We start from the raw sequence: 144,179 nt of genomic DNA on the forward strand, positions 1-144,179 counted from the left end.
TTCATGCAAGGTCTCCAGGACATAGCAGGATACTCTGGTCAACCTTTAATTAATGTTCGGCACACTTGATCTAAAGTCTCAGGGCACGTTTGTACGGGCATGATTAACTTTTTCCTCGTAAATTGTGCTGTTAAACATCGTAATGAAGTGGTAATGAGCTCTGCTTCAAAAAGACCTGCTAGGGGTCATTTTCAACTTCTCTGCCTGGGTAGTAATTTGACAGAGGAGACCACCCGTCCTGTACAGAACTCGTCCCATTTATTTCAATGGACTAATAATTGGACAAGCTCTCTAACGGGTGGTAAGTAGGAGAGCAAGCAAGAACGAATTGCCCATGGCTGGCATTTCTGATTGCTCTCCAGTGACCTGGATGGAGTGCATGTTGTGGAAATCCAGTGCAGATAAGATCTGACTTGGTTACATGGTTGGTTAGCCCATTAACAATCACCATCCAAGTCCCTGAAGAGTGGCATTTGGCAAGGTACCAGAGGGCTTTATCTTGCCGATAGACCTATACTACAGCAGCAATCGCTGCATTCAGCAGAGAAGTAGCAAAGAGGAAGATTAGAAAGACTTGAGCCCCGATTTTTAAGCCAGCCTGCCCAGCATGAACGCGACAGGCGGGAAGTTAAGATGGCGACCAGAGGGTTGGAACACACGCATTCCTTATGCGTTCCCGTCCGATGCTATTTTAACTCGGGATGAAACTGTTCCGGGAGTGCATTCCGCCACATGCACGTGGGGGCTTATTTTATACGCAAAAGTCGCGACGTGATGGTATCATTGGTGCCGCAACGTGATTTTAACGTGCTGAAACCGGAGACACACCCAGCTTGAAACTTGCCTGTAAAACCTGCCAGGATTGGTGGCTCAAAGACTCACTGAAGCTGTATTAAAGGGGCCCACAGCTGGATGGAGCACAGCGTACATTACAGATGGTGGAAATCCCGTTAATATGTTTTCAGCCGCAAAGTAACGGCAGTGAAGTGGGAGCAGCTCCAAGGAATTCCCCAGCCAGCGAGTTCTAATCATCTGATTGGACTTCTTCATAAATCCCCAAAGTATAAATCATAGAATGGTTACAGCACGGAAGGAGGCCATTTGGCCGACTCTCAGTTAGTCCCACTCCCCCGCCCTTTCCCCGTACTCCTGCAAAGCAGTACTTAAATCTGCCTCCACCAACTTTTCAGGCACTGCATTCCAGATCCTAACTGCTCGCTGCGTCCAACAGTTTTTTCTTAAGTCGCCTTTGATTCTTTTGTCAATCACTTTAAATCCGTGTCCTCTGGTTCTCGACCCTTCCGCCAGTGGGAACAATTTCTCTCTCTCTCTACCCCGTCCAAACCCCTTGTGATTTTGAACAACTGTATCAATCGTCTCTGCTCCAAGGAGAAGCGTCCTCTACTCCTTGGAATAATTCTCCTAAATCTTTTCTGCACCCTCTCTAAGGCCTTCACATCCTTCCTAAAACGCGATGCAAAGAATTGGACACAATACTCCAGTTGAGGCCGAACCAGTGCTTTATACAGGGTCATCATTATTTCCACACTTTTGTACTACATGGGGGAGAAATTGGGCAACGTTGCACCTTTCATTAGCGCGGGGCACAAATTAGTTTTCGCTCAGAGCAACTGAGAGAAATTTGCTGATGTATTCTGGATTCCCAGCTATATCTAGACGAACATTCATCGCGCAAAAGTTCCTTCGAAAGAGGGGATATGTATCTTTAAAGGGAGGGGGCTTAGCAAAAAAAAGTTTGGGATCCATTAGCACATATTAATGAGGCTTCCACCTGATTGATTCAAATAGCAGGGGAGTGGGAACCGGGCTGTTAGTTGACCACCTGGATTTCAAATGTGCTGCCATTCCATTTCTGCCAGTCAGAGGGAATTAAAATCTTCCCCAGTTCTTCATGAGGTGATGTGCAGACAATCTGCTGAAGGTTTATGGCAAGATCTCAGCTTGTATTAAGTTTCGTCAAGCAATTATTTTTCTAAATATATATCATTCATCCCGAAATGGACTGTGACTAAAAGACAGCCTGCAGTGTCAGAAAGTTAATGCAATTGTATTCAGATTTGTGAAGATTCAAATGTAATCCAGTCTTGCTTACTACTCAGTTCTCAAAAACACTAAAGTCTGCTTGATATGCACTTGCATTTGAAGTCTGCCTTGGCTTATTATCAGACTGAATTTGTTGATGGCATATAGTCGTAAGATGTTATTGATGGCAAAGGATTTGCCTCATAATATAGGAATGCTTATCTGTACTCTTTGTGAGCCAAAACTCCATGATAAAAGACATTGCAGGAAGCCAGTCAGCAAACTTATCCAGAATGCATTGCAGCAAGAAGCAATGGCCACCTTTCTGATAACTTGCGCCAACTTTAATGCTGGGATTCCTTCACAATATATCAGCTTATGATACCGCATACTTGGGAGAGGAACTTACATGTCAGAAAACTATTAAAATGCCCACAATCAATGTATTGCTCTCAAAATAAGGATCTTTTACATTGCCAATTATTTCAGTGCTATAAACTAAATTAATGGGCAACTTACACAGTAGGTTGAAGTACCAATTTCTGTACCGGTGGTAATATTGGGGATCCAAGGCCGTAATTCTTTATTGGACAGGGGGCCACAGCGAGAGGGTAAATCATCCTAAACTGCATTTGTACCCATCATAGAGGCAGTTTCAAGTCTTTTGAGGAGGTAATTCGGACAGGAGAAATATGAATTGTGAAATAGAGCAAATTTTAAAAAGTCATTAAAATCATCAGCATTTTGGGAACAATAAACTGAAATCATAAAAATTAAGTTCAATTTGGAACCTTATCAAGAAGAATTTTACAGGATTGCTTACACAGAACAGCATCAACATTTAAATTACCCACCAAACTGTTCTTTTTAATTGGATAAGGTAATGCCATTTAACTGAAATTTATACACAGAAAGTGACTGGACATACAAAGATCTGTTTGTACTGTAGTCTCAGTGGGCTACCTCAGTCAATTTTCCTTGCAAGTATTCCTCTTGTTCTATTTGATCTTCAGGGGAAAAACAAGTGAAATACTTCAGTGAAATTTCAAATTACAGACAGCTTGTTACATAAATGGCAATTTTCGATAAAAAGTTGCAATAAATAAAAGCGGCTGCATTGTCAGGGGCCCCTGGCATGCGGAGATGAGTGCAGAGGGACATGGTGTGGCTGTGAATGGCGAAGATAATAGTCATTTCAAATCTCAGCTGCATGTCATCGGCATTTGAAATCTGAAAGACTTTTTTTTAAATCAGGGGGTAATTTTCACCTTTGTTCTCTGGGTGTCAATCTGCCCACCATTGTAGAACCCGTCGGATTTTACATAAGAACATAAGAATTAGGAGCAGGAGTAGGCCATTCGGCCCCTTGAGCCTGCTCCATCATTCAATAAGATCATGGCTGATCTTCGACCTCAACTCCACCTTCCGACGTGATCCCTATATCCCTTGATTCACCTAGACTCCAAAAATCTATCTCAGCCTTGAATATACTCAACAACTAAGTATCCGCAGCCTTTTGGGGCAGAGAAATCAAAAGATTCACAAGCTTCTGAGTGAAGTAATTCCTCCTCATCTCTGTCTTAAAAGGCCGGCCCCTTCTCCTGAGATTATGACACCTAGTTTTATTTTCCCCCATGAGTGGAAATATACTCTCTGCATCCATCTTGTACAGCCCGTTTTTTATCTTATATGTTTCGATAAGATCACCTCTCATTCTTCTAAACTCCAATGAGTAGAGGCCCAACCTACTCAACCTATTCTCATAACCCCATCCAGGGGAAACAATCTCCCAGCATCCACCCTGTCAATCCCCCTCAGAATCACATATGTTTCAATGAGATCACCTCTCATTCTTCTAAACTTCAGGAGAGTATAGGCTCAATCGACTCAATTTCTCCTTGTAGGACAACCCTCTCACCCAGGGATCAATCTAATTTTCACCCTGTGTGTTTCAATAAAGACTTGCATAAAGAAAGACTTGGGGCTGGAAATTCGGTATGTTGCCGCCTCTGTTCCTGCCCCAGAGGGGCGGTAATGGCGGCGGATATCATTTCTGGCCAGCTTCCAGCCAGGACATTCGGTGTCGGGGTTTGCTGGGCCACGGGCCAGTATCGCCCGGGAGAGGCGAGCCGGTGTGCAATGCCCCCGGTTGCAACACCGTTCTTGAATTTGTTTTCTGGGTGACCCGTAGCACCTCATAGCGCGCCCCAGTGGGACCACCGGGAAAGCAGGCGGTCCGAACTGTGCCGGCCGCAATGAGGGAAGGAATGTCTACCTGAGGTAAGTGTGATCGTTTTTTTATTTTTCTATTTTTGCGTGGCGTCAGTCATGTATTGGGGAATGTTTGTGGAGCTTTTTTTTTTTGCCAATTTCTTTTCCCCCAGGAAAGCCTCTCTTCGGGCACTCTGAGGCCGGCTCTTTAGCTCGGGATTTTCAGTTGCTCAGCCGGCCTAGCGCCCTAAAAGAGGTATGGAACGCCTCCCTTAGCGCTCCACCCCACACTCGGCCCGGCTGATGAATTTTGCGGCAGCAGACGCAAACCGTTTCCTGCCGCAAAATTTACCGTCCTGCCGCCATTAGCGCCTCAAAGTGGGTGGTATCGAATTTCCATCTCTTGCATTGATATAGCGGCTTTCATGACCACCGGATTGTCCCAACCTGCTTTACAGCCAATGAAGTACTTTTGGAGTGTAGTCACTGTTGTAATGTAGAAAACACAGCAGCCAATTTATGCACAGCAAGCTCCCACAAACAGCAATGTGATAATGACCAGATAATCTGTTTTAGTGATGTTGATTGAGGGATAAATATTGGCCAGGACACCAGGGGGTAACTCCCTCTGCTCTTCTTCAAAATAGTGCCATAGGATCATTTATGTCCACCTGAGAGAGCAGACAGGGCCTCAGTTTAATGTCTCATCTGAAAGATGACACCTCCAAGAGTGCAGCACTCCCTCAGCACCACACTGGAGTGTCAGTCTAAATTTTTGTGCTCAAGTCTCTGGAGTGAGACTTGAACCCATAACCTTCTGACTCAGAGGCGAGATTGGGTGAGCTACCCACACTGCCAGATTGTTGCCCAGACGGTGAAGAATGAAAATTACCTCCAGAAATTGCAATCGGGCAGATTTACACGTTTTATTTGTGAGCGTTTAATGAACAGTTTCAATTTCAATTTGGCTTCAGTGAGGCCATAACATAAAGCTGCCCAAAGCTTAGCACTAATAGTCTCCCGGAGAGGGGTTAACCTACTCGACCAGTGGGATGTTCCCTTTCTCACTTCAGCAAACCTTGGGGCCTCTCTACGCGGATATTGACAAGAGCGGGTTTTCTGAGTTGGGGGCGGGGCGGGGGTGGGGGGAGAGTTTCGGTCAGGGACCCGGAATTCCAGGTTTCCCCGCATGCTGTGGGATTTTAACTAACTCCACAGTAGCGTTGTAAGACATGGTAGAGTAGTGGTTGTTCTTCTAAGGGTAGGGTTAGAGTGCATTAGGGAGGCAGTGTATCTGGGGCTTTACATCGAATCCATGCTCTCCCACATCTTGGAGTGCTCCATATTGACTAGTTGCAACAAGTGGAAAAGTGCTTAATTCTCCTTCATAGAAAGCTCGAAAGGCCTCGGTGGCAATTTTGACTTTTATCGATCAAGTAAAACGGACTATATCGGACCAGTTGCCCATTATATGTCTCATAAGAACATAGGAACATAAGAAATAGGAGCAGGAGTAGGCCATATAGCCTGCTCCACCAATTTATACGATCTTGGCTGATCTGATCATGGACTCAGGACCACTTCCCTGCCCGCTCCGCATAACCCCTTATTCCCTTATCGATTAAGAAACTGTCTATCTCTGTCTTAAATTTATTCAATGTCCCAGCTTCCACAGCTCTCTGAGGCAATGAATTCCACAGATTTACAACCCTCTGAGAAAATAAATTTCTCCTCATTTCAGTTTTAAATGGGCGGCCCCTTATTCTAAGATTATGCCCCCTAATTCTAGTCTCCCCATCAGTGGCAACATTCGCTCTGCATCCACCTTGTCAAGCCCCCTCATAATCTTATACGTTTCGATAAGATTCCCTCTCATTATTCTAAATTCTAATGAGTAGAGGCCCAACCTTCCCTCAAAGGTCAATCCCCTCATCTCTGGAATCAATCTAGTGAACCTTCTCTGAACTGCCTCCAAAGCAAGTATATAGTCTCTCCATTGATTAGCTAGCTGATCCGATATTGCCCTTTTTGCACTATTGCCCCTAAGTGAAAATGATTCCCCTTGCATAAATGTTTACCCCTAAAATTATATGCAAGTTCTACCAGACCTCAAACCACATATATAACACGACATAATGGCCCTGAAATTGCGGTCGGAGGGTTCTCGCGGGCGAATGCCTCTGACCAGAAAAATATTTCCGAAAGTACCTTGTGGTCCCAGAGGAACGTAAACTTGTGCTCCAAGGCCTAGCTGCGCAGTGCAGCGTATGGGCCCACGTATTCCTGGAGCGTATGTGCAGCCTGGGATCACATGGGTTGGACCAACCAATGAAAATGGCGTATCCCCATTCACAGTAATGGTGAGTTCCGTTTGATCACCAATTCTATGAATGGGGATACCCCCAAAATACATTAACCTTTAAGATAAATAAGAAAAACACCTCACATACTTAAAAGTAATTGAAAGTGAATTTAATTAAATGTTTTAGAATTGTTTTTAAAATGTCTTAATGGGGTAAAAATAAACTTACCTTAATCGACAGGGTTTTTAATATAAAAATTGATAACATCTTATTTTTCTATCTTTTAAAACTCTTGTGCTGGTAAAAGCAAGCCTTTGGCCTGCTTTTACCAGGGGTAAGAGTTTTAAGGACATTAGCTAGGCAGGAGTTGGGCACGAAGGCCCTTCTCACGGGGATGTGTGCGATCAAGTTCCGGGTTTAGTTGCATGTGCAGTGCACACCTAAACCCGGAACATGCGGGGAGTCTACGGGCGTGGGCTCACAGCATACGCACCCGGAGAGGCCGCGATTTCAGGCCCAACACATGGCTCACTATAATGATGAACATAGTTGCAAACCTTCGCAAGTTCAACTTGCTCCATCGTCTGTAAGGCTCCAATCTTTAGCGATGGTCACCTCTTCTTGTCCTTCTTTCAATGCTACTGTTTAATTTGTTTCCAGAAAGTGCATGACAGCAAACCATGAGTTTGTCTTTTTCACTCCCTCAGGAGAATCGTTTCATCATCACAGATGGACCCGGCTGAGACCGAGAAAGCACCAGGTGAAGGATCGGTGACTTAATATTTCATAGTGCAGCGCACATGGACACACAAACACACATATTTGTCACTGCAGCTTTTACTAATCAGGTATTTTAATATATTTTACTAGCTCAGGTAATTGTTACATTTGGAAGATGCCATTTTGACATGGAGGGTCGAGGGCCTGAGAAACTTTCATTGTTTAACATTTTAGTCATTGATAAAGACACTTGTGAAAACCTCTCGGATGCACCACCCATGTTTTACGGTTTACATTCATGAATGTGCGGGAAAAGAAGGAAAAGGAGATGGAAATTATTCCTGAAAATTGCCAAGGAGTTAATAATCTGATGGATTCTCTGGGTTCCAAAGATGAAGTCAGGATGAAAGACATTTGTGGCTGAAAATACGTGGAATAAATTCAGTTTAATCTAATTATTAGTCAAATGACTACATTGCTCTGAAAAGATTACATTGAGGTTGAACTGTGAGAAGTAGACAGTGGAAGAAAGAGCATCAAGAAGCGTTGTACACGAACAAAGAGAGAAGTGAAACAGAAGAGAAAGACTAGCTGGTATATCCTCTAAAGTAACGTCATCATATCTTGGTTTCCTCTTCCTGCTCGGGCTGGCTTGTACTGCAATTGTGAATTCTCAGCTGATGCACACAGCATGGTCAGGAGTAAATGGGGAAGATTTATTTGATAATCGACCAGCGTTAAAATTTATCATCTTCATATAAGAAGGTTATGTATGTTAACTGGATTTTACCTGCCACTGGAGGGCGCGACTGTCGGAGCCCTAATGGTCACTGGCAGACACAAGCAAGCCGTGTATATAATGTTGGCAGCCATGTTGAATCCTCACTTTGAGAATAAATAAACAGGAGTAAGGTCATGCCTGAACCAGCTCACCGTACTTAGCCTCGTGGAGCTATTCGATACTTAACAAAAGTCAAAATCATGTGATCTTGAGGCTGGCCTGGGTTGGGCAGCAGGGGATTTGCAGCAGATTGTTCATAAACGCCTGATGCGACCCTCCTGCCATCTTCTGCAGGAAAAGAAAATTCAGTGCCTGCGTCAGGGTAGTTACTTAACACCGTGCACTTCATCAAGTGAATCTGAGCAGATCTCCGAACAAGACTGAGCACGTTCTAAATCTAAATGAACACACTCTCTTTGCACTGTGCCATTGATTTTCATTTCCACTTGCTTTTTAGAAATGATTCTAGTGTCTGGACTGTCGAATCATTTACACTTCTTTTCATTGTATGTCCACAGTTTGTTGCTTTCATTTGTCTGTCTGTCTCACTGATGCACTTTCCTGTGCCCCCAGGATGTCTGAAGGATGTCCGACCTGATATTCGGCCATTTGTCAGGCGTCCAGGGCAGCTACCTAAAACCGGCGGTAGGCCCCTTGCACAGGCCAAGAAGGACCCGACACCTGTTTCAGGGCCTCTCTGAGAAATTGGGCTGCTCTGAGTGAAGCAGTCACCGGGCCGACCTATTCCACCCAGGGTTTGTTGGCAGGGGTTCCACAGCGCGCTCGAGAGCCGCGATCAGTGACCCTGCCACAGCCCTCTTCCCCGCCCTCCGGCACTCGCCTGAGGCCATTGCCAGCAAGGCATGCGGCCCGAGATTCATTCTGGCAGAAGGGTGAGCTGCCCTCGGAGGTACGATGGGTGCTGGCAGCTTGCCCAGATTATATGGACGAGGCCTGAGGCCCAGACATGGGCCAGCCTCGGGCTTCCCAGTGCGCGCCGGTGTGTTGTGATCGCATCACCGCCTTTGTGCCCGAACCTGGGCCCCGACAGTTTTCTACCCCGTGCTCTCTGGATAGAAACTACCTGGCCTTCTCTTTCATCTGTTCTAAAATACAGTCAAAGAAGAGCAATGCGGGACCCTGGTGTTCTGGCCAATATTTATCCCTGAATCAACACAACAAATTATCTGGTCATTATCACATTGCTGTTTGTGGGAGCTTGCTGTGCACAAAATGGCTTCCGCGTTTCCTACATTACAGCATTGACTACACTCCAAAAGTACATCATTGGCTGTAAAGTGCTTGGAAACGTCCAGTGGCCATGAAAGGCGCTATATAAATCCAAGTCTTTATTCTTTTAAAAAAAAATATCTCAACTTGCAATAACATTAGGGAAATGGAAAAAATTATGTTCCATTTAATGACAGAAGCAATGTTGAGAGATAATTATAAAACAAAATTAATGAGGACCACCGGGTGACTGAAGAGGTCAAATTGCATTGCTATCGCTTGGCATTCTGGATTTGTCCCGGCCCTTTAGCGTTCCAGTCCATGATTCCATGCATGTGTAATTAAGGACAGTGAATAAATGAAGTAATATTACCTGGGCTTCTGCCATTTTTACTGAATTTGGGGATCTGCAATTCTATTTGAAAACTGCAAAACAGTGGCCTTGTCTGTAAATTAGTGCCAAGTTCTGAGAGCGTCGATAACATCAGTGCAGTTTGAAAGCTTGAGTCTCCACTCTTTACTTCTTTACGAAGCCAGTGAAGCCAGCTCCTGAAAAATATATTATTACAAAGGGCGGTTGGTACATCAGACAAGCCTCAGTTGTTCTGCATCCCAGTAAACCAATGTTCTCTGTGATCAAATAATCCCGACAAAGCCAACTAGCTGCTAAAAAGCAAATGTGACTCTGCCTTTGTCAGGCTCATGACTGAGCTGGCAATCACTACACAGGCACCTCGTGAAACAAACTCATTAAAACTGTTTTTTTTCAAAAAAAGGAAGAGTTTTCCATTTGAAATTTGTGTCAGATCATACTGCGCCGAGACTAAATCAAGACAGGTCGTTGCTGTAAAACTTTTACGCGAAGTTGGAATCCACGGTTGTCAAATCCCAGATTTGGAACATGGTAACACAATGGCCTGTCGGCCGTGAGGATTTTGTCGTGTCTGTTTATATGGCCATAATTGATGCCATGAACTTGGTGTGAATATAACCTGGTAGCACAGATCAAAAAAACCCTGTAAATACTGAAATAAAAACAGAAAGTGACAGAAATACAAGGTTCTGATGTAGGGTCTGTGCCACAATTATTTACATGTTTTTTTCTTTAACTGCCTTGTATTTTGATTTACAAAGTGCATTACATGAATGATTCCATCACAATGGTCAAAATTAAGAGGCTCTGCTCGCAGCTTGAAGCCCCGTGAGACCTAAGCGCAGGTTGGAGATAGGGCCATTCGACTATCATCATCATAGGCAGTCCCTCGAAGCGAGGATGACTTGCTTCCAAATCAAAAAGGTATGAGTTCACAGGTGTTTCAATGAAGGACCTGATATTCCAGGTCCCGAACTACATGTTGAAGGGTGGAAGTTGCCTGTGTGTGGCACACCAGCCACCACACGGGCTTGACAGAGCTAGGTCTTGGTCCAGTGGCAAGGATTAACTAAGATGACTGGAGACCAGCTCTGCTGCACGGACCGAGTGCGCGCACATATCGCAGTGTGGGCTGGCCTGTGTTGGCCTTGGACCCTCGCCTCTTCTGGGCCCCGAACTCACGCCTTTCATGGGCCCCAATCACATCCCTCTACGAACTCTCGCCGCTCCCCCGCCCCGACCTCGCCGCTCCTTCGCCCCGACCTCGCCACTCCTGCTGTACCGGCCCGCACTGCAATCAGCAACCTGGATTTGGGTGACATCAAACCAGTCGTCCTTTTCACAGCCGTCGCCCTCCAGCAGCAGCATGCAGTATATAACCTTGATCGTCCAACCCGCACTCAACACTTGCAGCGCTCCACGCCAGTCCTATAACCTCCTCTCAGTGACCTTTTCCCAGCATCTGGGGGGGCGGTGGAAGCTCAACATGGCAGTAAGTCAAGGGAAAGTTTCAGGGAAAGCACACGCACATTGCACCTTCGTTAAAATAATGCAATCTGCTTTAAGGCAGGCGAACCTTGGCTCCAATTGTTTTTGCCCACCCAGACAGATGGAGAGATATCGGGCCTGTATTTGTTGGAAACTTGTGCTGTAGCCGTGACACATCTAGAGCTTACGCCATTTCTATGGTGCAGGAACTTTGGCAAATTATGGCACAAGTGACTTTTTATGTCACGAACGCCATACCACGGTTTGCTGGGGCTTTTGCACCGCTCCGCCATTATCCCACGCTGAAAACTACTGGAAGGTCATTATAATAGCTCCACCCCCATTAAAATCAATGGCGATCAGTGCTGGGACCCCAACTATTTGCAATCTATATTGACGACTTGGAGGAAGGGACCGAGTGTAAAGTAGCCAAGTTTGCTGACGATACAGGGATGGGGAGGAAGGGCAATGTGTGAGGAGGACACAGGAGGCCTGCAAAGGGACATGGACAGGCTGGGTGAGTGGGCAAAAATTTGGCAAATGGAGTATAATGTTGGAAAATGTGAGGTAGTGCAATTTGGCAGAAAAAAGTCCAAGAACAAGTTATTATTTAAATGGAAATGGTAAATCTGTGGAATTCGCTGCCTGAGTTGTGGAAACTGGGTCATTGAATAAATTTAAGACAGAGATAGACAGTTTTTTAACCGATAAGGGAATAAGGGGTTATGGGGAGTGGGCAGGGAAGTAGACCTGAGTCCATGATCAGATCAGCCATGATCTTATTGAATGGTGGTGCAGGCTCGAAGGGCCGAATGGCCTACTCCTGCACCTATTTTCTATGTTTCTATGAAGCCATTCTACACGCTGCTGCCACTTGGACCGACAAATAACAGAGACCACGCAGCAGTGTGAATTATGGACGTGTTTCAGGGTTCTACCTAATGAGAACATTAACAGAAGTAAATTGATATACCAGTCTCAGAACCTGTTGTAATTTTAACGAGAGTGTGAATGAATGCAATTTAATGTGAGAGGAGGGGAATTCCAACGGGACAAGACTACTGTCATTTGCAAGTGTGAGTCCCGAGGCTATGTACAGAGGGTTTACTAATCAGGATTGTAATTGTGTTTGCTGAATGCCATGACTGCACCGTATATGGTTGATGACTTCTATTGCAAGAGGGTGTAACAAAAACCCCTAGACCCTGAACTGCTCGCTGAAAAGTTGCAGCATATCGTGCAGCTGTGCATGCCGAAAATTGGAATGTCTCCATGCTTTGCACATTCAAAAAGCCCGTGCCTTTTTCAGGTGACCTGATCTGCCATTAAAATTTCAGGAACTTTGCAATTATTAAAATGGAAACAAAAAATGAAATGGTGAGTACAGTAAAATCTTCATAGTCGAACATGACCACATTACCAAGACTGCCTCCTTCCACCTCTGTAACATCGCCCGACTCCACCCCTGCCTCGGCTCAACTCCTGCTGATACTCTCATCCATGCCTTTATTACCTCTAGACTTGACTATTCCAAGATTCTCCTGGCTGGCCTGACATCTTCTATCCGATATAAACTGGAGCTTATCCAAAACTCTGCTGTCCATATCCGAACTCGCACCAAGTCCCGTTCACCCATCATGTGCTCACTGACCTACATTGGCTTCTGGTCTGACAATGCCTTGATTTTAAAATTCTCATCCTTGCTTTTAAATCCCTCCATAGCCTCACCCCTTCCTATCTCTATAACCACCCGCAGCCCGACAACCCTCTGAGATCTCTGCGATCCTCCAATTCTGGCCTCTTGCACATTCCCGATTTTAATCGCTCCACCATTGGTGGCCGTGCCATCAGCTGCCCAGGCTCCAAGCTCTGGAGTTCCCTCCCTAAAACTCTCCACCTCTCTACCTCTCTCTCTGCTTTTTAAGAACCTCCTTTAAACTGAGGCCATGTAGCTCGGTGTTAAATTCTGTTTGATAATCGCTCCTGTGAAGTGCCTTAGGGTGTTTTACTATGTTAAAAACGCTATATAAATGCATCATCATCATATGCAGTCCATTGGAATCGAGGAAGACTTGCTTCCACTCTAGAAATGAGTCCTTAGGTGGCTGAACAGTCCAATACAAGAACCATAGTCCCTGTCACAGGTGAGACAGATAGTCGTTGAGGCAAGGGGTGGGTGGGGAGTCCGGTTTGCCGCACGCTCTTTCCGCTGCCTGTGCTTGATTTCTGCAACCTCTCGGCGACGAGACTCGAGGTGTTCAGCATCCTCCCGGATGCACTTCCTGCACTTAGGGCGGTCTTTGACCAGGGACTCCCAGGTGTCGGTGGGGATGTTTCACTTTATCAGGGAGGCTTTGAGGGTGTCCTTGTAATGTTTCCTCTGCCCACATTTGGCTCATTTGCCGTGAATGAGTTCCGAGTGTCAATGCAAGTTGTTGTTGACATGATAATTCTGCTTGTGGCAATAGATTGTGTTCCAGTTTGACAGTTTTTTTTTCAATTAAATAGGTTAGGGAGGACCAGGGGTCACAAATCTAAGTTGCGTTAGGCCAGATCTAGGTTAGACGTCAGAAGGTGGTTCTTTTCCCAAAGAATAGTGGACCTCTGAAACAGGCTGCCATCTCGTGTGGACTTGCTGAATTCCTTCAAGCAAGAGCTGGACCTGTTTCTAGCTGGGGCGGAGATCACCTCTGACCAAAGGTAGGCACTGCAGGGAATTCAGGGTCAGAGTGATGATCTGGACTAGTTTCGATCAGTCGATGGGTCGGAGAGGAATTTCCCAGATTTTTTCCCCCCGCAAATTGTCCTGGGTTTTTTAATCTTTGCCGCTCCCAGGAGATCACATGTCTCGGGTGGAGTGGAGTGTGTATATGTTGTGATACACAAGGTATCGCAATTGTGTGGGACCGGCTCGATGGACCAGCGAGCCTTTACCTGTCCGTCATACTTCGTATATCTTGCTCTAGGTCATAAAAGGTCAATGAAAACTCAGGCTGATATATTTTTAAATTACGCTTCATTGTTCTTCCACAAAAGTCATTCTGTGTTTGAAGAATGTGACCAACAGTCGATTGCACGCGCCATCAAGTAGACACAGTTAAAGTGAAAGAAAAATGAGACGCCCACTGAAACGTGTGCGATGAAACCTCTGTTCATGTCTACTGTAACTGCTTGAAATGTTTCGGTGAGGGACTTTCCCTACCAAATTCAAGCCGCAGTCAAATCAAAGACCTATTCCTTTTGAACTTGCCTGAATTCCTCTCTTTTATGTCTAATGAAATGCGTCAATGCAGAGAGGAAAGTTTTTCCTTAAGTATATGTTTAAAAAATACAATGGCAATTTCAATTATTAATGTAAACAGGAATTTAGAATGGTAAAAGTGATTTTTAATATAATAATAGATACTATTGTCACTGTTGCTCTGAGGTTTCCTTTCTAGTTCTTCCTAAGCTCTACGTAGGCCACTCTGATGTTCTATCTCCTCTCTTCGTAACTACAGCCTGTTGAACTAATGTACTGCATTGCCTCCTATTCTAATTACTTCTTTCATAGTCTCAACACCTTGATTCCATGCATTCTACAGAATTTTCAAGCCTCGGTGTTTGCGCCATCCAAACACCACAGTATTAAAATGAAACCCTCTGCTTGACTTCTCTCCACGTGCCACAGACTGAGGGATGCAGCTCTGTGAGGCTGAACATGAATGTTTCACCACTCAGTGGCACTGTGCACAGACAGAGACACTCCAACTGGTGAACATATATTACATGAAATGTTTAAAGTTCGATCACTTCGCGTACGTATAAATCATTGTCTAAATGCTTCTCCTTTTGTGAGCAGCATGGTACAAAAGGATGAGTTAATTGGGGCAGCGCTCCCAGCACACAGCCTCACTGCACAGGAACACAGGTTGCAGTTCAGCCCCTTCATGCTCAGTGACATATTTGCGACCCTCACTCCCAATCAGCGAGGCCCTACATACGGAACACGGCCTTGCTGAATTCACACTAATGAGCAATGAATATATTGTACTTACTCACACACGTAATGTGCTTGAGCGACAGTCAGTGAAGCACAATAAGCACCTAAACACAAGTTGTTGTTGTAATGACTGATTTTTTAAAAAAAAAATCATGGTTGTCAGGTCATTGGGGATAACGTTATGAGTCTCGGTGGCCAGTGGGGAGCTTCGACGGCCTTGCAGAGCATGGAGGACCTTTGCTCACGTGCGGCTCACCGTTTGGCCGGAAACGTGGTGGCAGAATCCACCCAACGTTCCGATACCCGCTGCTCCCCCGCCAGTCGCGCGGTCTGGTAACGTTACCCGGATCGTGTCTTCAGCAGGGGCCTAACAGCACCGTGCAACATTCAGAGCACAACATGAACCAAAGCAAATTTGCAGCTATCATTAAGCAAGTAGGTGATAATAAGGCAGGGTGTTGCGTTCAGCCTTCCTGAAAGATCAAATAACACATCACAAGGTACTTAGCAGTGAACATAAAACCTGTCATACAAAACATAGACTGGCCATCTGAACTCCTTCCCAAAGCAGGCAGCAGAAACAGTTCAAGATTTAAGTAAGTATGGTGACATAGGCTGTCCTACTGCATACATTAATGAATGTTAAACTGTTCTTAATTTACTGCATCCCTCAGTAGCAGTTGTTGAGTAAAGTGATGTATTTTCGTAGTGATTTATCTATGTTCCTTTTCACAATTATATATTAAGGATTGGATGGCTGATTTTATTGGGCTTCACTTATAAGAGGTGGTCAGATAATTGGCACATTTTGCTTCTCTAGATGCAAGTATTTTAAGTGGCCTGAACAATATGCTGGTAACTGCCACATACTTTTGGCCCTGTTATTCTCTGATTTTTACATTAGATTATGCTGACAGCTGCACAACAGTGAAATGTAAATCCCAGTTAAGGAATGCAAAGCAACTTCAGTAAAACCCACCCAAAGTGATCTGATACAAAAGCAAAATGCTGCGGATCATTGAATCTGGAATAAAACAGAAAATGCTGGAAATCTCAGCGGGTCAGGCAGCATCTGTGGAGAGGAAGCAGAGTTAATGTTTCGGGTCGATGAACCTTCGTCAGAACTGGAGAGTGTTCAAAAAGAACACATTCTTAACAGCACTGAAAGGGGGAGGGGGAAGGTCTGTGATAGGGTGGAAGGCAGGAAAGATTAGAGAGACAAAAGGGATGATGGCCCAAATTCAAATGGTAATGCCAGGAGTTAGAAAAACATTAGTCGGGATAGGGTGTGAATGATAGTGATCTGATAGTCTGTCCTTACCACTTTCAGAACTGCAGCTGCTGTAAAACTAGGGCCATAAATATAAGATCATCACTGTTAAATCCAGTAGGGAATTCAGGAGAAACTCCTGTACCCAGAGAGTGGTTAGAATGTGGAACTTGCTACTACGGGCAGCAGTTAAGGCAAATAACACAGCTGCATTTAAGGGGAAGTGTTGTGTATGCAATAACTGTTAGACTGCGTATTGTTTAACTCCAAGAGGTATGATCTTGGCTCTGCTTTATTCGGGCCCAAAGTGCGTATATACAAAATGGCTGGCCTTTTATACTTGGACTGCACACATGTGCGTGCAGCCCAATGGCCTCCAACAGTGTCACCATCTAGTGGCTAGTGATCCCAAAAGTACATACATGACAGGAAGCTAGATAAACACATGAGGGCGAAGGAATAGAAAGAAATGTTGATGAGTTGAGATGAAGTAGGGAGGGAGGGAGGAGGTTCGTGTGGAGCAAAAACACTCTCGTGGATCAGTTGGGCCGAATGGCCTGATTCTGTGCCAGACATTCTATGTCATTCTTTGTGCCATTATGAGATTTATTGGAGCCACCCTATTGGGACAAGTCTGAATACTTTGGTTTGCAGCTAGATACGGGGGCTGTCAGGTGGCCTGCACACTGAGTATTGCAGTTTTGTGTGCACATGGCTGAGCCCCTTGCACTGACATTTTCAGCTTGTACACACAGCCTGAGTTTTCGGCTGGGCAAAAGCCTAGCCAGTAAAGTGAGGTATTGCTATTCAGTCCCGTAAGCAGATTAAATGCAACAAGGGCACAATCAGAGAGTGTACACTGGGCTTTTATGGGGGTCAAAATCTGAAATACTTCTTAAAAGCATCTAAAGCAAACACAGTGGGGACAACATTCAGCTCCGGTCTTGGTGTAAAATTGCCGATATCGGATTGGCCGCCTGTTATACACCCCGCTTGATTTTCCTTGAAAGACAATCGGGGGGGAGGGTTATATAATAGGTGGCCCTGCCAAAGTTGAAAGTTATCCCTTGCGAAAAGTAAAGTCTTCCATTGTAAAATAGACAAAAAAAGATCACTTGTGAGTGAGGCTGTTGTAACGTTATAAATTGTTGCTGCTGGAGTTCAAAAGGGCACAACATTGATTTGGCTGAAGAAACTGGCAGTGCATACTGGTTCCTATTCGAGCAAGAGATAGGCAGAGCTGTTATATTGGAAAAGATCGAACAACAATGCTGGGTCAAAATCCTGGAACTACCTCCCTAAGTGCACTGTGGGAGCACCTTCACCACACGGACTGCAGCGGTTCAAGACACCACCACCTTCTCCAGGGCGATTAAGGATGGGCAATAATTTACGGCCTTACCAAGCGATGCCCACATCTCCAGAATGAATTGAAAAAATGCTTGCATTTATATAGTGCCTTGAACGTAACAAAACATTCCAAGGCGCTTCATAAAGGGGAGGAAACAGACACAGAGGGGAAGTCCCGAGAACAGTTTTGGGTGGAGTGACGGAGCGAGGGGTCTTTCAGGAGGCCTTTGAAGGCAGGTGTAAAACCGAAATAGTTCAAGACCAGTTTCTCAAACCCATTAACTTGAAGCGATTTAGGTTACTTCCCATGCCAATTACGTTACAGAATCTGCATTAATATGAAGATGAAACCACTTAGTAATGCTGCAAGCTGTACAGTATCACTAGCCTATAAATGGTGTTAGCATTAGTACTGCAGACCATACACGAGTAAAGGGTTGGTATTGCATGCACAGATCTACCCGTATATCATGGAGTGGACAAGCACATTTACAACTGTATTGGAATTTTTCCGAAAATGCAGCCATTAATCACCACCATTTTATGGCAGCTTTTTCTTGCAGGCACGGTGACGGCATGGTTATGAAAAAAACGATGCAAACAAATAAGTGAATTATGGCAGGTTCTGCTATTAATCTGAAGCAAGGATTTAGAAGAAAGATAAAACATTCGCCTTTCAAAAATGACATCTTATAATTTAAATTCTGTTAAACTACAACACCTGAGATCTAATGTTGTGCCCCTTGCTGACTGGGAGAGAGTGGTACAGACATATTCAAAGAGGCTGACACTTGCACACAAGCCTTGTGGCAATATTGCCTAGCAACAGTTTGAAATCAAAGAAAACTTCAAGGTGATACTTGCAGTTAAAGTTCAGGGCTATTGAATAGCTGTCTGAATACACATTTTTCATTGAACGTGCAGTGTCAGGGGTTACTTATTGAGTGAAGCACACCAGCCACCACACGGGCTTGACAGAGCTAGGTCTTGGTCAAGTGGCAAGGATTAACCAAGACGACTGGAGACCTGCTCCGACCTGCTCCAAACCATGCACCCCGGCAGTGACCCCCAACCCTCCCCCATTTTCAAACAGCATTTGTGGCCAGCTCCACAACCAATGAGACTGACGTCAGTACATGGGGCCTGTGAACTTTTTGATGTGGAAGCAAGTCATCCTCGATTCGAGGGACTGCCTGTGATGATGATGATCAGATAGTCTCAGATTAATTTTAAGCTAAATCTTTCAATTTGATGTGTTTGCTTTCAAACAGTATGTCAGGCAACATGTAGCAACAGCATATAAGCGGGGACCAAAGTTCAGCTCCCCAAAAACCGCCAGAAAGCGGCGGCCAGGTGGTGGAGTCGAGCGGCCACCAACTTCCAGTCCAATACCCGCCGCCAGCGAAATTCAGCTCGAGCATTTTTCTGGCGGTGCCCACTTCCAGCCCCGCTGCTGCCAAAATTCCTAAGTGCGTCATCAAAGGGTGCACCGACGATTTTCCGCACCTCCCGTGAAATTTAGCTCCTAAAATATTTAATCCGCCACGCGATGCCCCCAACAGCTTTTTCTGTCGGTGCACCTTGCTTTCAGTCTGTGAGCCATGGCAGAGCAGCGGCCCTTTAAGGGGAGGGCGCACTGCCGCGGCTGCCATGGGGTTTTTTTTTGTCTGCCGACTGCCAGGTTGGGCAGACCATTATGCCCCCCAGGATCGGCGGGGCCGCCAGTAGGCAGCCTGGCATGCACCCCCTCTTGGGGGCCAGACCGCTGGCCGGGCCGAAACCCTCCCTGGTGGCCCAGTGGACCAATGTTTCAAAGTGCTGAAGGCTTTCCCCTTTAAGTGACGCACACGCCATGACGTCAGCTCCGCTCCGCTGCTGACTGACAACGACGGAGAATCCGTCCTGCCTCCACCTCCTGCCCTCGAGTACTTACCGGCCACTTCCGCCCCCATTATGACCAACTTCCGGTCCCCCTGAAAAAAAGACAAAGAGCTGAATTTACCGAAAGAGGTGACCTCATCCGACGCGGCGGAAAAAACACTTCAGGATCGGAAGGAGCGGGTGGAGGTAAATTTCGGCCCCGCTATCTCTAAAGCTTCTATGCAATCGATCTCAATTCTACATATTCAGTATAATTCAGCCTAAAAAGGTAGGTGTGTGAGGCCGACATGGATGCAGAGGAGCTCGATACTGGGCCCTCTCCCTCCTTGCAATGACTTCAGGAGCTTACTGTTGCCACCCCAGGGACTGCTGCCACCTTTTATCGGTGGAGAGCCTGGCAGCATGCAGGAAAATCCAGCGACTTCTGTTTACATTTGACGGGTGTGGAGCCATCCTGGTGGGGTGATGGTAGAGAAATTGAGATCTCAGTGGTGCCTGATTGTTCCTCACTTTTCCAATTTTGGGTGGGACGGCAGATGAAAATCCCAGAATATACAGCACCGAAATAGGCTCTTTGGCCCAACTGCTCTGCACTGGTGTATATATTTCACATGAGTCCCCTCCCATTCCACCTAAGTCATCTCGGATCTTTCAGCATATCTTTCTATTCCCTTTTCTCTCATGAACTCTAGTTTCCTTTTGAAAGCATCTAAGCTATTGGCCTCAACCACTACCTGTGGTAGTGAGTTCCACATTCTAACCACTTTCTGAATCAAGAAATTGCTCCTTATTTTCCTATTGTTGGTAACTATCTTGTATTTATGGCCCCTAGTTTTTGATTCTCCCACAAGTGGAAGCATTCTCTCCACATCAACATCATCATCATAGGCAGTCCCTCGGAATCGAGAAACATAGAAAATAGGTGCAGGAGCAGGCCATTCAGCCATTCTAGCCTGCACCGCCATTCAATGAGTTCATGGCTGAACATGAAACTTCAGTACCCACTTCCTGCTTTCACGCCATACCCTTTGATCCCCCGAGTAGTAAGGACTTCATCTAACTCCCTTTTGAATATATTTAGTGAATTGGCCTCAACTACTTCCTGTGGTAGAGAATTCCACAGGTTCACCACTCTCTGGGTGAAGAAGTTTCTCCTTATCTCGGTCCTAAATGGCTTACCCCTTATCCTTAGACTGTGACCCCTGGTTCTGGACTTCCCCAACATTGGGAACATTCTTCCTGCATCCAACCTGTCCAAACCCGTCAGAATTTTAAACATTTCTATGAGGTCCCCTCTCACTCTTCTGAACTCCAGTGAATACAAGCCCAGTTGATCCAGTCTTTCTTGATAGGTCAGTCCCACCATCCCGGGAATCAGTCTGGTGAATCTTCGCTGCACTCCCTCAATAGCAAAAATGTCCTTCCTCAAGTTAGGAGACCAAAACTGTACACAATACTCCAGGTGTGGCCTCACCAAGGCCCTGTACAACTGTAGCAACACCTCCCTGCCCCTGTACTCAAATCCCCTCGCTATGAAGGCCAACATGCCATTTGCTTTCTTAACCGCCTGCTGTACCTGCATGCCAACCTTCAATGACTGATGTACCATGACACCCAGGTCTCGTTGCACCTTCCCTTTTCCTAATCTGTCACCATTCAGATAATAGTCTGTCTCTCTGTTTTTACCACCAAAGTGGATAACCTCACATTTATCCACATTATACTTCATCTGCCACGCATTTGCCCACTCACCTAACCTATCCAAGTCACTCTGTAGCCTCATAGCATCCTCCTCGCAGCTCACACTGCCACCCAACTTAGTGTCATCGACAAATTTGGAGATACTACATTTAATCCCCTCGTCTAAATCATTAATGTACAATGTAAACAGCTGGGGCCCCAGCACAGAACCCTGCGGTACCCCACTGGTCACTGCCTGCCATTCCGAAAAGTACCCATTTACTCCTACTCTTTGCTTCCTGTCTGACAACCAGTTCTCAATCCACGTCAGCACACTACCCCAATCCCATGTGCTTTAACTTTGCACATTAATCTCCTGTGTGGGACCTTGTCGAAAGCCTTCTGAAAGTCCAAATATACCACATCAACTGGTACTCCTTTGTCCATTTTATTGGAAACATCCTCAAAAAATTCCAGAAGATTTGTCAAGCATGATCTCCCTTTCACAAATCCATGCTGACTTGGACCTATCATGTCACCATTTTCCAAATGCGCTGCTATGACATCCTTAATAATTGATTCCATCATTTTACCCACTACTGAGGTCAGGCTGACCGGTCTATAATTCCCTGCTTTCTCTCTCCCTCCTTTTTTAAAAAGTGGGGTTACATTGGCTACCCTCCACTCAATAGGAACTGATCCAGAGTCAATGGAATGTTGGAAAATGACTGTCAATGCATCCGCTATTTCCATGGCCACCTCCTTAAGTACTCTGGGATGCAGTCCATCAGGCCCTGGGGATTTATCGGCCTTCAATCCCATCAATTTCCCCAACACAATTTCCCGACTAATAAGGATTTCCCTCAGTTCCTCCTCCTTAATAGACCCTCTGACCACTTTTATATCCGGAAGGTTGTTTGTGTCCTCCTTAGTGAATACTGAACCAAAGTACTTGTTCAATTGGTCTGCCATTTCTTTGTTCCCCGTTATGACTTCCCCTGATTCTGACTGCAGGGGACCTACGTTTGTCTTTACTAACCTTTTTCTCTTTACATACCTATAGAAACTTTTGCAATCCGCCTTAATGTTCCCTGCAAGCTTCTTCTCGTACTCCATTTTCCCTGCCCTAATCAAACCCTTTGTCCTCCTCTACTGAGTTCTAAATTTCTCCCAGTCCCCAGGTTCGCTGCTATTTCTGGCCAATTTGTATGCCATTTCCTTGGCTTTAATACTATCCCTGATTTCCCTAGATAGCCACGGTTGAGCCACCTTCCCTTTTTTATTTTTACGCCAGACAGGAATGTACAATTGTTGTAATTCATCCATGCGGTCTCTAAATGTCTGCCATTGCCCATCCACAGTCAACCCCTTAAGTATCATTAGCCAATCTATCTTAGCCAATTCATGCCTCATACCTTCAAAGTTACCCTTCTTTAAGTTCTGGACCATGGTCTCTGAATTAACTGTTTCATTCTCCATCCTAATGCAGAATTCCACCATATTATGGTCACTCTTCCCCAAGGGGCCTCGCACAATGAGATTGCTAATTAATCCTCTCTCATTACACAACACCCAGTCTAAGATGGCCTCCCCCCTAGTTGGTTCCTCGACATATTGGTCGAGAAAACCATCCCTTATGCATTCCAGGAAATCCTCCTCCACCGTATTGCTTCCAGTTTGACTAGCCCAATCTATGTGCATATTAAAGTCACCCATTATAACTGCTGCACCTTTATTGCATGCACTCCTAATTTCCTGTTTGATGCCCTCCCCAACATCACTAGTACTGTTTGGAGGTCTGTACACAACTCCCACTAACGATTTTTGCCCTTTAGTGTTCTGCAGCTCTACCCATATAGATTCCACATCATCCAAGCTAATGTCTTTCCTAACTATTGCATTAATCTCCTCTTTAACCAGCAATGCTACCTCACCTCCTTTTCTTTTTATTCTATCCTTCCTGAATGTTGAATACCCCTGGATGTTGAGTTCCTAGCCCTGATCATCCTGGAGCCACGTCTCCGTAATCCCAATCACATCATATTTGTTAACATCTATTTGCACAGTTAATTCATCCACCTTATTGTGGATACTCCTTGCATTAAGACACAAAGCCTTCAGGCTTGCTTTTTTAACACCCTTTGTCCTTCTAGAATGTTGCTGTACAGTGGCCCTTTTTGTTCTTTGCCTTGGGTTTCTCTGCCCTCCACTTTTCCTCATCTCCTTTCTGTCTTTTGATTTTGCATCATTTTTGTCTCCCTCTGTCTCCCTGCATCGGTTCCCATCCCCCTGCAATATTAGTTTAACTCCTCCCCAACAGCACTAGCAAACACTCCCCCTAGGACATTGGTTCCGGACCTGCCCAGGTGCAGACCGTCCGGTTTGTACTGGTCCCACCTCCCCCAGAACCGGTTCCAATGCCCCAAGAATTTGAATCCCTCCCTGCTGCACCACTGCTCAAGCCATGTATTCATCTGCGCTATCCTGCGATTCCTACTCTGACTAGCACGTGGCACTGGTAGCAATCCCGAGATTACTACTTTTGAGGTCCTACTTTTTAATTTAGCTCCTAGCTCCTTAAATTCTTTTCGTAGGACCTCATCCCTTTTTTTACCTATGTCGTTGGTACCAATGTGCACCACGACAACTGGCTGTTCTCCCTCCCATTTCAGAATGTCCTGCACCCGCTCCGAGACATCCTTGACCCTTGCACCAGGGAGGCAACGTACCATCCTGGAGTCTCGGTTGTGGCCGCAGAAACGCCTATCTATTCCCCTCACCATCGAATCCCCTATCACTATCGCGCTCCCACTCTTTTTCCTGCCCTCCTTTGCAGCAGAGCCACCTACGGTGCCATGAACTTGGCTGCTGCTGCTCTCCCCTGATGAGTCATCCTCCCCAACAGTACTCAAAGCAGTGTATCTGTTTTGCAGGGGGATGACCACAGGGGACCCCTGCACTATCTTTCTTGCACTGCTCTTCCTGCTGGTCTTCCATTCCCTATCTGGCTGTGGACCCTTCTCCTGCGGTAAGACCAACTCACTACACGTGATACTCACGTCATTCTCAGCATCGTGGATGCTCCAGAGTGAATCCACCCTCAGCTCCAATTCCGCAACGCGGACCGTCAAGAGCTCGAGGCGGATACACTTCCCACACACGTAGCGCCCAGGGACACCGGAAGTGTCCCCGAGTTCCCACATGGTACAGGAGGAGCATATCACATGGCCGAGCTCTCCTGCCATGTCTTAACCTTAGATACCCTTAAATTGGTAATAACAATGTTGCAGTTCACTTACTGATATAAAAAAGAAAAGAAAAGCTACTCACCAATCACCAGCCAATCACTTACCACATTGGCTGTGACATCACTTTTTGATTACTTTCTACTTCTATTTTGCTTTCTCTCCCGCTGTAGCTGCACCGGTACGCTGGCTCTCGATCTCCCGCTGGGCTTTTGACAGGTCGCTCCCCTCTCACCAACTGCCGCTGGCTCTCGATCTCCCGCTGGGCTTTTGACAGGTCGCTCCTCTCTCACCAACTGCCGCTGGCTCTCGATCTCCCGCTGGGCTTTTGATAGGTCGCTCCCCTCTCACCAACTGCCGCTGGCTCTCGATCTCCCGCTGGGCTTTTGATAGGTCGCTCCCCTCTCACCAACTGCCGCTGGCTCTCGATCTCCCGCTGGGCCTTTGATAGGTCGCTCCCCTCTCACCAACTGCCGCTGGCTCTCGATCTCCCGCTGGGCCTTTGATAGGTCGCTCCCCTCTCACCAACTGCCGCTGGCTCTCGATCTCCCGATGGGCTTTTGATAGGTCGCTCCCCTCTCACCAACTGCCGCTGGCTCTCGATCTCCCGCTGGGCTTTTGATAGGTCGCTCCCCTCTCACCAACTGCCGCTGGCTCTCGATCTCCCGCTGGGCTTTTGATAGGTCGCTCCCCTCTCACCAACTGCCGCTGGCTCTCGATCTCCTGCTGACTTTTTTTTTTTGGTGGCTGAACAGTCCAACACGAGAGCCACAGACCCTGTCACAGGTGGGACAGACATTTGTCAGGGGAAAGGGGGGAGGTGTGACTGATTTGCCTCACGCTCCTTCCACTGCCTACGCCTGACCTCTTCACACTCGCAGCGTTGAGATTCGAAGAGCTCAACGCCCTCCCGTATGCACTTTCTCCACAGAGGACAGTCTTCAGCCAGGGTCTCCCAGATGTCAGTGGTGATGTCGCACTTCACCAGGGAGGCTTTGAGGGTGTTCTTGTAACGTTTCCGCTGCCCACCTTTGGCTCGGTTGCCATGAAGGAGCTCCGCATAGAGCAATTGCTTAGGGAGTCTCGTGTCTGGCATGCGAACTAAGTGGCCTGCCCAGCGAAGCTGATCGAGTGTGGTCAGTGCTTCAATGCTGGGGATGTTAGCCTGGGTGGACACTGATGTTGGTGCGTCTGACCTCCCAAGGGATTTGCAGGATCCTGCGGAGACATTGTTGGTGATATATCTCCAGTCCATTCATAATTTTACTGACCTCTGTCAGGTCACCTTTGTTGTTTATGGAGAAAGAGTCAGATTGAACACTGTGAGCTCAAAGTAAAGTGTGACCTTAATCTTTTATTGCAGGTTTCCAAAGTGCCTCTCCAACCTGTGAAGCCTTCTTAAATACCTGTGCTCCCAAGGGATTATGGGATCCCTTGGGACTTCGGGGAATGAGCCCTCTGGTGGCTGTATAGTGTAAATACAAGTCCACATATATAACAACATTCCTCCCCCAAAGTAACTATTTACAATGTGAGTCGATCTGGGGCCCTTCTTGCCCTGGTTGATCGTCTCGGTGTGAAAGCTGGTGCTGAATCATTTGATGGGCCCTCGCTGGGCTGCTGTACAGCTGACCTTGCTGGGCTGCCTGCTGTGTTGGGCCCTGCAGGGCTGCTGTGGATGATGAGTTCTGCTTCGTGGGCAACCGTGGTGTCAGTTGGGGAATCAAAAAAGGTAGAGTCCAAGGTGGGTTGCTCAGGATAGTCCGTGAATCGGAGTTTGATTTGGTCCAAGTGTTTCCGGTGAATGAGTCATTTGAAAGTTTGACCCCAAACACCCTGCTCCCCCCTTTGGTCACAACAGTGCCGGGAAGCCACTTGGGACCTTGTCCCATAATTTAATACAAATACAGTATCATTGACTTCAATCTCGCAAGACACATTTGCGCTATCATGGTATGCACTTTGTTGAAGCTGCCTGCTCTCTACCTGTTCATGTAGATCAGGGTGAACTAACGAGAGCCTTGTCTTAAGTGCTCTTTTCATGAACACTTCAGCAGGTGGGATCCCAGTGAGTGAGTGGGGTCTCGTGCGGTAGCTAAGCAGGACTCGGGATAGGCGAGTCTGCAGGGAGCCTTCAGTTATGCTCTTCCAGCCTTGCTTGATGGTTTGCACGCTCTCTCTGCCTGACCATTGGATGCTGGTTTAAACGGGGCAGATGTGACATGTTTGATCCCGTTATGGGTCATGAATTCTTTGAACTTAGCACTGGTAAAACATGGCCCGTTGTCGCTCACCAGGACATCGGATAAGCCGTGTGTGGCAAACATGGCCCGCAGGTTTTCAGTGGTGGCAGCGGACGTGCTAGCCGGCATTATCTCTCATTCAATACACTTGGAGTACGCGTCTACAACCACAAGGAACATTTTACCCAAGAACGGGCCTGCATAGTCGACATGTACCCTAGACCATGGTTTGGAGGGCCAAGATCATAAACTTAGCGGCGCCTCCCTGGGTACATTGCTTAATTGCGAGCATGTATTACATCTGTGAACGCAGGACTCTAAGTCCGCATCGATACCAGGTCACCACACGTGGGATCTGGCTATCGCTTTCATCATTACGATGTCTGGATGGGTATTGCGGAGGTCATTGATGAAGGTGTCTCTGCCCTTCTTGGGGACCACTACTCGATTGCCCCACAGAAGGCAGTCTGCCTGTATAGACATTTCATCTTTGCGCCGTTGAAACGGTTTTATTTCTTCCTGCATTTCCACTGGGACACTGGACCAGCTTCCGTGAAGCACACAGCTTTTGACTAGAGATAATAAGGGGTCCTGGCTTGTCCAGGTTTTGATCTGCCAAGCAGTGACGGGTGATTGCTCACTCTCAAATGCTTCCATATCCATGGCTAGATCTGCGGGCTGCGCCATTTCCACCCCTGTGGTGGGCAATGGCAGCCTACTGAGAGCATCCGCGCAGTTTTCTGTGCCTGGCCTGTGGTAGATGGCGTACAACATGAGCGCCCATCTCTGGATGCGGGCTGATGCGTTGGTATTTATCCCTTTACTCTCAGAAAACAGGGATATAAGTGGCTTATGGTCAGTTTCCAATTCGAATTTTAAGCCTAACAGTTTTTGATGCATTTTATTTACCCCATAGACACACTCTAACGCTTCTTTTTCAATCATGCTGTCGACTCTCTCAGCCTTAGACGGACTCCTGGATGCATAAGCAACCAGTTGTAGTTTCCCGAAATCATTAGCTTGTTGCAATACACACCCGACGCCATATGATGACGCATCACATGCTAGTACCAAACGCTTACATGGATCATGCAACACAAGCAATTTGTTTGAGCATAACAATTTTCTCGCTTTTACAAAGGCATTTCCTTGGCTTTTGCCCCAAACCCATTTGCCCCCTTTTCGTAGTAGTGGTTCTAACAGGGTGCTGAGACCTGGTAAGAAGTTACCAAAGTAGTTCAAGAGTCCCAGAAATGACCGTAGCTCCGTCACGTTCTGTGGCCTTGGTGTGTTCTCGATTGCCTCCGTCTTCGCGTTGGTGGCCTGAGGCCGTCCGCCGCAATCCTCCTTCCCAGGAACTCCACTTCAGGTGCCAGGAAAATGCACTTCGAGCATTTTAACCTGATCCCCATGCGGTTGCGTCGACTAAGAACCTCCTCCAGGTTCTGCAGGTACTCGACTGTGTTCTGACCTATGACCAAGATGTCATCCTGGAAGACCACGGTGTGCGGGACTGACTTCAGTAAACTTTCCATGTTTCTCTGGAATATCGCTGCCGCTGATCAGATTCCAAACAGGCATCCGTTATAAATGAAGAGACCATGTGCATGTTGATGCAGGTGAGGGCCTTCGATGATTTCTCCAGTTCCTGCATCATGTAGATTGAAGTCAGATCCAGCTTCGTGAACGTCTCTCCTCCCGCAAGCGTTGCAAAGAGGTCGTCGCCTTTTGGTAATGGGTATTGGTCCTGCAGGGAGAAACGATTGATAGTTACTTTGTAATTGCCACAGATTCTGACGGTGCCATCTCCCTTGAGGACTGGGACAATAGGACTGGTCCACTCGCTGAACTCGATCGGTGAAATGATTCCCTCTCTTTGCAGCCTTTCTAGCTCGATCTCTACCCTTTCTCTCATTAGGTACAGTATTGGTCTCGCCTTGTGATGGATGGGTCGTGCCCCCGGAATTAGGTGGATCTGCACTTTTGCTCCTTGGAATTTCCCAATGCCTGGTTCGAACAGCGAAGGAAATTTGTTTAAGACCTGGGCACACGAAGTGTCATCAGCGGGCAATAGTGCTCGGACGTCGTCCCGGTTCCAGCGTATCTTTCCCAGCCAGCTCCTGTCGAGTAGCGTGGAACCATCAGCCGGTACCACCCAGAGTGGTAGCTTGGGCACCGCTCCATCATAGGAGACCTTTACGGTAGCACTGCCGATTACAGGAATCAGTTCTTTCGTATAGATTCTTAGTCTCGTGCGAACTGGAGTTAAGATTGGCCTTGAGGCCTTGTTGCACCACATCCTCTCTCAAGTCTTTTTGCCCATGATGGACTGGCTCACGCCCGTGTCCACCTCCATTGACACCGGGAGTCCATTTAGGTCAACGTTCAGCATTATTGGGGGACAATTCGTGGTGAATATGTGCACCCCATGTACCTCCTCTATCTGAGGCTCTGGTTCGTAGTGATCCTCCGTGGATCTGTCCTCCTCTGCAACTTGGTAGTTTGCAGGTTTAACAGAGTTAGCAGCTCGCCTGCACACTCGTTGGAGGTGTCCCATTGTTCCACAGCCCTTGCAAACATATCCTTTGAATCGGCATGAATGGAAATGATGATCACCCCCGCAGCACCAACAAGGTGTTAATTGCCTTGCATTCATCACCCTTGATGGTGGACTCTGAGACATCTACGGACGTGTAGCTGCAGGTATGTGTGACCTGCCCTGTACGTTATGATTCGAAAACAACATCACTTTGTTCACAGTACTTGTAGCAGCACTTGTGTGCTGAGAGATTTGCTTCGTATTGTCACTGGTGGCAATGAACACCTGGGCTATCGCTGTGGCCTTACTCAAGGTTGGGGTCTCCACAGTGAAAAGCTTGCGAAGTATGGTTTCATGGCCAATGCCAAGTACGAAAAAGTCTCTGAGCATGTGCTCCAAATGTCCTTCAAATTCGCAATGTCCTGCGAGACGTCTCAGCTCGGCGACATAACTCGCTTCTTCCTGACCTTCAGACCTTTTGTAGGTATAGAACCGATACCTCGCCATCAGAACGCTTTCCTTCGGGTTTAAATGCTCTCGGACCAGTGTGCACAAATCATCGTATGATTTCTCCGTGGGTTTCGCTGGAGTGAGCAGATTCTTCATGAGGCCATACATTGGTGCCCCACAGATGTTGAGGAGGATCGCTCTTCGTTTGGCAGCGTTCTCTTCCCCATCTAGCTCATTGGCCACGAAGTATTGGTCGAGTCGCTCCACAAAAGTTTCCCAATCATTTCCCTCCGAAAATTTCTCCAGGATGCCCACTGTTCTCTGCATCTTTGGGTTCGCTATCTGTATCTCGTCACCAGTTGTTGTGTGTGGAGAAAGAGTCAGACTGAACACTGTGAGCTCAAAGTAAAGTGTGGCCTTCGTCTTTTATTGCAGGTCTCCAGAGTGCCTCTCCAACCTGTGAAGCCTTCTTAAATACCTGTTCTCCCAAGGGATTATGGGATCCCTTGGGACCCCGGCGAATGAGCCCTCTGGTGGCTGTGCAGAGTAAATACAAGTCCACATATATTACAACCTCTAAGACTCTTTTCTGAAGAAGAAAGCCCCAACCTGTTCAGTTTTTCCCGAAAGCTGCAATCTCTCAATTCTAGTACCATCCTTGTTAATCTCTTTTGCACTTCCTCCAGTGCTTCTGTGTCCTTTTTTTACAGTATGAAGACCGGAACTGTACACAGTACTCTAAGTGCACATCTGTCTCAGGGGCCCTGTCCAAGTTTAACATAACTTCAATACTTTTGAATTCACTGCCCCGAGAAATAAATCCCAGTACTTTGCTCATTTTTTGAATTGCTTTGCTGAACTGCAATGCTGCTTTTAATGATTTGTTCACCTGGATCCTTCGATCCCTTTGCTTTTCGAGCTGTAAATAGCAGTATACTTCAGCCTGTACAGACACTTTAGGTGCGCTGCTCCTGTCTCATGCCAGGGTAAATTGTACTCTTAATGGTTTAATTTGAAGGCGAGTTTGATTGTCCATTGGCAGATGCACAAACAAGCTGCTGATAGAAAAATGCACAAATATACAATAACACAATAATTCAACAGGTTTGCTGCCAAAAAACCTTTACCGCCCATCTAGTAGAAAATTAAGGGCTCTGTATTATTTCATAGTAAGATATATCTCGTAGAAACGTATTTCATTCTTTGGGGAAAACATAACTAGCAAAACGTTCGGTCCTGTCACTTCATAAAATATGAAAAAAAATCACTTCTCTCTCAGCGTGTTCCAATGCTCACAGTGAGATGTCGGAGAGCATTCAACTTATTTCTGTGAGTTATCTTCACATCCATAAAACATCGATTAAGGAACTGAGCCCTCACACATTTTTTAAAAAATGAGCCATTTTTCTAACTATGAAATAATACAGAGCCCTTAATTTTCTACTAGATGGGTGGTGAAGGTTTTTTGGCAGCAAACCTGTTGAATTATTGTGTTATTGTATATTTGTGCATCTTTCCTGTCTACTGAACAGGGCACTTGACTGCAAACTAATGCAAACTGGAGAAAAAAAAGAATCCGATTGTTTTGAATTTATCTGAATCAGCTTATTTCAAATTGATTTGGTATTTGGTTTGTCTTTATAAATCAACGTGCAGTTTGGCTGCTCGTTCACTTTCATGAGCGGGAATGCATCAATGATGCCATATTCTGTTTGTCCTAGAGGATTTGTTATTATGTTTGAAAGAGATTTATGAAACCAGTGCATTGTGCAGTCAATTAAGTGATTGTTCACTGCATTCCTAATTTTGCCATAGCAACATATCACATTACAGAGCAATAACATTATCAATAACACCTCAAATGAAATTATAGATATGGTACAGAATCAACTTATTTCCAATTCAGGACTGCTATTGATGCCAGAAGCTCCCGTTTTTCAAGGTACGGGTTATTCCATTATTTTTCCTTGTCACATATGATACATTCCTGGCCAGAGTTTATGTTGCATCAGTCACTGATTAACATGTGAAGTGCTCCTTATCTTGTGGTTGGGAGAAGAGCTAGAGGATTCTTTCCTTAATATTAGTATATTAATATCACTAAATGTATATTTAGAAACAGTAGTCGACAATTCAGCTCGTCGGGCCTGCTCTGCCATTCAAATTAGATCATGGCTAATCTTGACTCCATTTACCTGCCTTGGTTTCATGTCCCTCGACACACATATTGAACAAAAATCTATTGATCTCAGTCTTGAAAACTTCAATTGGCCCTAAGCTTCCACAGCATTTGTTGGGGGAGAGAATCCCACATCTCTACTATCCTAAATTTGAGGATATAACAAAAAAACATGGAAGTCCTTGCTGCCGAGGGATACTCCTGCTAGAATTGTGCATGCAGAGACTGGAAAATCATGAATTCCTCAGTCCCTAAAGCCTTTCCACCATCTACAAGGCACAAGTCAGGAGTGTGATGGAATACTCTCCACTTGCATGGATGAGTGCAGCTCCAACAACACTCCAGAAGCACGACACCATCCAGGACAAAATAGCCCGCTTGATTGGCACCCCATCCACTACCGTAAACATTCACTCCCATAACCACCGATTCACCGTAGCTGCAGTGTGTACCATCTACAAGATGCACTGCAGCAACTCGCCAAGGCTTCTTCGGCAGCACCTCCCAAATCTGCGACCTCTGCCACCTAGAAGGACAAGGGCGGCAGGCGCATGGGAGCACCACCACCTGCAACTTCCCCTCCAAGTCACACACCATCCACACTTGGAAATATATCGCCGTTCCTTCATCGTGGTTGGGTCAAAATCCTGGAACTCCCTCCCTAACAGCACCAGAGGAGTACCTTCACCACGCGGACTGCAGTGGTTCAAGGCGGCATCTCACAACCACCTTCTTGAGGGCAATTAGGGATGGGCCATAAATGCTGGCCTTGCCAGCGATGCACACATCCCAGGAATGAATGTGAAAAAAATCCTACATTAGCTTATTTTCTACACGCTCTACCCTTTATATTCTTGCGTGAGGGACTGAGTGTGCCTTCAGTGTGACAGAGGACCGCCAATGTATCCCTCAATTTGGCCAGCACGAGTTTAAGCACATTATTGGTAAATCTGGTGATACACTGCATTGAGAATCCTCCATTGTGCAGGATTTTGCAGCTCAGATTCCTTTCACTTCGGCTGTCGGTGAGAATACAGCTGATTTAATGACTGATCAGGTTGTGAAGTCACTCCTCAGGCAGCCCACTGAGCACGTGGGAGCTTGCACTGAATAAGTAACATATGCAACTACCAAACGCTGAGAGAAAATACAAGCAGTGGGAAGGCTTGTACGGCACAATTTGCTGCTGAACTTAAGGCAAACCGACTATACAATTGTAATTCCTTGAACCTAAGAAATAGAAACAAATTCAGATTCAAGAAAGAAACTTGCATTTATCATCATCATAGGCGGTCCCTTGAACGAGGATGACTTGCTTCCACAAGAGTTTCGATGAAGGACCCAATGTTCCAGTCCTGAACTCCAATTGAAGGGTGGAAGATGCCTGTGCGTGGATTTTTTTAACATGTGGTGACCGTTGCACACCAGCCACCATGCGGGTTTGACGGAGCTTGGTCTTGGTCCAGTGGCAAGAGTTAACCAAGACGACTGGAGACCTGCTCTGCTGCACAGACCGAGCGCGCACACATATCGCAGTGTGGGCTGGCCCGTGCTGCCCCTGGGCATTCGGCTCTTCTGGGCCTCGTACCTTCGCACACATGGTGAAGAGAGGGATTGTCATTATGATCCATCAGGGTCAAGATGTTCTGGACGATCGCTAAGTTGCCGCATTTATATAGCGCCTTTCACGACCTCAGAACGTCCTAAAGCGTTTTACAGTCAACAAAGTACTTTTTGAAATACAATCACTGTTGTAATGTAGAAAACGTGGCAGCCAATTGCACACAAATGCTCCTGCAAACAGCAATGTGATAATGACCAGAATAATCTGTTTTTGTGATGTTGATTGAGGGATAAATATTGGCCTGGACACCGGCGATAGCTCCCCAAGAGGATTTCTTGGTGACTATCTTATATTCATGGCCTCTATGAGATAGTCACCAAAAAACCCAATAGGTTGGCACAGAGGCGTGTAACATGTTGGCATCAGTGCCATGGGATCTGTTGCGTTTACTTGAGAGAGTTCGTGGTGCATCGGCGAGAGGCTCGGGAGGTGCGTGGAGAGGCCTATAAAAAGGCCCAGCATCCGTGAGTCGTCAGGAGTTCATGGTGCGTCGGCGAGAGGCTCGGGAGGTGCGTGGAGAGGCCTATAAAAAGGCCCAGCGTCCGTGAGTCGTCATGAGTTCATGGTGTGTCAGTGAGAGGCTCGGGAGGTGCGTGGAGAGGCCTATAAAAAGGCCCAGCGTCCGTGAGTCGTCAGGAGTTCATGGTGCGTCGGCGAGAGGCTCGGGAGTGCGTGGAGAGGCCTATAAAAAGGCCCAGCATCCGTGAGTCGTCAGGAGTTCATGGTGTGTCGGCGAGAGGCTCGGGAGGTGCGTGGAGAGGCCTATAAAAAGGCCCAGCGTCCGTGAGTCATCAGGAGTTCATGGTGTGTCGGCGAGAGGCTCGGGAGTGCGTGGAGAGGCCTATAAAAAGGCCCAGCGACCGTGAGTCGTCAGGAGTTCATTGGTGCGTCGGCGAGAGGCTCGGGAGGTGCGTGGAGAGGCCTATAAAAAGGCCCAGCGTCCGTGAGTCGTCAGGAGTTCATGGTGTGTCGGCGAGAGGCTCGGGAGTGCATGGAGAGGCCTATAAAAAGGCCCAGCGTCCGTGAGTCGTCAGGAGTTCATGGTGTGTCGGCGAGAGGCTAGGGAGGTGTGTGGAGAGGCCTATAAAAAGGCCCAGCATCCGTGAGTCGTCAGGAGTTCATGGTGTGTCGGCGAGAGGCTCGGGAGGTGCGTGGAGAGGCCTATAAAAAGGCCCAGCGTCCGTGAGTCGTCAGGAGTTCATGGTGTGTCAGCGAGAGGCTCGGGAGGTGCATGGAGAGGCCTATAAAAAGGCCCAGTGTCCGTGAGTCGTCAGGAGTTCATGGTGTGTCGGCGAGAGGTTTGTGCAGCAGCAGGGAGGCAAAAAAGAAGTAGAAAGAAATCGAAAGGTGACGTCACAGCCAAGGGGGTAAGTGATTGGCTGGTGATTGATAAATAGTTTTTCTTTTTCCTTTCTCTTTTCTTTATCAGTAAGTTGCCTAATTAAGTTAATCCAAGGGTTAAGTCATGGCAGGAGAGCTCGGACACGTGTTATGCTCCTCCTGTACTATGTGGGAACTCAGGGACGCTTCCGGTGTCCCTGACGACTACATGTGCAGGAAGTGCATTCGCCTCCAGCTCCTGATGGACCGCATTGCGGCACTGGAGCTGCGGGTGGATGAACTCTGGAGCATGCATGATGCTGAGAATGACGTGAATAGCACATTTAGTGACTTGGTCACACCGCAGGTAAAGGGTACACAGCCAGATAGGGAATGGAAGACCAGCAGGAAGAGCAGTGCAAGGAAGGTAGTGCAGGGGTCCCCTGCGGTCATTCCCCTGCAAAACAGATACACTGCTTTGGGTACTGTTAAGGGGGATGACTCATCAGGGGAAGACAGCAGCAGCCAAGTTCATAGCACCGTGGGTGGCTCTGCTGTATAGGAGGGCAGGAAAAAGAGTGGGAGAGCGATAGTGATAGGGGATTCAATTGTAAGGATAATAGTTAAGCGTTTCTGCTGCCGCAACCGAGACTCCAGGATGGTATGTTGCCTCCCTGGTGCAAGGGTCAAGGATGTCTCGGAGCGGGTGCAGGACATTCTGAAAAGGGAGGATGAACAGCCAATTGTCATGGTGCATATAGGTACCAACAATATAGGTAAAAAATGGGATGAGGTCCTACAAGACGAATTTAGGGAGCTAGGAGCTAAATTAAAAAGTAGGACCTCAAAAGTAGTAATCTCAGGATTGCTACCAGTGCCACGTGCTAGTCAGAGTAGGAATCGCAGGATAGTTCAGATGAATACATGGCTTGCGGAGTGGTGCAGAAGGGAGGGATTCAAATTCCTGGGGCAATGGAACCGGTTCTGGGGAAGGTAGGACCAGTACAAACCGGACGGTCTGCACCTGGGCAGGACCGGAACCAATGTCGTCGGGGGAGTGTTTGCTCGTGCTGTTGGGGAGGAGTTAAATTAATATGGCAGGGGGATGGGAACCTATGCAGGGAGACAGAGGGAAATAAAAGGGAGAGAGGCAAAAGATAGAAAGGAGAATAGTAAAAGTGGAGGGCAGAGAAACCCAAGGCAAAAAGCAAAAAGGGCCACATTACAGCAAAATTCTAAAGGGGCAAAGTGTGTTTAAAAAAAAACAAGCCTCAAGGCTCTGTGCCTCAATGCGAGGAGTATTCAGAATAAGGTGGATGAATTAACTGCGCAGAAAGCAGTTACTGGATATGATGTAATTGGCATCACAGAGACATGGCTCCAGGGTGACCAAGGCTGGGAACTCAGGGGTATTCAACATTTAATAAAGATAAACAGAAAGGAAAAGGAGGCGGGGTGGCATTGCTGGTTAAAGAGGAAATTAATGCAATAGTAAGGAAGGACATTGGCTTGGATGATGTGGTATGGGTGGAGCTACGGAATACCAAAGGGCAGAAAAGGCTGGTGGAAGTTGTGTACAGGCCACCAAACAGTAGTAGTGAGGTTGGGGGCAGCATCAAACAAGAAATTAAGGGATGTGTGCAATAAAAGTACAGCAGTTATCATGGGTGACTTTAATTTACATATAGATTGGGTTAACCAAACTGGTAGCAATGCGGTAGAGGAGGATTTCCTGGAGTGTATTAGGGATGGTTTTCTTGACTCAACATGTCGAGGAACCAACTGGAGAGCTGGCCATCCTAGACTGGGTGATGTGTAATGAGAAGGGACTAATTAGCAATCTTGTTCTGTGAGGCCCCTTGGGGAAAGTGACCATAATATGGTAGAATTCTTTATCAAGGTGGAGAGTGACACAGTTAATTCAGAAACTAGGGTCCTGAACTTAAGGAAAGCTAACTTCGACGGCATGAGGCGTGAATTGGCTAGAATAGACTGGCAAATGATACTTAAAGGGTTGACGGTGGATAGGCAATGGCAAACATTTATAGATCACATGGATGAACTTCAACAGTTGTACATCCCTGTCTGGAGTAAAATTAAAACAGGGAAGGTGGCTCAACCGTGGCTAACAAGGGAAATTAAGGATAGATCCAAGGAAGAGGCATATAAATTAGCCAGAAAAAGCAGCAAACCTGAGGACTGGGAGAAATTTAGAATTCAGCAGAGAAGGAGAAAGGGTTTAATTAGGAGGGGGAAAACAGTACGACTGCAAAAACTTCTATAGATATGTGAAGAGAAAAAGATTAGTGAAGGCAAACGTAGGTCCCTTGCAGTCGGACTTAGGTGAATATATAAACGGGAACAAAGAAATGACAGACCAATTGAACAAATACTTTGGTTCTGTCTTCACGAAGGAAGACACAAATAAACTTCCGGAAATACTAGGGGACCGAGGGTCGAGTGAGAAGGAGGAACTGAAGGATATCCTTATTTGGCGGGAAATTGTGTTGGAGAAATTGATGGGATTAAAGGCCGATAAATCTCCAGGGCCTGATTGTCTGCATCCCAGAGTAATTAAGGAAGTGGCCCTAGAAATAGTGGATGCATTGGTGATCATTTTCCAACAGTCTATCGACTCTGGATCAGTTCCTATGGACTGGAGGGTAGCTAATGTAGCATCACTTTTTAAAAAAGGAGGGACAGAGAAGGCGGGTAATTATAGACCTTTTAGCCTGACATCAGTAGTGGGGAAAATGTTGGAATCAATTATTAAGGATGAAATAGCAGCGCATTTGGAAAGCAGTGACAGGATCGGTCCAAGTCAGCATAGATTTATGAAAGGGAAATCATGCTTGACAAATCTTCTGGAGTTTTTTGAGGATGTAACTAGTAGAGTGGACAAGAGAGAACCAGTGGATGTTGTATATTTGGACTTTCAAAAGGCCTTTGACAAGGTCCCACATAAGAGATTGGTGTGCAAAATCAAAGCACATGGTATTGGGGGTAATATACTGGCGTGGATAGAGAATTGGTTGGCAGACAGGAAGCAGAGAGTTGGGATAAGCGGGTCCTTTTCGGAATGGGAGGCAGTGACTAGTGGAGTGCCGCAGGGCTCAGTGCTGGGACCTCAGCTCTTTACAATATATATTAACGATTTGGATGAAGGAATAGAGTGTAATATCTCCAAGTTTGCAGATAACACTAAACTGGGTGGCAGTGTGAGCTGTGAAGAGGATGCTAAGAGGCTGCAGGGTGAATTGGACAGGTTAGGTGAGTGGGCAAATGCATGGCAGATGCAGTATAATGTGGATAAATGTGAGTTTATCCACTTTGGTGGCAAAAATACGAAGGCAGAATATTATCTGAATGGCGGCAGATTAGGAAAAGGGGAGGTGCAACGGGACCTGGGTGTCATGGTTCACCAGTCATTGAAAGTTGGCATGCAGGTACAGCAGGCGGTGAAGAAGGCAAATGGCATGTTGGCCTTCATAGCTAGGGGATTTGAGTATAGGAGCAGGGAGGTCTTACTGCAATTGTACAGGGTCTTGGTGAGGCCTCACCTGGAATATTGTGTTCAGTTTTGGTCTGCCAATCTGAGGAAGGACGTTCTTGCTATTGAGGGAGTGCAGCGAAGGTTCACCAGACTGATTCCAGGGATGGCTGGACTGACATATGAGGAGAGACTGGATCAACTGGGACTTTATACACTGGAGTTTAGAAGGATGAGAGGGGATCTCATAGAAACGTATAAGATTCTGACGGGACGGGACAGGTTAGATGTGGGAAGAATGTTCCCGATGTTGGGGAATTCCAGAACCAGGGGACACAGTCTTAGGATATGGGGTAGGCCATTTAGGACTGAGATGAGGAGAAATTTCTTCACTCAGAGAGTTGTTAACCTGTGGAATTCCCTACCGCAGAGAATTGTTGATGTCAGTTCATTGGATATATTCAAGAGGGAGTTAGATATGGTCCTTACGGCTAAAGGTATCAAGGGCTATGGAGAGAAAGCGGGAAAGGGGTACTGAGGGAATGATCAGCCATGATCTTATTGAATGGTGGTGCAGGCTCAAAGGGCCGAATGGCCTACTCCTGCACCTATTTTCTATGTTTCTATGTTGCTATGAGAGAGCAGATGGGGCCTCGGTTTAATTTCTCGTCTGAAAGACGGCACCTCCGACAGTGCAGCACTCCCTCTGCACTTCGGAAAAACAGAATGACCTCGCAGCTTCAGTTTGCTTCGATGTTACTTTTTCAAGGTTCAATTTGCCCTTTGTTCATTTTTCTGGAATACCCGATGTAAAAATTCTTGCGCTACGTTGAACATAAAATTATGGAATTGCGTTCGTGGTCAAATCACTGGCATAGTCTCAGAAAGACAAAATAGTGGAAGGTTATAAATAATGTAAATTATTTAACTTGTATTTTGACCTCAAAAACTAAAAGACACGAGCACAAAATTAACAAACCTGAAGCAAAACTGCAAATTAGAACAATTTTTCCCCATGGAGACATAGATATAAGGAATTGACTCCCAGCAAAAGCAATTAATGTCGTGTCATTTAACTCCATTTTTAATAAAAAGGAACGCCAGATGATCATCTGATTAATAATGGTATTCAAGGTTATAGAGATAAAATAAATAACTTGCATCGATTTTATTTCTCTCGAGATAAATAGACAATCATATGCTATGTGGAACTCAATGGTTTCCATGCTCCTAGAATCTTGCAAATGCCTTTTGTGTTGTGGTCAGGGGTGAGTTTGGCTTGGCGGCACTGTCTGCTGCAACTCACGAGCTTGTAGGTTGATGCCACACTCCAGGCAAGGGCGCTGTGCCTCTAACCAAAACATTCCATTGCAAGGATTACATTGGATATACGGCACAGAAACAGACCATTCGGCCCAACCAGTCCATGCCGGCGTTTATGCTCCACTCGAGCCTCCTCCCGTCTTTCCTCATCTAAATCTATTGGCATAACCCCTCTATTCCCTTCTTCCTCATTTGCTTGTCTAGCCCCCCCTTAAATGCATCTATACTATTCGCTTCAACCCCTCCCTGTGGAAGCGAGTTCCACAATCTCACCACTCTTTGGGTAAATTTAGTGAGAGAGGAGGTATTATGAGTTTAGCAGCTTTGAAAGTAAATAAGTCCCCAGGCCCGGATGAAATGCATCCCAGGCTGTTAAGCGAAGTAAAAGAGGAAATAGTAGAGGTCTTGACCATCATTTTCCAGTCCTCTTTGGATTTGGGAATGGTGCCGGAGGACTGGAGGACTGCTAATGTGGTACCCTTGTTTAAGAAGGGAGAAAGGGATAGGCCGAGTAATTGCAGGCCTGTCAGCCTAACCTCAGTAGTGGGAACATTTTGGGAAAATTCCTAAAAGACAGAATAAATCTACATTTGGAAAGGCAAGGATTAATTAGGGACAGTCAGCACAGATTTGTTAAGGGAAGATCGTGTTTGACTAATTTTTTGATTTAATTTTTTGAGGAGGTAACCAAGAGGGTCGATGAGGGGAGTGCGTACGATGTAGTATATATGGGCTTTAGCAAAGCATTTGATAAGGTCCCACATAGTAGATTGGTCAAGAAGATTAAAGCCCATGGGATCCAGGGCAAAGTTGGATCCAAAATTGGCTTAGAGGTTGGAAGCAAAGGGTAATGGTTGATGGATGTTTTTGTGACTGGAAGGATGTTTCCAGTGGGGTTCCACAGGGCTCAGTACTGGGTCCCTTGCTTTTTGTGGTATATATCAATGATTTAGATTTGATTATAGGGAGTATGATTAAGAAGTTTTCAGATGACAGTAAAAGTGGCTGTGTGGTTGATAATGAAGAGGAAAGTCATGGGCTGCAGGAGGATATCAATCTACCAGTCAGATGGGCAGAGCAGTGGCAAATGGATTTAATTCGGAGAAGTGTGAGGTAATGCACTTTGGGAGGGCTAATAAGGAAAGGCTATACACATTAAGTGGTAGGCCACTTAATAGTGTAGATGAACAAAGGGACCCTTGGTGTGCTAGTCCACAGATCCCTGAAAGTTGCAGGCCAGGTGGATAAGGTGGTTAAGAAGGCATACGGAATGCTTGCCTTTATTGGCTGAGGCATAGAATACAAAAGCAAGGAGGTTATGCTTAAATTGTACAATACTCTGGTTAGGCCACAGCTGGAGTATTGCGAGCGGTTCTGGTCGCCTTATTATAGGAAGGACGTGATTGCACTGGAGAGAGTGCAGAGGAGATTTACTAGAATGCTGCCTGGAATGGAGAATCTTAGCTATGAGGACAGATTGAATAGGCTGGGTTTATTTTCATTGGCACAGAGAAGGTTGAGAGGAGACCTGATTGAGATGTACAAAATTTTGAGGGGCCTGGACATAGTGGATAGCAAGGACCTATTTCCATTGGTGGAGGTGTCAATTTAAGGGGGCATAGTTTTAAGGTGGTTGGTGGAAGGTTTAGAGGGGATTTGCGGTGGGGGGGATACCTCTTCACACAGAGGGTTATGGCGTCTGGAACACACTGCCTGGAAGGTTGGTAGATGCAGAAACCCTCACCACATTTAAAAGGTGCTTGGATGGGTACTTAAAGTGCTGTAACCTGCAGGGTTATGGACCTAGAGCTGGTAATTGGGATTAGACTGGATAACCTCTTGTTGGTTGGCGCAGATAGAATGGTAAGTACTGCAGGGAATCGAATACGGCCAGGGTGATCTCCTGGACTAGTTTCGATTGCCTGGATGGGTCAGAGAGGAATTTCCCAGATTTTTTTTTCCCCAATTGGCCTAGGTATTTATCTGGTTTTTGCCCCTCCCAGGAGATCACATGGCTCCGGTTGGGGTGGAGTGTAGAATATTTTATTATAAGGGGTGTCGCAATTGTGTGGGACGGACTGTTTGGGCTGGGTGCTCTTTACCTATCCGCCATTGTTCATTGGTTTATATGCAACCTTCAAGGCTGCAGACCGAGGGCCGTGCGACTCTTTGTCGGCTGGCATGGACACGATGGGCCGAAATGGCCTCCTTCCGCGTTGTAAATTTCTATGTTTCTAAATAATTTTCTTCTGAATTCCCTAATGAATTTCTTGGTGACTATCTTACATTGATGGCCTCTAAGATAGATAGTCACCAAGAAATCCAATAGGTTGGCACAGAGGCGTGGTAACATGTTGGCATCAGATTCCTTTACATGCCTTTTTATCCCAGTTAACAGAAATGGGCTAATGCTCCAGGTAAACTATCAGAAAGAGGAATTTGACACAAACACATTAACTGCTTTCATGAGCAAGAAGTAGTAATAGTTCAACTGCCTGTTTCATGCCTTATCCTGGATTACCATCTCCATAGAAACACTCATCTCCATAGAGACAGATAGGCTCAGTACCAGGAACCCCAGCTCATAGAATTTACGCTTTTGTATTTTGATTTTCCCCCTCGACGTTTCCCCTCTAGTGTTCTGCTCTGGTCGCTCGGTTTCATACATTTCATCGACTCTGCTGCTGCACCCTCACACTGAGCTCTTCCTCTGAAGCTCATGCTGCCCATGCACCTCCAGTCCCCAAACAAACCCCACCTCCCTCTGCCGTTCAGCCACCAGCCTGCTGACCCAGCTGACTGAGGAGACTCTACCTCCGCTCCACTTGTCCGATAACAATCCTGACATTTTGCTCGGCCTCCTGGGTCTAGACTCAGAGTTTTAGCTCGGAGTACCTGATTGGCTCCGGTTCCTGTGCAAATGCACAGGTTTGACAGCTGTAACACAATCCCCTGGCTTGAGGACTTTAACACAACCACCACCACAACAACAACTTGTATTTATATAATGCCCTTAATGTAGTAAAACGTCCCAAGGCGCTTCACAGGTGCGTAAGCAAACCAAATTTGACACCGAGCCCCATAGGAGATATCAGAACAGGTAACCAAAACCTGGTCAAAGTGGTAGATTTTGAGGAAAGGGAGGTGGAGAGGTTTAGGGAGGCAATTCCTGAGTTTACAACCAAGATAGCACCGCCGCACGACCGCCAATGGTACAGTGATTAAAATCAGGGATGCGCAAGAGGTCACAATTGGAGCAGCGTAGAGATCATGAGGGGCTGGAGGAGGTTACAGAGATAGGGAGGGGTGAGGTCATGGAGGGAGTTGATAACAAGGATGAGAATTGAGGCGTCGCTGGACCTAATGTAAGCTGACTTTTCAACCCAATACTCGAGGAGTTCTACATTACCAGTGGTTCCATCTTTTAGATGAGCCGTTAAACCAAGTTCTCATATGCCTGTTTACCTTGTTGTAAAAGATCCCATGGCATTATTCAAAGTAAAGCAGGGAGTTCCATCATTGTCCTGCCCCACATCTTTTCCTTAACCAACAACAGCAAAAACAGATTAATCGCATCTGTTGTTTGTGGGACATAACTGTGCACAAATTGGCTGCTATTTTTGTTGACATTATAGCAGTGCCTGCACTTCTAAAGTAATTTATGTGATGCACTTTGGAACGTCCTGAGTATACAATAAGGTGCAATATAAATGTAAGCTTTCTTTCAAGGTTGCAACGTTGGATTAATATTCTGCAGTTTGCTTCCATTCTCTTCATGGAGAAATTTCACTGAGCTGTAACTTTGTCGGAATGTGGCCAATGGTTATATGCCTCTCTTAGGAGATTAAATAAGTTGATTAAAGTGACCATGACAGTGCAGATTATCCATGGTCTGCAGATGAGCCAAATGGCCTTATCTCATTTATTCCTTTGTAAAGTGCCCATTTGATGAGAGAAGGAACAGCTGTACAAAAGACATGGAAATCTCCAGAAACAACCACAGTGGGGTAGATTTTGACTTTGTGCCATAATGTAAAATGGGTGATGTGAATCAGCAGCCCATTTTACAGCGCTCCCAGTTTTTATTTCCATTGACGTCAAAATATTCCCCCTGTGCAAAGCAGACTAAAGTGTTCGCTGGGAGCATGTCATCCCAGAGCACATTAATTTGGACAAACTTGACAAAGAAAGGAAAGAGTAGGTATCTCTAAGTATATTGGCAATGTTCTGTTGGGACCACTGCTGTTTTATGTCTGTGACTAGAATTCAGAAACTCAAGGCAAATGAGTTAAATTTGCAGACGATACTAAACTCGAAGGGGCAGCGCAGAAATAACAAAATGAGTCGGACAAACAATGGAAGAAAAATAGCAGATACATGATATATAAGGTATAAAACATGGTGTAAGATTTCTAAATCTCTGGCATGAAATATTCAGCAAGACTGATTCTTTTAAACAATTTGGAATAGTTTATTAAACATACACACATGCACACCTATCCTCAGCCGTCCTCAGCAATCCTATGGATCTACTTAGTTAAATGATACAATGATGTTACAAAAAAAAAGGTATAAGTCACTTCCCTCTGGCAAAGCACACAGTCTGCTTCTTTGTCTGTAGAGGGAGGTCCTGCTTTTGCCATGGGCTAAGGAGAAGAGACAAGAAGAACAGACCCAACAATCTTTGGCTTGAGTTTTTATACCTCTTAAGGCCATAGTTTCTCAGAAAACATCAGGATTGGGTCTTGGTTCCAGGGTCGTCCTGATTGGCTTTTCCTCATACCTGTGTCTGTCTGGAGGGCCGGTGCCATTCCTTGATTAGGTTAATGGCTTTCCAATTGACATCTTTTCTAGTTTGGTGAGTTTCAAAGCCATGCTTCCTTTGTAACTTGAGCTTTGCCCAGCCAGGGGCCTTGAACTTGGGTGAGGAATCCATTTTGACCCTTCAAACTTGTCTTTTTTGTATAATCTACACTTTTAACATTTACAGAATCAGTTCTATCATTACTAAACTCTTTTATTCTTACAGAAATAGGCCACACAGGTTTTCCACGAATTGTGTTGCAAGCGCTAAAGGTGAAATTAAAAGAAAGAGAGACTTGCATTTATATAGCACCATTCACAACCACTGGACATCCAAAAGTGCATAACAGCCAATGAAGTACTTTTGGAGTATAGTCACTGTTATAATGCGAGAAACGTAGCAGCCAATTTGTGCAAAGCAAGCTCCCACAGACAGTGTTGTGATAATGATCAGATCATCGATGTTTTTTTAATGTTGATTGAGGGATAAATATTGGTCGGGACACTGGGGATAACTCTCCTGCAATTCTTCAAAATAGTGCCATGGGGTATTTTACATCCACCTGAGAGAGCAGATGGGGCCTCGGTTTAACGTCTCATCTGAAAGAAGGCACCTCCAACGGTGCAGTGCTCCCTCAGCCTAGATTTATCTGCTCAAGTCCCTTGAGTGGGACTTGAACCCACAACCTTCTGATTCAGAGGCGAGAGTGCTACCCACTGAGCCACAGCATCTAACAGTCTTAGTTGACAATATTGTCGGGTTTTCACATACAGATGGGTGGAGCGAGCATCACGCTCAGTGTTCCCATTCTTATTTGGCATTGAGTGGCCTAAGCAGCTCACTTGGATTTATACAACACATTTCACAATATCCCAAAGTGCTTTGCAGCCAATGAAGTACTTTTGAAGTGTCGTCACTGTTGTGATTTAGGAAACGCGGCAGCCAATTTGAATACAGCAAGCTCCCACAAACATCAACAAGATAATAACCAGATCATTTGTTTTCTTGTGTGATGTTGGTTGGTCCATGCCATGAAATGTTTTATGTCAAAAATAATTATGAAATTAGGTATAATTTTTCCTGTTTTGTAGAGGAGGCAGAAACGAAGAGGGGAAGTGTGGAGGTAGAAAAACAGGCCTCCCTGGCTATGTGTTGGCAAGTCTGTTATGAGCCCAAATTCCCTGTAAAATTTCAGTTGTATAGCTGGAGAGACTAAGCAGTCCATGATCATGTTACCAGGCCCAGAATGTGCTGCAGGGGGACGGAAACATGTAACCCATTCTTGTGGTGAACATATAAAAACAAATGTGATGGTGAAGCTGAGAATCCATACAATACATGTGTTCGAGTATTTCATTGGCTGTAAAGTGCTTTGAGACGCCTGGTGGTCGTGAAAGGCGCTATATAAATGCAAGTCTTTCTTTTTTCATGGCTGAGTCCAGTTGAACGAAGACAGAAACTGGTCATTTAATTCCATTCTAGCTGGCAACATCCCAGACTGTCGGCTATGTTTAGTAGAAATGGAAAATATTCTGCTCAACCTTCAATGTTGCTGGGAAAGATAATCACTATAGCAACAAGTAAAGCTACAAATGATTCAATACAAAGCCATCTTTTCTGGGGGGTGAGGGGGAGAGCAGGGCGTAGTGGGGGGGGGGTGTTTATGACACTTTGCACAACACACTTGTATCTCTACTAAGTCACGGTAACAGAGGCCCATATGAGAAATTACTTTGAAGAAACGCACATATAAATGTGAATAACACACAAAGATTCTCCTTGAGGATTCTGTTGGCAAAAAAATAATAACATAATTGGTTCAAACACGAATTATACATGAACAGCAGCCAGGAAAATACTATTAATCTGAATCCAAGGAGTAATTGAAACACCTCTTTTCTTCAACGAATGATGAGTAACATTTCAATAAACTTTGTTTTCTACCTCCAGCAAATCTTGACGCAGTTAACAGAAAGCTTTATATATGGTGTTTGCTGGTTTGGGTTACACAGAATGAATGCTGTTAGCAATGCTTTGTGACAGGTTATGACAGCTAAGTGCTTTAACTGATTTTAGTAACTCGAACCACTGCATTGCATCTTTGTGTAAAGAACGTACAAATCCTGGAAAAAGTGACAGAGCCTCTTGACTTCATATGACCGTAATCTTATTATGCATCAATTAGTTCCCAGTTATGGATTGCAATGCCAGGATCCATATTCCCATGCCACTTGTTTATACAGCAGTTCTTGTTGTTTTCATTTTTTTTACATTTTGTTGGGGAATATTGTGCATAATTCAATTGAATGAGGATTGATTACTTTTACTGCAGCTACTATACTCTGGTGGCGATCAATAGTCGTCCCGCCCTGTGACTGGATTAAAATGAGTGCTTCGATAAAGTGGAGAAACAGTCCTGTTTGTTGTACCATAACATTTCTACTCAGTACGGTCTTGATAATGATCTGCGATCCTGTGCAATGCATGCACAGTGATAGTGCTGGGAGTTCCAGTAAAGACCAACTTCAAATAGGGACCAGGATAAGAGGTCAACTTGAAATGTAATCTAGGTAAAAGGTTCACGTTAAAACACAAAGGTTGGCTATTGTCTAAAGGCTGAGTGCAGTTAAATTGATTAGTGTTAATTCCTCTGTAGCTGATATTATCTATAATGTATGCTAAGACTCGCATATAGCAAGCATTTTTTATCATTGGGACATTTACTTTCCATAACACATGCCCTGTTGATAAGTGGATAGCTCTTTCGGTGAATCAGCGTCGGTATAATGGGCTGAATGGCCTCCTCCTGTGTGGCAAAATTCTGTGATTCTATGATAAAATACGTATCTGTTAACTCACCGTGAGCAATGCCCTGGGGGCGGTAGACTGGGGGGGGGGGGGGGAGCTGGCGGAGGGGGGGGTCTTAGTCTGCTAAAATAATAAACCTATTTCAAGCTGGTGGCTTCAGTGAAACTGTTAGAGTGGAATGTGTGCTGCTCTTGCCGGTATCTGCCTGAGTGCCCAATATCAAGAATCCTTTAGTTTGGGAAAGTAGCAAATTTCGTTTTATTGAGGAAGGAAGGGCAAATTCAGAAGTTGAGCCGGCACAAGCTGTTTCGGTAATCATTCTGGCAGTTGTTTCAGAATTAGCAGAGACCTGTAAGCAAGTCCCCTGTCTGCTCCTTCAGTGGCAGAAGGTGTGCTGTGGAGGAGGGACTGAGCGAAGTGAGCCAAACATATTTCTATAATAGGGGCTCAGACAACAATTTATGCCAAGTCCCATCACACTTTTATTGCTGTACAATATACTACGACCTGGATTTTGTGGTCAGCGGCGAACAAACGTCGCCAGCCATTCATTACACTTGCACTCGCCCACAGACTTTCGATGAGGTTTTGCACAGCAAGTGGTTGTGATTGGAAAGCCATTTCAGAGTGGCGCCCTCTACAGGGGATCTGGGACCTGTGTGAACAGACCAAGCAACTGAGCATCATAAGAGCATAATAGTTCGGAGCACGAGTAGGCCATTTGGCCCCTCGAGCCTGCTCTGCCATTCAATAAAATTATGGCTGATCTTCTACCTCCACTCCACTTTCCTGCACTATCCCCATATCCCTTGATTCCCTTAATATTCAAAAATCTATCGATCTCAGTCTTGAATATACTCAACGACTGAGCCTCCACAGCCCTCTGGGGCAGAGAATCCCAAAGATTCACCACCCTCTGAGTGAAGAAATTTCTCCTCATCTCAGTTGTAAATGGCCGACCCCTTATTCTGAGACTGTGACCCCTGGTTCTAGACTCCCCACAGAGGAAACATTCTCCCTGCATCTACCCTGCCAAACCCTATAAGAATTTTGAGGGTTTCAATAAGATCACCTCTCATTCTTCTAAACTTTAGAGAATATAGGTCTGGTCTACACAATCTCTCCTCATAGGACAATCCCCCCATCCCAGGAATCAGTCTCGTGAACCTTCTTTGTACTCGCTCTGTGGCAAGTATATTCTTCCTTGGGTAGGGAGATCAAAGCTGTACACAATACTCCAGGTGCAGTATTTCCTTAACCAATCAGATTGAAGAATGGTGACTGAGCAGCGCAGTGTCTGAACCAGGAAATGTCAACTAAGAATATTTAATTCAATGCCAAATCATGTAGAGAAGTTGAAATAAAGAGAGGGAATGAAAAATGGAATTAAAAGAGAGAGATAAAAGAGGCAAAGAAAAAGTAATTTTTTAATGTTTTAAAATCTCCAACAATAATTCAAATCTGAAGGAATTCCACACTTGTAAAAGTAAATTTTCAGTGCCAGAGAGGTTGTTTGGCAGTAATTAAGAATTACTACGTCTTTAACATTTCACTTAAACTGGAATTTGACAGCCCTAACTTTTCATACATAAGAACATAAGAAATAGGAGCAGGAGTAGGCCATACGGCCCCTCGAGCACGCTCTGCCATTCAATAAGATCCTGGTGTTTTTAGTGGGTATATAGAAGGTAAATATTGCAACTTCTCGCCTTTCGTGTGATTGAATGTCGAGTCTCTCGGTGAGATATAGGAATGGCAGAGCTTCTGAAGGAGCAGGGCAACTCGGTCGGCAACTTCTGGATTTCCGCATTTAACTGTGAATGTTCGGTCACCGATGTCCTCTTTAGGGTTGCGGTGATAATGGTTAGCCTCACTGTTATTTCCACCACAAATCCTGGGCCATTGTTTATAGGATTTACTTGCAATCAAATTCATTTCCGGATAATGTGCACATGACTGTCTGCACTAAGTCAACAAAACTGTCCTGACTGGTAAAACAAAGAGGTTGTCATTTGTCTTGGAGAAAAAAGCAATCAAGCTATAATTCTTCTGGAAAGGATAGCCACAGCATGCTGGATCAAAGCTGACAGTTCTTGAGTTCATTGGTATGAATCAGTAACTAGAAGCACTTTTGGACATGTAAAATACGATTAGGAACTGTGGATGATAAAGTGCAACATCCCCACCGGCACCTGGGAGTCCCTGGCCAAAGACCGTCCTAAGTGGAGGAAGAGCATCCGGGCGGGCGCTGAGCACCTCAAGTCTCGTCGCTGAGAGCATGCAGAAAACAAGAGCAGACAGCGGAAGGAGAGTGTGGCAAACCAGACTCCGCACCCTTTCCTTCAACCACTCTCTTTCCCACCTGTGGCAGAGACGGTAATTCCTGTATTGGACTGTTCAGTCACCTGAGAACTCACTTTTAGAGTGGAAGCAAGTCTTCCTCGATTTCAAGGGACTGCCTATGATGATGATGATGATGTTGCGGTCAGAAACCATTCCGTTCACTAAATTATTGACAATTACAAGGCATCTCCCATTAAAAATGTACGGATGCTGCCAGAAATAATCCCCAGGAGAATTTGATTCAATCTAAATAAGAGATGCTGGCCCCGAGTTTCATGGTCCCAGGAAAGACCATTACTGCCCGTGTGTGGCGGCCATTCATCAAAATCAAATGGCCGCCACTTTGGGCTCAACTGGCCTCCCCGACATAGATTCGGCCCGGGAGGTCTTGCAGAGGTGTGAGCCATTGCCATGAGCGACCGACTCTCGTGTCGGTGTGGGGCTTGCGGCAGTAGTGACGTGGTAAAAGTGCGCACTGCTGCCACTCTGCCCCCGGACCCATTTTCACCGTTAAGAAGCCGGCCCGTTAGCTGACGGTGCCCCCGCCAGCTTTTGGGGCCGGTGCAGAATGGCAGAGATCTCTGAGCCAGTTCAGCTCCACGACAGCCGCTGAGTCGACAGCAGAGAAGTCCAGTAAGAGATCATCTGGGGGAGATCAGCGAGCTCCAGACGGGGTGAGCTCCCGGAGCCAGGTCCATGTTGCTCAGCAACAAGTCCAGGGGCCTTTTCAATGGATTGCGGGAGTTCAGCACAGAATTCCCACTCAAGGAGAGGGAGGGAGAGGGTGAGAGAGAGGGAAAGAGAGAGCGAGAGAGGGAATGAGAGAGAAAAAGAGGGAAGGGAGCAAAAGAGAAAGGAGAAAGAGATGGAAGTGAGGAAAGGGAATGAGAAACAGGAAGAGAAAATTTGATTGGGAGAGAGAGAGAAATAGAGAAATAGGAATAGAGAAAGAGAAAAAGGGAAAAAAAACGAGAGAGAGAGAGAGAGAAATAGAGATCCCGACAATCACTGAGAGAAATCGGAAATCTCAATCCAGGGGCTCAGACTGGAATCATTGCCCCTGTCATGTATGTAACCTTCATGTAACTGCAACCTTCATGTCACAACACTGCATATTGTATACACCTAAGAAATGCACACCTTGACCACAGGGGGTGAACTTGTGGGAGACACTCCTCACCTGGTCATCCAGGTATATAAAGGGTGGTCCCACGCAGGGTCATCACGTCTTGGTCCTGTGAATAAAGGTTCGGGTCACAGTGTGACCTTGTCTGCAGAATGTGCCTCCTGTGAATTTATAGTAGTGTGTAAGGCCACTACATTTGGCGACGAGAAACGGGAATCAACGACTCATGAGAATGGCCACCGGTAGCACAGAGGAACGGTACTGTGTTGGTGAGGACTGGGACGATTTTGTTGAGAGGCTCCAGCAGAGCTTTGTTACGAAGGACTGGCTGGGAGATGCAACGGCTGACAAGCGAAGGGCGCATCTACTGACCAGCTGTGGACCTAAGACGTACGCGCTGATGAAAGACCTGCTCGCACCCAAGAAGCCAGCGGACAAAACCTTTGAAGAGCTCAGCAAACTGATTGGTGAGCACCTCAAACCGGCGAGCAGTATACATATGGCCCGACACCGATTCTATACACACCGACGTCGGGAAGGACAGAGCATACCCGACTTCGTTGCGGACCTTCGGCGCTTGGCCAGCCTCTGTAAGTACACAGACGCCTGCAGGGGGGAGATGTTTAGGGATTTCTTCATTGAGGGCATTGGTCATGCCGGGATTTTCAGAAAGCTAATTGAGACCAAGGACTTGACCTTGGAAGCAGCGGCGTTGATGGCTCAGACCTTCATGGCAGGAGAGGAGGAAACCAAGATAATATACGCGCGCAATTCTGCTTCCAACATGGCGATGGATCAGCGAGTTAACATTATAAACGCATCTCAGAACCCTACAGGCAGGCAAGGGCAATTCGACACCTCCCAGGCAGCAACAGACTCTAGAGTGGGTCCTCAATAGAGACAATGGCAGGTTGAACAGATATTTACACCATCACAGTAGACAATACATCCCGGGATGGGGCCATTGACACCTAGTAACAGAGTGTTCAAAAGTAATCAAAGAGACAATCAGAGAGGAATGCCTGGTAACAGTCCTTTTGTTCACAACAATCTCAGCTCATGCTGGAGGTGCGGGGGCAGACATGCTGCAAAAACCTGTAGGTTTCAACAATTTATCTGTAGAAATTGTAACTTCAGTGGATATTTAGCCAGAATGTGCAGGAAGCCCGCAGCGAGGCTAATTTACGAGGCAGATGAACCAGAAGTGGGGTCTGCAAGGCAGGTTGATGCTTGGGACAAAGCAATGAACGCTGAAGTTCAGCGGGTTCATGTGGCAAACATCCACGGCTCATATACAAAAACGCCACCCATGATGATGAAAATTCTATTAAACAGCATCCCGGTATGCATGGAGCTGGACACAGGGGCCAGCCAGTCACTTATGAGTGTCCAACAATTCGAGAAACTATGGCCACTCAGAGCTAGCAGACCCAAACTAGAACGCATTGACACGCAATTACGGATGTACACCAAAGAGATCATCCCAGTGCGAGGCAGTGCAATGTTGGTGGTCACACATAATGGATCAGAGAACCAGCTGCCACTCTGGATTGTCCTGGGAAATGATCGCATGCTTTTGGGGAGGAGCTGGCTAGCCGAGATGAACTGGAAATGGGGGATGTGCACGCCATTTCATCTGTGGAGCGAAGTTCATGCTCACAGGTCCTACAGAAATTTGAGTCACTATTTCAACCTGGTGTCGGGACTTTCAAAGGTACCAAAGTAGTGATACGCATCACCCCGGACGCCAGACCAGTGCACCACAAAGCCAGAGCTGTGCCGTATGTGATGCGGGAGAATATTGAGAGTCAGTTGGACAGGTTGCTAAGAGAGGGCATAATTTCGCCCATTGAATTCAGTGACTGGGCAAGCCCCATCGTCCCTGTCCTAAAAACGGATGGCTCGTTCAGGATCTATGGCGACTACAAGGCCAATATCAACCGAGTGTCACTACAAGACCAATACCCGCTTCCGAGAGTGGAGGATCTCTTCGCCACGCTGGCAGGCAGCAAGCTGTTTACCAAGTTGGACCTCACTTCAGCCTACATGACCCAGGAACTGGCCGAAGAATCCTAGCTACTGACCACCATGACCACACACAAGGGGCTGTTTGTCTACAACAGGTGTCCGTTTGGCATTCGATCAGCGGCCGATATCTATCAAAGGAACATGGAAAGCCTGCTCAAATCCATCCCTGTAACAATTGTATTTCAGGACGACATCCTTATCATGGGTCGCTACACTGAGCAACACCTCCACAACCTGGAGGAGGTGCTACGCCGACTGGACCGGGTAGGCCTGCGACTAAAGAAGTCCAAGTGTGTGTTTTTGGCCCCAGAGGTCGAGTTTTTGGGCAGGAGGGTTGCCACAGACAGAAACCGGCCTACTGAATCCAAAACGGAGGCGATTCGTCGTGCGCCCAGGCCTGGCAACACATCGGTTTTGCGTTCATTTCTGGGACTCTTGAACTATTTCGGGAACTTTCTGCCGAACTTAAGCACATTATTGGAGCCGCTACATGTGCTCCTGCGTAAGGGTTGTGATTGGTTTTGGGGGGATGGTCAGGAACAGGCTTTCAATCGGGCGCGGAACCTGCTTTGTTCTAATAAGCTGTTGACCCTGTACAACCCCCTGCAAGAAATTGGTTTTGACATGTGATGCATCATCCTATGGGGTTGGGTGCGTGTTGCAGCAGAGTAATGATGAGGGTCAACTCCAACCTGTGGATTATGCCTCCAGGTCGCTCTCCCAAGCAGAAAGGGGATATGCTGGTTGAAAAGGAAGCACTCGCATGTGTCTACGGGATGAAAAAGATGCACCAGTATCTTTTTGGCAGAAAGTTCGAGTTAGAAACGGACCACAAGCCATTAACATCCCTGTTGTCAGACAGCAAAGCTGTCAATGCCAATGCGTCAGCTTGCATACAGCGATGGACTCTCACGCTGGCCGCATATGACTACACCATACGGCACCGGCCAGGCACCGAAAATTGCGCTGACGCGCTCAGCAGGCTTCCACTGGCCACCACTCAGGGGGCAGCAGAGCAAAGCACTGAGATGGTCATGGCTGTTGATGCCTTTGACAGCGCAGGCTCCCCCATCACAGCCCACCAGATCAAAACATGGACCAATAGAGATCCCCTCCTATCCTTGATTAAGAAATGTGTCCTGACTGCGGATTGGGCGCCCGCACACGGAGCATGCCCCGAGGAGGTCAGACTGTTTCACAGACTGATGGATGAGCTCTCCATCCAAGCCGACTGCCTACTAATGGGGCAGCTGGGTAGTCATGCCCAGAAGGGAAGGGAAGCATTCATCAGGGAACTCCACAGCGAGCACCCAGGCATCGTGCTAATGAAGGCCATTGCCCGGTCACATGTATGGTGGTCGGCAATTGACTCAGACCTGGAACACTGTGTTTGCAGGTGCATGACATGTGCCCAGCTGGGCAATGCCCCCAGGGAGGCCCCACTCAGCCCGTGGCCCTGGCCCACCAGGCCATGGTCACGTATTCACATAGACTACGTGGGCCTGTTGATGGGAAAAATGTTCCTCATTGTTGTTGATGCGTACTCGAAATGGATCGAGTGCATCATATTGAATTCCTGCACGACATCCACCACCGTGGAGAGTCTGCGTACGGTCTTTGCGACCCACGGCTTGCCGGACATCCTGGTTAGTGACAACGGCCCGTGTTTCACTTGCTATGAATTCCAGGAGTTCATGTTGGGTAATGGCATCAAACATGTCAGGTCAGCACCGTTCAAGCCGGCTTCCAATGGCCAGGCGGAACTTGCGGTCCAAATCATAAAACAAGGCATGCTCCGCATTCAAGGATTCTCCCTTCAACGCCGCCTATCGCGCCTCCTGCTATAGATCCCGACCGTATTCGCTCACAGGAGTCCCGCCCGCGGAACTACTCATGAAACGTACACTTAAAACTCGGCTGTCTCTCATTCATCCTGTCCTGTCAGACATTGTTGAGGGCAAGCGCCAGTCCCAAACTGAATGCCATGACCGTAACGCAAAGGGGAGATGTATAGAAATCGATGAGCCTGTATTTGTTCTTAATCACACATTGGGGCCCAAGTGGCTTGAGGGTATTGTAATTGGCAAAGAGGGGAGTAGGGTCATAATGGTCAGACTTAACAATGGACAGATAAGCCGCAAGCATCTGGACCAAGTCAAAAAAAGGTTCAGCATGGACACTGAGGAACCTGAGGAAGATCATGAGATGTTGCCCACACCACTGCCAGTGAACGAGCAACAAGAACTTTCAGCAGCATGCACAGTCCCTGCGGCCAGCCCGGGCAAGCCGGAATCACCACAGGTGACAGAGACGCATGCCAAGGCTCAACAACCAGAGCCCCCAACTGCGGCGCTCCACGAGAGAGCATCGACCGCCCGAAAGACTTAATCTTTGACCCCATAAGACGTTGGGGGGAGGTGATGTCATGTATGCAACCTTCATGTAAATGCAACCTTCATAACAACACTGCATACTGTATATACCTAATAAATGCACACCTTGACCACAGGGGGTGAACCTGTGGGAGACACTCTTCACCTGGTCATCCAGGTATATAAAGGGAGGTCCCACGCAGGGTCATCACTTCTTGGTCCTGTGAATAAAGATTCGGGTTACAGAGTGACCTTGTCTGCAGAATGTGCCTTGTGAGAATTTATAGTGGTGTGTAAGGCCACTACAGCCCCAGCTCAGCATTCCACGCGGTAACAGATAGGAATCTGTTCCACCTCCGCCCCCTCCAGGCTAGATCCAAGGTCATCCCATCCTCTCATCAAACCACAGTACGCAGATGACCCTTGCGTCTGCACACACTCGGAGGCCAAACTCCAAGCCATCGTCAACACCTTCACCGAGGCGCATGACAGCATAGGCCTTACAATAAACATCCGTAAGACAAAGGTCCTCCACCAACCTGACCCTGCCACACAGCACTGCCCCCCGGTTATCAAAATCCACAGTGAAGCCTTGGACAACGTGGACCATTTTCCATACCTCGGGAGCCTACTGTCAGCAAGGGTACAGATCGATGACGAGGTCCAACACTGCCTCCAGTGCGCCAGCGCAGCCTTCGGTTGCCTGAGGAAGAGTGTGTTTGAAGACCAGGACCTCAAATCTGCCACCAAGCTCATCCTATATAGCTCAGAGACATGGACTATATACAGCAGACACCTCAAAGTACCACCAACGCTGCCTCCGCAGGATCCTGTAAATCCATTGGGAGGACAGACACACCAAGGTCAGTGTTCTCGCCCAGGCCAACATCCTCAGCATCGAAGCACAGACCAGACTCGATCAGCTCCATTGGGTGGGCCACATCGTCCGCATGACAAATACAAGATTCCCAAAGCAAGCGCACTACTCGGAGCCTCAACTTGGCAAGTGAGCCCCGGGTGGAAGAGGAAACGCTTCAAGGACACCCTCAAATCCTCCTTGATAAAGTGTAACATCCCCACTGATATCTGGGAATCCCTGGTCCAAGACCGGCCAAAGTGGAGGAAGAGCATCCGGGAGGGCGCTTAGCACCTCGAGTCTCATCGTCTAGAACAACCAGAAACCAAACGCATACAGCGGAAGGAGCGTGTGGCAAACCAGGCTCCCCATGGACCCTTTCCTTCAACCACTGTTTGTCCCACCTGTGACAGAGACTATAGGTCCCGCATTGGACTTCAGTCACCTGAGAACTCACTTTTAGAGTGGAAGCAAGTCATCCTCGACTATGAGGGACTGCCTATGATGTTGATGCTCACCTCACATTATACAGCAGCCCAGATATAGGTGTGAAAAATAAAGATTTAATATATAATCAATATAGCTCCAAACAACTACCAGAACAATCAACAGTGCAGAAAAATAACATATAAACATCATTTACCACCCTGGTGCATTTCCTTTTAACCCTTCTTACGCGTGCCTAACCTGCGACTTCGCCTCAGTGTCTCCCCTGTGGCTGTCTCATGGGTCTGGGAAGGCAACTGTCTTTCCTGTGTGGAAGCTGCAGATGTCCTTCTAGGAGGCCTTCGAGCAGCTTTGGGCCTGGAAGGGCCGGCTGGAGATTGGTCAGCACCCTCCTGGGAGGGTTCAGTCTGTCTTGGCTAAGGTGAGGTCATGCGTGGAGGCACTGGCGGAGTGACAGGTCTGGGGCCAGGAATGCTGCGAGCCAGAGAGTGCGCATCATCTGTATCCTGGCCCGAGGAGCCTGAATAACTCACCAGGGGCGGCACAATACCACCACCACCAATCTGAGGGAGCTCAGGTCGGTGCTGTGGAGCCACACCGAAGGTCCCGCGTGGCCCGTGGTGGACGCAGCCACGAAAGTAACACACAGGTCTCGGGGGGCGCCCAGCTGAGACTGCATGCGAGCAGCCACGGTCTAAAAGCCACCAGATATGACAGCACTTAGACGCTCCGTCGACTCTTGCAGAGCTGCGGCCAGCCTCTCCAAAGCAACACCGATACGTTCATTCCCTCGTGCCTGTGCTGCAATAGCGGCTGTCACATCACCCTAAGGGTGAATTTCCTGTGGGAATAACACCCCAGTTAAGATTGCAAATTTTAGCAATGCAGTGCTAATAAGCCTGGAACATTCTTTTGTGGTCAAAAACCTGAATTTGGATCTAATGGCCGCCGCTACGATTGCAGCGCTAATCAGGGAAAACCGCCAGCTTCCTGACATCACTGAATTTCAGGGCCGCTTTATGTTCATTTACTACAACATAAGAAAGCACATTTTTCTCGAGACCTCAAGGAGAACCGAGGCTCCCAGCAGTTGTGGGTAGTTTTGACAGTTGCGCCAGTGCAAAATGAGGGATAGTAAATTGGCAGCTGGTTTTACATCTCTCCCGATTTTCATTTCTAGTGAAGCAGCCTCACCCTGCCCCCTCCCCACTCGCCATTCCCTCGCCCCACCCCCCGCTCCCAACCCCCCGCCCAGCATTCCCTCCCCACCAAGCATTCCCCCCCTCCACCCACTGCTCCCTCCCCCGTTCCCACTCACTGTTCCCTCGCCCCATCCACCACCTCCACCGCCCCGCCCACCACTCCCTCCCCCATCCACCACTCCCATCCCCTGCCCACCACTTCCACCCCCCCCACCTAGCGCTCCCTTCCCCCATCCACTACTTCTTCCCCTGCCCACCGGTCCCTCTCCCAGGCTTCCACTACCCTAGTCACAATTCCCCCCTATCCATCATTCCCTCCCCCCCACTCAGCGCACCCTCCCCTCCCCCACCCACTGCACCCTCCCCCAGGCCTCCACTACCCCCATCCACTACTCCCTCCCCCCAATCACTGCACCCTCCCCCAGGCCACCTCTCCATCCCCTGCCCACACTACCTCTTAACATGGCCACCCCCTCTTCTCAGTTGCCCACATTCCTCACTTACCTGAGTGCCGCCGTGATGCCAACAGTGGCCCGATCTTCCATCGTACTTCACCGGCGAGCTGCCTGTTACTCTCCGCAACTAGCCGGCTTGATCAAAATGATCTGGGGCCTCTCGGGCCTTGCCATTCAGGCCCAGGAATGGTCCCAAACTCCTGGGCCAACGAATGTAAATTCATTGTCATTATTTGTGCTGCACAAATCCGACTGTAGTTCGGAAAAGATAATCAACAAACTTCTTGAGCATTTCTGATGGGCTTTTATTGCTAATTTTTTTTTTGAGTTGTATATTTAAATTATTCTTTCTTTTTTCCAAGCTACACAGTCTTCATTGATCCTCCTCTGTCTGCAACAAACAGGGGGACTTCACCATATTGCTCTCATGGATCGTCTAGCAAGGGACGCACCATCTCGGGTTGAGCTGGTTGTCAGCTTTCCCTAGTGAGGTTGCCCATGTCAGATAAGCAGCTTGCTAAAGCTCAGACCCATGACGGCGTGGCTTTGAATGTTGTCAACTGCCGCAGTCTCTTTGGACAAATCTTTTTTTTCCAATGGTACTTGCGTATCTGAACAAGAATAGTCAAACCATTCATTAACTCTTCACTGGACTCCACCTACTGGAGGTAAACTCATGAAAACTCCATTATGCTACGATGCCCATTGTAATTTGAATGGAACACACTGAGTCGGCTAACTTGCCACCATTTTTATTTTGAGTTTCATTGCTGAGAAACTTAACGTCCTTAGGGCTAGAAATTCATTATAGCTCAGGAATGGGTAGTATAATTAGATAAGATGGCGAATTAGCGGCAGGTGCTAATGCTTTAGACTGCATGCAAAATTCGTGGTCACTGTTCCTGGTGATAACTGTTAGTGGCGGCGATGCGGGCCGGGATTTGGCATGCACCGTTGGCTTCGGCTTGCACTGGCGATAAGGCTCCTGCGCCCCATTAGCGCTATCTGCTGGTGCTAACAGGAGGCACGAAGGTACTGAATTTTCCCCCCATTGTATCTACACAAACTCCGATCAGAAAGGCTAAGGGCCGTGGCCGATTACTGACGTGAGAGAGGGGGGAAAACACAAAAAAATAGCAAAAAACTAAAATAAAAAATATCTCAAAACATTCACAAGACACTTAACTGTTAAATCACTGAAAAAGAATTAAAAATTAAAAACTTTAACTTGCCTTTTTTGCAGATTTTCATATGTACTGTTGTTCTTCGGACTGCAACACAGGTTTTTCTCAGGCGTTTTTCTTTTGCCCAGAACACGGGTGCGGTAAAAGTCCAAACTATAGCGATAGCGGTATTTCCAGTCTTGCACGCCGGCAGTCCGCTTTCAGCGGTATTTCAAAACCACCGGCACAAGACTTCGGCGAAACTATCAGATCATCATTTTTCTCCAAAAACGACGAAATATCGCCGAAAAAAACACGCACAAGGTTGATGTATTTCCAGCCCTAGGAGTGAACATGAGATAAATCTTAAAGGTCATGATCAGAAGATGCCAGGCTTGGATTGTAACAGGCTGTAAGCTGTAGAAGAAAGGCAAGTCTGAAGGATAAAAGGAGATGTTCCACTGCCGTCTTCCAAAATTCCCGAGAGTCCATCGACTGGAGGGTAGGTAATGTAATACCACCTTTTAAGAAAGGAGGGAGAGAGAAAACGGGTAATTATAGACTGGTTAGCCTGACATCAGTAGTGGGGAAAATGTTGGAATCAATTATTAAAGATGAAATAGCAGCACATTTGAAAAGCAGTGACAGGATCGGTCCAAGTCAGGATGGATTTATGAAAGAGAAATCCTGCTTGACAAATCTTCTAGAATTTTTTGAGGATGTAACTGGCAGCGTGGACGAGGGAGAACCAGTGGATGTGGTGTATTTGGACTTTCAAAAGGCTTTTGACAAGGTCCCACACAAGAGATTGATGTGCAAAATTAAAGCACATGGTATTGGGGATAGTGTACTGACATTGATAGAGAACTGGTTGGCAGATAGGAAACAGAGAGTCGGGATAAATGGGTCCTTTTCAGGATGGCAGGCAGTGACTAGTGGGGTACCGCAGGGCTCAGTGCTGGGACCCCAGCTCTTTAAAATATACATTAATGATTTGGATGAGGGAATTGAGTGTAATATCTCCAAGTTTGCAGATGACACTAAGCTGGGTGGCAGTCTGAGCTGTGAGTGGATGCTAAAAGGCTGCAGGGTGACTTGGACAGGGTAGGTGAGTGGGCAAACGCATGGCAGCTGCAGTATAATATGGATAAATGTGAGTTTATCCACTTTGGTGGCAAAAACACGAAGGCAAATCTTATCTGAATGGCGGCAGATTAGGAAAAGGGGAGATGCAACGAGACCTGGGTGTCATGGTACATCAGTCATTGAAAGTTGGCATGCAGGTACAGCAGGCGGTGAAGAAGGCAAATGGTATGTTGGCCTTCATAGCTGGGGGCTTTGTGTATAGGAGCAGGGAGGTCTTACTGCAGTTGTACAGGGCCTTGGTGAGGCCTCACCTGGAATATTGTGTTCAGTTTTGGTCTTCTAATCTGAGGAAGGACGTTCTTGCTATTGAGGGAGTGCAGCGACGGTTTACCAGACTGATTCCAGGGATGGCAGGACTGACATATGAGGAGAGACTGGATCGACTGGGCCTTTATTCACTGGAGTTTAGAAGGATGAGAGGGGATCTCATAGAAACATATGATGCTGAGAATGACGTGAGTAGCACGTGTAGCGAGTTGGTCGTACCGCAGGGAAAGGGTCCAAAGCCAGATAGGGAATGGAAGACCAGCAGGAAGAGCAGTGCAAGGAAGGTAGTGCAGGGATCCCCTGTGGTCATCCCCCTGCAAAACAGATACCCTGCTTTGGGTACTGTTGAGGGAGCTGACTCATGAGGGGAGGGCAGCAGCAGCCAAGTTGATGGCACCGTGGCTGGCTCTGTTGCACAGGAGGGCAGGAAAAAGAGTGGGAGAGCGATAGTGACAGGGGATTCAATTGTAAGGGGAATAGATAGGCGTTTCTGCGGCCACAACCGAGACTCCAGGATGGTATGATGCCTCCCTGGTGCAAGGGTCAAGGATGTCTCGGAGCGGGTGCAGGACATTCTAAAAAGGGAGGGAGATCAGCCTGTTGTCGTGGTGCACATTGGTACCAACGACATAGGTAAAAAAAGGGATGAGGTCCTACGAAACGAATTTAAGGAGCTAGGAGCTAAATTAAAAAGTAGGACCTCAAAAGTAGTAATCTCGGGATTGCTACCAGTGCCATGTGCTAGTCAGAGTAGGAATCGCAGGATAGCGCAGATGAATATGTGGCTTGAGCAGTGGTGCAGCAGGGAGGGATTCAAATTCCTGGAGCATTGGAACCGGTTCTGGGGGAGGTGGGACCAGTACAAACCGGATGGTCTGCACCTGGGCAGGACCGGAACCAATGTCCTAGGGGGAGTGTTTGCTAGTGCTGTTGGGGAGGAGTTAAACTAATATGGCAGGGGGATGGGAACCAATGCAGGGAGACAGAGGGAAACAAAAAGGAGGCAAAAGCAAAAGACAGAAAGGAGATGAGGAAAAGTGGAGGGCAGAGAAACCCAAGGCAAAGAACAAAAAGGGCCACTGTACAGCAAAATTCTAAAAGGACAAAGGGTGTTAAAAAAAACAAGCCTGAAGGCTTTGTGTCTTAATGCAAGGAGTATCCGCAATAAGGTGGATGAATTAACTGTGCAAATAGATGTTAACAAATATGATGTGATTGGGATTACGGAGACGTGGCTCCAGGATGATCAGGGCTGGGAACTCAACATCCAGGGGTATTCAACATTCAGGAAGGATAGAATAAAAGGAAAAGGAGGTGAGGTAGCATTGCTGGTTAAGGAGGAGATTAAGGCAATAGTTAGGAAGGACATTAGCTTGGATGATGTGGAATCTATATGGGTAGAGCTGCAGAACACCAAAGGGCAAAAAACGTTAGTGGGAGTTGTGTACAGACCTCCAAACAGTAATAGTGATGTTGGGGAGGGCATCAAACATGAAATTAGGGGTGCGTGCAATAAAGGTGCAGCAGTTATAATGGGTGACTTTAATATGCACATAGATTGGGCTAACCAAACTGGAAGTAATACGGTGGAGGAGGATTTCCTGGAGTGCATAAGGGATGGTTTTTTAGACCAATATGTCGAGGAACCAACTAGGAGGGAGGCTATCTTAGACTGGGTGTTGTGTAATGAGAGAGGATTAATTAGCAATCTCGTTGTGCGAGGCCCCTTGGGGAAGAGTGACCATAATATGGTGGAATTCTGCATTAGGATGGAGAATGAAACAGTTAATTCAGAGACCATGGTCCAGAACTTAAAGAAGGGTAACTTTGAAGGTATGAGGCATGAATTAGCTAGGATTGATTGGCGAATGATACTTAAGGGGTTGACTGTGGATGAGCAATGGCAGACATTTAGAGACCGCATCGATGAACTACAACAATTGTACATTCCTTTCCGGCGTAAAAATAAAAAATGGAAGGTGGATCAAGCGTGGCTATCAAGGGAAATCAGGGATAGTATTAAAGCCAAGGAAGTGGCATACAAATTGGCCAGAAATAGCAGTGAACCCGGAGACTGTGAGAAATTTAGAACTCAGCAGAAGAGGACAAAGGGTTTGATTAGGGCAGGGGAAATGGAGTATGAGAAGAAGCTTGCAGGGAACATTAAGACGGATTGCAAAAGTTTCTATAGATATGTAAAGAGAAAAAGGTTAGTAAAGACAAACGTAGGTCCCCTGCAGTCAGAATCAGTGGAAGTCATAACTGGGAACAAAGAAATGGCGGACCAATTGAACAAGTACTTTGGTTCGGTATTCACTAAGGAGGACACAAACAACCTTCCGGATATAAAAGGGGTCGGAGGGTCTAGTAAGGAGGAGGAACTGAGGGAAATTCTTATTAGTCGGGAAATTGTGTTGGGGAAATTGATGGGATTGAAGGCCGATAAATTCCCAGGGCCTGATGGACTACATCCCAGAGTACTTAAGGAGGTGGCCTTGGAAATAGTGGATGCATTGACAGTCATTTTCCAACATTTCATTGACTCTGGATCAGTTCCTATGGAGTGGAGGGTAGCCAATGTAACCCCACTTTTTAAAAAAGGAGGGAGAGAGATAACAGGAAATTATAGACCGGTCAGCCTGACATCGGTAGTGGGTAAAATGATGGAATCAATTATTAAAGATATCATAGCAGCGCATTTGGAAAGAGGTGACATGATAGGTCCAAGTCAGCATGGATTTGTGAAAGGGAAATCATGCTTGACAAATCTTCTGGAATTTTTTGAGGATGTTTCCATGAGAATGGACAAGGGAGAACCAGTTGATGTGGTATATTTCGACTTTCAGAAGGCGTCCGACAAGGTCCCACACAAGAGATTAATGTGCAAAGTTAAAGCACATGGGATTGGGGGTAGTGTGCTGACATGGATTGAGAACTGGTTGTCAGACAGGAAGCAAAGAGTAGGAGTAAATGGGGACTTTTCAGAATGGCAGGCAGTGACTAGTGGGGTACCGCAAGGTTCTGTGCTGGGGCCCCAGCTGTTTACACTGTACAATAATGATTTAGACAAGAGGATTAAATGTAGTATCTCCAAATTTGCGGATGACACTAAGTTGGGTGGCAGTTTGAGCTGCGAGGAGGATGCTATGAGGCTGCAGAGCGACTTGGATAGGTTAGGTGAGTGGGCAAATGCATAACAGATGAAGTATAATGTGGATAAATGTGAGGTTATCCACTTTGGTGGTAAAAACAGAGAGACAGACTATTATCTGAATGGTGACAGATTAGGAAAAGGGGAGGTGCAAAGAGACCTGGGTGTCATGGTACATCAGTCATTGAAGGTTGGCATGCAGGTGCAGCAGGCGGTTAAGAAAGCAAATGGCATGTTGGCCTTCATAGCGAGGGGATTTGAGTACAGGGGCAGGGAGGTGTTGCTACAGTTGTACAGGGCCTTGGTGAGGCCGCACCTGGAGTATTGTGTACAGTTTTGGTCTCCTAACCTGAGGAAGGACATTCTTGCTATTGAGGGAGTACAGCGAAGGTTCACCAGACTGATTCCCGGGATGGCGGGACTGACATATCAAGAAAGACTGAATCAACTGGGCTTGTATTCACTGGAGTTCAGAAGAATGAGAGGGGACCTCATAGAAACGTTTAAAATTCTGACGGGGTTAGACAGGTTAGATGCAGGAAGAGTGTTCCCAATGTTGGGGAAGTCCAGAACCAGGGGACACAGTCTAAGGATTAGGGGCAAGCCATTTAGGACCAAGATGAGGAGGAACTTCTTCACCCAGAGAGTGGTGAACCTGTGGAATTCTCTACCACAGAAAGTTGTTGAGGCCAATTCACTAAATATATTCAAAAAGGAGTTAGATGTAGTCTTTACTACTAGGGGGATCAAGGGGTGTGGCGAGAAAGCAGGAATGGGGTACTGAAGTTGCATGTTCAGCCATGAACTCATTGAATGGCGGTGCAGGCTAGAAGGGCCGAATGGCCTACTCCTGCACCTATTTTCTATGTTTCTATGTTTCTATGTTTCTATAAAATTCTGACGGGACTGGACAGGTTAGATGCAGGAAGAATGTTCCTGATGTTGGGGAAGTCCAGAACCAGGGGACATAGTCTAAGGATAAGGGGTAAGCCATTTTGGACTGAGATGAGGAGAAACTTTTTCACTCAGAGAGTTGTTAACCTGTGGAATTCCCTGCCGCAGAGAGTTGTTGATGCCAGTTCATTGGATATATTGAAGAGGGAGTTAGATATGGCCCTTACGGCTAAAGGGATCAAGGGGTATGGAAAGAAAGCAGGAAAGGGGTACTGAGGTGAATGATCAGCCATGATCTTATTGAATAGCGGTGCAGGCTCAAAGGGCCGAATGGCCTACTCCTGCACCTATTTTCTATGTTTCCATGTTTCTATGTTTCTATGTTCTGAGGTCTTGGGAATAAGTGATTTTGAGTAGAAGACAGTGTGATGAGCCTTGATTTCAACAGAGTAAGGTTGCTGGATGGAGGAAGGTGGCACGGTGTGCCTTATGTGGAGCTTATAAGGAACAATGGAAGACAATTCAGATCGGCAATTGTAATGTATGCACCTTTGAGGATGCTCACAGGTTTGTACCAATGAGCGTTACAGAGTAAAGTTTGCTTGATGGCTCCTGCACAAGGATGACACGCGAATCGTTACACGTTCGCCTAACTAAAATAGTTGTAGAGCTGTTGAGTTGGGAGTCAAATGATGTTCACAGAACTCAATAAAACCACAGCCAGTTGGGTTTGGGGTAATCACGATGAGGCAGGTGGTGGTTGTGAGCCTGTGGATGAACTGGTAATGTGTAGTGTGATTGTTAAACCTTTTGCTAATAAACCAACTCGTTCTTATTAGCAATGTGTTGCTATGAATTCTTCTTAAGCAAAGAACCCATGAAGCAAATACATTACAGCAATGACCATAATTATTTTGACAAAATAGAGATGAGAAAGTTTATGATGGGAAGAATGCAATGGTGGAGGGGTGGGGGGAAGGGTTCAAGATGATACAAGGATCATCTATATATGGAGTTGTTGCATCTCATGATCTTCAACTGCCCATTATCAGTCTCTCTGCGCAGGATAATTGTGAAAATCTGAAGAGATCTATCTCACAAAAATATATTTATGCAACTGATTCAAATCTGCCCTACGTAACACATACATAATTACCTCAGAATATTGTTGAATTATTTGGCCAACGTATTTGCTCATGTGGAACACGCAGGTAATGACTTAAAATGAGAAGCAACAGTGCTCATTTAATACATTTGCTTCCTTTGATTTTCAAAATTATAACATTTCTGACACATATTAATTTGACAAAGCTACAGTCCAAAGACTAATGATTTGAAATGTGAATGATTAAGATATGGTTTCTATTTCCTCCCTACAGTTTGTCAAGTTAAGCTATTTAAGCCCATGTGATGGATTTTACTGTCGAATTCACATCTTTGAGATAAATGCATCAGTCACATCAATTTTTATAATTTTTCAGTTGCTAGCAATAGCTAAATTGGTCTAAATGATGCTTCCTCTTTGACGTTCTTTTCACATTGCTTAATATAGAAGTCACAATGAAAATAATGGGAGAGATTTAGAAAAAATTACATAAATAAACATCCCTGTGCAGAAGTACATACTTGATAAATATTGGCCTGGAAATTGCGGTCGGAGGCTTGCTGCCCACGTATTCCTCTGAACCGCAAGGAAAGAACGTATTTACTTGTTATCTCTGGAGGGTCAGACTCTTGCAGACCTGGGCCTGCAGTCATACGCCTGCTTAAAGGCTCACAGATCCCTGGGGCACATGTGGTTCGCAAGCGTCTCTGGGACCACATTGCCAGGCCAACCAATGACAAAGGGGGATTCTTATTACGCTTAAGGGGATTCCATTTACGTACGGAATCCCCATAAGCATAATAGAAATCACCGAATAAATAACATTTCACAACACTGAAATAAAAATAAATAATAGCCAAACTCTGTGCCAGCGAAAGTGAATCTACAGCAGATGCGTACGATCTGTCAAATTCCGGGTTTTCGCGTGTGGAATCCCGGAAATTGCGGGGCACTTATGATGGCGTACGTGCGCCATCATAGGCTCCGCAAAATCCGGGGCATTATGTTGGATAAAGTTCTTGAATCAAATAACTATTTGGCCAAGCAAATAGTGTCAGCTTGGCTCAGTTGGTAGCACTCTTACCTCTGAGTTGGAAGGTCACGGGTTCAAGTCCCAACCCAGAACTTGAGCACACAATCTATGTACTTTATTGAGGGAGTATTGAGGACCCTGGAACATTGTGGTGGAGGTGCAGCGAATGAGGGTACGGGGCCCAGAAGAGCCGAGGGCCCACGGGCAGCATGGACCTGCCCACACTGCGATATGTGTGCGCACTAGGTCCGTGCACCAGAGCAGGTCTCCAGTCGTCCTGGTTAAGCTTTGCCACTGGATAAAGGCCGAGCTCTGTCAAACCCGTGTGGTGGCTGATGTGCAACGGTCACCACACATTAAAAAAATCCACGCACAGGTATCTTCCGCCCCCTCAACTGGAGTTCAGGACTGGAACATCGGGTCCTTCATTGAAACATCTGTGAACTCTCATGGAAGCAAGTCATCCTCATTCAAGGGACCACCTATGATGATGATTTGAGGGAAAGCTAAATCATCACCTTTTAGATAAGTTGTTAAATGAGGAGCTGGTTGCCCATTGAAATAAACCCCATGGCACTATTTCAAAGAAAAGCAGCGAGTTCACCTGGCAATCTCACCAATATTCTCCCCTCAACTCTCGCAATCAGGAACAGATGAACTGGTCATTTATAACACGTAGTAAGTAATTGGCGGTGAAGAACTGTGGGATATTTTGAGGATGTGCAAGGTGCTATATAAATACACGTTCTTTCTTTTGCTAGATTTCAAAATTTAAAAAAAATCGCTGCCCCAAATTAAAATAATTAATTTGCTTTTTATAGTCATTCATGCTTTAAAAAAGATAAATGGCTGGGATTTCCAATCTGCTTCCTTCCCTTGGTGATATCACTTCCTGTGCTTGAGTTGTAAGCAGAAAATGGCAGTCTCATTACTTTCTGTGCAAGTGTGCTTAGTATTCCTGGAGTCAAGTCACGAGAAATGGTGAGTTTTCTTTTAAGAGAGAAAGAAAACAGTGCCAAAGTTTGCAAATATTAATGCCACACAGTAAAAAGTTACAAAATGAACACTTGCTGGGAAATGTGATTTGTGAAACTTGTGCTTCTAACTTGCTCTAAAAGCAGAAAAAGTGCTGTTATTTAAAACATATTCTGTATGAATAAAGCAGAATTGGTCAGCCATTTTCCATTGTGCACCAGGGAAATTCCTGTTCATAAGGAAAACTGGCTGCTTGAATTATCAGCGATGCTGTTCATAAAAACTCGGAGCAGAGTAGACCATTCGGCCCCTTCAGCCTGCTCTGTCATTCACTAAGATCATAGCTGATCTTCTCCCTCAACTCCACCTTCCCGCATTGTCCCCATATTCCTTGATTACCTTAATATCCTAAAATCCATTGATCTCTGCCTTGAATATACTGAATAACTGAGCAGCCACAGCTCTCTGGGATAGAGAATTCTAAAGATTCACATCCCTCTGAGTGAAGACATTTCTCCTCATCTCAATCCTAAATGGGCGATCCCTTATTCTGAGACTGAGTGTCTATGGGACATTCTTTCCTCTCTTGTACCCGCAAGCTATAAATCCCCGTCCCACACACTCTCCATCCTCCCTGTGCTGAAATCCAATCATTTCACATTATCTTCAACTTTTTTTTTCCTTCTCTTCGAGGTTCCCCCTCAGTGACCACTGATCATTTGAAGTAACACTAACCCTTGCACTTTTGGAGGTGCTGATTTTCATATGAGATGTTACACAGGCACCCCACTTGCCCGCTCAGGTGGATATAAAAGACTCTTAAAAGCAGAGCGGCTCAAGTGGATTGAAGCGATGGGCTACTAAATTGACAGTAGATAACCAAATTATCTTTCAGTTACTCATCCCTGACTTGAACACTGTCTTTATATTTCTAATTACTCACGTATCTATATATTGTTTACATTGATAAAGTTTCTTCCTCTTTTCTTGCTAACTTTATGTAGCACCTATCCTGACCTCGGGAGATCCCAAAGTACTTTACAGCCAATGAAGGACCTTTTTGAAGCATAATCACTGTTGTAATGTAGGCAAACAATGCCAGCCAGATTGTGCACAGAAAGGTTCCACAAACAGGCATGAGTTAAATGACCAGTGAAACTTCTTCAGTGATATTGGTTGAGAGACACTGAGAGAGCGTCCCTGCTCTTCTTGGAATAGTGCCCTGGAGTCTTTTATATCCACCCGAGATGCCTGCTTAACATCTCATGAAAGACAGTGTTATGTTTAGAATAACTCCACAAGACTGAGTAAACTGATGTGACCTTGGACTCTTTAATAAAACTCCAGAGTGCCAAAGCAGCCTGGCAGACAACCTTTTATACTCGCTTGCACGAGGTGTGCAGGTGACCCTTGGGCCTCTAACAGTGGCACCCTCTGGTGGCAAGTCTTACACAGTTATAATTTCAAAACGGACAGCACCTCCGAAAGTGCGGAACCCACCCCGCGTCGGGTTAGATAATGTGCTCCAGTCTCTGGACCTGACTAGGGATTGAACACATGATCTTCTGACTCAGAAGCAAGACTGCTACCACTAAGCCAAGGCTGACATCGTTCGAGTTTAGCGTGTTTCGATTATGGTTAGAGAATGCTGATAGCTCGCCTGAGGAATCTTTTTACGTTTTGTCATATTGCTTTTTAAGCCATAAATTTGAGGATTTTGATAATCATGTATAATTTTCAAACTTAACTCTGCAAAAGAAAATCCAGCTGCTGGTTCACGTTTATAGCCCATTTTACATCATATAAGAGGACAAAGTGCATCTTTATAAAATTAGGATTTATATTAATATCACAACACCATGAAATTAAATACAAAATACAAAAACTATGGGACTGTAAATCCGATTACCAGGCCTCAGCTGTACAAAGGAACTATGACCTCAAGTTAAGTAACACCTTGATTTTAAAAGTCTCATTCTTGTTTTCAAATCCCTCCAGAGCCTCACCACTCCCTATCACTGTAATCTCCTCCTACCTACAACCCTCTGAGATGTCTGCGCTTCTCCAAGTCTGGCCTCTTGAGCATCTCCGATTTTAATCGCTCCACCGATGTCAGCCATGCCTTCAGCTGCCAAGGTCCTAAGCTCTGGAATTCCCTCCCTAAACCTCGCCGCCTCTCTACATCTGTTTCCTCCTTTAAGATGCTCCTTAAAACCTACCGCTTTGACCAAGTCTGCCCTAATATCCCCTTATGTGGCTCGGTGTCAAATGTTGATTCCTTTGAAGTGCCTTGGGACATTTTACTATCTTAAAGAAAGAAAGACTTGCATTTATATAGCGCCTTTCACGACCGGATGTCTCAAAGCGCTTAGCAGCCAATGAAGTACTTTTGGAGTGTAGTCACTGTTGTGGGAAATGCGGCTGCCAATTTGTGCACAACAAGCTCCCACCAGTAAATAGAAGTTGTTGTTGTTTGACAATTGGTGTAATGACGAACGCAGATTCTGCAAAAGCTGGAAGCATCCAAACACAGAGGAATTTTCAGGGGCCTCCATTTATGACAAAGTTACAAGCTTCCCCAGCTGGACACAAAAAAATTAAAGTGAAATGATGCAAAAGAAAGAGACAGAAAAGAGAAGCGAGATTGAATGTCCTACGACTCAGCTCTATGATGGAGATTGAACTTGAACTGCAATTAGTCAAGGATGGTTTGTCAAAAGCATCAGATGCAAGCACTATCGAATGAGCCTTCCCCATACCTGTGACCGAACTGGCCGCATAATCTGATCAACCTTATGAAAATAAATGAGCAATATCTTCGAAATTTTGTTATAGGTTTGGGGCATTCATAAAAACAATACAATTGTATCCCTAAGCTAAATTCATCCACAAAACTCATGATGCTTTTGCACTCTGAGAATATTACATCATCCAGTGATCTATTCAAATTAGAATTTTTTGGGGGGGAGACTGCCCTAAGGCATAAAAAAACATTTCTTTGTGTATGCTAATTAAGTTACTTGTACAATTGTAGACCAGATGCATTCCAAAAAGAATTAAATGCATTAGCAATTGTCATGTATGTAACCACAATGTAGCACCACTGTATTACTGTATTCAACCTAGATGCACACCTTGACCACAAGGGGTGAACTTGTGGGAGACACTCCTTACCTGATCACACAGGTATAAAAAGGGAGGTCCCACGCAGGGTCATCGTCTTTGGAGCCCTGTTAATAAAGAGTTCAGGTCACAGAGTGACTTTGTCCCCAGAATGTGCCTCGTGTGATTTCATACTGTAGAGTAAGGACTTTACATTGGTGACGAGAAATGGGAATTCACGACCCACGAGAATGGCCACCGGTAGCACAGAGGAACGGTACTGTGTTGGGGAAGACTGGGACGATTTTGTCGAGAGGCTTCAGCAAAGCTTCGTTACGAAAGAATGGCTGGGGGATGCAGCGGCCGACAAGTGAAGGGCTCATCTTTTGACCAGCTGCGGACCAAAGACTTACGCGCTCATGAAGGACTTACTAGCACCCGAAAAGCCGGCGGACAAAACCTTTGAAGAACTTAGCAAATTGATCGGGGAGCACCTCAAACCGGCGAGCAGCATATATATAGCCCGACACAGATTCTATACCCACCGACGTCGTGAAGGACAGAGCATACCGGACTTTGTAGCGGACCTCCGGCGTTTGGCCAGCCTCTGTAAGTTCACAGAGGGGAGATGCTAAGGGATTTCTTTATCGAGGGCATTGGTCATGCGGGAATTTTCTACAAATTAATTGAGAACAAGGATTTGACCTTGGAAGCGGCGGCATTGATAGCTCAAACTTTCATAGCGGGGGAGGAAGAGACGAAAATAATATATGCGCGCAATTCTGCCTCTAACACGGCGACGGTTCAGGGAGTCAACATCATCAATGTGACTCAGAGCCTTGCAGGCAGGCAGGGGCAGTCCGACACTCCCCAGGCAGCAATAGACCCCAGAGTAGGATGTCAACAGAGATAATGGCAGGCTGAACGGACATTCACGCCATCATAATGGATAATGCGGCCCGGGATGGGGCCATTGACACCCACTAATAGGGTACTTAAGAGCAGTCAAAGGGACAGTCAGCGTGGAATGCCTGGCCATAGTCCCTTTGTTCCCAACAATGGAAACTTTAACTCATGCTGGAGGTGTGGGGGAAAACACTCAGCCAGATCTTGCAGATTTCAACAGTTTGTCTGCAGGAACTACAATCTCAGTGGCCACTTAGCTCGAATGTGCAGAAAGCCTGCAAGCAGACTAATATGAGGCGGATGGACCAGGAGAGGGTTATTTGAGGCAGAATGACTTTTGGGGCAAATCGATGGATGCCGAGGTTCAGCGGGTCCATGTGGCGAATATTCACAGTTCATACACCAAAACGCCATCAATGATGATGAGGGTTTTATTAAATGATATCCCAGTACGCATGGAGCTGGACACTGGAGCCAGCCAGTCATTCATGGACGTTCAGCAATTTGAGAAGCTATGGCCACTTAAAGCCAGTAGACCCAAATTAGCACGTATTGAGACACAATTACGGACTTACACTAAAGAAATCATTCCGGTGCTAGGCAGTGCAATGTTGGCTGTCACACACAATGGGTTAGTGAATCGGCTGCCGCTCTGGATTGTTCCGGGCAATGGTCCCGCACTGTTGGGGAGGAGCTGGTTAGCCGCAATGAAATGGAAATGGGGGGATGTTCACGCAATTGTCATCTGTGGAGCGAAGTTCGTGCTCACAAGTCATTCAACAATTCGATTCACTATTCCAACCTGGCATTGGGACTTTCAAAGGCACCAAAGTAGTGATACACATCACCCCGGACGCCAGGCCAGTGCACCACAAAGCCACAGCGGTGCCGGATGTGATGCGGGAAAAGATCGAGAGCGAATTGGACCGGCTGTTGAGAGAGGGCATCATCTCACCTGTTGAATTCAGCGACTGGGCTAGACCCATCGTTCCCGTCCTAAAAGCGGATGGCTCTGTCAGGATCTGTGGCGACTACAAGGCCAACATTAATCGGGTGTCCCGACAAGATCAATACCCACTCCCAAGAGCGGAGGACGTCTTCGCCACGCTGGCAGGCGGCAAGCTGTTCACCAAGTTGGACCTCACTTCAGCTTATATGACCCAGAAACTGGCCGGCGAATCTAAACTACTGGCCACCATCACCACGCACAAGGAACTGTTTGTTTATAACAGGTGCCCGTTTGGCATTCGATCAGCGGCCGCGATTTTTCAAAGAAACATGGAAAGCCTGCTTAAATCCATTCCTGGAATGATCGTAAACCAGGACGACATCCTCATCACGGGTCGAGACACCGAGGAACACCTCCACAACCTGGAGGAGGTGCTACGCCGACTGGACCGGGTAGGCCTGCGACTCAAGAAGTCTAAATGTGTGTTCTTAGCTCCTGAAGTTGAGTTTCTGGGCAGGAGGGTTGCTGCAGATGGGATTCGGCCCACCGAATCCAAAACAGAGGCGATTCGATGAGCACGCAGGCCCTGCAACACATCGGAGTTGCGTTCATTCCTGGGGCTGTTGAACTATTTCGGGAACTTTCTGCCGAACTTGAGCACGTTGTTGGAGCTGCTACACGTGCTCCTGCATAAGAGTTGTGATTGGTTTTGGGGGGACTGTCGGGAACGGGCTTTTGATCGGGCATGAAACTTACTTTGTTCAAACAAGTTGTTGACCCTGTACGACCCCTGTAAAAAAAATTGGTTCTGACATGTGATGCATCATCCTATGGGGTTGGGTGCGTGTTGCAGCAGGGCAGTGCTGAGGATCAACTACAACCTGTGGCTTATGCCTCCAGGCCGCGCGCTCAAGCAGAACGGGGATATGGGATGGTCGAGAAGGAAGCGCTTGCATGTGTCTATGGTGCAAAAAAAATGCATCAATACCTCTTTGGTGGGAAGTTTGAATTAGAGACAGACCACAAGCCATTAACATCCCTGTTGTCAGACAGCAAGGCTATCAATTTCAACGCATCTGCTCGCATACAGCGATGGGCTCTCACGCTGGCTGCTTTTGACTACTCCATCCGGCACCAGCTCGGCACTGAAAATTGCGCTGACGCGCTCAGCAGGCTTCCACTGGCCACCACCGAGGGGACAGCGGAGCAAAGCGCCGAGGTGGTCATGGCTGTCGATGCCTTTGACAGCGCACGCTCGTCCATCACAACCCGCCAGATCAAAATCTGGACAAACAGAGATCCCCTCCTTTCCCTGATTAAGAAATGTGTCCTGACTGGGGATTGGGTGCCCGCACATGGAGCATGCCCTGAGGTCAGACCGTTCCACAGACGGATGGATGAACTCTCCATCCAAGCCGACTGCCGACTATGGGGCAGCTGGGTAGTTATGCCCCAGAAGGGTAGAGAGGCATTCATCAGGGAACTCCACAGCGAGCACCCAGGCATTGTACTGATGAAGGCCATTGCCCGGTCACACGTTTGGTGGCTGGAATTGATTCAGATCTGGAACACTGTGTTCGAGGTGCATGACGTATGCCCAGCTGGGTAATGCCTCCAGGGAGGCCCTGCTCAGCCCGTGGTCCTGGCCCACCAGGCCATGGTCACGCATTCATGTTGACTACGTGGGCCTGTTCATGGGAAAGATGTTCCTTATTGTGATAGATGCGTACTCGAAATGGATCTAGTGCATCATTCTGAATTCATGCACGTCATCCACCACCATGGAAAGCCTACGTGCGATCTTTGCAACCGACGGCTTGCCGGACATCCTGGTTAGTGATAATGGCCCATGTTTCACAAGCTACGCATTCCGAGAGTTTATGTCGGGCAATGGCATCAACCACGTTAGGACTGCGCTGTTCAGCATCAGGAGGTGCGTCGCTGAGTCGGGAGCAGCGTCGAGGAGGTGCGTGGCTGAGGCATGCCGGTGCAGCTACAGGGAGAAGGCAAAAAAGAAGTAGAAAGAAACACAAAGGTGACGTCACAGCCAAGGGGGTAAGTGATTGGCTGGTGATTGGTGAGTAGTTTTTCTTTTTTCTCTTCTATATCAGTGAGTAAACTTTAGCATTGTTGTTGCCAAATTACGTATATCTAAGGGTTAAGTCATGGCAGGAGAACTCGGTCACGTGTTATGCTCCTCCTGTACCATGTGGGAACTCAGGGACACTTCCGGTGTCCCTGATGACTACGTGTGCGGGAAGTGTATTCGCCTCCAGCTCCTGACAGACCGCGTTGCGGAATTGGAGCTGAGGGTGGATTCACTCTGGAGCATCCACGATGCTGAGAATGACGTGAATAGCACGTTTAGTGGGTTGGTCTTACCGCAGGTGAAGGGTCCACAGCCAGATAGGGAATGGGTGACCAACAGGAAGAGCAGTGCAAGGAAGATAGTGCAGGGGTCCCCTGCAAAACACATACACCGTTTTGAGTACTATTGAGGGGGATGACTCATCAGGGGCGGGCAGCAGCAGCCTAGTTCATGGCACCGTAGCTGGCTCTGCTGCACAGGAGGGCAGGAAAAAGATTGAGAGAGCGATAGTGATAGGGGATTCGATTTTAAGGGGAATAGATCGGCGTTTCTGCGGCCGCAACCGAGACTCCAGGATGGTATGTTGCCTCCCTGGTGCAAGGGTCAAGGATGTCTCGGAGCGGGTGCAGGACATTCTGAAAAGGGAGGGTGAACAGCCAGTTGTCGTGGTACACATTGGTACCAACGATATGGGTAAAAAAAAGGGATGAGGTCCTACGAGATGAATTTAAGGAGCTAGGAGCTAAATTAAAATGGAGGACCTCAAAAGTAGTAATCTCAGGATTGCTACCAGTGCTACGTGCTAGTCAGAGTAGGAATCACAGGATAGCTCAGATGAATACGTGGCTTGAGCAGTGGTGCAGCAGGGAGGGATTCAAATTCCTGGGGCATTGGAACCCGTCCTGGGGGAGGTGGGACCAGTCCAAACTGGATGGTATGCACCTAGGCAGGACCGGAACCAATGTCCAAGGGGGAGTATTTGCTAGTGCTGTTGGGGAGGAGTTAAACTAATATGGCAGGGGGATGGGAACCAATGCAGGGAGACAGAGGGAAACAAAAGCAAAAGACAGAAAGGAGATGAGTAAAAATGGAGGGCAGAGAAACCCACGCCAAAAAACAAAAAGGGCCACTGAATGTAAAGGAGCTGCAGGAGGGGTCAAAACTAAAAATCATGGTTTAAAAACTAGTATTAAAACACTCTACCTAAACGCACGCAGCATTCGAAATAAAGTAAATGAGTTGACGGCACAAATCATTACAAATGGGTATGATTTGGTGGCCATTACAGAAACATGGTTGCAGGGTGGCCAAGACTGGGAATTAAACATACAGGGATATCTGACGATTTGGAAAGATGGACAAGAAGGGAAAGGAGGTGGGGTAGCTCTGTTAATAAAGAATGATATCAGGGCAGTTGTGAGAGACGATATTGGCTCTAATGAACAAAATGTTGAATCATTGTGGGTGGAGATTAGAGATAGTAAGGGGAAAAAGTCACTGGTGGGCGCAGTTTATATGCCCTCAAATAATAACTTCACAGTGGGGTGGGCAATAATCAAGGGAATAATGGAGGCATGTGAAAAAGTAACAACAGTAATCATGGGGGATTTTAACCTACATATCGATTGGTCAAATCAAATCGCACGGGGTAGCCTGCAGGAGGAATTCATAGAATGCATACGGGATTGTTTCTTAGAACAGTATGTTACAGAACCTACAATGGAGCAAGCTATCTTAGATCTGGTCCTGTGCAATGAGACAAGAATAATAAACGATCTCCTAGTAAAAGATCCTCTCGGAATGAGTGATCACAGTATGGTTGAATTTGTAATACAGATTGAGGATGAGGAAGTACTGTCTCAAAGGAGCATACTATGCTTAAACAAAGGGGACTACAGTGGGATGAGGGCAGAGTTGGCTAAAGTAGACTGGAAACACAGACTAAATGGTGGTACAATTGAGGAACAGTGGATGACTTTTAAGGAGCTCTTTCATAGTGCTCAACAAAAATATATTCCAGTGAATAAGAAGGGCAGTAAGAGAAGGAATAACCAGCCGTGGATAACCAAGGAAATAAAGGAGAGTATCAAATTAAAAACCAATGCGTATAAGGTGGCCAAGGTGAGTGGTAAAATAGAAGATTGGGAAAATTTTAAACGACAGCAAAGAATGACTAAGAAAGGAAAGATAGATTACGAAGGTAAACTTGCGCAAAACATAAAAATGGATAGTAAAAGCTTTTACAGATATATAAAACGGAAAAGAGTGACTAAAGTAAATGTTGGTCCCTTAGAAGATGAGAAGGGGGATTTAATAATGGGAAATGTGGAAATGGCTGAGACCTTAAATAATTATTTTGCTTCGGTCTTCACAGTGGAAGACACAGAAACCATGCCTGAAATTGCTGGTCATGGGAATGTGTGAAAGGAGGACCTTGAGACAATCACTATCACTCGGGGGGTAGTGCTGGACAGGCTAATGGGACTCAAGGTAGACAAGTCCCCTGGTCCTGATGAAATGCACCGCAGGGTATTAAAAGAGATGGGGGAAGTTATAGCAGATGCATTCGTTATAATCTACCAAAATTCTCTGGACTCTGGGGAGGTACCAATGGATTGGAAAGCAGCTAATGTAACGCCTCTGTTTAAAAAAAAGGGGGCAGACAAAAGGCAGGTAACTATAGGCCGGTTAGTTTAACATCTGTAGTGGGGAAAATGCTTGAAACTATCATTAAGGAAGAAATAGCGGGACATCTAGATTGGAATAGTGCAATCAAGCAGACGCAGCATGGATTTATGAAGGGGAAATCATGTTTAACTAATTTACTGGAATTCTTTGAGGATATAACGAGCATGGTGGATAGAGGTGTACCGATGGATGTGGTGTATTTAGATTTTCAAAAGGCATTTGATAAGGTGCCACACAAAAGGTTACTGCAGAAGATAAAGGTACGCGGAGTCAGTGGAAATGTATTAGCATGGATAGAGAATTGGCTGGCTAACAGAAAGCAGAGAGTCGGGATAAATGAGTCCTTTTCGGGTTGAATATCAGTGGTTAGTGGTGTGCCGCAGGGATCGGTGCTGGGACCACAACCTGTTGACAATATACATAGCTGACCTGGAAGAGGGGACAGAGTGTAGTGTAACAAAATTTGCAGATGACACAAAGATTAGTGGGAAAGCGGGTTGTGTAGAGGACACAGAGAGGCTGCAAAGAGATTTAGATAGGTTAAGCGAATGGGCTAAGGTTTGGCAGATGGAATACAATGTCGGAAAGTGTGAGGTCATCCACCTTGGGGGAAAAAAACAGTAAAAGGGAATATTATTTGAATGGGGAGAAATTACAATATGCTGCGGTGCAGAGGGACCTGGGGGTCCTTGTGCAGGAATTCCAAAAAGTTAGTTTGAGGTGCAGCAGGTAATCAGGAAGGCGAATGGAATATTGGCCTTCATTGCGAGAGGGATGGAGTACAAAAGCAGGGAGGTCCTTCTGCAACTGTATAGGGTATTGGTGAGGCCGCACCTGGAGTACTGCGTGCAGTTTTGGTTACCTTACTTAAGGAAGGATATACTAGCTTTGGAGGGGGTACAGAGACGATTCACGAGGCTGATTCTGGAGATGAGGGGGTTACCTTATGATGATAGATTGAGTAGACTGGGTCTTTATTCGTTGGAGTTCAGAAGGATGAGGGGTGATCTTATAGAAACATTTAAAATAATGAAAGGGATAGACAAGATAGAGGCAGAGAGGTTGTTTCCACTGGTCGGGGAAACTAGAACTAGGGGGCACGGCCTCAAAATGCGGGGAAGCCAATTTAAAACCGAGTTGAGAAGGAATTTCTTCTCCCAGAGGGTTGTGAATCTGTGGAATTCTCTGCCCAAGGAAGCAGTTGAGCTAGCTCATTAAATGTATTCAAGTCACAGATAGATAGATTTTTAACCAAGAAGGGAATTAAGGGTTACGGGGAGCGGGCGGGTAAGTGGAGCTGAGTCCACGGCCAGATCAGCCATGATCTTGTTGAATGGCGGAGCAGGCTCGAGGGGCTAAATGGCCTACTCTTGTTCCTAATTCTTATGTTCTTATGTTCTTATGTTCTTATGTTCAAGCTGGCCTCCAATGGCCAGGCAGAACGTGCGGTCCAAATCATTAAGCAAGGTATGCTCAGGATTCAAGGACCCTCCCTACGATGCCGCCTATCGTGTCTCCTACTGGCCTATAGATCCCGACCGCACTCGCTCACGGGGTCCCGCCCGCAGAGCTACTAATGAAACGGACACTCAAAACTCAGTTGCCCTGCATTCACCCAGTCCTGACCGACATAGTTGAGGGCAAGCGAAAGTCACAAAACGAGTACCATGACCTTAATTCGAGGGGGAGATGTATCGAAATAAATGATCCTGTATTTGTCCTCAATCATGCCATGGGGCCCAAATGGCTTGAGGGCACTATAATTGACAAAGAGGGGAAGAGGGTCATCGTGGTAAAACTCAAGAATGGTCAGATATGCCGTAAGTATCTGGATCAAGTAAAAAAAAAAGGTTCAGCATCGACACTGAGGAACCTGAAGAAGACCATGAGATGGAGCTCACAACACCGCCAGTGAACGAGCAACAAGAGCAATCAGAAGAATGCACAGTCCCTGCGGTCAGCCTGGACCGGTTGGAATCACCACAGGTGACAGACACTCACGTCAGTGTCCAACAACCAGAGCCACAACTGCGGCGCTCCACGAGGGAGCGTAGACCACCTGAAAGACTAAACCTATGATCCCAATAAGACTTTGTGGGGGGAGGTATGTATAACCACAATGTAATACCACTGTATTACTGTATATTCTCAACCTAGATGCACACCTTGACCACAAGGGGTGAACTTGTGGGAGACACTCCTTACCTGATCACACAGGTATAAAAAAGGAGGTCCCATGCAGGGTCATGGTCTTTGGAGTCCTGTAAATAAAGAGTTCAGGTCACAGAGTGACCTTGTCCCCAGGATGTGCCTCGTGTGGCTTCATACTGTAGAGTAATGACTTTACAACAATGGCCCAATGTTCTTACCAATACTCTCCTGTAATTTCTGAATCTTTTTTATTCTATGTTGTATGAAAACTCCCGACGAGGAAATTTTACTTGCACACTCCTGTCGGACAGAAGTGCTGAATTTAGGTGTTTGCAAACTGATTCCCAGTCTTTTCCTCCAAACACTATTAACAAATTCTGCTCTTGTTTTGTTTGCTGGCTGTCCTGCTGAGAAGATATTTATTGGCTAGAAATTCGGTGAATTTGTGCCTCCCGTTAGTACCCCCCCAGGAGGCATTAACGGGGCGCAAATGCCTTACCGCACTGGTGTGATGCTGGCATTGACTCCTGCCATTGTGGGCGGGAGTTTTGCAGTGGCGCTATGATATTGCGCCCCAATCTCCTGTGCCCGGAGATCGTGACAACATCGCCGTGCGCATCGCCCCGTTAGTGCTCCGGCCCCGAAATTGACTTTCGCCCCCTGCAACTGCCCTGGGGGATAACGCCGACTGCTTCAGGGGACGCGCATCAGGCGGCCGGCCACTACCAGGGTGACAGTTAACGGCGAGGTGCCCCAGTGCAAAACAAAAATGACCTTTTTTTGCTGCTCCTGATGCGGTTTCTTTGCTGGGTCGTGGCCGCGATCGCTCAGCCCAGCACTCTGCGCGTCTCTGTCTCTCTCTCCCTCTGCTTGAGTGCCAGTCTGATCACGTGGCACCCCCGCTCTCCGCTGGTCCAGTTCGGTGCCTATTTCATTTGCAGAGTCGGCAGCGTGGGCCCGTCCCATTAATTGAGGGATGAGCTCCTCGGACACAGCAGTACTGCTGAGGCATCCGCCCCATTAACGCCCCTGAAAGGAAGTGGCGCGTTCTTAGCCAAATTTCTCAAGTGGGGCTGGGCTTCCTCCCCTGGTGCTGAGTCTCGCCCCTCCTGGATATTTCCACCCCCAAATGGGGTGATAATGAATTTCACCCCCCACCCATGTACTTTGAACCCTTATCTTTACAATAGTTGCCAAGATCAGCCTTTCAGTAGTTTCAGGTAGCACACCAGAAAGTCTTTATCGATCTGTTGAGACGTACAAAATTATTCTTCTCTATGCTGTATAAAAGGCTAAAGTTGCCCAGGATCAGATTCCCATGGTTTGCTTCAGCCAGCAAAAATAATCCGTACACCCTTGCTCGCTGAAAGGTTTGGTGTCACGTGACTGAGGAGAGGTGGAAAAGGCCAAACGTTTTCCTTGTGCACCCCAGCCTGTTGAGCATGACTCATCACTGATGACATTCAGTGTCTGGAACTAGATTTCAGGACAGCACGAAGAGGCGATTCTGGAAAGGTGCCAGGAGCCGCTCGTGGAGATGTTATCAAACCTTCAAATGATGTGTCTGTCTTGGAATCTGCTCTCCTTGGGTCTTGCAACAAAATGCCAGGCTTATTAGATCCAGGCAGAGAAGTCTTTATTTAGAGCAGAAAGGATTCTCCTGGGGTTTGATTCTGGCATTGTCTATAAAAGATATAAATCTTGGCAAAGCAGCACTGTATAGGCCTTGTAATTCTCAATAATTCACTCAACAGAAGGCTTCTTGATTAAGTTCAACCATAGTTTCTATTCATATTTTAAACTCTTCCACATGCCAAAAAGTCACTGAAACCTGACTGATTACTGTACAATCTTTCATTGAATTACTACCAGTGACTCTCTTGATTATGCTTATAAATGTTAATGACTTGTTTAATGAGAATAAAAAGTTATTTTTCTTTTAAAATAATGGACGATGATGTAGTTGGAGATCAACTTTTATCTGAAGCACTGATTCGTGAGCTGGAAGTGAAAAACTGCAGTAATGCAAGGAGCAATAAAGTTCTAAAATTGCACGGTTAATGTAAGGCTCTTGTTAATTATTTTTAAATAATTGCTAGCAGTTGGTACTGGCTGAGCTGAATTTGAATTCAACTGTAGGATGCCCAGGATAGATGTCAAAGACAAGCGAAGAAGAGGTGGTGATATATGTTCGCTATAATTTGGAAATTGAAGGGGGTGAAATGGCACAGCTTCTGCCTAATGCCGTAACCCACAGGGCTATGGACAAAGAGCTGGAAAGTGGGATTGGGCTGGATTGTGCTACGTTGGCCGGCGCGGACATGATGGGCCGAAATGGTCACCATCTATGCTGTAAATTTCTATGATTCTATAAAAACGTAAGAAATAGGAGCAGGAGTAGGCCATTTGGCCCCTCGAGCCTTCTCCGCCATTCAATAAGATCATGCCTGATCTGATCACGGACTCAGCTCCACTTCCCTGCCCACTCCCCATAACCCTTTATTCTTTTATCGCTCAAAAATCTTTCTATCTCCGCCTTAAATATCTTCAATGACCCAACCTCCACAGTTCTCTGGGGCAGAGAATTCCTTAGATTTACAACCCTCTGAGGGAAGAAATTTCTCCTCATCTCAGTTTTAAATGGGCAGCCCCTTATTCTAAGACTAAGACCCCTAGTTTTATTTTCCCCTATGAGTGAAAATATCCTCTCTGCACCCACCTTGTTGAGCCCCTTCATTATCATATGTTTCAATAAGATCACCTCTCATTCTACTGAACTCCAATGTGTATAGGCCCAACCTACTCAACCTATCCTCATAAGTCAACCCCTTCATTTCTGGAATCAACCTAATGAACCCTCCAATGAAAGTATATCCTTTAAGGAGACCAAAATGGTACTCCAGGTGTGGCCTCACCAATAACCTGTACAGTTGTTGCAGGACTTCTCTGCTTTTATACTCTATCCCCCTTGCAATAAAGGCCAACATTCCATTTGCCTTCCTGGTTACTTGCTGTACCTGCATACTAACATTTTGTGTTTCATGCACAAGGACTCTCGGGTCCCTCTGTACTGCAGCACTTTGCAATTTTTCTCCATTTAAATTATAATTTGCTTTTCTATTATTTCTGTCAAAGTGGATAACCTCACATTTTTCCACATTATACTCCATCTGCCAATTTTTTGCCCACTCACTTAGTCTGTCTATATCCTTTTGCAGATTTTTTTTGTCCTCACAATTTGCTTTCCCACCCATCTTTTTCATCGACAAACTTGGTTACATTACACTTTGTTCCTTCATCCAAGTCATTAATATATATTGTAATTTGTTGAGGCCCCAGCACCGATTCCTGCAGCACCCCACCAGTTACTGTTTGCCAACCGGAAAATGACTCAGTTATCCTGACTCTCTGTTGTCTATCCATACTAATATATTACCCCCAACCCAGTGAGCTTTTATCTTGTGCAGTAACCTCTTATGCGGCACCTTCTCAAATGCCTTCTGGAAATCCAAATACACCACATCCACTGGTTCCCCATTATCTGAGGAATGAGAGGGGCTCTCATAGAAACATATAAAATTCTGACGGGATTGGACAGGTTAGATGCAGGAAGAATGTTCCCGTTGTTGGGGAAGTCCAGAACCAGGGGTCACAGTCTAAGGATAAGGGGTAAGCCATTTAGGACCGAGATGAGGAGAAACTTCTTCCCCTCAAAGAATTGTGGACCTGTGGAATTCTCTACCACAGAAAGTTGTTGAGGCCAGTTCGTTAGATATATTCAAAAGGGAGTTAGATGTGGCCCTTACAGCTAAAGGGATCAAAGGGTATGGAGAGAAAGCAGGAATGGGGTACTGAAGTTGCATGATCAGCCATGATCATATTGAATGGAGGTGCAGGCTCGAAAGGCCGAATGGCCTGCTCCTGCACCTATTTTCTATGTTTCTATCTACACCACATCCACTGGGCGCAGGGAATAATAGGCCTGAGGCGCACACGATATTGGGCCTCGGGCTTCATTTAACTTAGACCGGCGAGCTGCAACACATGTTCACAGGCATCTCGCCGACGAAGTGGATGTAGATTTCGGGCTGGTAATGACCTGGCCACCGGCTGCCCTATTTGCATATGCAAATGGCCCGACGCCTGCTTCAGGTGTGGGCCCTAGATTCATTCTGATGATGCCAACGCCAATATGGCAGGTACAGATCCTCCGCCATGTTGGACGCTTTTGCACCCGTTTTATGCCGATAAAACGGGCCCAGCACCATTGAGGTTCCAGGCCTCTGCCTCCCAACCAATGGACCAATCTTTCTCTCGGTTTTTCTGCTGTTCATTGTTGGTCCTGTGCAAACGTGCGGCACCATCTGCATACGCAAGTGCTGCCAATACGATAATGCACAGCTACCACGCTGTATTTTGACGTGTGATCAGTTAGGAATGGTTCCCCACTGTTCTGTGAGGCCATGTCTTCAGGATATTATTGCTGCAGTTTGTCAAACTCGAAACACTGATGGAAGCATAGATTCCTCTCGGGACCCTGGTCCCGTGTGAAGGGATTTCCCCTCCAAAATACAATCGAATAGTGTGATGCTGCTTAACCCTTTCGAGTGCTGTGTTTCTTGTCTCGGTCCAGGCTCTGCGAGTGAGGAACCTATTTCTCAGGTCATCTTCCTGCTTTGATCTATAAAGATGTGTCTTGCATTGGGCTTGTCACATCACAAATGCAACCACATCAGTGTCTTAAGTCTGAATTCGTGAGTGGGTCAAAATCCAGCTTTTGGTGACTTTTCACTGTCACTGCGGATGACACTAAGTTGGGTGGCAGTGTGAGGATTCTATGAGGCTGCAGAGCGACTTGGATAGGTTAGGTGAGTGGGCAAATGCATGGCAGATGAAGCATAATGTGGATAAATGTGAGGTTATCCACTTTGGTGGTAAAAACAGAGAGACAGACTATTATCTGAATGGTGACAGATTAGGAAAAGGGCAGGTGCAAAGAGACCTGGGTGTCATGGTACATCAGTCATTGAAGGTTGGCATGCAGGTACAGCAGGTGGTTAAGAAAGCAAATGGCATGTTGGCCTTCATAGCGAAGGGATTTGAGTACAAGGGCAGGGAGGTGTTGCTACAATTGTACAGGGCCTTGGTGAGGCCACACCTGGAGTATTGTGTACAGTTTTGGTCTCCTAACCTGAGGAAGGACATTCTTGCTATTGAGGGAGTGCAGCGAAGGTTCACCAGACTGATTCCCGGGATGGCGGGACTGACCTATCAAGAAAGACTGGATCAACTGGGCTTGTATTCACTGGAGTTCAGAAGAGTGAGAGGGGACCTCATAGAAACGTTTAAAATTCTGACGGGGTTAGACAGGTTAGATGCAGGAAGAATGTTCCCAATGTTGGGGAAGTCCAGAACCAGGGTACACAGTCTAAGGATAAGGGGGAAGCCATTTAGGACCGAGATGAGGAGGAATTTCTTCACCCAGAGAGTGGTGAACCTGTGGAATTCTCTACCACAGAAAGTTGTTGAGGCCAATTCACTAAATATATTCAAAAAGGAGTTAGATGAAGTCCTTACTACTAGGGGAATCAAGGGGTATGGTGAGAAAGCAGGAATGGGGTACTGAAGTTGCATGTTCAGCCATGAACTCATTGAATGGCGGTGCAGGCTAGAAGGGCCGAATGGCCTACTCCTGCACCTATTTTCTATGTTTCTATGTTTCTATGTTTCTAAATGGGCAGGACAAAGAATTAAAATGTTCAACAACAACAACAACTTCCATTCATATAGTGCCTTCAATGTAGAAAAACGTTCCAAGGTGCTTCACAGGAGCGCTTTCAAATGAAATTTTGACACCGAGCCACAACATGAGGTTTAAGCGCAGATGAAGAGGTAGGTTTTAAGGAACGTCTTAAGGCAGGAAAGAGAGGCGGAGAGGTTTAGGGAGAGAATTCCAGAGCATTTGGCCTCCGCAGCTGAAGGCACAGGAGCCACTGGTGGAGCACTTAATATTGGGGATGTATAAGGAGTCAGAATTGGAAGAGTGCAGATATCTCGGCGAGTTTACTAGCATTAAAATAACACAGAGAATGATACAGCACAGAGAGAGGCCATTCAGCCCATCGCGCCTTTTTCATCTCTTTGACAGAGCTAGCCAATGAGTCCCTTTCTCTGCTCTTTCTCCATAACCCTGTATATTTTTCCTTTTCATGTATTTATCCAATTCCCTTTTGAAAGTTACTGTTGTATCTGCTTCCACCACCCTTTTAAGTAGTGCGCTCCAGATCACAACACCAATTGGAAAACCTAGGGCTAGAATCTCAATGCATTTGCTCCTCCCATTCGGGGCGCTAATGGGATGCAAATGAGTTACTGACCGTGCGCGGTGCTGTTAATGACTCCCGCCATATTGGGTGGGAGTTTCGCGGCAGCGTTGCGGCTTTGGACCTGCACCCAGAGATCGTGCCATCAGCTTCGTGCGCATTGCTCCGTTAGCACCATGACCCCGAAATTCACTTTCGCCCCCTGCAGCAGCGCCAGGCGAAAACACCGGGAGCTGCAGGAGGTATGAAGCGGGCAGCCGACCCGTACCGGGGTGGCAATTAAAGGCATGATGGCCGATGGAAATGTAAAAAAAAAAATGTACTTTTATTGTTCACGCTGCTGCTCCGTTATCTTTGCGGCGTCCTGGCCGCGATCGCTCAGCCCGGTACTCTGCTTGAGTATCGGGCTGATCGCGCGGCACCCCCGCTCCATGGTGGTTCAACTCGGTCCCTTTTCCCCTTGCGGACTCTGCAGCATGGGCCCTTCCCTTTAAGGCAGTGCTGCACAGCCCAGCATGCAACGCTGCTGAGGTGTCCGCCCCATTGCCGCTCCAAGAAGGAAGTGGAGCACGTGATTTAGGAATGAATTTCACCTCCCCTATAATGTATTTGCTTCATGGGTTCTTTGCTTAAGAATTCATAGGAACACATTGCTATTAAGAACGTAGGTTTATTAGCAAAGGTTCAACAATCACACTATACATTACCAATTCATCCACCAGGCTCACAACCACCTGCCTCATCGTGGATACCCTGAACCCAACTGGCTGGGGTTTTATTGAGTCTTGTGAACATCACATGACTGGCTAAGCTACTCCCAACTCAACAGCTTTACAAATATTTTGAGTTGTATCTGTAAATCAAGTGTAATACAAGTGCCCCCTTATTAAAGGGGCACTAAACCGAAAAATAAACAAATTAAACTTTAGATGTTATGTGGTTCAAATTAAAATTTGGTTGCCGGGGGGGTGATGATGCCCTCCAGTCCTTCCGGTGCCCACCTCTCGCGGAAGGCCGTGAGCGTACCGGTGGGCACTGCGTGCTCCATTTCGAGGGACACCCTGGCTCAGAAGAGAGGCAGGCAGTCAGGCTGAACGACCGCCCACTGCCTGGCCCGGCTGATGGCCTCCTTGGCCATGCCCAGGATCAGTCCTATGAGGAGACCTTCTGACCTGCCCACTCCCCTCCGCACAGGGTGTCCAAAGACCAGGAGAGTGGGACTGAAGTGCAACCAGAATTTGTGGAGCAGCCCCTTCAAATATTGTCAACAGCTCCACAACTCCTTTGGCTGTGAAACAATAAATCAATTAAATCAAGTGCCCCCTGATTAAAGGGGGGGACACTCCAAACAGTTTTCAAGTGCCTTTTTTTTGGTGGTTTGTTTTGGGCGCTAAAACCACAAATTATACAAGTGCCCCTGGCTAAAAGGGAGGGGATACTAAAACCCGGCACAATAAAACAAATTAAACTTTAAAACATGTAAAATCAAATTAAAATTTGGTTGCCGGGGGTAACGATGCACTCCAATCCCTCCGGCGCCCACCTCTCGTGGAAGGCCGCGAGCGTACCAGTGGACACCGCGTGCTTCATCTCAAGGGACACCCTGGCTCGGATGTAACCGTGGAAGAGAGGCAGGCCCCCTCGACCGCCCGCTGCCTGGACCGGCTGATGGCACCCTTGGCTGTGCCCAGGAGCAGTCCTATCAGGAGGCCCTCGGACCTACCAGCTCCCCTCCATACAGGGTGCCCAAAGATCAGGAGTGTGGGACTGAAGTGCAACCAGAATTTGAGGAGCAGCCCCTTCAAATATTGTCAACAGCTCTACAACTCTTTTGAGGTAAACAAAATTAAACATTAAATCAAGTGCCCCCCGATCTGGGGGACACTCCAAACACTTTCACATGCTCTTTTTTTTTGTGATTTGTGTGGTTTTTTTTTGGTTTTTTTGGGCACTAAAATCATAACTTTTCAAGTGCCCCCTATAAAAGGGGAGGGGAACACTAAAACTGGCATTTAAAATAAATTCGACTTTAGAACATATAAAATCAAATTAAAATTTGGTTGCCGGGTGTGATGATGCACTCCAGTCCCTCCGGCGCCCACCTCTCACGGAAGGCCACGAGCGTACCGGTGGACACCGCGTGCTCCATCTCTAGGGACACCTTGGCCCGGATGTAGGCACGGAAGAGAGGCAGGCAGTCAGGCTGAACGACCCCCTCGACCGCCCGCTGCCTGGACTGGCTGATGGCACCCTTGGCCGTGCCCAGGAGCAGTCCTACGAGGAGGTCCTCGGACCTACCCACTCCCCTCCGCACAGGGTGCTCAAAGATCAGGAATGTGGGACTGAAGTGTAACCAGAATTTGAGGAGCAGCCCCTTCAAATATTGTCAACAGCTCTACAAACCTGTGGGCATACTCACAGGTGCATACATTACACCCGCTGCCCCCAGACTCTAAACTCAAACTCGTTCAAAAAAAAAGTACATGAAAAGAAAAACAAAAATTTTGCCCTGTATTTCAGAATAGAGGGGGATGATTCCCTCTGTGCTCCTCTAATGAGTTTATACTTTCCTTGTACAAAGCACACTGAGGACATACTTCTCCCAGAGCTGCTTAATCTTCCTCATTTTCCTTGAATAATCAGCCTGGTATAATTCTAAATGCAATTTTTCAAGCTGTACACTGGGTAGGAGGAGAGGAGGGAAAAGCTTACATAGCAATATAGTAAATATTTAATTAACTATGTTAATAAAGAAATCAAAAATAACCTATCCCGATATGTATTCTGAAAAGTTGTTTTTTAAAGGCATGTCTTACGAAGAATTTTCTATCCTTTGCTCTTGTTGCTGTAATATACTAGGACATTTTGGTAATGGGATTTACTCCCCCATTGAAGTCTTTCTTTTGGCTTGGGATGTTGCGAAAGAGTCTCCGAAGGGTAGGCACAGATCAACTGCTTCCTTGTGAATTGGAAAGTGTCTCTCAACCTCATGGGTAATCATCAGCTGGATGCTGGTTCCATGATTTTTAATCATTTTTCATTGTCCCGAGTGTGTAGTTAGCTTCCTGAGCTGTGATATTTATACAGGACAAGAAGTTAGTAATGATCAGGGATAACTCGTTACGTAAGGATGTTTACTGTGGTGTAAAATGTTGAGTCAGTGCAGATAAACATGTCCTGGCTTTCGAAATTCTTCATCTCTTTCGGTTATAGCAGCACAGCTATGTTAATGACTTCAGGATCTACTAGCTTATCGGTTGATTTTTTTGTTGTTGTTGGTATTCTGTGCTAAATAGTCTCAACTGAACAACTGCGAAATCCACATAAGTAGAGTTTTCCAGGTGCATGGTGTGCACATGCCCTACTCGTCTAAGTCCAGAAAACATCAGTAAAAACAGAAAATGCTGGACTCTTCGACCTGAAACATTTGTTTCTCTCTCCGCAGAGGTTGCCTGACCTGCTGAGTATTTCCAGCATTTTCTGTTTCTATTTCAGATTTCCAGCATCCTCAGTGTTATGTATACTTGTATTGTTATATGATGTTTGTAACACTGAATGTACCCTTATACTGTACACACCTTACCTGTACACCAGAGGGTGCTACTGCTGGAGACCTAAGGGTTACCTGCACACTACAGGTAACCCAGTATAAAAGGGAGCTCACAGCTTGGTGCCCTCACTGGAGGAGCTGCAAATAAAGGACTACAGTCGAAACAGTTTAAGTACCATACCCTGCCTCGTGGAGTCAACACCAAAGGTGCCTACATACACAATACGCAGTATTTTGCTTTTGTATCCATTAAGTGCAGATTGGCAAGAGCCAAGGCTTGGAGATGTCGCCAGTCTGCACAACTTACAATTTACTGGCCAACCACGTGCACCATATAGGACGATGATGCGATTCCACTTGAGACCACGTTACGTTTTTCGAGCACTGGCTTGCAAGGTTTTCTGGAACTGAACAAGAACCCCTCCAGCTCCATTTGATGGCTTTGCTCACCAGGTCCCATCAATGAGCTGGTCCAATATTAATAGCACTTCGGACTACCTGCTCGGGTATTGGGTTACCCAGCCTCCAATATTCCATTGTTGGACATGTCATCTGGGAGTTGACTCAACCCAAAAGAGAAGTTTAAGCAAAATACTGCGGATGAAAGGTCATCGACTTGAAACATTAACTCTGTTTCTCTCCATGGATGCTGCCTGACCTGCTGAGTGTTTTCCAGCATGTTCTGTTTTTATTCCAAAAGCAAAGCTACCGACCTTCCCTCTCTCCCCAAGAAGGATAATCAACATTTGGTCAAGAGACAACATTGCTATGGACATTAGGTACCAACTGAACAATTCACCCTAAGATACACATGTGCATTATCGCCATCTCCTTGACTACAGCATGATGCATTCCATTCCTTGAATTGTGGTTATTCATGGCTGGCCACTCTCATACTGATGAACACTAAGCACAAAATAGATTGTCACAATTGACCTTTTTAATGTTGCAAATTTAACCTCGATCTAACCTCTTCCTTGCTCAAAATGCACAAGTTTCGTAATTGTGGGCATACACCATTAAAGGGCATAATGAGCAAATTATTGCCATACAACTCCTAATACCCATTTACTGAATGTGGTGGTTTACCCCCCACCCCCAAAAAAAAGGTAGATAAGGGGGAGGGGAAGTGAATGTTTTAACTATTGATAATGCCCAGCTTGAATAAGACCCAGTATCATCCACCTTCTTTGCTTTTTGGTGTATCCATGGGTTGACTAATGCCTTTGTTAGTTAGCATAGCAGTGAGGTGTCTCTTGTCATGTTTCATGAAAGTATCCCTTGCAGTTGATGGGACACACAAGAAGGCCTTGTTAATTTGTGATTAGGGTTTCAGAAGCACCCTCACAGCTTGTCCAAAGCCTTATTTATGCTCCAACAATTCTATTCAGCTGATGGTTAATTCTGCAGTTGAACTTTTGATGCAAGAGACGGTTCCAAATTGCTTTTGCTACTCGTGGAAACATTCCTTGCTAGAGTTTCATACGGTTATTAGGTTTTGATCAACCTTGCTGCACATTCAGTCTTTTCTTATGCCATTATGACCCCTGTTTTTTGCACCTTGGTGCATCAAAATGCTGTGCAGCATAAGATAATCAACCTGTCTTGCCTCCTACTCACTGTATTCCTTGTATCTGAGTTGTCTATTTTTAAAAGTTTATTTCCGAGCCTTGCTGTCTCTCGTTTCATCAGTATTCCTTTCCTATTTAATTTTACTTTTTTCACCATTCAATTTTCACTGCAATACATCACAACAGGCTGCTTGTCTCAAATACTGTGTTATTTAAATGTGGCTTCATCCCAGATCAAGTCATAACGCAGAGGTTGTTCGTTTTTTTTCCTTCATATCCAATCTCAAATGTATTTGTGTGAACTAAATCAAATAGCATTTTACGCAAAATAAATTGGCAGTCCAACATGACTTCTCACTAATATATTTTTCATTTGCACTTATCTCAGCTCTTGACTGCACATTTCTTTGAGTACCACACTCCTATTCAAACCCAGCATCCAATTTATTTTGTCTCTTGCTTTTGTTAAGGTTTGTTGATTGCTGGAACCACATCTTCCATGCCTATTAAGGTAACCATCCTGGTTAAGCAACGGCGCGATTTCAAAATTCTCATCCTTGTTTTCAAATCCCTACAGGGCCTCACCCCTCCCTATCTCCTTCAGCCCCACAACCCGCCAAGATATCTGCGCTCCTCTAATTCTACCCTCTTGAGTATCTCTGATTATAATCGCTCAACCATTGGTGACCATGCCTTCAGGTGCCTAGGCCCCAAGCTCTGGAATTCGCTGTCTAGCCCTCTCCGCCGCTCTATCTCTCTTTCCTCCTTTTAAGATGCTCCTTAAAACCTATCTCTTTGACCAAGCTTTTGGTCACCTGCCCTAATTTCTCCTATGTGGTTCGGTGTTGATATTTTTTGTCTCATAATACTCCTGTAAAGCGCTTTGGGACGTTAAAGGCGCTATATAAATACAAGTGTTGTTATTGCATCCTAAGAAGTCTTACCAGCTATGGTTAAAAATACAAAGCTTCCAATAATACAACTGTTCCAATGAAGCTCAAGGAACAGCACTTCATCTTTCAATGAGGCGCTTTACAGCCTTCTGGACTCGACACGGAGTTCAACAATCTCAGATCATAACCTTTGCCCCCATTTTTTCAGACAGTAGCTGTTGGCAATGCTTCTGCCATTCCCATTTACACCTCCACTGGACCCACCGTTTGTACTTCACTGTCCCCTTACCCATCTCCCTTTGCCTTGCACCATCATCCCTTTTGTCATTTAATCTCTCCTGCCTTCTCCCCAATCACAGACTTTCCCTTTTGCTTTTCCCCCCTCCCCTTTCCCCTGCTTCTGTACCTGCTTGAAACCAGTTACTTTTAACTTTTGTCAGTTCTGACGAAAGGTCATCGACCTGAAATGTTAACTCTGCTTCTCTCGCCACAGAGTCCGCCTGACCGGCTGAGTATTTCCAGATATTTCTGCTTTTCCGTATGGCTAATAGTACACGTGAGCTGACCAATAAAGCCAGCTGTGGATTATATAGTCTGTGTGGGTTGTATAACACAATATCTGTTGACAACAGACACTTTACTCCTTAGTGCTCCTTTTCATATTTGCAGTATCTCTCCATGATCGGAAGAGATACTTTGTCTTTTGTCTTATAATGACCCTATTAATCACTCAATAATTACTATATTCCAGTAACAATCATCAGAATATATTAGAATTTATAAAATATGAAAGAAGACTGATATCGCAGCTTACTTCAGACATGCATAGCTAGATAGATAAAATTCTATGGTAGTGCTTAACTGGGCAGCTGATGGTTAACTTTGACCTGCAACAATTTACTGCACTACCATGCACTTTATGGATTAATTTGGATCATCGCAACTGACTCAGAAGCTGTTTGCCTGTCTGTCACTTATGAATCAGAGGGTTGTGGGTTCAAGTCTTACTTTACGATTCGCAAATATAACATTAGTGCAGGACTCAAAGAAAGCAGCCTTGCTGGTGGTGCTGTCCTTCAGCTGAAAAATTAAACCGGGTGCTTGCTTCAGTAAACCCCATGGGACTATTTGAAAAACAAGGAGTTTTTCTGGTATCTTGGTCAACGTTGCTCCCTCAATTAACCCAACTAAAAATAAATTTGTTGGTCAGTTGCCTCACAAGCTGTATTTGGATACTAGTGTATTTGGATTTCCAGAAGACATCCGATAATGAACCACATAAAAGTTTGCTGCACAAGATAAAAGTTCATGGGGTTGGGGGTAATATATAAGCATGGATAGAGAATTGGCTAATTAACAGAAAACAGAGAGTCGGGATAAATGGGTCACTTTCCAGTTGGCAAACAGTAACTAGTGGGGTGCCGCAGGGATCAGTGCTGGGGCCTCAACTATTTACAATCTATATTAATGACTTGGATGAAGGGACTGAGTGTAATGTAGCCAAGTTTGCTGCTGATACAAACATGGGTGGGAAAGCAAATTGTAAGGAGGACACAAAATCTGCAAAAGGACATAGACTGGCTAAGTGTATGGGAAAAAAAATTGGCAGATGGAATATAATGTGGGAAAATGTGAGGTTATTCACTTTGGCAGAAATAATAGAAAAGCAAATTATAATTTAAATGGAGAAAAATTGCAAAGTGCTGCAGTACAGAGGGACCTGGGGGTTTTTGTGCATGAAACACAAAATGTTAGTATGCAGGTACAGCAAATAATTAGGAAGGCAAATGGAATGTTGGCCTTTATTACAAGGGGATAGAGTATAAAAGCAGAGAAGACCTGCTACAACTGCACAGGGTATTGGTGAGGCCACGCCTGTAGTACTGCGTATAGTTTTTGGTCTCCGTATTTAAGGAAGGATATACTTGCATTGGAGGCTGTTCAGAGAAGGTTCACTAGTTTGATTCCGGAGATGAGGGGGTTGACTTATGAAGATGGGTTGAGTAGTTTGGACCTCTACTCATTGGAGTTCAGAACAATGAGAGGTGATCTTATCGAAACATATAAGATAATGAGGGGGCTCGACAAGGTGGATGCAGAGAGCATATTTCCACTTCTGGGGGTAACTAAAACTAGGGGACATAGAATAGTGGGCCGCCCATTTAAAACTGAGATGAGGAGGAATTTCTTCTCCAAGGGTTGTAAATCTTTGGAATTCTTTGCCCCAGAGAGCTGTGGAGGCTGGGTCATTGAATATATTTAAGGCGGAGATGGATAGATTTTTGAGCGATAAGGGAGTAAAGGGTTATGGGGAACGGGGAGGGAAGTGGAGCTGAGTACATGATCAGATCAGCCATGATCTTATTAAATGGTGGAGCAGGCTCGAGGGGCCAGGTGGCCTATTCCTGCTTCTATTTCTTATGTTCTTATGTTATAGCTGTGCATAGGAACCAGAGTAGTCTATTTAGCCCCTCGCGTCTATTGCGCCATTCAATTAAATTGTAGATGATCTGTACCTCAACTCCATTTCGTCATTTCTGCTCCATATCATTTGATATCCTTACTCAACAAAAATCTAGCGATCTTGGTATTGAAAATTTCAATTGACCCAAGCTTTTGGGGGAGAAATCTCCAGATTTCCACTATAATGGGGTGAGATGAGTGTAATACAAAGCCTCACCCGTGAGTTCTATGCTTTGTCTGTGACTTGATGTGCCCGACCGTATCTGCCACCACCACTGCCAGAATGCTGATCCTGTCACGCGCACAAGTAAAACTCAAAACCAGCAGTACCAGTGCTCTCCCAGTCGACGAATCTGTCAGACACCACACTTAGTGAGCATGAACAAACTGTTTAAAATGTATTCTGAACACTCCCTGATACTGGAACTGATGCTGCAGATGTACCACCAGATTTAATAGCACTCATGGACAACCACCATGATTATCATTATAGACTCGACTTTTTTCAATCTGCAATTTGTAAAAAAACAAAAATGCATCAAACCCGGCGAATGCTTGGCAGATGAATAAATAGGTCAGGAGCCCCTCCCTGAAGACCAGTTACATCTGCATACACCTCATCAAAGTAAGGATGAAGAAAAACATTTATGTTGTTGCACTCCTCATGCAGTGTAATAATCTTGAGGGACTGGGCTGCAGGTAAGAGAAAAAAAGACGCATTTATATAGCACCTTTCACGACCGCCGGACTTCTCAAAGTGCTTTTCAGCCAATGAAGTACTTTTGGAGTGTAGTCGCTGTTGTAATGTGGGAAGAGGAATTTGAGTATACAATCAAAATCCAGAAGGTTCTATGAGCGGGTGAGAGAGGCCAGGATCACAGGTGAAGCGCTGTTGTCATTGTTTACTTGTATTGTTGCTGGTTATTATTAAATAGTCTTCTTTATCTACATGACTGCATTTGGACAAAAGCAGGGCACTGCAAAGGTTGGAAATCAAACAAAAATAATAACACTAGACAAGCTCATAAGGTCAGGCAGCATCTGTGGAGAGAACAAAAGTCAATGGCGGTAGCACAAAGCATAAGAACATAAGAAATCGGAGCAAGAGTCGGCCATTTAGCCCTACGAGCCTGCTCCGCCATTCGGAAATGATCTTCGGCCTCAACTTCCCGCACTATCCCCATATCCCTTCATTCCCTTCGTGTCCAAAAATCTGTCAACCTCAGCCTTGAATATGTGCAATGATTGAACCTCCACAGCTCTTTAGGCGGTAATGATTCACGTGGAACGGGCTGCCACCTATTTTATCCTAGCGAATTTATACCCTAGTGTTTTGGGTATGGACCCTTCCTCAGAATTGTGCTTCCATTTTGTGTGAAAAGAGTTGAAGATTCTGTCATCACAACCCCACGAGATGTCTGCACTCCTCAAATTCTGGTTTCTTGAGCATCCCTGATTATAATCGTTCCACCATCGGTGGTCGTGCCTTCAGCTGCCTGGTCCCTAACTCCCTCTCTTTTCCCCTCTTTCCCCTCTTTCCCCTCTTTCCCCTCTTTCCCCTCTTTCCCCTCTTTCCCCTCTTTCCCCTCTTTCCCCTCTTTCTTCCTTTCAGACGCTCTTTAAAATCTACCTCTTTGACCAACATCTGCCGTAATTTCTTGTGTGCTCGGTGTCAAATTTTTGTCTTATAACATTCCTATGACGCGCCTTGTGATGTTTTACTACGTTTAAGGCGTCATATAAATACAAGTTGTTGTTGATGATGTGTTTTTTCACAGCAGGGACATGGAAAATGGTGAATCCTGCACTTCTAAAAGAGCATCATCTGTTAGACATTCTATTTGAAGTAATTTTTTTGCTTCCAATTGATAAACTCCACTGCCCAGAGAGTGGGACAGAGCTGCACAGAAGACGATGATCCTGAATTACATTTCTGAAGTCTGCAGAGTTAGCCTATCTGAGAATTTCATTCCATTTGAAATAAATACATACATGGAGCCATAATAATGTGAAATACAACTTGTTTCTATCAGAATTACTGTTCGGTGCAGTAGCCTGTACTTGAAACCCATCTCCTCAATTTTAATGCAAGCATCTTTTAAAGGCATTGTTACTGTGGCATAAACAAATATTCTGGCAAACTCTCTTGTTAGGGAAGAAGAGCTGAAAGAGGGTTATGTCATTTTAATCAATGATGTAATCTGCAAGTTTGTTTTGAGACCACTTGTATCACCTTGAGCATTGAACGAATGTTTGCCAATTTGAAAAAAATAAGTCAATAACCCTTTACTGAAGTTTTTGGTTGATTAGTAACGACGTAAATGGCAAACCTGTCCCACTCGCCCTTACCCTGCCCCACCTGTGACAGAGTCTGTGGTTCTCATATTGGAGTGTTCAGCCACCTAAGGACTCATTTTAATAGTGGAAGCAAGTCTTCCTCGATTCCGAGGGACTGCCAACGATGATATGATGATGAAATGATAAATAAGATTATGGTTTTGTTTTGAAAATTTGGCATGCTCTCCGGAAGGCTGGATGTATTGTCATAATTTAAAACTAGGCCTGGTTACCCATTCGTATCCTGACAAATAGAAAACTCGGGTGATTTTAGGCCTCGATTCGCATCACTTAGAGGACAAAAGAAACTGGGATCAGCTCAAATCGGAGTTCTTCTGTTGCTGCCTCTACCAATAAGCTAAAGATTCTATATTTTTTCATTTATATGAAGGCAGCTAAGTGTGAAAAGATTTGTCAAGTGCTGAGAAAGTTTAAGTTGGACATTTTCTTGTAGGTTTACTTATACAATAAAATTCTACTCCACAATTTTTTTTGTTTTATTAGAGTGCACTGCTCAATGTCCATTGCAACTATAGCAGCCAGAGCAATATATGACTCTAACTTGATTAGATGAAAATTGAATTGACCATGTAACCCCAGAGTCTGTCTTCTGCAGGTGTTCTTTTATACTACTATCTGAATTGTCTCTGGTAATCCATTTTATTCCAATCCATCTTGGACTGCAATTTAAAAAATGTTCATGGTGGATCCTGAAATGTCATAAAAGAAAAATGTGATACTTTGACAGGCTCCTACATTAGTTCCTAATGCAGTGATCTACGACAAAGAAAGATAGCGTTTGAAGTGCAACTCAGTAGAATGTATCTGTTTGGATATGAAAAGATCGTTATTTCAAGGTCAGATATGATACTAAAAGCTGCACAGTGGCTATCAAATTGAAGACCATAGTCTATATTTACAATAATGAAACATAATTGTTGCTCCGACAACTAATGAATCTCAAATTAAATATTCTCTGCTTTATTTAAGGCCTTTTAGTAATCAGCTTTCTCTCTCTCTCTCTCTTTCTCTTTCTCTTTCTCTTTCTCTCACTTTCTCTCTCTCTCTCATTTTACCCACAGCATTTTTTGGTCATTGCTGAAGCCAAGGCAACTCAAGTTTTGGTCACCATTGGTGGGGGGAAAACAGATGAAGGGATGCAGAGAAGGCTAGAGTGTGGGAGAGGATACAAGATTGGAGGGTGGAGTGAGGGGTTTTGAAAAGAGAATGAGGATTTTTAATTCAGTGCATTAATCAATAGGGAGCCACTCCAAATTAAATGAGGATGGGGGTGATGAGTGAGTGGAAATGAATACAGAAAAGGATACAGGTAGCAGAGTGTTGAATGAGTTTGAAGTTTATGGAGGACGGGAATATGAGGCCATGAGGATATCGCAGTAATCAAGTCTGAAGGTGAATGAAGGAATGAATTAAGTTTTCAATAGGAGTAGGGGTGAGGTGGAAGAGGAGGAAGTAGTACTATTGATGATGGATAGGACGCAGGGGATTGAAGCTAAACTCTGGATTGAATAGGCAGCAGAGCATTTGTCTCTCATGTGTCAGACTGAGCGCATGACCAGAGAGGATGGAATCGGTGGCAAAGGACTGGAGTTTCTGCTGGGAGCTGAAAATGATGGCTTTCAGTTCCTTGATGTTCAGTTGGAGGAAATGTTCACTCATCTACGACTTGATGTCAATCAAGCAGCCTGACAGCACCGAGATGGTCAAGAGAAGTGAAGAGAGGCAGAGTTGCGAGTCATCAGCATACATTAATCTTGGGCATGCAAATAATATCACCAAGGGATGTCACGTGGATGTGAAAGAGGAGAAGGCCAAGGATTGTACTTGGATTGTTGCTGGTTATTGTTAAATAGTCTTCTTTAGCTACATGATTGCCTTGGGTAATGCGAGAGGTGACCAGACAGAGGTCAGGGAGAGAACCATGTGCTGAAGATGTGCTGGCCGCTCAGGGACAGGAAGGAGTGTCTGGCTGGTTCCATGGAGTTGGAGAATGGAGGAGTATGCCATCCATGTCTGGACATGTTGAATATTATGGAGAAGTCACAGATAATACCATTTGTGATTTTGGACACGGCAGTGCTGTGAGCAGGATGAATACAGGACTGAAGTGATTCAAACAGAACTTTGATATCCTTCACCTGTACAAACAACAACTGGGCACAACAGTTCCAATCCCAGTCACTGCACAAAATATATTTGGACAATAAAATGGAGACTTTTTTCATGAATGGTAGTAGAAATCCAGAACTTTCTCCCCCCAAAAAAGGTTATGGATGCTGGAACAATTGGAGCTTTCAAGACTGCGATTGCTAGATTTTTGTTAGTTAAATGTATCAAGGGATATAGGGTTGGATTTACGTCATTTCTTTCGATCATTTACCACCGAAAATACCACCAGCGGTAAATTCATCGCAAATTACCACCGATTTCATAACTTAGCATCGAAATACCACTGGAAAACCAGTGGTAGGGCTAAATGATGAAAATCCAACCTATAGATTTGAGGTGCAGATCAGCCATGCACTAATTGAATGGCGGAGCAGGCTTAAAGGACTGAATGGCCTACTCCTGTTCCTCTGCTCCTAACTTTCCCGACTTCACATGATAAATGCACCACATACTGTTCCTATTCAAAGTGTACAGTCTGTCTGTGCCAAAGCCTGATAAAGTGTGTTCTGGAGCTGACTGAGAGAGAATATGCTGGGATTTTTTTGTGGAGAATGTCTGTACTATTGTTTAGTTTCCTAATGGCCCAACTAAGATTGGGAACTCGCTATGCTGGGAAATTATAGCTTAGAGCCCATCGTACCAATATGTGGAGCAACAGAGAGCTGTGGAGGCTGTGTCATTGAGTATATTTAAGGTGGAGATAGACAGATTTTTGAGCGATAAGGGAATAAAGGGTTATGAGGAGTGGGCAGGAACATGGATCAGATCAGCCATGATCTTATTAAATGGAGGAGCAGGCTCGAGGGGCCAAATGGCTTACTCTTGCTCCTATTAAGTTCTTATGTTCTTCCTCATCATCATAAGCAGTCCCTTGAAATCGAGGCAGACTTGTTTCCACTCTAAAAGTGAGTTCTCAGGTGACTGCACAGTCCAATACAGGAATTACAGTCTCTGTCTGTCCCATCTGTGACAGTCATTGAAGGAAAGGGTGGGTGGGGAGTCTGGTTTGCCGCACGCTCCTTCCGCTGCCTTCGCTTGTTTTCATCATGCTCTCGGTGACGAGACTCGAGGTGCTCAGCGCCCTCCCGGATACTCTTCCTCTACTTGGGGCGATCTTTGGCCAGGGATTCCCAGGTGTTGGTGGGGATGTTGCACTTTATCAAGGAGGCTTTGTGGGTGTCTTTGAAAAGTTTCTTCTGCTCACCCGGGGATCTCTTGTCATGTAGGAGTTCCAAGTAGAGCGCTTGTTTTGGGAGTCTTGTGTCGGGAGGACAGGTGCACCAACATCAGTGTTCTCGATCAGGCCAACATCCCCAGCATCGAAGCACTGATCACACTCAACCTGCTCTGTTGGGTGGGCCACATCGTCTGCATGCCTGACACAAGATTTATGTTCTTATGTTCTTATGAACTGTCAGGCTCTCTGGTATACGTTTTGTTTATTAGGAACCATGAGATGAAATAGCAGGTTGCTTGCTGCATGAGTTTTTTCTTTGAGACATCTACACTATATATTCTATCGGCGCATTAGAGCTCTTAGTTAACACCTGAAAATTTAGCACTAACAAGTTGGCAGTAACATGCACTGTTTATTAATTAATTTAAAACGTAGCCATAGAGCATCTCTGCAATGGTATCGCCGTCCAGGTATTCTGCACTTGTGCCGAAGCCGACATGGCTTGCTTATGCCTCACCAACCCTTACCCCTCACTGGACTATCGCCTTCTGTCCACACCACAACCTGTAGTCTGTAATTACTTCGGACCAAACTTCTGAAAGAATTTTCTTCGGTGCAGTCTGTCATGTATCTTGCATGGCCACTGTTGGTACCATATCAAGGTGTACCATCAGAGGGCACAGCAGTGGGAGACTCGTAGGTTACCTGTACAGGTGTGCCTGGCCTAGTATCAAAGGTAGGCCACCAGGTGTGATCCTCACTCTCGAGTTAACTAATAAAGGACTAAGGTCACTACAGTTCAAGTACAACACACTGCCTCGTGGAGTCATTGTTAGAGCATCTAAGGACACAACACAGTCTGTACCAATTAATAGCTATTCCGATCAGACCGTATAGGTGCACGGAAGCTTTGCTGAGGCACAGATTAATTCTGATGGGGGAAACTGCTGATTTATGAGCATTAGTGACACTCTGGTGGCTGCTGCAAGAGCGGACAAGTTTTGGCAATTCAACCAATAAGGGATTTTCAGATACAAGTACTTTAAACACAATTCTTTAATTTACATGTAGTCAAACAAGTGCCGTGGCTCTATGTGGTGAATACTGATTGATGTTATTTTCATATTGGAGAAAAGCTTGTTTTTGGGTAACTTCTTATGATTGTCCAAAAGTAGACCCCTTCCTGTGGCGTTCAATGTATTAAACTCTCCAAGTGATACACATTTGTTAGCATGGACTAATTACCTTAATTTCGGGGTATTTAGGTCCTATTTTATTCTCAGGATCAATACATTGCTAATGTTGATGAAGTGTAATATTTAACCTCGTGCCAAAATATGCTGTGTTTCAGTAAAACTTGGTAGATTGACATGATTTTGTGTACTGAAGTTAATATTGAATACTTCGATCAGCAGCTTTTATTTGAGTGTTCTTCCTCATTATTGAGTGCTACACAAAGGGTGTGAGCAGAGCATTATTTGATACTGGAATTCTGTGAGTTTGGGTCAGGATTACACTTGCACTATGTGTACTTAAGGTTACCTAATGTTTGTGGATTTCCCCGTGGTTACCATCGCAACAAAGGGTTGTTAGTCCGGCAACGATAGCTCCGCTCATGATTCACGCCCGAGTGGTTTTTATAACAAGCTTTCAAACATTGATTGATAACGGTCTGCCGTATTACATTAAATGACATGCAAATAATACAACCTGTTTCCTAGGATCCGACTACCTTGAATGCACCGGTCCCCAAGCGAACAACACAGCCCAGTTCCCAGCAGACAACTCTCCAGGCCAACGTGCGGCTGCGTGGCTCCCGACCACCTTCAGAATGCTCAGCTTGGGGGATGAAAGCTGTTATGTCTCAAACAAAGCAATGTGACTGAGGACTGTAGACCGTGAGTAAGTGTGATCTTATTCTCTTTATTCTAACTCCAGAGTACTGGCACAGCATGGGAGACCTGCTTATATACAGTGCTCCCAAGGGATGCTGGGATCCTTTGGGACTCCAACAGATACGCCCTCTGGTGGCAGTAGAATGCTGGTTACATAGGGCCCAAGTTTCCACATGATTCGCGCCTGATTTTTAGGAGCAACTGGTGGAGAACGGACTATTTTAGAAATCGCAATTCTCCACATTTTTTTTTCTGCAGTTCTAGTCAGGTAGAACAGTTCTAGTTTAGAACAGAATTTTTTCTTCAAAAGGGGGCGTGTCCGGCCACTGACGCCTGATTTGAAAATGTACTCCAAACTAAAGTAGAATGGAGCCAGTGAAGATTTTTGTGGAACTGAAAAAACCTGTTCTACACATTAAAAAATCAGGGGCAGGTTACAAATTAGGCGTCCAGAACGAGGGGGGGGGAAGGGAACTTAGTGCTTCAGCCAGGGAGAATTCTGCAGCCGTTCGTGCCGCTGAGAGAGAGAGAGAGAGAGAGAGAGAGAGAGAACAGGAGCGCGGGGGGGACGGGGGGTGAGCGGGTGTCGGGTCTCTGGGCGGGGGGGGGAGGGAGCGGGGATCGGGTCTGGTCGGCGGGGGGGGGGGGGGGGGAGGAGCGGGTGTTGGGTCGGGTCGGGGGAGCGGGTGTCTGGGCGGGCGTCGGGTCGGGTCTAGTTGGCTGGGGTGGGGGGAGCGGGTGTCTGGTCGGCGGGGGGAGCGAGTGTCTGGTCGGCGGCGGGGGGGGGAAGCGGGTGTCGGGTCGGGTCGGCGGTGGGGGGGGGCGGGTGTCTGGTTGGCGGGGGGGGGGGGGGCGCAGGTGTCGGGTCGGCGGGGGTGGGGGGGAAGCGGGTGTCGGGTCTGGTCGGGTCGGGGGGGGAGCAGGAGCTGGCCGTGGGAGGAGCCTTATTCACGCAGCCCCAGTGAGACCATTCAGCCAGGGCTAGGGGCTGCGTGCTTCGGGCCCCTCCCACACAGTTCGGCGCCTGGAGCTACTGCACTTGCGTGCCCACTGTAGCGCGCATGTGCAGAGGTCCCGGCACTGTTTTCAGCGCAGAGACCTGGCTCCGCCCCCCCACAGCTCGTGCTGGCTGCGCCGAGGGCCAGAGGACCTGTAAGTAGGTGGAGAATACCGAGGATTTTTTTAGGCGCCGTTTTAGTCTCTCGGCAACTAGTCTCTTATCAGGAAATGAGCCTTTTTCTCGACCTGGGTGTTTATCATTCTGTGTCCTTGCGTTTCCAAACTCTGTCTTCTTCATACGTAGGGGCAAGATTCAAGTTTCTGTCACATTTGCTTTAACATAAAAATGCTTCAGGGAAGGATGCTGGGATACCTTGACCATTTAAATCACCTTAAAACACCCAGTCACATAGTTCACATAGTAATGATGCTGAAAGTTTAAGCAAAATGCTCAAAACTGGTTTAAAAAAAAAACTTGGATTTATATAGCGCCTTTCATGACCACCGGATGTCTCGAAGCACTTTACAGCCAATTAAGTACTTTTGGAGTGTGGGAAACGCGGCAGCCAATTTGCACACAAGCAAGCTCCCACAAACAGCAATGTGACAATGACCAGATAATCTGTTGATTGAGGGCTAACTATTGGCCAGGACACCAGGGATAATTCCCCTGCTCTTCTTCAAAATCGTGCCATGGGATCTTTTACGTCCACCTGAGAGAGCAGACAGGGATTCAGCTTAACATCTCATCTGAAAGATGGCACCTCTGACAGCGCAGCACTCCAGTGAAGTGTCAGCCTAGATAGTTTTTTGTGTGTTCAAGTCCCTGGAGTGGGACTTGAACCCACACCTTTCTGACTCAGAGCCGAGAGTGCTACCCACTGAGCCACAGCTGACACTTAATATTTGGAGTGACAATGCAGAGCAAGCAACATGCTAAATCACACAGTGCCTTTGGCTTAGTGGGGCGATCCGGGGCACTTCACAGGAGTGATTGTCGGTCGGGATTTGACACCGAGTCTTATCTGAAGATATTGGGACAGTTTGTTCAAAGGGGTGGTTTTTAAGGAGTGCCATAAAGGAGGTGAAGGAGTCATGGCGGAGGTGCGGCGAGTGTTTTTGTGACGGAGGAGCGGTGAAGGATCGTGGTGGAGGTGCGGTGAATGTTTGTGGTGGAGGAGCGGCAAGAGATCGTGGCGAAAATGCCGTGAATGAGGGTACAGGGCCCAGAAGAGCCAAGGGCCCGGGGGCAGCACAGGCCAGCCCACACTGCGATATGTGCGCGCACTTGGTCCGTGCAGCAGAGCAGGTCTCCAGTCATCCTGGTTAACCCTTGCCACTGGATAAAGGCCTAGCTCGGTCAACCCCGTGTGGTTGCAAGTGTGCGTCGGTCATCACACGGTAAAAAAATCTTCCATCCCCTCAACTGGAGTTCAGGACTGGGACATCGGGTCCTTCATTGAAATATCTGTGAACTCATGTGGAAGCAAGTCATCCTCGTTCGAGGGACTGCCTATGATGATGAGGTTGTACCTTTTGGGATAGTTGAAGCTCAAACCTGAGTGCTGGGATCAGATGGGAGTGCATCAACTGGGGGTGCGGCTATCGGTTATACTGTACTGCCTGCGCTCCAAACAAAAGGGTGCTCCTGGTCTGCCCGAACCCATACGCAGCAGAAGCCGGTGCTCATTTTTGCATTACTACTGCCTTAAAAGGCAGAGTTTAATGAGCGACTTTGATACGCAGATGTTAAAAATGCACACACGTCCTGCGCAGCTTTCTGCTGGTGGTGGAACTCTGAGCAGCAACAATCCTGCCACAGACTCCTAGGCTGGCTGAGACGGGGTGTAATGACTCTCGTGGGATTTGGGACAACAGCAAAAATGAAGATCTGCTATCAACAAATTTGTTAAAGTGATGCCTTTTATGATGATTCGAACCGAAACTTGAACACCGGGTTCAGCTGGAGTACTGCACGTTATCAGCTGTATTAAGCCGTGTCTGTGAGCTAAACTATAACAGCTGATGCGTATAGTTTACAGTTCGCCAGCTGATCTCCGTGCTTCGCTTTCAGAACTGTGATCTTAAAAGGGACAATTTAAATAATTGAGTGGTGGCAGCATTTAAAAAATAAATCCCATTAAAGTCATTGCACTGTTGCCATTTCCACAGTCAGCGCCATTTTCCTTGTCTGATGACCGATCACGAGCCTTAAATACAGCGGAACAAAATCTGATTTCGAACAGGGTTTTAAACCAAGTACTGTTGTGGAACGGCCTCTCAAATTATGGATTGAAACATGAAGTTTATGCAACTTCTAACCCCAAACCCTATCTTTCTGAGTAGATAGAGAGAAACTGTTCCTGTTGACAGACAGATCGCGAACCAGTGGACACAGATTTAAGGTGAATAACAGAACAACCAAAGGCACCATAAGGAAAAACTTCTGTGTGCGGCGAGTGGTTAGGATCTGGAATGCACTGCCTGAAAACATGGTGGAGGCAGACTCAATCACGGCTTTCAAACAGGACTAGGTTAAGTAAGAAAGATTTGGATTTATATCGCGCCTTTCACAACCACCAGTCGTCTCAAAGCACTTTATAGCCAATTAAGTACTTTTGAAGTGTAGTCACTGTTGTAATGTGGGAAACGCGGCAGCCAATTTGCACACAGCAAACTCCCACAAACAGCAATGTGATAATGACCAAACCATTTTTTTTTGTTATGTTGATTGAGGGATAAATATTAGCCAAGGACACCGGGGATAACTCCCCTGCTCTTCTTTGAAATAGTGCCATGGGATCTATTTCGTCCACTCGAGAGAGCAGACAGGGCCTCAGTTAATGTCTCATCCAAAAGACGGCACCTCCGACAGTGCAGCACTCTTTCAGCACTGCACTGGGAGTGTCAGCTTAGATTTTTTTGTGCTTAAGTCCCTGGAGTGGGACTTGAACCCACAACCTTCTGACTCAGAGGCAAGAGTGCTACCCACTGAACTACAGCTGACACCTGAAGGAAAAAAAATGACAGGGCTACGGGTAAAGGGTGGGGAAGTGGGACTAGCTGAAGTGCTCTTACAGAGAGCTGGCACGGGCCCAAATGGGCTGAATGGCCTCCTTCTGTGCTGTAACCGTTCTGATTCTATGGTAAATTGGTATTAATTTTTCAGTTGTTAAGCACTGGATCAATTGATACCAGAATTCAGATTAAAATAGAAAATGAATTAGAGATCCGTAGTAGGAGCATAGGAATGTATAAGACCAGTAAAGACTACGTTGATTAACTAACTGGCCCCTGTGTTCAAATAGCAGATATATGGCATTTCCATTCATCTCTCTCTTGATACCTGGATCAAACTGAGTTGTGTTCCTATCTGCTACAAACATATGGCGGACTCCCAACTCATCGAGTTATATATCTGTTTGCAGACCTTTTAGGAATTGGGATTATGAGCTGATGGTATTCACATTATTGGAGCATACACACAATGACTTATTATGAACATCTGTCTGTTGAGATCAAGGATTGAATTGCTGCCAGCCCTGTATTTGCTTTATTTGCTTCGCTAATACTGAACACATTTGTACTGGCCTGCTGGCTCAGATCAGGCTTTTGCAGCATTACAAAATAGGGAACAATTTGTGACCTTTGCACTGCGGAAGCTCCGAATCCTGTTCTCTTTCCACGAGCCATCATTTAGTGAAATATCTACTGACGCATTCATTGACTTGCAGTGCTGCCCAGTCACGGTGATTATTAGATGATGTTGAGAAGCAAATAGATAATGACTCACGCAGGCCGTTGCACATGAACTCAATGAACGCTACAGAGTAGAGTTTGCTTGATGGCTCCTGCACTAGGATGTCATGCAAATTTGTTAAATGTTTTAACTAAAATAGTTGCAAGTGCCTACAATATAATTTGTAGCAATGTCCTTACACTCTGTTACATTGCATGAGAGATTGGTCAGTGTAATGTTTGCTTCATGAATTCTTTGCTTAAGAATTCATAGCAACACATTGCTATTAAGAACTAGTTGGCTTATGAGCAAAGGTTTAACAATCACACTACATATTACCAGTTCATCCACGAGACTCACAACCACCTGCCTCTTCGTGGATCCCCTGAACCCAACTGGCTGGGGTTTTATTGAGTCTTGTGAACATCACGTGACTGCTAGGTCACTCACAGTTCAACAGCTCTACTAACCTGTGAGCATGCTCAGAGGTGCATACGTTAGTCAGGGCCTTAGTCCCTCATTCACATACCTGATGGCACATTTTTGTCAAAAAATACTAGATATTGGAATAAGGTTAAGAGAAGGTGGTCAATATTGCAAGAATGCATAAGAGAGTGTTTACCATTTTTGATGTAAACGAACGGATCTATAATGATTTCTTTCACATCTCCCTCCAGTTTTCAGTGATGGGATTACACCATGTTTCTTTATCCTTCATTACAGCTCCTGTGTCTATCCTTTATAAATGGAGCTTTATTTCTCACCTCATTCATTTTTTGAGAATTTTAGAGTGATTAAAATCTAGACTAGATGTCCTGTCGGAACATAGGAACAGGAGTAGACCATTCAGCCCCTCGAGCCTGGTCCGCCATTCAATGAGATTATGGCTGATATGGGACCTAACTCCATATACCCGCCTTTGGCCCATATCCCTTAATACCTTGGGTGAACAAAGATCTTTCAATCTCAAATTTAAAATTAACATCAATTGCCATTTGCGGAAGAGAGTTCCAAACTTTACCACCCTTTATGTGTAGAAGTGTTTCCTAATTTCACTCCTGAAAGGTCTGGCTCTAATTTTTAGACTGTGCCTCCTTGTTCAAGATTCTTCAACCAGTGGAAATAGTTCCTCTCTATCTACCCTATCTGTTCCCTTTAATAACTTGAAAACTTTGATCAAAATGCCCCTTAGCCATCTAAATCGCCCCTTAACCTTCCAGCACTTGCTTTGTAATGTATGCCTCGCTGACCTTAAGTATGTTGCAGATAAGACGTGTGATTTGGGGCAATATAGCATCTTGCAATTTATCCAGAAAATGTTTAGACTTATCCCGTGTAGCATGAATTACTCCCATTATTCAATTTTTTATTTAAAAAGTCCTGGAGGCAGTGGAAATGCTTAGACCTGGCCAATATCATGTCAGCTGACCTAGTTACAGGTTCCCAAGCCAATTTGATGAGAATTGGGATTTATACACAGTTTTCATTTCTGATGATTGATGCGAAGAATAAATTTATCACATCTGCTACTTCCTGCCCCTTTGAAGACATTTTTCTTATCTAAAGGGACTGTTAGACCTGAAGTCTATTTAAAACAAGGCTCAGAAAAGTTATTTTAGCTCATCTTGTCAAAATTCATTTTTCTATTTCTTCTTGGAGTTGCTGTTCACTTTTGTTATCAATCAATTGTGTCCAACTTCAGATTCTTTGCATGATTTAAAAAAAAAAATTTTTCAGCTTCAGACTATTCTTCCAATTCTTAATCAGCCACAGAGCTCCTTTTTTAAAATTAATTCCTGGGATGTAAGTGTCACTGGACAGGCCAGCATTTATTGCCCATCCCTAATTGCCTTGAGAAAGTGGTGGTGAGCCGCCTTCTTGAACTGCTGCAATCTGTGTGGTGATGGCACTCCCACAATGCTGTTCGGGAGTGAGTTCCAGGATTTTGACACACCGACGACAAAGGAACAGCCAATATATTTCCAAGTCGGGATGGTGTGTGACTTGAAGTGCAACGTGGACTGATGGTATTCCCATGCAACTGGTATCCCTGTCAGCTGTGGCTCAGTGGGTAGCACTCTTGACTCTGAGTCAGAAAGTTGTGGGCTCAAGTCCCACTTCAGAAAACTGAGCACAAAGATCTAGGCTGACACTCCAGTGCACTGCTGAGGGAGCACTGTACTGTTGGAGGTGCTGTCTTTCAGATGAGACATTAAACTGCGGTCCCGTCTGCTCTTTCAGCTGCTTGCAAAAGATCCCATGGTACTATTTCAAAGAAGAGCAGAGGTATTATCCCTGGTGACCTGACCAATAATTATTCCTCAATCAACATAATGACCAGATAATCTGTGTTTGTTATCACATTGCTGTTTGCGGGAGTTTGCTGTGTGCAAATTAGCTGCGTTTTTCCTACATTACAACATTTTTTTAAAAAAACTTCATTGTCTGTAAAGCACTTTGGGACATCCGGTGGTCATGAAAAGTGCTGTATAAATGCAAGTCTTTCTTTTTTATTTCTTGTATCTCTTGGTAGCAGAGGTCACAGGTTTGGGAAGTGTTGCCGAAGAAGCCTTGGCGAGTTGCTGCAGTACATCTTGTAGACGGTACACACTGCAGCCACGGTGCACCGGTGGTGAAGGGAGTAAATGGCAAGTGTTATGGATGGGGTGTCAATCAAGCTGACTGCTTTGTCCTGGATAGTGTCGAGTTTCTTGAGCTCCTCTTCATCTCTTTCCTCCGCCCCTCTCCTGCATCCCTTGAAGTAATTTTATTTTATTGTGCTACCTTCCCACTTAATCCTCTCAAACATTTTTCATAAACCTTATAAATAAATAATATTCTGCCTGTGAGACTGGTTTATGTTGGTGTTTGAGGTGCACTCTGTCTACACTATCTATTTAGAGAAAATTCCAAGCGAATGCAGAACTGTGACCAGTTATAATTGGTCACTTTTAGCCACACGTCCGTCTGCAGGAATGTCCAGTCTAAAGCCCACATCTTGGTCACATAAATGCTTGAAAACAAGAGACGTGCAGAAAGCCAAATGCTTGTTTTAAATAACAAAAATGTGTCCGTTTTAACCTTGGAAAATTCACAATGACACCAGCCCAAGCAGTACTGATCATGTTGTTTCAGGTTGTATGAAGTGTATAATTTGTGCAGAACCTGCAGGCAACATTATACGCACCTTGGAGACCACAAAATATTAGAACTCTGCTGAAGATTGTTTTTGGGACCAAGAATGAAAATGCATTTTCTTGACCTTTTTTCAAATGAGGTGCGGCTTTTGAACATAACAAACCGGTTGGCATCATCAAAAAAAAAAATCTCAATTCTGGGCATCGACTTCTCTGTCTAATTTGGCAAGTCCAAAATTCTTCACTGACTGACTTGAAAGTTGCCTTTTAAATTCCTGACCACTTGGCATCAACATGAATTGTGTTCAGTCACTTGGGTTAATTGTGCAGCTCCGTCACCATCTGGAGATGGCATTGATTGCCAGCTGCTCCCAGCACGCCTGTCATCTCTGCCAATGTGACTTGAGGGGACTGCTTGTTTTCAAAGAGAACTCCACTTCTAAACCATTGTTGGCACCTAGAGATAACATTTCCAAGCCAGACTCGCCAAATGTCCAGTACTTTATATGCACAAAACAACAATTTTCCCAATCTTTAGAAGAGACATACCCGACGGCTATGTTTTAGTAAATTCCATTTACCACTTTTCTGTCCAACTGACCAGTCCATTGATATCTTTCTGCATTCTACAGCTTTCTGCCTCACTGTCAACCACATGGCCAATTTTTTATCATCTGCAAACTTCTTTATCATGCCCCCTACATTTAAATCTAAATCATTAATATATACTACAAAAAGCAAGGGACCGAGCACTGTGCCCTGTGGAACCCCACTGGAAACAGCCTTCCAGTCGCAAAGACACCCATCAACCATAACCCTTTGCTTCCTGCCACTGAGCCAATTTTGGATCCAATTTGCCACTCTCCCTTGGTACCTTGTCAAAAGACTTGCTAAAATCCATGAAGACTACATCAAACTGTCCTCCTTGTTACCTCCTCAAAGAACTCGATCAAGTTAGTCAGACACAACTTTCCCTTAACAAATCCATTCAGACTGTCCTTGACTGTCCTAAATGAAGGTCTATGCTGTCCTTCAGAATTGATTCCAATAATTTGCCGACTGCCGAGGTTAAACTAACTGGCCTGTAATTACTTGGTTTATCCCTTCCTCCCTTTTTAAACAATGGTACAACCTTAGCAGTTCTCCAATCCTCTGGCACCACTCCTGCAGCCAGGGAGGATTGGAAAATGATGGTCAGAGCCTCTGCAATCTCCTCCCTTGTGTTGTGTCCTTAGATGCTCTAACAGTGACTCAACGAGGCAGTGTGCTGTACTTGAACTGCAGTGACCTTAGTCCTTTATTAGTTAATTCCACACCTGTACAGGTAACCTATGAGTCTCCCACTGCTGTGGCCTCTGGCAGCACACCTTGATATAGTACCAACAGTGAACATGTAAGATACATGGCACCCTGCTTCTTTTAATAGCCCATGTACTAATTGTATTGTCCACCTAAACACTGGATGGATCGTCAGTATAATGTCTCGCCCAGAAGATGAGGCAACAAAGCAACATACTGGCAGTGCCGAACTGGAGTATCAGCTTCAATTATGCCCTCAAGTTGGATTTGTAACCACAATCTTCTGTTAGGGCCAATTGAGCTGAGGAATTTTGGGGCCAATTTTCAGCAAGGCGTCCACCTGCCCAAGTGCCGCCCAAAATGCCGCCGAGGTACCGGACGGTACTTTGGGCGGGATATTCAGGAAGAAGGTCCCTCGAAGGTAGGCGGCGGCAAATGGAAGACGTCCGCTGCCAATCTGGGCGACAGCGGGCGGGAGGTCGCATTCTTGGCGGCAGAGGCGCTTGCCACTCATGTGCCACCAAGGATGGAGTTGGGCCCTCGGAGGGTCGAAGACCTGAAAAATAAAACAGCAAAAAATTTTATCCCAAGACCTTCAGGGGACCCTATCCAGGTAAGGCACTATTGAAAGAAAGGATTCAAATGTTCACTTATCTTTTTTTTCAGGATCGTCATACTCACCATCAGGGACAGACCAGCCTCCAGCCTGCGGACCACCCCCTGTTCTGCCGCCAAGTCCCGCCCACAGGAATCTGGGAACTGGGCGGGCAGGAGCTCAGTTGCGCCACTCGGCTGTCCGCTGACGTCAGCGGGCAGTTCCCAGCGTGTCTCCCCTCCCGCCCGCTCCAGGCCACCCTGAAAGTGGCACTGGGCGGATCTTCATGAGGAATGTTGGCGGCAGTCTGTGGCAACGGGCGGTGAGGTGCTGAAAATCGGCCCCTTTGGAATTATTCCTACTTAGAATTGTGAGATGAAAGTGTCATCGCTTATCCTTATCCTTGGAATGAGATGAAGCAGCAATTTAGTATTCAGTGCTAGAAATTTTGAAGTAGTTTTTATTCCAAATAATTAACAAAGTTCATTATTCCAAATAGCTTCTTTTTAACCTCCTACGGCACAGGCACAACGAGCCAAACGGTGGCCTCCTGTGCTGTATCCATCTACAAGATGCACTGCAGCAACTCGCCAAGGCTTCCTCGGCAGCACCGCCCAAACCCGTGACCTCTACCACCTAGAAGGACAAGGGCAGCAGACGCATGGGAACACCACAACCTCCACGTTCCCCTCCAAGTTACACACCATCCTGACGTGGAAGTATATCGCTATTCCTTCATCGCCGCTGGGTCAAAATCCTGGAACTCCCTCCCCAACAGCACTGTGGGAGCACCTTCACCACACGGACTGCAGCGGTTCAAGGCGGCGGCTCACCACCACCTTCTCGAGGGCAATTAGGGATGGGCGACAATTGCTGGCCTTGCCAGTGACGCCCACATCCCATGAACGAATACAAAAAAAAGAATATGCAGCTCCTAATACTAACTTGTTTTTTTATTATTCCTTCACAAAGCAAGAAGAAGCTGGAAAAGTGGCTGTGTGTCGGCTCAACCGAAAATGAGCATCAGCTCCCAAGATATGGGCTATGACGCTCGACTATTCCATGGGACATGATGGTATTCATGCTGTTCCAGTTGGGAGAGGGATTGGTGTATGGAGAGCAGCAGTCCAGGTCACTATAATGGAGATGTGAGGAGGATGCTAGTTTCTGGATTACGTTGAGAATTCAGGGAGTGTTGATGCAGTTTTCCTCCGGAGATAAAATGGGTGAGGTAGAAATACTGAGCGCACACTGTGGAAGAAGTGGGGTCGATCCACTGATGACCTTTACTCATGCTATCCTATTTTCAGGGCTTACTACTTTGGAGAAATCATTAACAGCTTTTTGTCACCAGATGGTGATGTGGTGCTGAATGGCTAGTTGAAACACGGGAAGTTTAAAAATAGCACACTGCGAAGGATTAAAATATCGGAGATTTTTTTTAATGATTGCTAGTGATTCAGTGAAGTTTAACAGCTCCAATGCACTGTATGGTGAAGCACTATGATGCCAGCTCATACCTAGAATTACCCACATGGGTCGGTCCCTGATTTCAGGGTCTGGAACCAAGCAGAGGCCAGCCATTTCCTCACAGAAGGGATGAGAAAATTGGAAAGCCTTGGGGCGCTCCTGCAAACGTCTTAATGCTTGGTTAAGGGCGCCACTTGTAGAAGCAAGGGGAGTAGGTCGTGTGACGTATGTGGAAGAGAGAGATGAAAAGGGGAAGGAGATATAGCAAATATTAAAAAAAAGAAAAGATTTGCATTTATATAGCACCTTTCACAACATCCCAGAAGGCTTTACAGACAGTTAAGTAGTTTTGAAGTGCAGTCGCTATTGTAATGACAGGCCTCAGGCTGTCACCTGCAAGGGAACACCTGCGGCAGGTCAGGGCCTTAAAAGGAGCGGCGAGTGGCGGCCAGGGAGCAACGTGGTGGCATACCTCTCCAGGGAGCAGTGCGAGCTGGTGCAGGAGGTTGACGGCAGTGAAGAGAGCGACTGGATTGGACGTCGCCATGGACAATCCAGATCATGATTGGAGCGTGGGCAGGTACAGCAGGAGCGGCGAGGCCGGGGCAGAGGAGCAGCGAGAGATTCCAGAGCGATGTGATGGGGGCCCAGGGGGAGGCGTGAGTTCAGGGCCCAGAAGAAGCGAGGGCCCAGGGGCAGCACGGGCCAGCCCACACTGCGATATGTGTGCGCACTACATCCATGCAGTAGAGTTGGTCTCCAGTCGTCTTGGTTAACCCTTGCCACTGGACCAAGACCTCGCTCTGTCAAGCCCGTGGGGTGGCTGGTGTGCAACGGCCACCACACGTTAAAAAAAAATCCACGCACAGGCATCTTCCACCCTTCGAGATGCAGTTTGGGACCTGGAATATTAGGTCCTTCATTGAAACATCTGTGAACTCATTGAACGCATCCCTTTTTGGCGTGGAAGCAAGTCATCCTCGATTCAAGGGACCGGCTAAGAAGAAGGAGGTTGGAAATATGGCAGCCAAGTTTAGCAGACTGTAAGGTCCCAGCAATGTGATAATCAGATAATCTGTTTGTGATGTCTGTTGAGGGATAAATATTGACCAGGACACCAGGAATAACACTCCTGCTTTTGTTCACACAGTGCCACAGAATATTTTATTTGAACCTGAGAGGGCAGACTGGCATTGGTTTAAATATGATACCTCTGACAGTGTAGCACCCCCTCAGCACTGCACTGGAGTGTCAGCCTAAATTTTGTGCTTCAGTGTCTGGAGTGGGACTGGAACCCACAACCTTCTGACTCAGAGGTAAGGGTGTTACCCACTGAGCCAAGGCTGAAACTAAAAGAGGGGAGGGGAGGGGTAGATGGGGAGTAGGGGGGAAACATTTTGAAGTGGTTAATAAAGCTTTCTTTTTTTTTCTCTCATTAAAAACACTGCCCTCAACAGGGGACGGAAAAGTCCCCTGAATTTAAAATGTTAAATTTAGAAAGGTCCACATCTATCTGCCAGCACTGTGATATCATTACCTGATAAAACATTGGCCAGGATTTCTGCAAGCAGGTAGTAGAACAGAGAACATCCATCTTGAAATCTGTTTCTGTTGCATAAATGAAATGTTGAATCCTGGAACATAAATCATTTTCCACATTTCTGGAGATTGCTGTGTGTAATAAATGTAACATGTTTGGCAGCTAGACTTTTCTTTTTAAGATGTTTCCATCGCAGTACAGTATTGGGCAGTTGCCAAAACCACATTTATCCACCATCAGAACGTTGTCCACAGATGACCCTATCCCTCTCAGTCATTGAAACCTTCAATCTTGGCTTCTTTCACCTTCATGAACAAATTTCTCAAACACTCTCTCCATTACCCTAAGCTCTGGAACTCCCTCTCTAAATCTCTCAGCCATTCTACCTCTCTTTCCTCCTTCAAGACACTCCTTAAAACCTACTACTTTGACCAAGATCTGCCATACTTTCTTATTATCTGGCTTGGCGTCAAATTTATTTTTTTGTCTTGTAACATTCCTGTAAAGCACCTTGGGATGTATTACTGCGTTAAAGGCGCTATATAAATACAAGTTGTTGTTGTTACCCTGCCATCCTCCATCTCAAGCTCCAGTTAATCCAGAACTTTGCCTCCCAATCCTTTCTTGTCTCAAGTACCACTTATGCTTCACCTCTGATTTCACCAAGCTCTTCTGACTTGGTCTCCCAACACATCTACTTCAAAGTTCCCTTTCCTCCTTTATAAATCCCTACCCTTGGCCCACTTTACCTTCATGTCTTTTCTGGAGGCTTGTCCCAACACATGCCCTTTGTTTCTCCAACTGAAAATTACCATTATATTACCACTCGATAATCCGTGACAAATCTTTCCATCGAGATATCGGCACTCCTCTAATTCTGGCTTCTTGAGCATCCCTGATTTTAATCGCTCAACCATTGGTGGCCGTGCCTTTAGATGCCAAGGTCCTAAGCTCTGGAATTCTCCAGCAAAAACTCTCTGCCGCTCTACCTCTCTTTCCTCCTTCAAGACGCTGCTTAAAACATACCTCTTTGTCTCTGCCCTAATTTCTCCTTGTGTGGCTCGGTGTCAAATGTTGTTGTATGATGCTGCTGTGAAGCGCCTTGAGATGTTCTATTACATTAAAGGTGTTAAGTAAATACAATTAATTGTTGTTTTGTTCTTACTCTTTGCAGCTCCCCAAACTATTTTGCCTTGCTAACTGTTTATCTTCTGGGACCTCTTAAAAGCCTGTCATGCTGAACTAACATTCCATTAGGTTATTATCCTGATAGAGACAATGGAAGCAGATGTCTGTTTGGTTGCTATCCTGACAGGGGTGAGTGAATGAGCTTGGTGCAAAGTGACTTGAACCTGTTGAACTTCAAGTTAGATCAAACAGTTCAGCCTTAAAAAAAAAAAATCATCATTTGTAAATTTGTAAACCTGCACAAATGTATGTTCAACAATAATAGGACTGAATTTTTTTTTAACATATTTGTTCATGGGATGTGGCAAGGCCGGCATTTATTGCCCATTCCTAATTGCCCTTGAGAAGATGGTGAGCCGCCTTCTTGAACCACAGAGGGCAATTAAGAGTCAACCACATTGCTGTGGGTCTGGAGTTACATGTAGGCCAGACCAGGTAAGGGCGGCAGATTTCCTTCCCTAAAGGACATTAGTGAACCAGATGGGTTTTACAACAACCGCTACCGATACTAGTTTTTTTATTCCAGATTTATTTAATCAACTGAATTTAAATTCCCTAGCTGCCATGGTGGGATTTGGACTCATGTTGTTAGTAAAGCAACATAACCAGTATGCTACCACACTTAACAGAAACAATCCAATTTGACAAGGTTTACCCAGTAAAATGCATGTTTTAATTATGTTTGGGAACAGGCTGTACTATTGGAGTTATAGGGATTTGAGAGAGTCGGGGTATAGATAATTGTCAATGTTATGATGAATGTGTGACTTACTATTGCTTTTTCCCGCATGATATGAGATCATGCAGGATTTTAGCCAGAAACTCCAGTTGAACCCATCACCCTCCCCAAACCTCAAATATCAGGTCAGATTCTGAGCACAGCTGAGAAAGTGGCTCCAATTTTGTCGTGGTAATGACGGTGAATCTTTTAGTGTTCGCTGTCATTACCCCTCTCAAACTGACCGTAACTTCAGGATTTAGCACTTGCGCAGCTAAATGCAAAAACCCTGAAGTTGCAGTCTGTCATTCCCTGCTCTGCCACAGGCTGCGCTGTGGAACTCCCCAGAGCCGGCAACCAGTTGAACTGACAAAAACTTCCCCTTTTCACACAGATATTGATGTTAAACACCCCATAAAAAGTTAAACTTTGTTGAAATAAGTCTAACTGGGGTTTTAACAGCGTATTGACTACTGAACAACCATTCTGGACCTAAAAAATGAAGTTTATATTTGTCAAATTTCTCCATTATGATAAAAATGATTACATTTTTAAAATAATAAAATATTTTAGTTTTTAAAACGTTTGTTCATGATATTTTAGCTTTTTCCTTAACCCCTTGTATATGTCCCAATCTTTATTTTGTGCTCTGTAAAAAATGTTAAAAGTGTAATGATAATCAGTGCTTTTTATTTCTTGGTTTGCTGTTTGAGAATTATTCAATGTGATTTGCTGCTTAGACAGCTTGATGACATCACTGCTAATCTATGCTAGGGGTCCTCTTTTGTCAGCGTTACAATCAAATTAAGGTCGAGAAAGCTAAAGTTTTCGTCACCGAGATCGAGAGATCTTTGTGGGATGCTTTCTTCGAGGTCGACATTAATGGCCGTCACTTCTCCCCTGACCACAATCTCCGGGCCATTATTCGGCTGATCTTTGCAGACAGCTGTGACTCCACAGCCCAAAACAGCACTTTGTTCGTTAACACATTATGTACATATTGTAAAATAATGGCTGGACCAGCGTGGTGTGGTACAGCATAATCTTGGTTTCTGAATGCTGCCTAACCTGCTGTTGACTGTCATGTCATCCAGGAACAACCATCCAGCATCATCTTTATAAAACTCAAGTAATGGGTTTAATTTATAAATTAAGGACGATATTTTCATAACTGTAAAGAAAAATGCAATAAATCAACACCATTTGGATTTATTGCTTGAAAAGACATTACTACAGTAAAAAGTTACTGGAATTTAATTGAGGAAGAGTCAAATACAACCATATGAAAATTAATCTAATTGGCTAATTTTAAATAGGCAAAATGCAATTTTGAAATTATCTTTTATTATCAAATCATCAGGAATTACTGAAGCAATTGGGCCTAATGTGTCTCAAACACTTGAAGCTAATTGAATAACTTGGATATTTTTTAACCTTATTGAATTTGCTAATAATTAATTTGAATGGCTTTTTATTGGGTATTTTGCTAAAGTTTAACACAAAGCTGCGTTATGGGTCTTTCAGAACCTATAGTTGAGAGAATTCATATTTTTGACACATTGATTTTAATGGAAATCAGGCGATTTCTATTATGGACAGTTAATCATCAGCACCAGGTTTACCTCCAATCAGCAAATTAATAATGAATCTCATTGTCCTTGATTGTTAAATTAATATTATAACACCGTTAATCTATGAGTCAACATTTTTTGTACAAACATAGTTCCAGTTCTACTTCCCAGTGTCACGCTTTTATGTCATGGAGCAATGAAACTGCTGATGCAAATATTTGGGGGATGGAGAGGAGGCTCATGTGGAGCATAAACAGGAGCATAGATGTGTTGGGCCAAATGGCGTATTCCTGTGCTGTAGATTTATTTGTAAGTTAGAATGGAAATTCTAAATGCTGAGAGCTGACACGGGCTCGACGGGCCACATGGCTGCTTTCCGTGCTGTAACCATTCTATGATTTCATGAAATTCTGCATGTAAACGAATGCCTGTAGCAATGTAGTTGCAAGCTCTGGCCAGTAGGTGGTAGAGTGGACGGAGTTTGTGAAGTATTTCACCCGACCCTTGTATTTGCCATCTTGTATATTTAAAAATAACCTTGTAATTGTCAATTGAGGCCCTGGGTCATTTACTACAAATAAGCTTTTTCAACTTAATTTGTGTTGCAATACTTCCACAGCATGATGCCCCTTTATTTTTTGCAAAACAGAGTTATTTAAGTTAGAACATGCCACATATGGGGATAAATGATCAATTAATTGAGCTAACAAGAATAAATGAGGAGAGGGGGTAGTGTAGATAATTGCAAAGGCCTCAATCTCTTCTGTGAGCTATGTAACAAAATAATAAACCTGCTATTTATAAAATTGTTTTATAAATACACTACACCTGGTGCACAGAGGAAATGATCGTACATGGGCATAAAATCAGAAGTCATTTGACTGCTGTTGGAGCAGTTTTTAGTGCTGATTTATAGGGACAAACTGTGCCCCAAAATCAGGAGAAATTGGCGTAATTATGGATTCTGAGGTGGCGGCAACTTAAACCAGACTAACATAAGTGATAGACTTCAAACTCATAAGCACTTAGGTGTGATAGAGAATTCAAACAGGCTGCATTTAGACAGGCTGTGAAAAAACACAGGCCACATTGCATTAAGTCATCAATCAACTTGACATTTTCGGACCTTGGGTTGTGAGCCAATAAGGTCAAAGAAGGCGAGTTCTTTTCTGTAAATTGATCTGGGTATAAATACAGCCATTTTGGCCATGTGGTTTCAGTAAGACAAAGAAACTGGCAATCAGCCAGCAGCTTGTTACTCTCTGCCAAGATTAAAAAGTTAAAAATACCATCGGAGTTCGTATTTCATTGGAAATTAAGAGATCTAACAATTTTGGCGCTGCGAACAGGATCGCTGAGGAAGGAAACTGAATTTTGGACATCGGACCTACATATTGAGGTAAGGACTCCTCTTTTTAAAAAGTCCTCGGTCAAAAGTCTAAATTCGCCTCTCCTTCTACACGATTCCGAAAGCCTCCGGTTTCCGAACCCTCAGGTTGGTAGTCGGCTCGAGGTCCCATAGACGTCCAAACTTCGGCGGTGTGTTAGTTAATTAATCAGCGACCTATTGATCGGCTAGCAAGCCTACGACTCGAGACCCCAGTAAAGAACTTAGTATAATGGCAGCAGGAGATAAGAACAAAGAATTGCCTACAACTGTTAAAGGTGGGCAGGCACCACCTGAAGTTTCGCTAGATTTAATTCTCGAACAGTTGAAAGAATACATAGAGCAACAATTCAACTTATCTAAAACCTGTATTAATATCGAACAAAAGTACGGAACCTCCAAAGGACAATGGTCCTTGGACGAGATTAAAAGGGTCTGGGGAAAAATGACCCGTATGAAAAATAAAGAGTGAACTAGATGGTCCCTAGCGGTTATAGGCCAGATTCGAAACCGGAATGAAATTATAATGCGTTCCCAACATGATAGAGAACTGACCAGTACAAAGGATCAATTGCAGCAGTTTGTGCACAGCTGCGACAGAAAAAGCTTGAACTTGAAAAGCTGGAAGCAGAAGTTAAAGATCTTAAAGGTGAAATTAAAGAATGGAAAAAATCATTAGGTCAGGAGACAGTAATAGGAAAAAGAAAATGTATTGATCAATTCCCAGGGTACCCATGTTTGGATAAATTAAAAGCGCAAACCCGAAGACACGACCGAGGAATAGATACAGTTTCTGAATCCTCCGACAATACAGTGTCGGAGGATGATGAAGAATTAGGGGTGCGCTTTGCCCTGTTTAAAAAAAGACGAGTTGTAGTCAAATCAGAAGAGACTGCGGATGACGGCGGAACCAAAAAAACAAAGAGAAGGGTGTACGAAGAATACTTAGTTCATGCTCCGGCAGACCCAGAGAAAATTGATAAATGGTCCAAGGAATTGCCCAATCCAAAGAAAGGGGGAGTAAAAACGTGGGACCAATTGGACCGCTTAAGAAATATATATCAACTTCATCCCTGGGACGGAGTGCAAATTTTGACCATAATGGTGCCAAAAACACAGGGAAGAAAATTGCACGACAAGGTAGAAGAAGCTTTGGGGCAGGATGAGCAAGATTTAGATGCAGGATGGGAGGCGATTAAACACTGGCTGCAAGCCTTCAGTCCAGCTAAGACAGACTGGGAAAAATTGCAGCTTGCCAACAGAAAGGAACAGAGGAGGTCCTGGAGTATGACGAGTGGTTTAGATGCACGTGGCTAGAACATTCGGATATGAATAATACAGATGAGGAAATGGATGAACAAGAGTTTGGACCCTGAAAGCAGCTTTCGTGGCAGGTCTAAAGCCAGAACTGTCCAAAATGCTGAAGGTAGTGTTAGCGGACTGGGAAGGTAGAGGAACTACCTTTGCAGCATTGGTGGATCGATGTAACCAATTAGATCGGGATATGGGAGCTAAAGTCCGAGCTGTACAGGCTAGGGGATGGAAATCCCAGGATTCCGATAAACAGTCATTAGGAAAATTACCCGGAAAATGTCATTATTGTGGGAAAGAAGGTCACTGGGCCAAGATGTGCAGGGCAAAACAGAAAGGTCGTGGCTGGGGAAGAGGACGCAGCCAGGGATACAATTCAGCCAACAAGCGAGGCTTGTCACAAGATAACGACCTCATAGAAGCATTTAAGCGACTGACAATACAACAACAGAAGGAGTTACTTGGGATAGCAAAAAACGATTAGAGCCAACCCTGGCCCCCCTCCTCACACTAATACAACAAAGGGGAGATGGGCTATATATAACTGTGAGGGTGGGCGATAAGGATGTGGACTGTCTTTTAGACACAGGGGCGGAATTAACATGCTTACCTCTACTTTTTGCCGTTGGATGGTAGTTGGATGATAGTCTATGGAGTTGGGGGCCATAAAATGGAAATTAAAAGGACAACACCGGTACTTATAGGGCTGGGTCCACATTAACTAACCATGCTGGTCTGGATAGGCCCTGTAGATCAACCCCTTTTGGGAATGGACGTTCTAATCCAAATAGATTCATCGTTGCATTTCGAGGATGGTCAGGTGACATGGTCAATTAGAACTTTGAAGAAAGAAGAATTGAAGGAACACCCGATATGGGCTAAAGATAAGAACGATTGTGGCCTACTCCAGATGGAGCCTGCGTCATTTACCGGGACCAAGCCTCCATGCACTAAACAGTATCCCATCAGTCCAACTGCCATCGTGGGAATCTTACCGGTTATTCAGCAATTGGAGAAACAAGGGGTGCTTATTAAAACGCATAGCTCCTCCAATAGCCCCGTGTGGCCGGTACAAAATTCTAATGAGACTTGCCGTTTGACTGTCGATTATAGGAAAACTAACCAGTGTATTGATCAAAAAGCTCCTTTGGTCGCAGATCCCTCCACCATTTTTAATGCCCTCAAACCAGAACATAAATATTTCTCGGTTATAGATATGGCCAATGGATTTTGGTCGGTGCCTCTGGCACCGGAGGTTCGACAGTGGTTTGCTTTCACTGTCCAAGGACAACAGTATACTTGGACCCGGTTACCGCAGGATTTCCACAACAGCCTTACGGTATTCCACATGGCTTTACAAAGCCATTTGCGAGAATTACCTCCCCTGTCATCCACAGTCATCCAATATGTAGACGATATCCTGCTAGCTTCAAACACAGAAGAACAGCATGAACAAGATTTACGAGCTTTGCTGGACCACCTTTGGCTGAAAGGACATAAAGCCAGCATCGACAAAGCACAAATATCCCAAGAAGAGGTTGTATACCTGGGACAAAAGATTTCACAAGGAAAGAGAGAACTTGCCCAGGATAGAACTGCAGCCATTCAGGCTGCTAAATAACCCACCACTATTAAGGAACTAAGGTTTTTTTTGGGATTGTGTAACTTTAACAGAAATTGGATTGACTCCTTCACACAGCTTGCTCAGCCACTGAATGATATTTTAAAGGGGAAACGTGCCTCTAAAGAAGCCATCACCCTCACTAAGGAACAGCAAGAGGCCTTCCTGAGTTTGAAAAAGGTTTTGTGTTCAGCACCGGCTCTGGGAATCCCCGATAGTGGTAAGCCATTTACCCTGTTCATGAGAAAGAAGGATATGTGACAGCTATACTGACACAAGAACATGGGGATCGGCAAAGACCTATTGGCTATTATTCGGCAAAACTGGATGCGGTAGCCCTCGGATGGGGAAGTTGCCTAAGGGCCATGGAAGCTACATGTCGAGCGGTAATGATCACTGCGGGTCTAGTCCTCGACCAAAAGCTGATTGTCAAGTGTCCCCACACCGTACATGCTTTGCTGTCTATGAATAGAATGTCTCAGGTGACAGCGGCAAGATGGACCCGCTGGACAGCAGTTTTGGAAACTCCTAATCTCCATATCATCCGGGCCAGCCCGGTTAATCCCGCAACTATGCTCCCGATGTCAGAATCGAGGGAGCAAGAGGGGGGAGAATGTGAAGAGCATGACTGCGTGGAGATTTTAAAAGAAACAGAAGAAGCAGCCTTAGCAGCAGAGGAGCCTCTGCACAACCCAGACCTCATCCTGTTTACAGATGGTTCCTCCTTTGTTGATAATGGTACCAGAAAAGCAGGATGGGCAGTTACAACCTTATATAAGGTAGTGGCAAAAGGACGTTTACTGTCAGGAATGTCAGCACAACAGGCCGAGTTATGGGCCTTGTCAGAAGCATGTCGAATAGCAAAAGGACAGCTAATGTCTAGACAGATTCGATTTATGCTTTTGGAGTCGCTCACGACTTTGGTATGTTATGGCGGAAAAGAGGATTCCTCACTACTGCTGGTACACCTATCTGAAATGGAAAAGAATTCCGAGACTTACTGGAGGCCATACAATTACTTCAGGAAGTGTCCATCCTGAAGTGTAAGGCCCATACCAAGGAAAATACCACAGAAGCACAGGGAAATGCCCTAGCCGACCAGGCAGCTAAAGATGCCGCCTCACAGGGCGTTCCTCCAGAAGAACTAACACAGATGTGCAGATTGAAAGCACTCAGGACTCTGACACGAGACCTTCAAACAATTCAAGGCGAGTGCTCCCGAGAGGAAAAATGGACATGGATTGAGGCAGGAATTAAGCTATGTGAAGATGGTGTCTGGAGACAGAGTTACCGACAAGCCAGTCACACCACAAGCGCTTATGCTTTTTTTAGCCCAACAGATCCACTCGTGGGGACACTTGGCCTCACAACAGATGACGGCATGGTTCCAGAAAATCTGGCGGGGTCGGGGATTTAAAAAACATGCCCAGCTGGTAACAGACCACTGTGTGGTCTGCCAGAAAAATAATTCTGGACCCATCATGGTAATGCCCCAACTGAGGCCCCCTGCCCCTGTCGGACCATTCCAGCATCTGCAGGTTGATTATATATCTCTTCCTTCATGCCAAGGATACACTAACATTCTTGTCATGGTCGACAGATTCTCCAGATGGGTAGAAGCTATCCCAACTAAAAGAGCCACAGCCAATCACACTGCAAAGGTCTTGTGTAAGGATCACATTCCCCGATGGGGAGTCCCGAGTAGCATTGACTCAGATCAGGGAACACACTTCACAGGTGCTGTCTGCCAAGAAGTCTGTAGGTTCCTGAACATTATGTGGGATTTACACTGTCCATATCATCCACAATCATCAGGACAAGTAGAGCGAATGAATCGAACTCTGAAACAATGGCTTGCCAAATATCACCAAGAAGGAACACCATGGCCTCAGGCACTACCAATAGTGCTATGTAGCATTAGGGCAACCCCGAACAGAACGACAGGTCTAAGCCCATTTGAAATTATAATAGGAAGACCCATGTCGCTGCCAGGAACTATCGATTTACGGAAAGCTGATGTTCACTTAATGAGTGACACTTTGTTATCATACTGTCAGAACTTAACCAATGCTATTAGTTCTGTTTCCCGACAGGTATCGGCAGCTTGGGATAATCCACCCGAAGGAGGACACGACATCATCCCGGGAGTCTGGGTGTATGTGAAAAAGTTGAATAAAGAACCTTTGGGTGCCAAGTGGGAGGGTCCTAATCAAGTGTTATTGACCACCCAGGCAGCTGTTAAAGTCCAAGGAAAGAAAGCCTGGATCCACGCTTCACACGTTAAACGAGCACCCATAACTGAAGCTGAAATCTAATAAGGACAATTACTTTTTGCGAAAATGTATAAATTTACTGTAGTATTGATTGTAGATATTCTAGGCATAGGCCTACTTCTTACTAGCCGACCCTCTGCACCAAAGGGAAATAGTAGAGTAGCAAGGGAATTACATGTAAATACCTTTTTATATATGTCATACATTTATGCCAAACAATGTAACATTTCTAGTTGTTGGGTGTACGCATATTCCTATTCACTCAAAGGGAGGGATTCCCTTGAGGCCAGTTCCCTTAAATATCTCGGAAATGGCTGAGTGGATAATTAATCAAAATAAAACAGGCAATGCATTTCAGGATACGGAAAACTGGGCACGTAAATGGAAGTCAGCAGGTTACAATCTGACTACCTTTGAAGGGGGATACCAACCATGCTACAATAATTCCAAACGGCCCCCATTTTTTGTTATCACTAATACAACGGGAATAGGAAGACCGGGGGAATCGGTCTGTCTGATTAGAAACATCAAAGGAGGCCAAAATATGGGGTATAGTAACTGCTCCAGGAATTATAATATAATCAAGCCACGGAACCGTCCAAACTGGGCCGATGTGGGAATTTTTAACGTAACGGGGATTCTGAATAAAACAGATGGAAAAGCCTGGACAGGCCCCGGAGTGTTGCTGACAAAGAAACAGCTAACATTCATTGCATATAATGGCACCTATTGGGTGTGTGGCCACAAGGCCTACCCTTGGCTGCCCCAGAATTGGATGGGATCCTGCTATTTAGCCTACATTATGCCTTATATGTATCATATAAAGTCACTGTCGGAACATTTACACCATCCTAAGAGAGCTATCACAGAAACAGAGGGGTTCTTTGCCATTCTGATCCCTGGGTATGGGACCGCCAAACTGGCAAGGGAATCCATTAACATGGCATCCGTTGTGGAACGGGTAGCCAATGATACCTCAGAAGCCCTAGTTAAGTGGTAGCAATCCGCACAGTAGCCCTACAGAATAGACTGGCCCTTGATTACATCCTGGCTGAAAAGGGAGGTACTTGCGCCCTACTCGGAACTGAGTGTTGCACGTATATCCCAGATAGCTCCGAAGAAATTATCCACTTAGCGGAGCATATCCAAAAGGAGGTAGAAAAACTTAAGCAATCCCCATCATTCACTTTGTGGAGTGGAGCCACTGAATGGCTAGGTTCAACAGGAGCTTCATTGGTGGAAGGTTTAATTCTATTTGTTGTAATTGTTTTACTTTTATATTGTTTGTTTGTGTTGATTAAATGTTGTTGCGACCAGGCGGCTGTAGCTGCTGTCCCACAGGTGAGACACCTTGCAGGTCCCAGCAGACCATCTGTACGTGGCACAGGAGTATGTTATGCTTAAGGAAGGTTGTTTACTGGTTGAATTAAGATATTGATTTGGAATAAATTGGAATAAGGTTAATTAACCTACTAAAACCAGACTTCCATTGTGGCCACGATGGAACTCGGGTTGGTGTAAATTTGTGTGGAAGCTACTAGTCCGGATATGTGGTGAAACACATCAACAAATTTTAGAAGGAAACTCTATTAACATGTATGAAATTATTTTGTAGAATGTTTAACCAGTGATACCTGATGTTTTATGATTCAGTTTGTGAAAGAATCAAAGGGGGGATTGATAGAGAATTCAAATAGGCCGCATTTAGACAGGCTGTGAAAAAACACAGGCCACATTGCATTAAGTCATCAATCAACTTGACATTTTCGGACCTTGGGTAGTGAGCCAATAAGGTCAAAGAAGGCGAGTTCTTTTCTGTAAATTGATCCAGGTATAAATACAGCCATTTTGGCCATGTAGTTTCAGTAAGACAAAGAAACTGGCAATCAGCCAGCAGCTTGTTACTCTCTGCCAAGATTAAAAAGTTAAAACTACCATCGGAGTTCGTATTTCATTGGAAATTAAGAGATCTAACAAGGTGCACATTGATGAATACCGGTGATAGACCCCTGACCTGATTGGATCTGACAAGAGCATGGTTGAAAACCTAATTTACAGCTTTGTTAAAGAGTGGGTTGACTATGCAGTGTGGTATGGAGTGATACAAAAGTGGTTTATGGCTCAAACACTAGTTTCTATTGGTCGGTGTGGCAGAAGACTTCGCTGTCACTGGACTGTTAGAGAAAATTCAAAGGTTCCCATTCTTGTTAGCAATTTGATGCTAGAAAATGTGGGTGTGGATGTCCAGTGAGTTCAAAATGTGGCTTGCTATCACATCACTTTCCTTCCCCTGTAGTCAAAGAATATGTCAACAATACTCACTCATATAGGAACGGGAGGAGACCATTCAGCCCCTCGAGCCTGTTCCGCCATTCAATTAGATCATAGCTGATCTGTACCTCAACTCCATTTACCCAGCTTTGATCCTAACCCTCTTGATACCCTTAGCGAACAAAACTCTTCTTGATTTTGGTCCTGAAATTTTCAATTGGCCCAGCATCCACAGCCTTTTGGAAGGAGTGTGTTCTGGAACTTTGTGTAGAAAAAGTACACCCTGATTTCACTCCTAAATGGCCTCCATCTTTAAGTTTATGCCCTTTTGTTCTGGAATCCCTCCGCAGAGAAAATAGTTTATATGTGCCTACCTTTTCAAAGGCATTTATCTTTTTAATCAAATCAATGAGATTGCCCTTTGACTTTCCACTTACTCTACCTTTGCAATATTCTGATGTTCCCAACTACTTTGCCCATTGATAATTTAAAGAAAGAAATACTTGCATTTATATCACGCCTTTCACAACCACCGGACATCTCAAAGTACTTTACAGCCAATTAAGTATTTTTTGAAGTGTCATCACTGTTGTAATGTGGGAAATGTGGCAGCCAATATGCACACAACAAGCTCCCACAAACAGCAATGTGATAATGACCAGCTAATCTGTTTTTTGTTATGTTGATCGAGGGACCAATATTGGCCAGGACACCGGGACTCCCCTGCTCTTCTTCAAAATAGTGACTTAGGATCTTTTACATCCACCTGAGAGAGCAAACGGTGCCTCAGCTTAACGTCTCATCCGAAAGACAGCACCTCTGACAGTGCAGCACTCCCTCATCATCATCATAGGCAGTCGCTCGGAATCGAGGAAGACTTGCTTCCACTCCTGAAGTGAGTTCTTTGATGGCTGAATAATCCAATACGAGAGCCACAGACCCTGTCACAGTTGGGGCAGATATTTGCCGAGGAAAGGGGTGGATGGGACTGGTTTGCCGCACGCTCCTTCTGGTGCCTGCGCTTGACCTCTTCACGCTCTCGCCGTTGAGATTCGAAGAGCTCAACGCCCTCCCGGATGCACTTTCTCCACCTAGGGCGGTCTTTGGCTAGGGACTCCCAGGTGTGGGTGGGGATGTTGCACTTTATCAGGGAGGCTTTGAGGGTGTCCTTGTAACATTTCCACTGCCCATCTTTGGCTCGTTTGCCGTGAAGGAGCTCCGCATAGAGCATTTGTTTAGGGAGTCTCGTGTCTGGCAAGCGAAGCTGATCAAGTGTGGTCAGTGCTTCAATGCTGGGGATGTTAGCCTGGGCGAGGACACTGATGGTGCGCCTGTCCTCCCAGGGGATTTGCAGTATCTTGTGGAGACATCGTTGGTGATATATCTCCAATGACTTGAGATATCTTCTGTACATCGTCCATGCCTCAGATTCATACAGGAGGGCGGGTATTACTACAGCCCTGTAGACCATGAGCTTGGTGGTAGATTTGAGAGCCTGGTCTTCGAACACTCTTTTCCTCAGGCGGCCGAAGGCTGCACTGGCGCACTGGAGGCGGTGTTGAACCTCCGCATCAATGTCTGCTTTTGTTAAGAGGCTCCCGAGGTATGGGAAGTGATCCACGTTGTCGAGGGCCGCGCTGTGAATCTTGATGACTGGGGGACAGTGTTGTGCGGCGAGGACAGACTGGTGGAGGACCTTTGTCTTACAGATGTTAAGCACTGCACTGAGAGCACCAGCCTTGGTTTATGTGTTCAAGTCTCTGGAGTATGACTTGAACCCACAACTGTCTGACTCCGAGGCAAGAGTGCTACCCACTGAGCCACAGCTGACACTGGGGTCAAGGTAGATTTAAGATGGAAGGAAAATCCTATGCACTAATTGCATTCTCTACAGTTATCTTTGTGGATCCCAGTTGCAGGCGGTTAAAGAAGCTGGAGAGGCAATTTATCTCATTATTGCAGTGAATGTCTGGGTCACCACAGTTGACCTGACAGCTGAAGGTAGTCCTGAGTTTAAAAGGTCGAAACTCCCAGAGAAAGTTGGCAGTCAGCAGAAGATGCAACTGGTTTAGCATAACAAAACTGTCTGCTGCTCTAATTAATGGAATTACTGCAGTGCAAATTAGATGCAGGTGAGTCAAGAAAAGGTCGACCTTGAATAATGTCTTCAACTAATTTCTTTTCAGAAACTAAAGCAATTATAAAGTTCAGACATGCATTATCTTTCAATCAGCTTAATGTGGCCTTTCTTTAGGCAGTAAACATACAGTACTTGCTTATAGCCAATTTCTACAATAACCCTTTGTGCTCTGAACTGTGTGCAGTACAGAGCATCTGTCCGACCTGTGACAAGAGACTGTGGTTCTCGTATTGGACTGTACAGCCACCGAAGAACTCATGCTAAGAGTGGAAGCAAGTCTTCCTCGATTCCGAGCCACTGCCTATGATGATGATGATGATGTATGCAGTTGCACTGTGGAAAGTAACTTTTCAAACTGGGGTCTTGTGACAGAATCCCAGAAATTTCTGAGGTCATCAAATTTCTGTCCTGTCTGGGACTGGACAATTTGCACAACGTGAGCCTACTGCATAGGACTTTTCTTAAATTTACCTTTTGTTGACTTACTCGGATGTGATATTGAATCATGTTTATTGCCGAACATTCCCCTGTTTTCGTTTATGTAGTCTTTCAGATATCTAAATAAAGGCCTGGAATTTCCTGGGGCTTTTCGATGTAACTACAATGCAATAGCAGTGCAGAGCCATTTTCTGGGAGGAAATTCGTGTGCAACTGATTTTTATCATTTTTACGCTAAAACATTGGAATGTGCAAAACACTTCGATCGTTTGTGTCTTTGACGCAATATGTCCGCTCAGAGCATCTGCCGCTCATCCATGCAAAAGGGCAACTCACGCAAATTTTCTGCATTTATCTCAATAATGCGCTGCATAGAGGGCGCTGAGCACCTCGAGTCTCATCGCCGAGAGCATGCAGAAATCAAGCGGAGGCAGCGGAAGGAGCGTGTGGCAAACCTGTCCCACCCACCCTTTCCTTCAATGATGATCTGTCCCACCTGTGACAGGGACTGTAATTCTCGTATTGGACTGTACTGCCACCTAAGGACTCATTTTTGGAGTGGAAGCAAGGCTTCCTCGATTCCGAAGGACTGCCTATGATGATGATGAGATTTACTCCCATATAATGGGCCCAAGTTTTGGCTCAAGTTGCTCATATTTTTTTTGGAGCAACTAGTTTAGTATGGAGTATATTAGAAATTGCAATTCTCGGCATTTAGATTGCTCCAGTTCTAGTTAGTTAGAATAGTTTTGTTTTAGTACAGTTTTTTTTTTCTTCAAAAAGGGAGCATTACCAGCCACTTACGCCTGTTTTGCAAGTTTAAGCAAGTTTACTTAGAACGGAGTAAGCGTCAATTTTTGTACGCTCAGAAAAACCTTGCCGACACTTTATAAATTAGGCGCAGGTAGCAAGAGATGTGGAGGGAAGGGAAGGTAGAGGGATGTTAGGGGATTTTACAAAGCATTAAACACTTCACTTTTACCAATAAAGAACCATCATCAACAATAAATGATAAATAAATCAATAAATCAACCAATAAATCAATCCAAAAAAAAATGTAAACATTTTTTAAAAATCAATCAATAAATAAAAAATTTAAAGTTTCTACTCGCCTACTGCAGTGCCGCGAGCCCTCCAACAGCCTGCTGAAGAGCTGGTCGGGCGGGCCCCGCCAACGACGAGATGCTCGGGCGGGTCCCACCGCCGACGAGATGCTGATTGGGCAGGCCCCGCTGCCGAAGCGGAGTTTGGGCGCGGCCCGCCCTCGACAAGATGCTCGGCGGGCGGACCCCGCCGCCGAGGGGGTAAGGGCAGGCATCCCACTTGGCCCGGGATAGGGGCGACATCCCTTCGGTCAGGGATAGGGTCGTCGCCCGGAGAATGGACGCACTGGGAAGGGCCAGGAGCTATTGTGCACACGCGCAGCTGCCAGCACTCTTTTTGATGCAGGGCTGTAGCTCCGCCCCCAGCAGCTCCTGCTGCGCCGCGCTGAGCTGCAAACAGGCCTACAGATATCGGAGAATCGCGAGGTAAGTATTTGGCGCTTTTTCAGTTATAGAAATTAGGTGGGTCTCTCCAAGGTGCGCCGTTCTACCGGGGATCCGAAACTTGGGCCCAATATCACTATTGGTGATGCTGCATTTGCACTTGTTTCACAGTCGTTTTTATGTTCCGTTGGAGGCAAATGAGCTCAGCAGGAAATTTCAACTTGAGTTTCTTTCTGCAAGATCAGTGTAGAAAGTGGTGCAAATGGGACGATGGAAAATCCAGGCCAAGATGTCCTTCAAAAGTTTTGATAACTGCTGCACAGCAAAGCTGCTTGTAATGTTAGTTTAATCATGATAATGAGGCAACATTTTATATTCCTTGTCCTGTCTACCAAGTGGCATATTCATTACATAAAGAAATGTAAGTGAAGGCCCATAATGCAATATATCACCAAGGTTGAAGAGACTCAGAGAAGGTAAGTCAAACTGTAGTTGGATTCATCGCACTTGATCTCCTTTGCTATTGACTTAGAAATGACAATTGGGAGCGGTGTAAAATGGACGGCTGCTTTGCTATCAGTTCGTTTGCGCAGCTTTTTAAAAAATTTGTTCCTGCGATGTGGGCATCCTTGGAAAGGCCAGCATTTATTGTCCATCCCTAATGGCCCTTGAGAAGGTGGTGGTGAGCCGCCTTCTTGAACCACTGCAGTCCATGTGGTGAAGGTACTCCCACAGTGCTGTTACAGAGTGAGTTCCAGGATTTTGACCCAGCGACGATGATGGAACAGCCGATATATTTCCAAGTCAGGGAGTTGTGTGACTTGGAGGGGATCTTGCAGGTGGTGGTGTTCCCATGCGCCTGCTGCCCTTGTCCCTCTAGGTGGCAGAGAATGCAGGTTTGGGAGGTGCTGTCATTGACCATTTGCCCCCACGACGTGTATTTGATGAAAGTGGTTCATGTTCATTTCTGTGGGTATAGTTATCCTGTTGTGATTGAACGCGGACAGAAAAAACAAATTCTCTCTAACGTTAGTTTAAATGTTTTTTTTAATTTCCATGTTTTTGTAGTAACAGCTTCTATGTATTTTCATCACGTGTTCTGGAAACATGCTAAAACTTAGCAATGTTCAATAGGTCTTGGCTCTGGTGTATACAATATGACAGGTCTACTAGTATACAAATAAAATGTTGGCCCGGACAGATGGAAAGTGGTAATTATAAGAAAGAAAGACTTGTATACACAAACTGCCTTGTTGTATCTTTTAGGAACATCGTATATGTTGTGTATCTTTAAAGCATGCACTCCCATGTTCCGCCACCAGGGAGCGTATCCCCTGAAGTCCCAAGGGATCCCAGCATCTCTTGGGAGCACTGTATATAAGCTGGCCCCTAAGGCCTGTTCCTCACTCTGGAGTGTCTTAATAAAGACTGAGGTCACTGTTGCTTTAACCTCCCTGTGTGCAGCCTCATCTGTGTTAGGAACACAACAACTGGCGACGAGTATATGAATCTAAAGCAAAGATGCAGCAAACTGTTGGCATCCTGGAGAAGTTCTCGGAGGGTGAGGACTGGGAAGCCAATGTCGAATGGCTAGACCAGTACTTTGTAGTCAACGAACTGGACGGAGAAGGAAGCGCTGCAAAAAGGAGAGCGGTCCTCCTCATGGTCTGCGGGGCACCGACCTACAGCCTCATGAAGAATCTCCTGGCTCCAGTGAAACGCACAGATAAGTCGTATGATGATCTGTGTACACTGATTCGGGAGCATCTTAACCCGAGGGAGAGCATGCTGATGGCGAGGTATCGGTGCTACACGTGCCAGCAATCTGAAGGTCAGGAAGTGGCGAGCTACATCGCCAAACTAAGGCAACTTGCAGGACAATGTGAGTTTGATGGCTACATGGAGCACATGCTCAGAGACTTTTTTGTACTGGGCTTTGGCCACGAGACCATCCTATGAAAACTTTTGACTGTAGAGACACCAACCCTCAGTAAGGCCATTGCGATAGCACAGGCATTTATGTCCACCAATGATAACACCAAACAAATCTCTCAGCATACAAGTGCCAGCAATGTTCATAAATTAACTGGAACTGTGTTTGCGAGCAGAAATGTACAGGGCAGAAACCACAAGTTGGCAACTGCCAGCAGGTCTCGGGTGACCCAGATGACTGAGTCCACAACAAAGGATGAATGCAAGGCAATTCACACCTTGGCGTTGTGGAGGCTTCCATTCAGCCTATTCATGCAGCTTCAAAGGGTATGTTTGCAAGAGCTGTGGAACAATGGGGCACCTCCAACGAGCTTGCAGACCAGTTGCAAGCTCTGCAAAACCTGCTAACCACCACGCACAGAGGAAGATTGGTCCATGGTGGATCAAAGCAATTTCGAGCCTCAGAGAGAGGAGGCAGATGCTGAAGTACACGGGGTCACACATTTTTGACAAAATGTCCATCTATAATGCTAAATGTAAAATTGAATGGCTTACCCGCAGCCATGGAACTGGACACTGGCGCTAGCCAATCCATCATGAGTAAAAAGATGTTTGCGAGAATGTGGTGCAACAAGGCACTCAGACCAGCCCTGAGCCCCATCCACACGAAACTAAGAACTTACACCAAAGAGCTTATCACTGTTCTGGGCAGCGCCATGGTCAAGGTTACTTACGGGGGCACGGTGCATGAACTGCTTCTCTGGATTGTCCCGGGCAATGGCCCCACATTGCTTGGAAGGAGCTGGCTGGGAAAAATATGCTCGAACTGGGATGACATACGAGCGCCATCACATGTCGATGAGGCCTCATGTACCCAGGTTCTTAACAAATTTCCTTCCCTTTTTGAGCCAGGCATTGGAAACTTTTCCAGGGCGAAGGTACGGATCCACTTGGTCCCAGAAGCACGACCCATTCACCACAAGTCGCGAGCGGTACCTCACATGATGAGGGAAAGAGTGGAAATCGAGCTGGACAGGCTGTAACACGAGGGCATCATCTCCCCAGTGGAATTCAGCGAGTGGGCCAGCCCGATTTGTTCCAGTACTCAAAAGTGATGGCACGGTCAGGATTTGCGGCGATTATAAAGTAACTATTAATCGTTTCTTGCTACAGGACCAATACCTGCTACCTAAGGCAGACGACCTATTTGCGATGCTGGCAGGAGGCAAGACGTTCACCAAGCTCGACCTGACTTCGGCCTACATGACGCAGGAGCTGGAGGAGTCTTCGAGGGGCCTCACCTGCATCAACACGCACAAGGGACTGTTCACCTACAACAGATGCCCGTTTGGAATTCGGTCGGCTGCAGCGATCTTCCAGAGAAACATGGAGCACCTATTCAAGGCGGTACCACACAGAGGAGGACATATTGGTCACGGGTCGCGACTGGATCGCTTAGGCCTGCGGCTGAAGAGGTAGAAATGCGTCTTCATGGCAAACGAAGTGGAGTTTTTGGGGAGAAAGATCGCGGCGGATGACATTCGGCCCACAGACGCCAAGATAGAGGCTATCAGGAATGCGCCCAGGCCACAGAATGACACGGAGCTGCGGTTGTTCCTGGGATTCCTCAACTATTTTGGTAACTTCCTACCGGGGTTAAGCACCCTCTTAGAGCCCCGACATGTGTTATTGCGTAAAGGTGAGAACTGGGTATGGGGAAAAAAACAAGTAATTGCTTTTAAGAAAGCCAGAAATATTTTATGCTCCAACAACCTGCTTGTATTGTATAACCTGTGTAAAAGACTTGTGCTAGCATGTGATGTATCGTCGTACGAAGTTGGGTGTATATTACAACAAGCTAACGTTGTGGGGAAGTTGCAACCTGTCGCCTATGCCTCCAGGAGCTTGTCTAAGGCCGAGAGGGCCTACAGCATGATTGAGAAAGAGGCATTAGCGTGTGTGTTTGGGGTAAAGAAAATGCATCAGTATCTGTTTGGCCTCAAATTTGAGCTGGAAACCGATCACAAGCCCCTCATGTCCCTGTTCGCTGAAACCAAGGCGATAAATACTAATGCCTCAGCCCGCATACAAAGGTGGGCACTCGCGCTATCAGCATATAACTATACCATCCGCCACAGGCCAGGCACCAAGAACTGTGCGGATGCTCTCAGTCGGCTACCATTGCCCATCACGAGGGTGGAAATGGCACAGCCTGCAAACTTGTTGATGGTGGCGCAGCCCACAGTCTTGTTGGTTATGGAAGCATTTGAAAATGATAAAACACCCGTCACGGCCTGCCAGATTAGGACTTGGACCAGCTAAGATAATCTGCTGTCCCTAGTAAAAAAAACTGTGTACTGCATGTGAGCTGGGCCAGCATCCCCGTTGAAATGCAAGAGCTAATCAAGACGTTCCAACGGCGAAAGGACGAGCTGTCCATTCAGCCAGTCTGTCTGTTGTGGGGTAACCGCGTAGTGCTACCTAAAAAGGACAGGGAGATGTTCATCTTGGATCTCCACAGCACACACCCTGGTATAGTAATGATGAAAGCGATAGCCAGATCCCACGTGTGGTGGCCCTGTATCGACTCTGACTTAGAGTCCTGTGTACAGCAATGCAGCGTGTGTGCTCAGTTGAGCAACGCGCCCAGAGAGGCACCACTAAGTTTGTGGTCCTGGCCCTCCAGACCATGGTCGAGGATTCATGTCGACTATGCGGGCCCGTTGCTCGGTAAAATGTTCCTGGTGGTGGTGGATGCTTTTTCAAAATGGATTGAATGTGAAATAATGTCGGGAAGCACCGCCACCGCCACCATTGAAAGCCCGAGGGCCATGTTTGCCACGCACGGCCTGCCTGACATACTGGTCAGTGACAACGGGCCATGTTTCACCAGTGCCGAATTTAAAGAATTCATGACCCACAATGGGATCCTCGACCCTGTTTAAACTAGCCTCCAATGGACAGGCAGAGCGGGCAGTACAAACAATCGAAAAGAGCCTTAAACGAGTCACAGAAGGCTCACTCCAAACCCGCCTGTCCCGAGTACTGCTCAGCTACCGCACGAGACCCCACTCGCTCACAGGGGTGCCCCTGGCTGAGCTACTCATGAAAAGGACACTTAAACCCAGACTCTCGCTGGTTCACCCCAACCTGCATGATCAGGTAGAGAGCAGGCAGCAGCAAGAAAATGTAAACGATGGTCGCGCCACTGTCATGGGAAATTGATCTGAATGACCCTGTGTATGTGCTAAACTATGGACATGGTCCCAAGTGGATCTCGGGCACGGTGACAGCTAAAGAAGGGAGTAGGGTGTTTGTAGTCAAACTAGACAATGGACAAATTTGCAGAAAGCACCTGGACCAAACAAGGCTGCAGTTCACAGACTGCCCTGAACAACCCACAGCAGTCACCACCTTGTTGAAGCCCACAACACACACCCAAAGGATCAACGACACCACCCCGGATCAGGAAATCGAACCCATCACGCCCAACAGCCCAGCAAGGCCAGGCTCATCCAGCAGCCCTGCAGGGCCAACAACACGCCAGCCCAGCGAGGGCACAGCCAACACACCAGAACAAACATTTGTACCGAGGCGGTCCACCAGGGAAAGAAAGGCTCCTGACCGCCTCACCTTGTCAATAGTTTTCACTTGGATTTTGTGGGGGAGTGATGTTGTGTATCTGTAAAGCATGCACTCCCATGTTCTGCCACCAGGGAGCGCATCCCTTGAAGTCCCAAGGGATCCCAGCATCCCTTGGGAGCACTGTATAGAAGCCAGCCCCTAAGGCCTGTTCCTCACTCTGGAATGTCTTAATAAAGACTGAGGTCACTGTTGCTTTAACCTCCCTGTGTGCAGTCTCATCTGTGTTAGGAACACAACAGTATACAATTAATTACTTCAAAGTGTTCAGCTGAGAAATGTAACTGCCATTTTGCACACAGCAAGGTCCCTCAAAGAATTACTAGTTTATCAATTTCTGATCGGTTTGGTTGAGGGAGGAATGTTGTCAAGGAGAGAACGTCCTGCTCCTCTTTAAAACATCCCACGGGAATTTTAAGGTGCACCTATATCAGTGCAGAGGGCAAGTGGGCCTCATTTCCAGTTGAAGGATGGCACCTCCAACAATATAATAGTCTCTTGAGACTGTATTAGCGTGTAGTCTAGATTGCACCCCTGGACTGGGGCAATCCTCCTGCTCGGAAGCAACAGGGCTACCTACTGAGCCAATCATTGTAACCACTGTCCAAAGCCAGAGAATAGGATGAATACCAGGAATATAGATGAAGGCAGGGGAATGACATAATGCATAATACTGGGAATTGGAACCGTAGGAATGCCTACACAATTGGAGGTCCATCAGCAAGGTACTGCTAGCTGTTGACACGCATTGGAGAAATGGGGTAAAAACACACAACTTCACAAGCCTCTTTGATACACGTGTACAACCGGCCATTTTGAATATTCTAGGAAAGGAGCCAATATTTGGTCGAAACTATACTGATCAGGTGTAAATCACACACAATGCTGTTAAATTGAGCTATTTGAGAGACCACCTGGAGTCAGTCAGATTGTGGTAGCATCATCATCATAGGCAGTCCCTCAGAGGAAGACTTGCTTCCAATCGTAAAATAAGTCCTTAGGTGACTGAACAATTCAATACAAGAGCCACAGTCCCTGTCACAGATGCGACAGCTAGTCATTGAGGGAAGGGGTGGATGGGACAGGTTTGCCGCACACTCTTTCTGCTGCTTGCGCTTGTTTTCTGCATGCTCTCGGCGATGAGACTCGAGGTGCTCAGTGCCCTCCCGAATGCACGTCCTCCATTTAGGGCAGTCTTTGACCAGGGACTCCCAGGTGTCAGTGGGAATGTTGCACTTTATCAGGGAGACTTTGAGGGTGTCCTTGTAACGTTTCATCTGCCCACCTTTGGTTCATTTGTCGTGAAGGAGTTCCGAGTAGAGCGCGAGCTTTGGGAGCCTGGTGTCTGGCATGCGAACAATGTGGCCTGCCCAGCAGAGTAGATCAAGTGTGGTCAGTGCTTCAATGCTGGGAATGTTGGCCTGAGCGAGAACACTGACGTAGGTGCGTCTGTCCTCCCAGGGGATTTGCAGGATCTTGCGGAGACATCGTTGGTGGTATTTCTCCAGCGACTTGAGGTATCTACTGCACATGGTCCATGTCTCTGAGCCATACAGGAGGGCGGGCTTTACTACAGCCCTGTAGACCATGAGCTTGGTGGCAGATTTGAGGGCCTGGTCTTCAAACACTCTTTTTCTCAGGCGGCCGAAGGCTGCACTGGCGCACTGGAGGCGGTGTTGAATCTCGTCGCCAATGTCTGCTCTTGTTGATAAGAGGCTCCTGAGATATAACACCACAGGGCTGAAATAACTCTACAGGGAGCACAGAGGTGCAGTCAATACTTGGAAAACCTTGAAAGCACTGAAGAGGCTTTCAGTTAAAGGTTGCCATTTTCATAAATGTGGTTTGATCGGTTCAGAAAATGAGGAGGCCGCTGATTCCTCTGCAACCCACTTAATATAAATCAGGGACTGAATTGCAGTGTCTCATTTGATACAAATGTGTAATGCGTACGTTTTAGCTGATCATTCCAAAATGATTTACTGTTGGATTTCATACAGATCACGGAGCAAACTACCTCCCATTGCTTCGCAAAGATCCACATCAAGGGTGTTCCGACGAATATCTGTGAACTTGCGCTCACTGGGTTTATGGAATCCAAAAATACTGTTGAGCAAAAGAGAGCTATTTATTTATGTTAGGATAAAGGTTTGAGATTGTTGCCTTCAGCAGCTGGTTATCCTAAACCTATCCCCCACCTTTTTACAATGGCGATGCCTGTGTCTGCGCACGTTCTGAGGCTGAACTCCTGGATATAGTCAATGTATTCACTGAGGCATATGAAAGCATGGGCCTTACGCTTAACATCTGTAAGACAAAGGTCCTCCACCAGCCTATCCCCACCGCACAGCACTGTCTACTAGTCATCAAGATTCACAGCGCGGCCCTCGACAACGTGGACCATTTCCCATATATCGGGAGCCTCTCATCAACAAGGGCAGATATTGATGCGAAGATTCAACATCGCCTCCAGTGCGCCAGTGCAGCCTTCGGCCGTCTGAGGAAAAGAGTGTTCGAAGACCAGACCCTCAAATCTACCACCAAGCTCATGGTCTACAGGGTTGTAGTATTACACGCCCTCTTGTAAGGATCTGAGGCATGGACGATGTACAGAAGGCACCTCAAGTCGCTGGAGATATATCACCAACGATGTCTCCGCAAGATCCTGCAAATCTCCTGGGAGGACAGGCGCACCAACATCAGTGTCCTCGTCCAGGCTAACATCCCCAGTATTGAAGCACTGACCACACTCGATCATAGAAACATAGAAACATAGAAAATAGGTGCAGGAGTAGGCCATTCGGCCCTTCTAGCCTGCACCGCCATTCAATGAGTTCATGGCTAAACATGCAACTTCAGTACCCCATTCCTGCTTTCTCACCATACCCCTTAATCCCCTTAGTAGTAAGGACTACATCTAACTCTTTTTTGAATATATTTAGTGAATTGGCCTCAACAACTTTCTGTGGTAGAGAATTCCACAGGTTCACCACTCTCTGGATGAAGAAGTTTCTCCTCATCTCGGTCCTAAATGGCTTACCTCTTATCCTTCGACTGTGACCCCTGATTCCCCAACATTGGGAACATTCTTCCTGCATCTAACCTGTCTAAACCCATCAGAATTTTAAACGTTTCTATGAGGTCCCCTCTCATTCTTCTGAACTCCAGTGAATACAAGCCCAGTTGATCCAGTCTTTCTTGATAGGTCAGTCCCGCCATCCCGCGAATCAGTCTGGTGAACCTTCGCTGCACTCCCTCAATAGCAAGAATGTCCTTCCTCAGGTTAGGAGACCAAAACTGTACACAATACTCCAGGTGTGGCCTCACCAATGCCCTGTACAACTGGAGAAACACCTCCCTGCCCCTGTACTCAAATCCCCTCGCTGTGAAGACCAACATGCCATTTGCTTTCGGAACCGCCTGCTGTACCTGCATGCCAACCTTCAATGACTGATGTACCATGACACCCAGATCTCGTTGCACCTTCCCTTTTCCTAATCTGTCACCATTCAGATAATAGTCAGTCTCTCTGTTTTTACCACCAAAGTGGATAACCTCACATTTATCCACATTATACTTCATCTGCCATGCATTTGCCCACTCACCTAACCTATCCAAGTCACTCTGCAGCCTCATAGCATCCTCCTCGCAGCTCACACTGCCACCTAACTTAGTGTCATCCGCAAATTTGGAGATACTACATTTAATCCCCTCGTCTAAATCATTAATGTACAGTGTAACCAGCTGGGGCCCCAGCACAGAACCTTGCGGTACCCCACTAGTCACCGCCTGCCATTCTGAAAAGTACCCATTTACTCCTACTCTTTGCTTCCTGTCTGACAACCAGTTCTCAATCCATGTCAGCACACTACCCCCAATCCCATGTGCTTTAACTTTGCACATTAATCTTTTGTGTGGGACCTTGTCGAAAGCCTTCTGAAAGTCCAAATATACCACATCAAATGGTTCTCCCTTGTCCACTCTACTGGAAACATCCTCAAAAAATTCTAGAAGATTTGTCAAGCATGATTTTCCTTTCACAAATCCATGTTGACTTGGACCTATCATGTCACCTCTTTCCAAATGCGCTGCTATGACATCCTTAATAATTGATTCCATCATCTTACCCACTACCGATGTCAGGCTTACCGGTCTATAATTCCCTGTTTTCTCTCTCCCTCCTTTTTTAAAAAGTGGGGTTACATTGGCTACCCTCCATTCCATAGGAACTGATCCAGAGTCAATGGAATGTTGGAAAATGACTGTCAATGCATCCGCTATTTCCAAGGCCACCTCCTTAAGTACTCTGGGATGCAGTCCATCAGGCCCTGGGGATTTATCGGCCTTCAATCCCATTAATTTCCCCAACACAATTTCCCGACTAATAAGGATTTCCCTCAGTTCCTCCTCCTTACTAGACCCTCTGACCCCTCTTATATCCGGAAGGTTGTTTGTGTCCTCCTTAGTGAATACCGAACCAAAGTACTTGTTCAATTGGTCCGCCATTTCTTTGTTCCCCGTTATGAATTCCTCTAATTCTGACTGCAGGGGACCTACGTTTGTCTTTACGAACCTTTTTCTCTTTACATATCTATAGAAACTTTTGCAATCCGTCTTAATGTTCCCTGCAAGCTTCTTCTCGTACTCCATTTTCCCTGCCCTAATCAAACACTTTGTCCTCTTCTGCTGAGTTCTAAATTTCTCCCAGTCTCCGGGTTCACTGCTATTTCTGGCCAATTTGTATGCCACTTCCTTTGCTTTAATACTATCCCTGATTTCCCTTGATAGCCACGGTTGATCCACCTTCCCTTTTTTATTTTTACGCCGGACAGGAATGTACAATTGTTGTAGTTCATCCATGCGGTCTCTAAATGTCTGCCATTGCTCATCCACAGTCAACCCCTTAAGTATCATTCGCCAATCAATCCTGGCTAATTTACGCCTCATACCTTCAAAGTTACCATTCTTTAAGTTCTGGACCATGGTCTCTGAATTAACTGTTTCATTCTCCATCCTAATGCAGAATTCCACCATATTATGGTCACTCTTCCGCAAGGGGCCTTGCACAACGGTATTGCTAATTAATCCTCTCTCATTACACAACACCCAGTCTAAGATGGCCTCCCCTCTAGTTGGTTCCTTGAAATATTGGTCTAGAAAACCATCCCTTATGCACTCCAGGAAATCCTCCTCCACCGTATTGCTTCCAGTTTGGTTAGCCCAATCTATGTGCATATTAAAGTCAGCCATTATAACTGCTGCACCCTTATTGCATGCACCCCTAATTTCGTTTTTGATGCCCTCCCCAACATTACTACTACTGTTTGGAGGTCTGTACACAACTCCCACTAATGTTTTTTGCCCTTTGGTGTTCTGCAGTTCTACCCATATAGATTCCACATCATCCAAGCTAATGTCCATTCTAACTATTGCATTAATCTCTTCTTTAACCAGCAATGCTACCCCACCTCCTTTTCCTTTTATTCTATCCTTCCTGAATGTTGAATACCCCTGGATGTTGAGTTCCCAGCCCTGATCATCCTGGAGCCAAGTCTCCGTAATCCCAATCACATCATATTTGTTAGCATCTATTTGCACAGTTAATTCATCCACCTTATTACAGATACTCCTTGCATTAAGACACAAAGCCTTCAGGCTTGTTTTTTTTAACACCCTTTTTCCTTTTAGAATTTTGCTGTACAGTGACCCTTTTTGTTTTTTGCCTTGGGTTTCTCTGCCCTCCACTTTTCTTCATCTCCTTTCTGTCTTTTGCTTTTGCCTCCTTTTTGTTTCCCTCTGTCTCCCTGCATTGATTCCTATCCCCCTGCCATATTAGTTTAACTCCTCCCCAACAGCACTAGCAAACACTCCCCCTAGGACATTGGTTCTGGTCCTGCCCAGGTGCAGACCATCCGCTTTGTACTGGTCCCACCTCCCCCAGAACCGGTTCCAATGCCCCAGAAATTTGAATCCCTCCCTGCTGCACCACTGCTCAAGCCATGTATTCATCTGCGCTATCCTGTGATTCCTACTCTGACTAGCACATGGCACTGGTAGCAATCCCGAGATTACTACATTTGAGGTCCTACTTTTTAATTTAGCTCCTAGCTCCTTAAATTCGTTTCGTAGGACCTCATCCCTTTTTTTACCTATGTCTTTGGTACCAATGTGCACCACGACAACTGGCTGTTCTCCCTCCTTTTTTAGAATGTCCTGCACCCACTCAGAGACATCCTTGTCCCTTGCACCAGGGAGGCAACATACCATCCTGGAGTCTCGGTTGCGTCCGCAGAAACACCTATCTATTCCCCTTACAATTGAATCCCCTATCACTATCGCTCTCCCACTCTTTTTCCTCCCCTCCTGTTCAACAGAGCCAGCCACGGTGCCATGAACTTGCTGGGCAGGCCACATAGTTCGGATGCCAGATACGAGACTCCCTAAGCAAATGCTCAATGCTCCTTCATGGTAAATGAGCCAAAGGTGGGCAGCGGAAACGTTACAAGGAAACTCTCAAAGTCTCCCTGATAAAGTGCGACATCACCACTGACACCTGGGAGACCCTGGCCGAAGACCGCCCGAGGTGGAGAAAGTGCATCCGGCGGACATTGAATTCTTCGAGTCTCAACGCAAAGAGCGTGAAGAGGTCAAGCGCAGACAGCGGAAGGAGCGCACGGCAAACTAGCCCCATCCTACCCTTCCCTCGACGAATGTCTGTCCCACCTGTGACAGGATCTGTGGCTTTCATATTGGAATGTTCAGCCACCAGAGAACTCACTTTGGGAGTGGAAGCAAGTCTCCCTCTATTCCGAGAGACTGCCTATGATGATGATGATGATCACCCTGTTGCATCTCTGTGCACAAGATTAAAAAGCTTCTTCTTTGAAGTGGAACTTTTGCTGAAAAAGCTACTAAGACCTGAGAGAGATCTCCTCTCATTGGGAAAAATTACTACAGGCTCCCTTTTTAATAAATAAGGCCTTCTGTTGTGAGAGGAATATCTGGATTACTCCACAGTGATAAGTTGGAAGATGTTTTGATTAAAATTTTTATCAAACTTCCACAAGCAACAGTGTGATAATGATCAGATAAACTGTTTTTGTTATGTTGATTGAGGGATAAATATTGGCCAGGACACTGGGGGTAACTCCCCTGCTCTTCTTCGAAATAGTGTCATGGGATCTTTTACGTCCACCTGAGAGAGCAGACGGGGCCTCGGTTTAACGTCTCATCCGAA

The sequence above is a fragment of the Pristiophorus japonicus genome, chromosome 11 (genome assembly GCF_044704955.1).
Source record: "Pristiophorus japonicus isolate sPriJap1 chromosome 11, sPriJap1.hap1, whole genome shotgun sequence".
In the NCBI taxonomy this organism is placed as follows: Eukaryota; Metazoa; Chordata; class Chondrichthyes; family Pristiophoridae; genus Pristiophorus; species Pristiophorus japonicus.